The sequence below is a fragment of the Molothrus ater genome, chromosome 1, assembly GCF_012460135.2.
Source record: "Molothrus ater isolate BHLD 08-10-18 breed brown headed cowbird chromosome 1, BPBGC_Mater_1.1, whole genome shotgun sequence".
Lineage (NCBI taxonomy): Eukaryota > Metazoa > Chordata > Aves > Passeriformes > Icteridae > Molothrus > Molothrus ater.
Genome location: NC_050478.2, coordinates 21,576,745 through 21,716,387, shown reverse-complemented (window position 1 = coordinate 21,716,387; position 139,643 = coordinate 21,576,745). Strand labels below are relative to the sequence as shown.

Genomic DNA, 139,643 nt, shown 5'->3' with positions numbered 1-139,643 from the left:
TTTGTTTTTTCCTCCTTAACTTTAAGGCTTCAAAATTAACCACAGAAATTTCCTGCCCAAGAATAAATAAGCCCTTAGAAATTTCATGACACTAAACACCCTCAGCATCATTCATTCACTTTTCTTTAAAAGAGAAACAACCCTTATATGTCTCTTCTGTAGTTCTGTGAGGCCTGAGGCTCCCACCTCACAAAATATTTAAGCAATTTAAGCCTAACTTTAGGCACTTAAACTCATGAAGGACCCAGAATAGTAACACAAAAATGAGAGTGCACAGTGTAACTTAATACTTTGTGCAACAGATAAAAACAATGTATTGTTCGGGTAAAAATTCTGGCAAAGAATAAATTTTCCTTTTTAAAGGAAAGACCAATATTTTGAAATTAAATTAAATCCAAATCTGCACTTGGTTCTGTGTTCTGGTACATACACAAAACTCTTATGAAGTGAATAAATGTCATTAATGTGGGTGTAACACTGAAATTAAAGACTGTGTGGAGATATTTAACTGCCTCAGAAGAGAAATTGAGGAAATGCCTTCTGGTTTTGCTGCTCCATGTGAGCATTGACTAACTATAAAGTTATTCTCATCACTGGTAACACCTAAGCACAATAGTGTTGAAAATCATGTCTGAGTTATGGATAGAAAACTTGATCAGTGGTATTTTCATAGAAGCCATTCAAACTTTCATGAGGAGGAATGCTGGGTACCGAGTGTACTGAGGCCTGTATGGAGCCAGACTTTCTGGCTTCAGAAATTCAACTCTTCATAAAGAGTAAGCAACACTTTGCATTGGCAAGTACCTGAAGGAAACCTTGGGTAGCCTGGGGACACACAGACCAGCATGCACTGTCAGAGACATCAATGTAAAAGGTCTTGCTAGTCTGGGCACACAAATTAGGTTTCCTTCCATTTATACAATGCCTAAAAGATACACTATTGAAATTTAATACAGTAAATGATCAATAAGGAGAGTTCTGGGAACATTTGGTCCTCCATATTCTTGACTGCTTTCATAACAGTTCTGCTTTCTAAGTCTTAATCCATCTTCCTGTCTTATGAAGATCTATTTGATCTCTCTACCCCTAGAACAACTGTGGTGCCACATCTGAGGTGGCTGAAGGGAATTGTCACACAATCTGCCTGTACTTTAGCCATGCTTTAGTCCTGGGGGAATACAGTATGGGGTTGCACATCCTCCTGTCAGCTACACGCCTCCTTCTTCTGTCCCTGGCTCATGCTGCCAGAAAAAACACTCTCAGCTGTAGAGCTCCTGGTCTGGAGAGGTACCTGACCTTGAGTTGTTTAATTTTAAATAGTCTTTGCTGAAGAATAGTTAGGGAAGAGCTGATAGGTGATTCCAAGATACTGGCCTTTTATGGTTTGGCACAGGGATGTGGACTGGAGTCCCTGCACACAGAAATTTTAAAATCATGGGGCCAAATTTACTCTCAGTGTGGCTGTATTGGCACTAAGGAAGTTACATCTGGGATGAATTTGGCCCGTAGCTTGAGAAAATTGAAACCTTATGAAAATCTATTGCTGATTTAATGACAATGTTGAGCAGTAAGCAATTTTACAGTAGGTTCCAATACACAAGATAATGAATTGTTTTCCTTCTTTATTGGCAGCCAGCCTTGTTTAATCAAGTTTCTAGAAGGTGGGAAGTGTCCAGAAATCCTATTTGCTAATCCTATTTGCTGTTTGCTCCTTGACCACACTATCTTTTAGGGCTGACTGTATGTGCACCTGTGATGCACCAGCACAGCAGCTCCTCTTGACAGGTCTGCTTTGCCCCACAGCATCCAGACACATCCTCCACTGTTTCCAATGGGCTGGGGCTGGTGGAGAAAGCAAAACTGATGTCCTGCCAGAATGGTGGAGTGGGACAGCTCCCTAATGCACTAATTATTAACTTGAATGAGATACAGCTGGAGATCAACTCTCAGGAGAGATGGGGGAAAGTCTGTAAGAATAGAGTCCCACTGAAAATTGGCCTCTGCCTGAGATAGTAAAGCTTGGATGAAAACCTCACCTCAGCAAGCAGAATAGGTGAAGAAATACCTGTTCCCAGTGCAGCTGTTTTAGCCTGCACTCTTGAGAGCAATACCAAATGTACAACTGGCTCTCCAGAAGGCCTGCATGGGGCACAGGAATGTTCACTGTGAATTTATCTCCCTGTCCCAAATTCTCAGTTCTGGTTGGAAGGGGATGTGTTGCCAACTCAGCAGATTTTGCCACTGAAAGAAGTTTTCCTCTTCAGCAAGAGTCAGCAAGATACTAGGATTCATTTATTGTTGTAAAAAATACTGGAGAAGAATTAAATACTTATTTAAAAAATAATTTAATATAATGCCCCCAAATGTTCACAAAAATGGAATTTTGAAAAGAGAATTAAAAAAATCCATAGAAGAAAGGTTTTCTAACAGCCTTTGGTTTTCAACCTCTTTCCTACCACTGAAAACAGTGGCCTCTGTCTAGCATTTAAATTTTCCTGCAGCTTCACAGAAACATCATCTGGAACATCAAAACCCCATAGGATGTGCTGTTGCTTCACACTAACCATGATCTCATTATTATGATACAAATGAATGTATCTTTCACAGCAGTCATTATACCTATAAAGAACTCAATGGCTGTAGTAGCTCTAAAGACCTCAAACAACTAAATGAATTATAAACCATTCCTTAATCAGAGTGAACCTTTCCAGGTGTTTTTTAGCCAAATGACTTAGCAGGTCAGTGTCTTATATACAAACAATGTTCCATTTGCTAGTTTATAGCTTCCTGTCCTTTGCCCTCTTTAAAACGTGAGATTCAAATCTACTACTTCCTAATCTCCAGAAATCTCTTCTTGACTCTTGTGATCTTCTAGAAAATGTCAGTGAAAGGATTGCAGATGTGCCTTTCCTAAAGCTTACATTATCTGGACTTCAGGCTCTGTTTGATTTTAGTGCATCTAGAGTTTTTACAGCTGATACTGCTGTTAACTCTAACACATGGGAGAGTCTCACCCTCCCTTTCCTTTCTGCAGACAGCTACAAATGAGCTGCTCAACAAATGTTCTGTTTGCTATCATCCAATATCTATTCCTCACTATCATTTTTCATTGACCCTGTGATTATCCTTTGTCTGATGTGTGTGTATATATAAGATCATATAACATTCACTCTAACCACATACAAATTCCAGAACTGGACAGTTGTAAGACATTATTTTATGTGGAACCAAAGTTACTTATCTGAATGATTTGCAGATGTAATCTCAGAGCTGCCTCCAAGTGCAGGGGGAGGAATGTTTACTGTGACCAAGAGCCTCCCACTCATGCTGGAGTGGGACCACTGTTTGCAGTGTCCGAGTCAGCCTCAGCCCCAGCTCCTAAGCAGTGAGATAATCAAATTATGCAAAGTGGGCAAAAACCCCTTTTGATGGCATAAACAGGAACATATTTTCAATTCCTTCAGGAAAAGCAAACGAGCTAATGCTTGTGCTTGGATGACTATACTCAGAAGTACATGGGGGATTTGAAATGGTTGCACTGATGATGACTCTGTCCTGTCACTTTTCATTGGGGTTCTCCATATGATTTCTAGGGTGTGTTGGAAGACCTGACAGTGCCCAATTGTCAGTAGCAATAGAGTTATTCTTTATTTGCTTTTGAAATTGTTATTTTTTATTTTCCTCAGTAGTTTCCCAGAATTCTTCAGTCTGTGTTTCTACACGAAATGTAGTGTTTTGTATTTACTAGCATCTTTTCTTGTTTATTTTCTACCTTTTGCCTGTTCCATCACTGTAACAACCTGTGATGTACAATGAGGATTAAGAATGCAAAAAGTGATTAGTAAGCCTATTGCCACTTAAAGTATTATTTATGTTGCTTAACAATTCACTCCCTAAAATTGTGTCTATTTTTAAAGCTACCTTGAGGTATAGCAGATATATTTAGTATGCATTATAGGAACTAATTTAAAAACCATGACCAACAAGAAAAAAAATTCTACTCACTGTGACATCCTTTGTAGTAGCCAGCCTGAAGACATCCCCTGTAGAAGAAAAAAAAATCACTTTAGTTTCCAGGTAGGAATAAACACCACAAGCCAACTTAATTTATTTAAATAAATGCAATGAATGTATTTATTACTGTACCTTCAGCAATGGATGTTTATTTGTGCAGTAATAAAGTAGTGATTGGCAGTAAGAAATGGACCAATTGATGTGCATGTGCAGCACCCAGCAGACACTAAGTAAATCACAGGGGAAATGGGATTCTCCTGAAAAGACTGACATTTACTAGGAGGATTTAGCCTTTAAATGTTGAGTAGGTGTATGGTGGGATGTCATCACATCTTTTCATTTTCCCCATTTTGTTCTGCATAGTTCCCTTTGAGCTCCCCTATACTGAGTTTGGATAACAATTAGAGTTACCATCTGATAAGCAATGTGGTTTATAGATTAAGGGAAAGTTTATTTCATAGAGATTAAAACATAGTAAAGTCAAGAGATTTTAAAAGAAGTTATCCTGCAGTCTCATTATTTGATTTTCTGCAATACATCAAATTTTATATCTCCATAGAAAACTGTGGCTTTTTCATAGCAAAAGAGAGGCAAAACTGGTCATAGCCTATCAGATAAATGTATTTTCCACTAGCAACACACACCAGCAACTTTGCTTAAAGCTGTCTGTTTCTCCCTGACAAGAGTCACGTTAACTTCTCAACTTCTCAGTAACCCTCAGTTTATCTATAACCACAAATACAAACTGTGCCTTACAGCTAATATTCAAGTACGAATATTTGACGTGGACTCTCTAGTCCGCGCTAGTTGCGGTGCAGGGACCGCACAGTTTTATTTTCATTATTTAAAGCTCCCGGGGGCCCTCGCCGCCGCAGAGGGACCAGGGCCGACACCGGGCCCAGGGCGCGGCCGCTCCCCTCAGGCGGCGCGGGGCGGCCGCCGGGGGGCGCTGCGGCACAGGCCACGGCCCGGCCCCGAGCGCTGAGGGCGGGCAGCGGCCGCGAGCCCGGGCGGGGCTGGGGCTGAGCTGGGGCCGGGGCCGAGCCGGGGCTGGGGCCGGGCCTGGGGCCGGGCTGGGCCGGGGCAGGTGCCCGAGGGCAGCGCGGCGCTCTCCTGTCCCCTTGCGCTCGTTGGACGCAGCCGTGTGCCCGCGGGGCTCCCCGGTGCGGTGCAGGCTCTCGCCTCCCCGAGAGGGCACCTCTGCCCGGCCACTCCCGGGTGGGCACAGCCCGAGCCCGGTGACAAAATTCTGCAGGCAGAACCCCGCAGAGAGCCAAGGACAGCTCTTGGCCTCAGGCAGGCACCTGTTTTGTTGGTTCTGGTTTAAAGATAAAATCAAATTCTTTGGTGTCAATTTAAATATTATTTTTAAACTTATAGTTCATTTTTTAACAATGTTCATAGAATCATAAAATTGGTAAGGTTGGAAGAGACGTTTAAGATCATCAAGTCCACGTGTGAACTTGGCACTACCACTGGAAGCCCTAAGCAACTAAACAACAGCGCCCAATGCCAGCTCCAGCCACCCCTTAAACCCTTCCAGGCGTGGTGATTCCACTCCCTTACTAGAAGGGGGGGTCAACTCTTAAGGCATTCAAATGAGCCTTAAAGATCTCTAGTCCCAATCTTCCTGCTATGGGCAGGGACACCTCACACCAAACCAGGTTGCTCAAGATCTTATCCAGCCTGGTTTTTAGCACCTGCGAGGGATGAGACACTCACAACCTCCCCAGGAAACGTTCCAGTATCTCACCACCCTCACAGGAAAGAATACCTAAAAGCATATCCTAATATCTAACTTAAATTTTCCCTCTTTCAGTTTTTTACCCGTTGCTCCTTGTCCTGTCACTACAGTTCCTGATGGAAAGTCCCTCTCCAGCCTCCCTGTAGGGCCCCTTCATATACTGAAAAGTTGTTATGAGGTCTCTGCTCAACCTCTTCTCCAGACAGAACAGCTCCAACTTTCTCAGCCTGTCTTCTTTTCAACTTCATGGTCTTCATCTGGACTTGTTCCAGCTTGTTTCATGTCCTTCTTATGTTGAGGACACACTTCTCTGGCTTTTTTTTCTGTCTTCATTTTTATATCTCACTCCGACCTTTTTGCATTTTTTATTTCTATTCTCAAAACAAACAGAAAAAGTGCTTTCTTCTGGTTTGTTTGCAGCCTCAGGATACCATTCCAAATATTTTAATTTACTTTTTTTAATCCGCATATTTATCTGTGTCTTATTCAGAGTGAAAACAAATACTTGAATGTTATGTCAGTTCCTCTCAATTCTTCTGCTTGACTGTGATTACACAGCACTATCCGAAACACCCTTGAGACAGTGAAGTGGTTCAGAAGTGCTGTTTACAGCCCCTGACAGAGGCCCTGTTCCTCTTCCAGCTCTGTCTCCAGAGCTGATTAAAGCAAGCACAGTATAAAATGAAAGTTGGGGTCATTTGTGCTGCCATCCTGGTCAAACTCTACTTGGTCCAGAATTAGAGAATTCTGACTTTCTGGTGGTTATATTCACCTCTGAGAGTCAGTTGAGAGACCCAGCAGTCCTGGGCAGCTGGCTACAGCTGCCAGCCTGATTTGTGGCCAAAGATGATGTATTCTATTTTAAACATAGTATTTAAATTAAAGAATTAAATTTTTTCCCCTTGAGGCTTCATAAAATATCATAAACAGGTAAATTAGACCACATATTCCTTGATATTTCTAATCTTTAGGGAGTTCTACAGTCTTTACTTTTAGTTGTGCCAAGAAAGCACTGACTGGCACATTCTGCCTAAAGCTGTCCCACCCTTAGTGGAAGACAGAGTCACCTGAAGGGGTGAACCGCAAAATTTCTGTATCTGAGATTAATTTTGTGGGGAAAAAAGAAAATAAAAGTAGTTAATACTATCTAATTGCCATGAATTACATGGTCAGGTGATGACATACTAAATCAGAGAAAACATTTAGAAATATCAAGATCTATTGGTTCAATTCTGATTTTTTTCTCTCTTTCACAACAGTCATAGTATCAAATGGAATCATAAGTGCTCTTCCTTGAAAGAAATCTGAATTTCTGACAGCCATGGAAAATTTTCTTTCCTGCTTAAATCTTACATTGTAACACCAAGTTATATTTGCTTTCTTTTTTTGGGAACACTGTACAGGTGGCTGGAGAGCAAATAGGACTAAACCTTGAGAGGCAAGTTGAGAGCAGATGAGTCAAAAGAATTGCCTAGAAGAGACAAAATTTTTATTTTAAAATATTATGTCCTTTGTTTTTCTAGGCTAATATGGGGCATATGATTAACCCAGCAATGTGTGATGCTCATTTATTGGATGACTTTACAAAGAAGTTGTATCCATTTCCCATGTATGAATGGAACAGGGGATGTTACAGTGACCAGTGAGGGACTGTGACACAGAGCAATGCTGAGAGGCAGTGTGCATTCGGTTTGTCGCAGTGCCACACCACTGCGATGACACAGCTTCCACAGAGGAGCTGGCTCCTCTCCTGCCAGCTCAGAGCTCAGGCACAATGAACATGTGTCTGCCTGCACCCATCTGCTCAAAGTCTCTCAGATTTCCCTAGGTAAGAAAATGCATTATCATGCAGAACATACAGATTGCTCTATGAGTCCTGGTTCACATTTGTGCAAACATTACTGATTTCCATAAATTCCTGATTCATCTTTAAAACAACAAATCTTCAGAGTTAAGTAGCTGAAGCTCTGCTCCTAAAATACTGTTCTCCTGCTGATTTTCTGGAATTCATGTGCAGTTTCCTTCTCCTGTAGAGTGTGGAGAACTTATACTTCTTGATTTGAAGAGGCTATTTAGGAACTGAGTAACAATTCTATGATGATATGAAGCCATTTATGTCTTTCCTGCTGGGTGCTTGGCAGTGAGCATATGGGTTAGGCCATCTTGTGCAATGCACAACTGTGTATTAATATACACAGAAACAATCTGAGCTGGAATTCCAGTTCCCCACACTCCCCATCTAAGAAACATAAACGAATCCTAACAGAACACGATTTTGCCCTCCTGACTATACCAATAACCATCCCACATCCTCCACACTATTCTTTCAATAGTGTGTTTATGGGATAAATTTTCCCACTAAAAATCTGCAGGAACATTCTCTGTTCATCAAAATATGAAACCAAGTGGCTGCTGCTGCTGCTGCTTGTAAAGCATGAAGGCTTTGTTGTGAACATTGCTTTAGTATTTACAGGGGAAAGGAAAAAATAGCAGCCTTTTAGAGAGGTTTAACTCAAATTCCCCTCTGCAACAGTGTTGTCTCCAGCCTAAAACCAATGTAGTTTTTGATCCTAAGCCTTGCAATCTGAAGTTATCCTGTGGTTCTGCAGTTGTGTTTATTTTGGAAGATACACAACAAATAACAAGAGGAAGGATATATGAGATAACACGGAGAGCTATAGGGAAAGGGGTTGCAGCTCCAAGGAGGGGGGAACTATTTGCATGTGGCCTCTGAAAACCAAAAAAATGTCTGTAGATAATATTTGCTTTTTCTGTGCTCCCTTGGGCAAACAAAAATAAAGGGCAGAGGGAAATGATGTTTTTTCTAAATTATAGCCCTGGGTTACTAAGGATCAGATAATGTTTTAATCAGTTGATCTACTGAGGAGGGGAGCAGAAAGTTTTAGCCTCAAACTCTGGAGAAGGTTGTAGAGCAGACAGGAAATCCACACACTGTAAATGAGAATCTGCTGTGAGCTGGGTGAAATGCTCAGGTTCTCTTCTGGGGGGAAAAAAATACCCACCATCTGAATTTGCTTTCATCTCAGTTGGAATGAAAAGTTAGAATTCATACTCCCCCATATACTAAGTATTCCCCAAAGTTGAGTTTTGGGAATACAAAAGTGGCCTTATCAGAACATTTAATTTGGGTGAAGTCATAGCATTTTGTCTTGATAAAGTCAACAGTCTTTTTTTCAGCTTTTGATCTGGAAGCTCTTTGACAGAGAAAATGATGGAAGCCTGTTCTCTGAAGGATGTATTCCTCCCTCAAAAATCTCATGGATTGTTTTTTCAAGCAAGCTGGGGCAGAAGTTAATTGGAATATAGCTCTGCAATGATGGCCAGCCTCACAGTAATCCAAAAGCCAGTAAAACATTTTAGTAAAAGGCAGTGAGTGACAGAGTGACAGCAGCTTGGAAATCCTTAGTGCCGGCAAGGATGCAACATTTTATACACATATATATATTTGTGCTACAGTAGAATGAAATCGATTGGAAAACTGCCATATTTTTGAGTAACATTTTAAATGAGTGCAATTAAGCATATAAGGTAAAAGAAAAGGCTTGTTAGTACCTGAGCAGTTAATTGTGCCTGATGATTTGCTTTTAGTGGTAACTAGCATTTGTTCTCCGGAGGTCAGCTCCTCTAGAAGATGCCAGGATAGCCTTGCTTAGAAGCCAACACCCAGGAGTGAAAAAAAAAAGGATGGAAGCATTACAAGTAGATTAAATGTTCATCAGTGGGAACTGAGAAAGAAAGAGCAAGAGAAAATGTTATTGTCCTCAAGGGAGTTATAAAGGCAGCAAGCTAAGTAAGGAACCTGTAAGCAAGGAAGAGCAGGATTCTGACTAAGAACAAGTGAAAACACATTATCTCAGCCCAAAAGGTCCACCACTGCTGATTTTCTTGAAAATGAAATCAGATGCAGATCCAAATATTCGCTAATAATTAAAGAGATTATTAAAAAAAGTTGTGTGACTAAATGCAAGAAAAATTTCACAGGTGAGCGGGTAAAGAAGAGGGGACTATTGGCCACAGCTGATAGAAGCAAAGTGCGCAAAAAAAAGAAGAAAAAAGAGTGATGAAAACATTGATTAACTGTAATTGAGCTCTTAATGGAAACAGATTAATTTCAGGTTCTACAGGAGAAAGACATGAAATATCTACTCTATTATCTGGTCTGATACCGAGGAGGAAGGCAGTTATTTTAAAGGAGATTCATATGGCTGATAGAGAGGAAGGAAGTAAGGACAAGTTTAAATTAAGACATGGGAAACCAGGGAAGAATAAAACAACAAACACTGTCAAGGAGATGGACTAGGCGACCTTGCAGGTCTTCTCTATCGCATGCTTCCTCTTCATGAAGAGAGCAGGGTCTTGGTAACAGATATGTAAGATGGTATGTTAGTGACAAACTTCAGCAGACTTGTCCTGCTGCAAAGAAATAGTCTCCTTCTCTGCAATCTCTTTAGAATAATGAAAAATCTAAAATGCAGCTCAGAGTTCAAGCAAATCAACTCTTTAAACTACTGGCAATGAGCAGAGATGCAGCTTTTCTCCTCTTACTGTTTAAGTGTAGTGGTATCTGAGTTGAGAATTATTTTGGTGTTTTTTCCAGCTGCTTTGTACTCTGCTGAGAATAACCAGAATAATTGTTTGGGCTGATCTGCAGTCACTTTGCACACAAGCCACACTGTCCATCATGGGGCTTGCATCCAGTTTGTGTTTGTGGGTCACACTCCAGTAGTTTGCTACAGCCTTACATTGGGAGGTACCTCAGTCCACCACTTTATGGAATCCTAGAACAGTTTGGTTGGAAGGAACCTTAAAGATCACTTAGTTCTAACATCTCTGCCATGGACAGGGACACCTTCTGCTAGATCAGGTTGCTTAAAGCCCTATCCAACATAGCCTTGAACACCTCCAGGGATGGGGCATCCATCCACAACTTCTCTGGGCAACCAGTTCCAGTATCTCATCACCCCCACAGTAAAGAATTTCCTCCTAATATAAAAACAAAATCTACCCTCTTTCAGTTTAAAACCATTACTGCCTTGACCTATCACTGAACTCCTTGATTCAGAGTCAGTCCCATCTTTCCTCAGGGTCCCCTTTAAGTACTGGAAGGACACTATAAGGCCACTGGAGCTTGGCTAAAAACTCCAACTGTTTCAGTCTGTCTTCATAACAGAGGTGCTCCAGGACCGTGACCATCTTTGTGGCCCTTCTCTGGACCCATTCCAGCAAATCCATGTCTTTCCTATGCTGGGGGACCCAGAGCAGTGTAGAAGGGAAGAATCAGCTTTTTCAACCTGCTGGGCATGCTTCTATTGATGCTCAGTGTTTTTAAACTTCTCAGTCAGTTCCCCCAGGGTCTCTGAAAAGCGTGGAGCTGCCACAGCTCCCCAGTGGTGCAGCTGACACCCAGCTCCTCCAGTCTGTCCCTTGCTTGGACAAATCTCAGTAGCAAACTAATCTGAAACACCAGGATCCCCTACCAGAAAATTTGTGAGCAAGGTGGAGGCTCAGGCTGATCAGACTATCTGTTGCAGATAATTTGTCCAGCTTTAGCTTTATAAACAGTATGTAATCTGCCTTCCACCACTGTGTGAGGGTGTGGGACACAGTGAGTACAAACACAACTGGAAAAGCCTCGATACATACTGTCTTGTAATCGACTATGTCCTAGAGAGGGAAAGAATAAACATTAGCAAACAATTCTGACTTTCCCCTAACCTTTGCAATGAAATCATCCTATAATTTATGGTTTGATTTTTAAAAATGACTTTTTATTGGATGAAAAAGCTCATGTGTGCATAAAAGTTCATCAGTCAAGAACATGTATATACACACAACTCCTAAAGACTAGGCTCCTTTTAAATTTTTTTCCCCATAAAAAAATAGAGAATCGTGAAGAATGTCTTGTATATGAGTTGGAATCCAGACAAAAGTGGAAAAAAAATGTGCCCTTTTTGCATTTTATGGCATTCTACTATCTTTTTAAAGTTATGGTTTTTTGTGTCAGCACTCAGCAGATTTTAGGTGAGATAAAGTGTCCATTCTTTTCTTTTTGCCTCCTTTTTTCCACCATAGCATCTGGGATCTTAAAACCTAAAAAACCCCTTATGATTTATCAACCCTGATTGTCTTGCAGTGGGGTTTCAGAGAGATCATTAGCACACTCAGACATAAAGCAGATGTTCCAGTGATGACAGGTCAGCAGAAGGGAGTGTGTTTCTTTTTACCTCCTCCTTCTTTCTTATTCCTTATCGAATCTCATTCCCCTCAACACATTTGTCATTTACAAGGGTGAGATGTTTGTTAGTGGCAGTGGAGGGGCAGGAGCAGCTCTTGCAGCATGTGCACTGTGAAGCCACCTGTGTCCTCTGCTGTGTCTGGCTGTGGCACAGGAACTGTGGGTCAGGGTGGTTGGGAGCACACAAGGATTAACAACCCTGCCATGGATACGCAGGTGAGTGGCTGTGTTTATGTGTCACACCTGAGAAAACCATCCCACCACAGTACCTGAGAAAAACCTCTCAGCTGCTGTCCTGGCTTCATGTCCCAGCAATGAGGCCCTTTCCATGAGGCTGTTCATCCGCCAGCTGCCTGGGTGGAAAAGGCTAGTAACAATTCAGCTTCTGAAGCTTACTTTGCTTATTTAAGCAAAGTATTATTTATGAAGACTTTCCTATAAAAAATAGATGTCCTCTGGCCTGAGGTAAGCAATAAATGCTCTAAGTTATGTTCTCAATCAAGAATTAATCTGGATGACTGGACAAGGGAGTAAAGAAAGGAAGAAACAAAAGCTTCAATTTATAAAGAAACATTTTCTCCCCAGCTGCCTGGCAGTCTGTGTTGGGAAGCACAGAACATAGGGCACATCTGAGTCCAAAAAGGCAAAGAAAAGAATTGTGATTATATCTAGAATTTTAAAACATTTTCTCTATGAAAAAACTCCAAGGAAAAGAAAAGATGAGAAATATCCCAGATAGCCATCTTGATAAGAAACATTTCCCAAAGAAAAACCAATGGAAATCCTGCCAAATCAGGATCCTTGGTGCCTGGTTATATATCAAATCCTTCTCCTTTTCCCCTTAAAACTGTGCTGTGTGCAAGGTTTATTTTATTCTTGTCATGGTAAATAAATCCATGGCTGTTTTCTATATTAGGAGTGAACACCAAACCTTAAGTACAGTTGCACCCATTTTAAGTTTCAGTATATCTGCACATGTAATTTTAACAAGACATTTACAACAGAAATGTCACACAGAGGCATCATATCTCCCACTACATTTTGTTTCTAATGTGAGGAAGCCAGAAATGAGCTAAGGTAGAATGCTTATCAGCTTCCAGCTTCCAATTTCCCTTTTCAGCTAAGAAAGATGTGGAAGACTTTGAGAAGAGCTGAAGAGCCCACAGCTGCTGTTCTCCCATGCCAGAGCCAAGATATCCACAGACACAATCACCCTCCCATCACTCTTTGTATGGAAGGAAGGGAGGTTTTGGTAGCAGCTCTCACTTTGTGATGGTAATGGGATGGTCTTCTGTGCTCCCAAGTCTTTTATAGATGAGCATTGCCATTAAAATCAGAAACCGTTCAATCTGGAGTAAGTCCTGTAGTTTTGTGAGTAACCCTGTGTTCTTTATGGCTAATGATCTTGTCTACCTTTATCTTAAAAATGAAATTATAAATGTATTTGATGAAAGCTGCAGCACTGATAGAAGGCTAGGTTCTTGAAAACATTCAATTTTGTGAGGTTCTTTGACTACAAAGTAATTTCAGTGTGAATCAGAATTAATGTGGGTCACATTGAGTGAATTAACAACTAAACAGACAAGAAGTGATGACAAATTTTTACTTGGAAACGGGAGAACATTGGCAATGGAGTCTCATCACTGAGCAGGTGTTTCTCAAGGTATGCAGTTCTACTCCCTTATTATCTCATTTTTTTAATCAATAATTCCATAAACCCCACAAACATTCCTGTAATATTGAGATACAATAAATACTGATATAATAATGATAGAAAACTCCCTGTTCACAGACCAAGTGTAAGAAGATGAAGCAATAGCTGCAATTGAGACACAACTTTTGGAGAGTGATGATGGCTAAATAGCTAGCAAAGCAAAATATCTCTCATATGAATTTAACATAGTGTGTAATTAATTCCTGCATAATTGGGTGCTCAGGAGAGGCAAATAAGCACTGAAGCATGAAGAATGGCAAAATCCAAGGACAGTATAATCTTTGGGTTCATCATGATGGACTGTCAGCCCAGTGCTTCCATAACTGTCTTGTTGGGACCACTGGATTTGTTTCAAGAGTGAGCAAGGAGAGGTCTCTGTCCAAGTTTTTCCAAAGTGTTTTTCACCATTTTCCAACATAACTTCTCCTCCACATCCATTCTGGTGACACATGCAGCTACCAGGAATAGTTCCTGCAGATGGTGCAGGAACAAGTCAAGCACACATGGGAATGTTTGAAAAGCCAGTTGCTAGATGGACTGCCGATGTTGTTTGTTTGGAACACTGGTAGCTGTTCTCCTCACAATTATTTCAAAAAATACACTAAACACTGATGTGAACAGCATAATTTTTTAAATCAATACTTTTGCTTTGCCATAGTTTTGTTCTATATTAGACATTTTAGAAAGGAAAGAAAAAGTGACTGCAAAGAGAAGCTAGAGTATGTCAGGAAAAAAAGAGGAAGATCCACAATGGGGAAGGCTAGCTTTTGTTTTCCACATTTTTAAAAACAAGTAGAATTTATATTTCTCACAGAACCTTTCCTTTGTCTGGCATGCTTATGAGAAAAGCAAAACAAGAACAGTATGCACGAAATTGTACACTGCAAATACTCTATGCCTCACAAATGGAAAAAAACCAAACCTATCACTGTAGATGTTATTGTCTCATAGTTTGGTTTTTTTTCTCTTCCCTGAATGTCATTGTTCCTAAATTAGTTTTTTTATGAACAAACAAACTTATAAAACGTGTAAATTTAGGAGATAATAGGGTTTTTTAGGAGATAATAATTTTACAGATAACACATGAATTTAAAATAAACTTGTAAATTTTGCTTAAATAAATATTAAACATTTCAAACATTGAGCTTTCTTTTCAGAAATAGGGTTGGTTTTAAGCAGTAGTTGAGTATCTTTTCAAGAATCTGATGCAGATATAACTTGAATTTTAGAAATTAACTTCTTGTTTAAAAATTTTTAATGACAAACTATGCATTTGCTTGAACAGGGAGTGGTTTTGAACTGCATACCACTCACCTGCATGGGACAAATAAAAGTCAACCCCAACCTTTGAGAGCTGTAGTCTGAGGGAAATTCTACACATGCAAGAGAAGTTGATTGGATTCTCTCTATGTGTATTTCCCCATCACTAATTTACACCAAAGAAAAGTATTTTCCTTTCCTCTCTCGCCATTCCTTAAAACTCACAGTTGAGCCTGAAGGTGGAAGATGTCACCCTCCAACATAGTATCTGTCACAGGTGAGTGAAGCTGTGAGGCTGTTGCGCTGGTATCTCAGAGTCACCACCTACACAAAGAGTCTTTTCCTCTCCAAGCATCCCCAATGCCAGTGACTTCAGCAGTGACTACAAGCACTTGGCTTGCTGGAAGTCCATACCAAAAAGTATCAGAATTGGCCAGTTATAAAATTGGTTGCTACTATTATGGCTGTGGCTTTTGTAATTAGTTTCAGGACAGGCAGAGTTTCTGATGCTGAGTTGCTCCTGACAGTGTGCATGAGGCTGAGTGGGTAGCACCAATGTAAATCATCAACCCTGCTCTCAGCAGGGATGCTGTTGGTGTTCCTCACTGGAATGTGCACTGGGGCTGTGCTCTGTGAGCAGCAGCCTGTATCTGTTCTTCTCAAGTAGAGGAAAGAAATGGCTTTGTGGAAGAAACTTCCGCATTACAGACATTCCAGTTGCTCCTTTGAGCCACAGCCATAACTCTCTCCAGATGTAACCCTTCACTTCTCCCTCTTTACAAGTTTATTTTCCTTGTAAGGAAGAAAAACATGGAAAAGATTTTTGGTGGGTGTAAACCAAACTGAGAAGTACTGAATGTAAAGAATGAAGAGGGCTTTATACAACATTTGGCAACAGCCAGACAGTTGAGCTGAGTCACAGACACAAAGTCATGGAAGGGCTAAACCCCATGAGATGCATCTGTCTAGGTGAAACTCATCTTCTTGCCTAATATTGCATGGGAGAGGAATATGTGTGTGCTGGTGCAAACACAGGAAGGGAAATCTTTGCCTAAATTTATGGCTTGACCAAGGAACTCTGGCCTCTGTAGCTCCTGCAACGAATTTTGGGCCAGACTGAAATCTGGAGGTTTTGTACACATCCTGCCTGGGAGGGTTCAATCATAGCAAACATGTATGCACAAGGCTATGGCAGACCTATAGCTCTTATGCTTCTCTGTAGATGTTCTCTAGAGCAGGAAGGAGGTACGCAGTGAAAGCACTCAATTTTCATGTTTTTCAAGTGTTCTCCTGGTAAGGGTATGGTGATAATTCTGGATTTCAGTTTAAGTTTTGGGCATAGGCATGTACCTTTCCAGTTTTTGTATGAAGAATACTTCCTAGTTTTCAAGGCTGGAGAGTTCCTGCAGCTAAACCTATGTCCAGGCATGATTAGAAAGTAAAACACTTTTAGTTCCCCCACCTGGGAACTCTATCTCACACTATGATGTAAGAGCAGGGGTAAAGGGAACACAATCATGTGTGCTATTTTGACCTTTTGGTGAGTAACAGCATTGTGGTAAAAGCTGAAGTGCTGATTGAGCTGGGATACCTTTTACCAGAAACCCCCAAACTCTGCTCTGCTCCCAGAGGAGCTGTGGGTGCCCAAGCATGTTCACAGCTGTGCTGTTCTCCAGAGAACCAGCTGAGCAAAGAGTTGCAAGAACAAAGTGTAGACCCCAGGAGAAATTTGGGGTTGTTTTGGACTTCGGTCTACTGGATGGAGAAATCATAATAGCAGTCTCAAAATAGTAATTGTATTGACTCTGCTGCTGTACTGTTGTTCTGTCTGGCCACATTAATGAATGGAAAAATGTGGGTTTATTTTCCCTGAAAAAATATAAAGCACAGCTTGTCAAGGGACCTTGAAGCAGATATTTAGCTTTTCCTGAGGTTGCAGGTAGGATGGTCATATTTGTACCTTTAAAAACAAGCCCCATTGACAAATTGTAAATTCAAAACAGATCAAGTAATTTCTGATTCCAGCAACCTTGGGCATCTCCTAGATACTGCCAAATGTGGCCTCATACCGTTAACTTTTTCTTCCCCCACAAGTCCTCCTGAGGCTGTCAGTTTGCAGAGCGGGCCTGGTGCCCAGAGCTGCAGCCTTAGGGCAGAGGTCAGCTATGACAATAGCATAAGAGCAGAAAACACAGAAACCTTTACTCATCAGTGACACCAAAATTCATTTATGAGAAGGCCCAGGAAGTTACCAGGGAGCAAATGAAGACCTGCTGCTGAGGTGTGGTGGGCACCTGAATGCCACTTCAAAACATCTCAGTGTAGAGCCTGCTGTCTTGGTATGTGTGAGATACAGTAGCTCTCTTCCAAGGACAGGCTGAACTACTGATCCAATGATTCACATTTGAAAGAAAACTCTGCACACACAGATGCAGTAGGCCAGGATTATTCCATATTTTATGTCAACACATAGATATCCTACAGAGCCTTGTTTTTCTTTCCTTCCCCCCACTTCTATATTTTTTGGTCTGGTTTATGTTTAGATTCTTATTGAAAACATGTGAGAGTATCACAAACATTAATTTGGCTGCCAAGACTTAGGTCCCTAAAGCCATATGTAGGTATCTAGGGTGGCTGATTTTCAGAGATCAGAGTTGTAAGCATGGCAGAGCAAAGCATTGATTTAGGTGCCTACATAAAAATGCAGTTGCTTGTTATGAATGGTCAAGTTAGAAAATTTTTTCCCAGGATATTCAGGATATTGAACATGAAAATGGTGAACCTTTGAGCATTTGGCAAGTTAAATATTTAAATGATTAGCAGAACATGGCAAGGCTGTAAACTTTCCAAGACATTCATTGGGGATCTCAAACAACATAGCTGGAATTCCAGGCTTCTTCAAGTTAATTTATTGGCAAGGGATTACATTTGGACTGATTGTTAGGAAACCTAGGGCTGATTTAAGAGAAATTTAGGATCTTAGTTCAACAGAGTAATTTGGACCACATAGTATTTGGGGCAGCCAGCTCACAGAGGTATCCAGCCTTAACACTGCTGCTTCTACTGCTGCTGGCTGTAGATGCTCACGGGCTATTGCACAACCTCAGAAGTGTATCAGCAGGAGCACTTCATTGCCAGAGTTTTTACAACTGGTGCAGAATAACTCAAAGTCTGTGGGAGGCACAAGCCACTCAGCCTGTTTAGATGGTGCCACACACTGAAGCTCAAGAAAGAATCAGAGGAGAATGGGACACTACATGTGTAACAGCCTCTTGGCCATTGTACTGGCAAAAAAAGCAAAGCCACTGTACCGCCAAAAAAAGCAAAGCAAGTGAATGCTGGGATTAATTCAATCTGTCAGGATGTGAACAACAATTTACTTCTCAGGAGAGGACAATAACTGGTGATGGGCATGTCTGGGGAGAGACATATGCATCATCTTTCCCACAGCACTATTGCCACAGGTGTAGAAAAGGACACTGGACACCTGGGAACCACAGGACAGCAAGCACTGGCACTCAGAGAGAAGATATCTTCTTGGAGTTCTAAATACCCACGCTCTGAGCACCTTGTAATACAGAAGATGCAGCCCAGTCACTCCTATGAACTTTCTAGAACTTTACAGACCACAACTTTCCAGTCCCAGGAGATTGCTTTACTCAGTTGACTGCAGTCAGACCCTTCTATTCTCTCTCTGCATCGTAGCATGCTGTGACCACAACACAGCACAGCCAGAGCAGAGCATGTAACACGTCTGACATGAGCTCCTGGGCACAACCTCTGCCTGTTTGTCTCCCCTCCCTTGCACACCAGTGCTCTTCTGAAAAGTGGCCTTGGGACAGGATATCCCAGTGGCACCCAGTTCCTCAGCCCCCAGCAAGGCAGGGAAAATAGCCCAATTTGATGCCTACTGTTTCCTCCTTGGCACCAGGATTGAATGTTACCAGATGGGCTCAAGGGAGTTGCTGGAAAGTAAAGCCACAGTTGTCATTTCCACTGGCTGTAACTAGGAGAGATGCCCTGGGTTGCCTTGATGGGCCAGATGACTTCTATTTAGGTATTACGATGCCCAATTTAGGAATCCAGAAGAGGAAGTCTGCTTGTGGCCCTGGCATGCTATGTCCATTGCTTATTATGCTGCTCATAATCGTGTCATTGTTTCTATATGGTTCTCTTTTATTACATCCATCTGCTGCTCCATATTTTATATTAAAAGTGCAAGCCTTCTATGCCACAAATTTACTCTGTGTCTAGCACATAGTAAAGACATGCCAACACCCAAATACTGCACTTCCCCCACAGGTTGTGGTGGAAGCACTGAACACTTGAACAAAATAGTTAAGATCAAGTTGATCATGTGGAAAAAGGCTTCATTCCTCCTTAGAGCACCAGCATTTGAGGGGTTTGTCAGCTATGTAGAGTGGCAAAAATACAGGACTTGGAGAGAGATTGGAGTAAGAGATTGTCTCTATCCAGCTTTTAAGCTGTAGATATCATTGGAGTACATGGAGAAGAAGAGACAGTTTTTACAAAAGCTTTACATGCCATCTTTACATCTGTGACACAAGCTGGTCAAAACAAAGAATTGCATTGTTAACACACAGGCTCCACTGCCAGCCTCTTCCACTTTATGGCAGCTTTGGATGCTGATATGAAGTGATCTTGTTCTGTTTGACAAAATGCCATGCCTAGGCCAAGACTGTCAAGTGTTCTAATGTTTCTGACTGCTCACCTTCAGGCAGCTCCTGATTTTTTGGAGGGCACCCAGGGATTCGATGCCCCAGTCACTTCATCTGTAGCCACTCCTTATTTGAGTCAACACACCAGCTTGGCTGTTGCTCAGAGACACACATTTTCAATTCCTTTAAATCATCTTCAGTGATCTGATTCATGGTTACTTGTGCATCTGTACTGCCATTCAGGGCTGTGCATCTCTTCTGTTACAGAAAGAAAAAATGCAATAACCTGGTGTGCAGTAGAGCAAAGACAAGACACTACATTTCTATCTCATTGATGAAAATCTCCAGAGTAATTCTAGAGAAGCCCTAGATTTGACATGTAATTCCTATATAATTCTATGTTCAAAAGAAATACAAGGGTTTTTTTAGGGTTCATGGATCCAAAGCTGAAAAGATTTAATATTACTAGTTCTTCCCACCTAAATGGTTCTACACAGCAGCTTGGAAAACTATTATTTGTATTACAGTTCAATAGCTTCATATATAGTGGATTGATGAGAATGGAATAAGCAGGCTTTTTTCCCTGCAAGCCTACGATGAATAGATAGCTCAAATCACAGTATCCATTACTTTTTTCATCAGCTTGGTTTTACTTTATTTTATCACTTATAAATGATGGGCCAAATAATGCAAGCATAAGCAGCTAAAACATAATCCTATATGGTTTTATGGGTCTGTGGGGAAAGAAAGGGAGCAGTCAAATGCTTCTCCAATAGAGGCACTGGAACTTGCAGCAGCTGGTCCCTGGAGGCTGATGTTACTCAGCACTGATATGGCCTTTTAAGCTTGCTTCGGCCTTAGAGAAATAGGAGAGTCCTGGCTTCCACCTGAGGAGTTTATTTGCAACACACATCCAGCACTGTTATTTGGTGGCCCTGCTGCAGATGAGGAAGCAAGGGATGAAGTGCTTTCCCAAAATTACATGAAGTTTGTGGGCAATCCCACTGCCCAAACTCAGCCCAGCAGCCAAGCACAAGGCCATCCCTTCCCTCCCATGTCTCCAATGCATACTGGGAACAAACTGAAGGGCCTGGGGTGGTGATGAAGGAGATGTTATAAAGATCCAGGGTACATATTACATGGACAGCTCTGGGGATTGGGCCTGCCTTAGCAGCCAAGGGGAACAGGCAGAGCTCAACTAGTAAAACGTTGTTTTGAGAGGTGGTCTGCAAAGAATGGGCAAGGACACTGTTCTGGGACATGGGGGATCAGTCCAGAAACAAAACTGGGGAAGAGATGGAGCAATAAAAGCAGACCAGAGAGATGCTTTATCTTTGGGGAGGCATATGTGCCTCCCTTTGTGTGAATCAGCAGGGTATGAATGATTTGGGGGTGCCATCCCATTCAGCAGCTGTGTGAGAAGTGCATGGCTCCTGTATCCACTCTGGCTGCACTGAGCTCTGCCCAAGCCGCCCTCAGAAGGGGGTAGGGGGTAGCCATGGACCTGCCTTCAGGTCTAGGGCCTCATCACATCACATCACAGGGCTGGGAAGCAGCTGGTGACGTCCCAAGAGAGGAGATAGAGCTGGGAGCTGCTGCCACCATGTGTGGGGAGGCTGAGGGTAATTAAGGCTGGAAGCACAAGGAGGAGCTGTGAGGGGGCTGGGGGTAGGCAAGGGAGTGAGGGGAGGGAGCAAAGGGGCACAGACAAAGGAAGAGAGTTCTTCAGGAAAAAGGGACACCAAGCACAGAGCCTCTCAGTCCTATGGCAGCTGCAAAAGCACCTCTCCACACCAGGTCTGGACAATGCTGTATGCTGGAGACAATCCACATCTTTCCAGGCACTGCTCCTCCTTGGTGGTGCTCACTCCCCATGCTGCCACTTCCCCTTCTCCTGCAGACCTGCTCAGGAGGGGCTGGTAGTTAAAAGTTCACCAGTTCTGAGTGTACTTGCAAAAGACAATCTGCATTTTTTCTTGCAGTTTATTCCCACTCTCCAGAGAAAGCATTTTTAGATAATAAAATCCCCTAACCATGATCTACATAAGATCAGTATACACTTGACACAACATAACAACTGTAGTGATGACAGTGAGGAGTCCACAATATGTTTTATGAGATTTCCTCTTAAAGACATTGCAGTGAGTCAATGGTTTCACACAGATGTTTGCTTAAAATGGCTGGGGGGCCAAGTTCAGGGTTTCTTTGTTCTGCTAAATTACAGAACAAAGACTTGGCTGGTTGCTTAGTGAAATAATCTGTAATAGATACTGCAGGACTGACTTTTTGTGTATATATGGGCATTAGAAAAGTGGGGTGGAGACTAAATACCCCTTTCCCCCCAAATCAAGTAGAATATATTCTCATCAATCACATGGGAATTACTGAAAAGCTGCAGACGTGTTCATGAGACAGGAGATATCCTCAGCATTTTAAACAAGAAGCAGATGCAGAGGAGATGGCATTGATTCTCCACCATCCAAACCAGTTGATGGAGGGGCCAACGAAGCAAATAATATTAATGAAGCAGCACTCAATAGAGCAGAGCAACATGCTTCAGAAATCTTTGAGGCAAAGAAAATATGTCAAAAGGACTGAAAACTGTTATGGTATTAGCATTTTCTCCTCTTGGGAGAGTAACTGCTTTGTTTGTCTGATCTGTTAGTGAGTATCTTACACTAAACACAAATGTCACTCTTAATATTGTCTAAGTGCTTCATTAGAACAATAATATATTAAATGTAGACTTAAAGAACTAGTATACCTTGAAAATATCAAGTATTCATAACAGCCAAAATTAAATGGGTGTCATCTTCACTACATCGATTAATTTTTCAATTCTATTGCTGACTTAGTTGTGCCTCCTTCATCTGTTTGCAAAGAATTGCTTCAGTTTAACTACTTGAAACTGGATTTAAAGATCAAAGCTTTTTACATGTATAGAGAAGCTTCTTAGTGCATGTAGCAACACTTGATAAATAAAACCATCCCACTTAAACACCACTTCACTCCTTAGGTTTCCTGGGTAAGCCAGGCACAGACAGAAAATTTCAACAAAAGATTTAGTTTTTACTGGTTTGAAAGAAAAGCCTTTCTATTACCTTTGGATAGCACAGTCTGTACCACTACAGTGAAATGTGTCACAGTGCCTCAGCAAATACTGAAGTCACTCTGAAACTGCAGTGAAGCCAAAAGCTGGAAAAACTTCAAGTGTCATGTCTTTATCACCTCCTTCCTTCTCTCAAAGTCAATGAATACAGCCCTTCATTCAGGAATGGGAGAGATTCACAGTTACTGCAAGAAGCCTTTCACAGCTGCAGATATTTTTCCTTTCCTTATCTAATTACAAGGGAAATAGTCTTCCTCAAACTTTGCATGAGCAATGAATCAGTTTGCCATAGTGGAAAAAAAAAATCAAATCACTGTAGTAGATTATTATTCTCATTATATTCTGGGGTTGCAACTTCTCATCTCCTGTAGCTGAACCTTATTTCCAATCCATCCATTTTACTAATCATCCTTTGTGTTGCTTCTGATCTGTGATAACATCTATGTGTTTAAAGGTTTGATTTCTCCTCTAGAGCCTCCTCCTCCTCTCTAAGTTGTTTAATGTAGTATCCTGCAGCCTCCTTAACTGCTTGATAGCAAGTCCCTTGTGTGCAGCTACCTTGTGTTTATTCTTGTACCCATGGTGCTCGAAGGGCAGGGCTTCCATAGGGTCCTGTTCTTCTCAAGAAAAACAAATCTTTCCTAATTTTAGGCCATGAGAAAATTTAGTCTTGGTCCTTCTCCACAAGAAAGTTTCTTCTTGGTGTACTGAGTCAAATTGTGAATGTCTCCTACCCCTAATTTAACAGTGTCAGTTACCCATGTTGTGCCTGTTCTCATATACAGGGCATAGAGGAGAGCATGATAGACCTGGTTCTTTAAAACAAAATGTTTTGGTTTTCACATCAGTTGGCATGGGAGTATTTGTTACAACAAAGCCAGAATGCTCTCTACCCAAACTATCTCCTGATGCCTCTTCCAAGCCTAAAATGGAAAAAAATTAACCCAGATATAAGCCTGGGTCTCCTGTGAGACTTCACTGTTAGTTTAAATCTATTTTCTTTATCAGGTCATAATATGGTGACCTATCTTTTCTCAAATGCTATTAAAATATTAAAGACCCACAAAAAAAAAAATCATTAAGGCTATCTGAAGAGCCACGAACTATCATATAAATTCATAATGTAAAATTTCTACAAAGAATATGAAATCTATGGAAACTTTCTGAAACTTTTTGCAGCTTCAGAGATTATTTTCTGGTGCTGCAGGTCTGTGATAAATGGGCAGAGTGCTTTAGCAGGGAAAATGTTAACCTTCATGACCAGGAGAATATCACAAGAGAGATGGTGTTTGTGCTGTTGCCATACACTTGGTTTGGTTCTATACATTTTCTGGTGCAAGTTTAAAACATGCCCTTCTCACACCAGCTTTGCTGTGAGAATTGCTTGGTGTTTGGCTTTTGCAGCAATGACAAACAGGGCACACCCTGGCCCTCCTTGACAGGAGAAATGGAGAATCTAAGACTGATGTTTTGTTAATACAGTTCTAAACATTAACTTGGGTGAACTCCTGAAAAGCAAGCTAGCCCCTGTAATGCACTGACCATTTCACACAGCATCCTGAATTCTGCTCTGCTGCTGTTATCCTGAGTGGCTTCTGGAAAAGTAATACTGTCTGATACAGTCCAGTTTTGGAAAGAGTTCCTGAAGTCTCCTTTACAAACCCTCGCTGAAACAAAGAACAATATACAACCAAATGAAATGTAGTGCATTGGTGAAGTAGAATAACATGTTGAAAACAAATGAAACCATGTGAAAAGCAACTTGAACAATTACTTCCATTCTTTTCTAAAAGTCACTGTGTACAGTAGGATAGCATCTTGAATAGCTAAGTGCCTCTCCAATACAACACACAGGCAAAACAAGAACAGTCCTTCAATATTAAAAGCATTCCTGCTGTGTCACATCATGGTGCCTGCACGAGTTGAATTCAAGAGTTTTTATTGTTAAGAGGCACTGCCATTACGCTACATTTTAATATGGATCTTTGCCAACAATCATAAATAAAACACTCACTCATAAACAGTTCCTAAAGGCAGTGTGTCAGATGGTATTTCATTAAAAAAAGGCTTGCTGCAGTGGAGTACCATAGGCCATGGCTGGCTGGGGCTTTCTTTCCCCTGTACATTTCTAGGTGTTTTGTTGGTTCCCAAAAGGCTTTTTAGTTAATGAAAACTATGCCTACCAGAAGAACCTTCATGCTAATGGAGGGAAAGTTCACAGCTAAAACATAGAGCAAATCACTGTTGTTTTCAAGAGCTGTCTAATGTGGGAAACCTGTAAAAGCTGTGAGAAACAGAAAAACTCAAAATGAGTTACAGAATGGTGGCAAGAAACAAATTAACCTGTGGTAAAATTAAAATTGTATTTGCTAAATATCTTTAAAGATTAAATCTGTAAGGGAAAATATATTCAAATATACTGATCCCTGGTATGCAAATTCTGAAATTTTCATGAAACAGAAAATATGATACAGTCTGCTGTATGGATAAAATAACTGCACAGCCTTTCTGAAATTCAGCAAGAAGCATGTGAAATAAAAGATGAATGTCTCTCTGTTTACTAGACTGCTGTGGTGGTCATAGCAATAAAGAGTTTTAATAGAGTAATTTTTTTAAGTAATCTTCTGTTTTTCCTGCTCTCTGGACTCCTCCCATGTTCTCTGCAATTAGCAGCTCACCACAAACATTGGGAAGAATAAGGCTGAATTACATTTACAGAAAGCTGGATTTAGTAACTCATTACAAAGCTGACATCACTGCAACAAAAGGTCAGTTGTGTAGGGATGTGGCAGAGGTTATCATGTAGCACAGTACTAATATACTGGGGGGAAAGATTATGTCAACTGCCTGCTAAGTGTCCACATCCAGGATGCAATCTCCCCAGGGAATAAACACTCTTGGCAAGCATTGAAACCCAGAAATCTTCACAAAGCTGTTTGCAATTTGCAGCCAAAACTATCCACAAATGCTGGGAATAGACTACAGTCCTTGACAACACACAACTCCAGACATTTCCAGGGGGGAAGTTTAATCTACAAGGATGTAGAAATATAAAACAAAGTATTGCTCAAAGTAACTGTTTGTCAGATCATGTGCCTCTAATTTGGTTTCCAGTGACATTACACAGCTGCAGCCAATGGATTCCAGCCAGGCCCAACAGTTACTGAAGTTCTTTTTTTTGTTTAAATTTAGTATCTGAACATGTTTTGCCCATCATTAAAATGGAGAGTAATTTCTCAAAAGTGAATTGTAGAAGTTACAACTGCAAAGAACTTATTAGGTCACCTAGCCCCATCCTCAGAGCAATGTAGGATTGAAAACACATTGCAAGAAATACTGAACAGCACAGTGTTTGTTTTCCTTTTTTCCCCCCATTCCTTTTTCCTTTATTGTAATCTTTATCAGTATATTCAAAAGTTTAAAAAACAACCAAAAATGCCAGTGTAAACATGCTTCAGGTATATAAGTAATATAAAGTATTGCACATACAGAAGTCCTATGGTCAGTATCTCCTTATGGTGCTATTTTGTCAGAGTTGTGCAGATGACGTGATTACAATGAGCTGCTGATATTATTTCTGAAGCTGCTACACACAACAATTAAATATTTACAAAAGCTGGAAGCTCACTTTTTTTTCTTCATGGAAGGATGATTTTGCCTGGAATGCATGGGATACAGAGGTGTGCAAATACAGGACAGGCTTGCTTTGTGATGGAATTTATCAGGTGATGTCTCTAATCTACAAGGGATCAGTTCAAAACCATCTGGGGGAAGGAGTCTGTTCATGGTTTTCTGGGGGACTGGGAAGTTGTCAGGCCTCCCCATCCCTAGGAAACAGAGGTGCTTGATTGTGTGAAGCACAGAGGTGCTTCACCTCCATGTTCAGAGGCACGTGTCTCCTTTTCCCTGTAAGTCTTGTGGGCACACTGCATCTGATAAGCTAAAGACTCCATAAAGGTCTTGCAAATTTGCCTTTGATATGAAGATGTAACACAGCTCCTGCTTGGATTTCCCAGGTTAGTCTGCATACAAGAAATTATAAAACTGTAAAATCTCGTGTCAGACTGGCAGAAGTGACAATGTCTCATAACTACTTCTATCTTGAAGTATTAGGAAGCAGAAGGCCAGTTGTTTAAAAGGAGCCAAAATGTGGAGGAATGGATGAGCCATTTACCAGTTGAGAAGCTGAGATGGATTGGAAAGAAAAGGAGAAGGCAAGTGGTGTGTATGTTTCACAAAATGAAGTTTATACAATATTGCTAATTTCACACTCACAGGCAGCACTGAAAGACTCAAGCTTTCACATAAAAATTTGCACAGATCGGGGCTTAGAGCCCCTGCTGAGAGAAAGACATTAGCTGATAGAAGGGAAAGGATAGAAACATCCCTTCTTTGGAATCCTAAACCCAGAAAAAAAACCCAAACCAAATTAAGTGTGTATTTTTACTCTTTACCTCAAAATCTCCTTTCTTTTTGTTCATGCTTGGCTGGCTGGCATCCTATTTTTCTGCATAAATACAAATCCCGTCACCCTTTCCTGTGAGACTTTAAAAAAAATTTTATCAAGTCCTAAAATTTGCTAAAAGCGTTGCTTTAAGATGCTGCCAGCTTGTAGATTGAAAAATGAAAAAGGAAAAGATTTCTTTAAGTGAAAAATTATGGCAGTAACTGTTCTATTTTAAGAGGGGATTTCAACAAAGTAACAGGGCAAAGACCAAGAAATTTTGCCCCAGCCCCAAATCCCCCCAAGCCTTTTCAATATCACCAGTGTGGCTGTGATAATTTAAAGCAGTGTTTCAGAAATGTCTGTATCCTGTGTCAGTGTACAGCTGCCAGCCATCAGCAAAGCAAGGACAGGGTAACTCATCCCTGCTCTATACTGTGCATGGATTTCGTTATCTGGGTGTGATACTGCCAGCTCTGGGCTGAAAGAGATACAACATGTACTTGCTTATCCTATGTCTCATCTTGCAAAGTGTTCCATAAATCTTCTGCTTTGCAAAACACCTCGTAGCCAAGGAGGTTGTGTTCTGGGTGTACAATGCATTTACTCCTCTATTTACATGCAAAGTAAGTACATGATTTCTATTATTTTTTCCTTCTCTCAAAATCTATGTTGATGATTATATCTGATACTTATTACAAAAAGGTGGAAAAATAAATAATTGTGCCCCATCTATAAAGGTATTTATAGATTACCTTTGTGTTTCAGAAGTACTTTCACAGTACTGATATATTGCCTGTCTCCCTGAGCCATAATTTCATAGAAGTTCTTAGGGAGGTTTCAAAGATACTCTGCATGATACAGTAGCATTCAGAAGGTTTGTCCTGCTTCATCTTCTAGCAATGAAGGCATTCTCTCCTTGAGAGATCTGGGCTTGTTCTGGAAGCATCTCAGCATACCACACGTGCTCAGAAGCATCTGCTGAAACGTAGACTGACTGGAATATGGGATAAACATTCTGTTCAGTGGAAAATATGTTTATAAGGCAGTGATAAGTTACTTTCTTTGGCAAGGATGGCCATCATGTGGCATGTTCTCAGAACATTGCATAGATCAGATTGACACCATGTCACTTGCAGGTACAAAGGAAGACTGGTTGGAAGGAATCTTTCATTTAATCCTCGTCATGTTTCTAGTCTCTCAGGCAGGATTCTGACTTGAACTGTCACTCTCTTCCTTTATGCATCAGTAGTCTTGTTATTTGTCAGCTGTTGCCTGTCAGCCATATCATCTTGAGGAGGTCTAGCTCTGTCAAAGAAGCCACACTGCAGAATAAATCAACAGAAACAAAAATGTCATGGTAAGACAACCACAGGAAGACTCAGTTGCAGTTTGATTGTTCAACCTGAAATGCTGGGCACAATGTATGGCAGGCTGAGATACTGTGAAGACATTTTATTTCTATCCAAATCATTCCCTATGAAAGTTTTAGATGCAAGGCATTGAGTTCCAAAGCACAGCTTTAAAAATCCAAATTATATGAAAGATGTCTTTGCAGGAGATGTAAAGTTGGCCTGATGCTGCTATGGACTGATGCTAATGAGAAATCTGCTCCTCTCAGTTCAGCAATGCACTCATTCAGAAAAGAGGTTTAGACTGACAAGCAGTAATCAAAAGAGAAGTGCAATATATGTTGGGAAATGTCCACAGGACAGTGTTGTGACCTAGTCTAAAAATCACTAAAGATGAGATGCTTCCCACCTTACTTAAACTGCCTAACATTCACTCTTTTAGTTGAAAGGCTGAAAGTTCAAAAGTGGTTAAAGTGCCACCAAAAGGTAATTTCTTTCCTCCTTGCATGTCTAAACTTTTTGCTGCTGCTACCTGACTAGGTGGAGTTGGGAAGTTAGCATAGACTGTACATCTAACCATAACCTTTAGGCAGCTGAAGACAGATGAACCATATCCTAATGTAAGGAATTATTTCAATCTTATTTTTAATGTGAACTGAGAGGATGGACAAAAGCTACACTGGCTCCTTGTAATATAGCAGTTTCCAGTAATTTGTCTTAAAACTTGTGAAAGGAATGTAACAACCAATACAAAAAAACCCAAAATACATCATATATTAATATAAAAGGAAATCTTCTAAAAATTAATTCTCAGAAGTGCGAGTGTTGTTCCATGCTGACAAAAACTGGAAATTCCTGAATTATTCAGAGAAAACAAAGTTAGAGTAACATCTTTTTGAACCTAAACATCCTGAAATAGAGGATCAGAGGTCTTGGGAAATGGAGCCAAACTCTCTATGCCCATTTGTAACCAGGTTTCAATGATAAAGGAGGACTTTGAAAACAAGTTTCCTGCATCAAGGTCAATGACACTAGCATGTCAGAAATGCCAAAACAAAAAAGACATGTATACTGTTGCTTTTGCTCCAAACTGTTAAAGATCACAAAATTCTAGTCTCTCTTTTTATCTGTTAGAATTTTTCAGTATTTTTGGTGTTTTTTTAGAGGTAGCAGTAACAGGAATAATGGAACATACCTTCCATAAAGCTAGGGTCAGCAGAGCTAGTACTAGTAGTCCAAGAAGTATGGCTAGTATTATAACCCATAAAGGGATCTCAAAGGACACATTTGGGGTGGACCAAATGACAGATGTTCTGATCTGCAATGAAAGGAATACATTTAATGAACAAAAATGAAGCAAGTAAAGCAAGTTCAACAGTAGAATACAGAGGTTAGAAGCATTTATTTCAAGAGCATTTTGCAGATTAGAAATACACATTGACTGAAATTTTCCCATGTTGTCTTGATTTATTGTAATTTCCTTTCCACTTGTTCATGATAATTACTAGAAATGGAATTCACACATATATAAAAGTCTTGTCATATCAGACATAGAAAGAGTTTTCCCATAATACAGATTGGCAAAAAAATTCCCTTCTGTGCAGATGCTTCACAAATATTCAAGGAGCAAAGTTCTGTGCACATGCTGGTACAGTTTAGGCCAGTACACTGAAATGCACTGAATTACTCATAAACAATGGTTGACTTTAGCCCAGACTCTTAATTCAAACCACAGTAGATACCAGCAACGATTTTCTTATTTTAATTTTTGCTGACATGGCAGTATACATTTTTTCCTATGATTTGCACTTCAGCTAAGCAGTCCAAAAATGAAACTCAAGCAGAGTGTATTGTCCTTGTGATAAAGCCTAACACACACTCTGATGCTATCTTCTTCAAAAGAAGCCAAACATACAGACCATTACCTAAATGGGAAGCAAGCCTGAAACGCGCTCTCTCATTGTCTGAGGCCCTACAAAGCACCAGAGGTTAACTTATCAAAGGTTTTAACTGACTTGGCAAACTTCTCTCTTTAGACTTTCATGTGGACAAAGAGTAATAACCCTTTTGTATTTCTCCTTCTGAGGACATCCACACTCTCCTCCATACTCCCCTTTCCATACCTTGTACAAAATGCACTATGTGCTCTCGGGCTCTGCTTGGAAGGCTCCTCAGTCTCACTAAATATTTGCTCAGTCCCTGCTACTCCCAAGTGGGAAGGAAGGAGTTTGGGCTTTCCTAAGCTCTTTCAACATAATTATATCCCTTCAGTCTTAGTTTATTTTCTCAAACTTTTCTCTTTGTTGTCAGCCTAGGAAGTGATTTCTCTCTGGGGTTTTCTCTTAGACCTCTCTCATCTACTCCTAGTCTCCCTTAGGACAAGTATGTGACAGATGGAAGTTATTTGCTTTATGACATGATGAAATCAGTTTGCAAAGAAACTGAAGACACAAACCCTTAAATGAAATTCCTCTTCTGTACTCAAGATACATCTAGGAAATCTACTCTTTTTAATAAATTTCTTGGCTATGGTCCAGTCCCTAAGCTGCACTCATTGTAAATTTTCTTTCTATGTTTTTTCTTCCTCTATTACCTTAGTGATTGATGCACTAGTAATTTAACAAAATACTAATTTCTTACTTGTTCATTGAAGGAACAGCAGCCTAACTTTTAAGAATGGGCACAACTCTGTAGTTCAGCTCAAAACTGTTTCCATTCCGGTGCCTCTCATTTCTCTCCTTGAAGATGGCTAATTTAATAATTTAATCCTTTCTGCAACATCCAGTCCTTTCTTCTCTCACTTTTTCTTGTGATCAGCCTTCTTTTATAGACTTTTCCTTCTGAAAGCACCAGTAGATCTGTCTTCCTGCTACTGTTAGGCTTAACTAGAAGACACTTCTGAACAGTCATTTTCACTTCATCTGTGCAGCCAACTGCTCCCTACTCTGACACAGCACTTACAGAGATGGCAGTCTGGTGAGCTCTACTGATGCAAGTATTTTTTATAGTATGACTCACCAGGAAACAAAATGTAGGGATAAACTTTCTATGTAGTTTGCTTTCTACCAAAGCTTATACTGAGAGTTACACAGAAAATTCCAAGACACCGCCCAGTCCTGGCATTTGCACTTTAACATTGGCTCTGAAGATGAAGTACCTGCAGTGCTGGCCATACCATCATTATCTAACAAACACAGATAATATGCATCTTTAGAGCAGCTTTAAATAGTCATAAGTCTACAATATTTCAAAAAGATAGCATCTAAAAGGAATAAATATGAGAGCAAATTAAAGCAGGAAAGAATTACTTTAAGGAAAACAGTATTAATAAAACAACCGATGAAATGTCCCCCTTGTGTCCCAACAGATATCCTGATGGTCTCATCCAGTGATCAACCATGCCTTTGCAGGAATACCATTCCTTTGCCAGCCTCCTCTTTGGGTTGCTTTTTAACCACTGCAAAATTTCATAGGCTCTCTGCATCATAAGATTCAGCTAGAGCAGAGCTCATTTAGTAAGGATAAAATGTTCTTGAATGGCTCTGCTTGTGTCTCAGAGTGGCATTAAAATGCGAGGGCAGAGAAAATTAGAGAAGGGTCATTCTGAACTGTCTGCAGAGATTCTTCCCAAGAAAAGCCAAATAAGGAAAAAGATGAATTCAAGTAAAAGGTTAACTGACCAGGGAAAACAGAAAGGATGCAGTTACAAGGGGCTGCTTGAAGCCTGTAGAAAACAATGGGCTCAGCTGTCCAAGGAAGAAGCATCTCCATTCTTCAGCTAGAAAATCATGAATGCTGCCCTGAAGCAAGCCTGATCACATACAGCACAAGAGTTGGGAAGTGCTGATGAAAATTTATGGGCCCCAAGACAGCAAAAATGAACTGATTCAAATAACCCCAACTCATTCACAATGTGCACTTCCTCTGCTGGCAAACTCTGAGGTACTACACACATGACGTTTCATATTTTAATTATTGTTTGGAAAGGACCTGACTCTGTCAACATTGCACTGTCAACAGATTACATATCTTAATCACCTAAGATTTGAGCTTCACTACAGTTTCTATTTGTCACACTATCACTTGCCTGAGTATGTTGCTGTAGATCTGGAGCACTAACATCAAAGACTACTTACCAAAACCATCTTAAAAGATATTTGTAGAACAGCAGAAAAAGTAAAAGCCAAGCAGTGCTTTCTGTTGTGTCAAGTTTAATAAAATTACTGACTCCATTTTACTGCAAGACCAAACCACAGGGAAGACCCATTTACATGCTAAGACTTTATTTTGCCATTTCTGCTACATTTCTGCCATTTCTGATAGCTTCAGGCAAATTCTTAGGTGGCATAATGTGACTGAGATAAATACAAGAGGAAATGGGAGCCAACATTGCTGGTTTAGAGTGGATTGTAGAACATCAGTAAAACAGCACAAGAAGATTCTGAGAAGCTGCTGGCTAGGTATGGACAGCTTGATAGATGGACAGTCATCCTGGTTCTGGCCAGGAAAGGGTTAATTTTTGGAGTAGCTTGGAGGGGGCATGACCAGGACCTGGAGGTTACTCTGTAACAGCTCACATTATTACCTGAGGCAGGGGAAGGGAGTCTCTTGTGAAGTTCCTCCCAGTTGAGTAAGACTGGCAGAGGGAGCTGTTGTGAGGGAGCTCCCCTGTCAATCTTTCCTTTCTTGTACTCTTTGTCATTAGTACTGTCACTGTTACTGTTAATTTTCTTATCTCATTGCTGCTTCCTGTAAATTGCTCTTATCTCAACTCGGGATCTTTACATTTTGTACCTTCAATTCTTATTTCCATCCTGTTGCAGGTTGAGAGGGATGGGAAAGTAGGGAAGCAAGCAAGCAGTGCATGGTTTAGAGAGTCACAGTGGGAGAACTAAACTGGGCAGTACCACTCCTAAAGCATGACAACAGTCAACTGAAATTTTACAATCCTGAACATGGAAATTATCTGAGTGGGCAAATTCTTCTTGGAGTAGGAAGGAATTTTGGTTTACAGATTTCTTCAGATAGTATTTGACTGAACCACATCTGGTTCCTTGGGCACCAAGTCCAGTTTAACCCAATCTAAGGTAACTACTAAAGCACCACAGGTGCTGAGATGGGGGTGAAGTAAGCTGCTGTGTGGTGTTTAGGTCTGAATAGTTCATAGGGCAGCATATGATTGCACAGGAGCAGAGCAACAACTAGACTTTTAATGTGTGCCAATTCACTGTTCAAAATTAGGTAGGGTCAATCCTTACTTCAAAGCATGTTTGAGATCCTCCTGAAATCAGTGGAAACAGATTATTTTATTAAGGATGGTAGATTTCATTAGGTTTTGGATAAAGCTGACAGTAGTGTATGCAACTACAAGTACACATGTTGCCTTTCCATACCTTCTTTTATGTGCCACTTCTACATAGTTCCTGTGTTTGTGTGCTTTCTTTCCTCTTAGGCTATGAAAACAGTAACACAAGCTAGCTCTTATTCTGATATCTACAGAGCACCTATCAGCATGGATCCAGACAAGGACATGTGGATCTTCCTGAGGATGCTAAACAATTATGAGTGGTGTAGCAGCACTCAGCCTTGCTTGTGCTGCCTGTGTTCAGAATCATTTCTCCCTTCCTCCTGTCATTCTGCCTTTACAGACCATCAAGTGCAACTTGTGGTTTAAATTCAGTAGCTCAGCTGGAGCTTGACAAATGTTGAAACATAAACAAGGAACTGTAATCTTATAAAAGAGCAGGGCATCATGTTCATAATCCTTAGATTATCAGCAATGAGCAAAACAGACAGCAGAAATTAGGTCTAGCCTGTATCAAGCAGACACTGCTGCAAAGCCGGCACATTTCTCTTCTATTTTACCCTGAGTGCAGCCAATGCTAATGAAATATTTGCCTGCTAAAATCTTTAAACCATCCTGTCGAACCCACACCCATTTCCCATGATTTTTCTTTGTCTTAGCTTTTAAAAGCAAGGGGATGGTTGTGCTAAGTAATTGAGATTTATTTCCTGAGCAGAGAAATAAACCTCAATATGTAGGCATCAGTCTCACTCCTGCCTGTGTGCATTACCAGTAGGATAAAATGCCCTGGGCTGCCCCCTTTAAACTCTACAAAAAGCCTTGCAAGGGTACAAATGCAATTCTTGTGAACAGTTTGACACTGCACGTCCTGAACACCCACAGAGTTGAGGCAGAAACTGGAGGGGAAGACACAAACAAAACATTCCTTCAGTTTTGTCTGCCTTGTTTCACCATTTTTATAGAGGACTGTCGCTTCTTCACCCCATGCTGTCCACCAACAGTTTTACATGTGATTTTGATTTAAAACAAGTTTGTGTTTTCAGCTTGGATTTCTGTTCTTCTCCATGTGGTAGGTTTAGTACTGCAGGATCAGAGCCAGGGAATGTTTCCATCTAAGGTGGCCAATATGAAGTGGATTTTTTACAGAAGTGTTGAACGTTGACACTGCACTTTAGATGTGTGTTAGCTTTCCTCTCTGTTCAGGACAAGACTTTATGCTGAACACTGAAAACAATGCTTCTCTGTCAAGTGGGTGAAGAGCACATCTCACAGACTTGAGAGGAGCCATCTGACTTCTGACACTGCTGAACATCTCACACCTTTGTTATCCAAAGGGTGCCAGAGAATGCCATCTGCCTCAGGCACTGAGATGAGGGTGAAGTCAACCCAAGAGTTATGGACAGAGCCTTTGTTTGCTATTGGAAATAAAATCCATACTGGTCTTAGCACAGATGCTGTCAGACAGTCTTAAGCTCATAATCCCTTTTGCAGTTCCATGAAAGTCATTTGTTGCTTATGAAAGTGTTCTTCTGGGGAGGCTTTTAAAAATGTGCCCTTTAAAAAATATGTCATAGTTAAGCTTACTGTAAGTATATAAAATAATTATTAGGGCTTTTTCCACTGTATTTCATCCAGTTTGGATTTTGCTTCTGATTTTGGTGTTAGTGTGTCTTCAAAATAGTATTTGATTCCTCTGGAAGGGAGCACAAAGCAGAGAGAAGCACATGAAATAATCTGCTGCTTCACTGGCACTCCCTTATGTAAAGATGGGAGTTAGGTTTGACTGGTGCAAACTTCCAGCATCTGTGGTCAAAATTCAGTGCATGCCAGTGGGATTCTCACAAAGTTATTTTTTTTCCTCCCTGGTTCTTTAAAAGACACATTAAAAAAAAAACAAACAAAAAACCTTCTCCATAATTTATTCTGCTACTTTAAGAAACAGCAACTGAATTAATTATTGTTCTAGTACTACTGCTTTTGCTGCCCATGATGACCTTCCTTTAGTCTTCAGAAATTTTCTTTATAGAGGCTGAGAAACAGGAATTCTTTTGTATTCCTACATGTCCCCATCCAACCATTACAGCAGGATGTTCTTATATGTTCTCAAAAAATGCTCAAAATAGAATGTAAAAGCTCCCTCAAGCTCAAAGTCACATTTATAATTACACATTACAAATGTTTATGCAAATATATTTAATGAGGAATATAAGCTTGTTTAAAGTGTTATCAACATGTAATAACTAAAAAAAGTTATAGGCCTTAGTCTGAAACCAATGTTACTCACTGGAGGACAGTGGTCAGACAGTTTAGACTAAAGGCATCCACAGTGAAAATCCTATCAAACGTTTAAGAAAAGCAACCATATTTTATTAAACTCTCGAACTGGCTTAAGAATCATAAATTAAAATAAAGCAAATTTCGGCTTATTCTAACGTTGTACTTTTTGCAATAAAAAGTACTTTCATGTTGCACATGAAATTCACCAAGTAAGACAGTATTATTTACCATAATAATAATACTTGTAGCAAAAACATGAAAATTTTCTCTTGAATGAAATAACTGTTAGCAAGGAAATTCAACAAGTTGTATAATATATGGTTGCAATTCTAAGACTATCAAAATAAATGGAAATACTATTATAGATGTCAGTGGATTCTGGTTTAAACTCCATGCTAATTTTCTGTTTGATGCATTTTCATTCTAATGTTTTACTATAAAAGATCCAGATTTTCTTACATATACCTAATGTTTCACATACCTTTGTATCATGACCCTGTCTTAAAGATCTATGTGTCCAAGACCTATATTCCATGATGATAAAGTTCTTAGAGCTACAAATAGGACTATGTGGCTCTGAAGGTTATTGATGTGTATGGGATTACTCATGCCATTAAAACTTAAAGTAAATATCAGCCTGCCTAATTGGAATCCAGCCCTATATGAATTAAATGAAGGACATATGATCTATTCTTTAAAATATATTATCTTTATATAAACTTTGAAGTGCTAGCTGATTATTACATATATACTTTTGAAAATTGATTTTTAAAATATTATTTCTTCCACTTCCACCCTTTCATTGTCTGAAGGAAAATCATAAACCTTTAAATAAATCTTTGGAAGCTTTTAAAACACAACTAGTGATCATTTTCAGAAGGAGCAAAAATATTAAGCTTTGCCCAACTTCAAGGAAATATTTCTTCTTGCAAGTGGAACATCAAAGAACTGGTGCATATAACACATCAAGCTGTAGAGCTGGCAAGCATCCACTGCCATGTCCAGATATGAAAGGACATAAAAGTGTTATCATTTTTCAACATTTTACAGTTGCCATTACAGGCATTTTGCTGTAAATCATCTGCTGCAAATAACAAGCTTTATACTGGCTGGAGTAAGAGAATGAAATGCTTATCTGATCATTTGGTAGATCATCTGACACTTGTTGAGAACAGCAGGCTATCACCTGGGGTAAAGCACTCCAGCCCAGATGAAGGCCCCACTATCAACAGAACTCTGCACATGTGTTTCTGGTATGGAACACATGCTGCAAGAAAATAAAAAGAGCCCGAGTATATCTGTCAGCTTGGTGCCTTTGAACCTTTCTGGATGAATAGTGCATTAAGCACCAATCCTCTCTAGTGAAATCAGGGTTCTACTGATGATGGAGATGAGAGTCACTATGCACACAGAACCAAGATTTTACCTTGTGTCTTCCCAGAGCAAGTATCAATCAACCATTCAATCCGTGCATGTACAAAACAAAACTTTAAAGCCTGTATCCTCTAAAATATAATCAAAGTAAGCTCTAAAGTGTATTATTCTGTTTTCTAAGTAAGACAGTATTCTGTCCCTACTACTGCATCTCAACTGACTGATATGATGTATTTCCACCACAATTCAACTTGGCAAAGTTAGAACTGAGCTCACCTTTTAAAAGAAGGACTGTAACTGATGAATATTTATAAAGATGAGAACATTAAGCCTTAAAATTTCAGATTACTCTTATAATAGAATCAAATTTTGCCCTCATATTTTACTTATCTTTATCAGTGACAAAATAGACAAAATATCAATGACAAAATAGAGTGAACTTTAACCATGTTAATCCATGTGAATTTTAACCACAAGAAAAAAATTACTTTAAAGTGCTCTCCAAACCCAGTCCTTTGGCACTAGAAAACAATTAAATCAAATTTATGTCTCCAAAATTAATTTTTCATATAGTACTACAGAGCCATACAAATCTCGGTCTGCAAATAAGACAAATGCTTTAGCATCTATCATCCAGCTATCTATCTATCTATCTATCTATCTATCTATCTATCTATCTATCTATCTATCTATCTATCTATCTATCACCTCTGTGAGGATTACCAAGTAAATTTGTATGTTTGCAGTTGTTGTGCTGTGAGGTGGCAATCCTAGAAAGGCATACAGACCTTCCTGAAAATCAGAGTATCAAAGAAGCTTAAAACAGATAGAGAGAAGTTGCTGCAGACAATACACAAGCTTGTGTGAGAGAACTGCTGACTGGGAGAAGAGTGAGCTCTCTAAACCTGACAGGAACATGATTCTGGATTCTGCATAAAAATTTCCTCCAGATTTTTTTACCCCAAACAAAATAACTAGATACTTGATTTCACAGTTCTGTTTTCTTTTGGGTGAAAAATCCATCCGGATTGCAATAAAGCACTCTGCATATTAGTTCAGCAAGAAATTATTTTAAAATATAATAAGAATCATGTATCATCAACTTCCACAGAAAGCAATGAAGTTATTTCCTTTAGGTATTACTTCAGGAATTTACACTAGAAACACAGGAAAGGCCAATCTCAATATTTTCATCTATAAGAACTTTCACAGCTGTGATCAGAGTGACCAAATACATGTGCTTCACAGAAAGATGTAATTTTCAGTTACTTACTGCTATGCTTCCCTCAGGGAGCTTTGCTGGTTGCACTTTATATGGCATGCTCTTAACTTCAAAGGAAACATTGGAAGAAAGACTGTAGAGATAATTTTTTCTCTGAAATGATAGAAAAAAAAGAAATTATTAAACCCCATGTTTATATTTAAAAGCATTATGAAAGATAAGCAGACAAAAAAACTCCAGAGCACTGATTTCATAAGTCAAAGATGGTTTCTTTTGGTGAAGAATGCAGGAATTGAGACCTGTATGTGTCCATGAGATAAATACAGCATAAAGCTGCAATACAAAGGCCACATGTTCAAAATGGGGAAGAAGGGTTAGATATGCAGAAAGATACATACAGTTGTTTCTCATATTTCACTCTGAAATTGGTGAGTTAAAAGCATGGGTGAAGTTTATGGGGTGTCTATGTTTTAAACCCTCACTCTGCTGAATAAGCTCAACAACCAGCATTGGTGTATTGAGAACATTTACAGGCCTATGTTGAGACCAGGCTGGTAGAGCTTCCTGATAGCATCAAAGAAATGGCTGTGCCTTCCCACCAAACAATAGAAGGAACAACCATCTTTGAACTTCATTTACACAGAATCACAGAATAGTTTGGGTTGGAAGGGCCCTCTGGAGATCAGCTAGTCCAACCCCTCTGCCAAGGCAGTCACCGAGACCAAGCTACACTTAGAACTGGATTGACTTCCTATTGCTGTGGAGCTCAAGAATCCAACTCACTTTGCTTGTTTACTAAGTTGTATCAATGTGAGAGGAATGTACAGCAGCCATTGTTTAACTGGCCACCTAGTAAAATATTTATATAGCTGTTAGTAAGCATGTCAACAAACTCAAAGGTGTGCAGACAAAATATGCAATTGATTTGCTGGGTGACACTACATGGCAACTCATCTTGTATATCCCTTCCCATGTAAATCTGGGGTAGTGATACAGAACTTCTTGAAAGTGCTTCAATATTCTCTGAGAAGCATTAGATTGTTAAGTGCTAATATGGTCAATGGAATTCAGAGGGCTAGGAGTTATGACTGTTATATCCTTTTTCTATATCCTTTTTCTATATTATTATTATCATCATCATCATCATCATCATCATCATCATCATCATCATCATCATCATCCTATTTTTGCTACCTGTCTTAATCCTTTATGAAATATGATGACCAGATTTCATCACAATATTTGGCTGATGATTTACAGAAAGACAGAGCCTTGTAAGTAAAGCAGTCATTCCTTTTGTCACCATTTTTTTCAGTCCAGCATATTTGGAACATCGTTGTCACTTTCTGAATCTCCTTCTGCAAAACCTTCTCATTCCTTCTATTCCTCACACATTTAGGAGTTCTTCTCCATTGACAAGATTTGGTTCCTGTGTGATTGTTCAACATCTTTTCCTTAGTTTTTCCCTGTAGTTTCCTGTTGCATCAAAAACATAAACCCTCTCAAAGAACTGCTTTTCCTCTTTCAGCTGTTTTGTTGAGCCAAGACTGAGGAAAAAGACCCCTCGATAATTCTGGCTACGATTTCTTTCCTTTGCTGATGGAGAAAGGTTTATTTGTGAAAATGACCTGAAGTAAGTATAATATAAGACCGGGAGCCAGCGTGGATGCATTTGAATGACCATGGCCCAAATCAAAGTTTTCACAGAACTGCTGTGGTTGGAGAGCATATTTGGAATTTGTTTCCTCCAAGCACAGGCACAGTAGAATCAACTAGAGCAGCATGCTCATGACCATGTCAAGTTAGAATTTGAATATCTCCAAGAAAGGAAACTCCACAATCTCAAGAGGCAACCTATTCCAGTTTTTTACTACCTTGCAAGTAAAAAAGGGGCTTTTTAATGTTTAAATGGAATTTCCTGTATTTCAATTTGTGCTTCCTCCCTATTCCTTGATATTGAGAAGTGCGTTCTTTACTCCCACCAATCAGGTGTTTACAACTGCTGATGAGATCCCTCCTGAGCTTTCTCTTCTCCAGAAGAGAGAAGAGAACTGAACATTCTCATATCTCTCAGCCTCTCCTGGTATATCGAATGCTCCAAGCCCTTAATCATCATTGTGGCTTTTAGCTGGGCTTGTTTCAGTATATCCACAATCGTCTCAGGGAGCCCAGGACTGAACTCCAAGTCTGTTTTATCAGTGCTGAGTACAGAGGAAGAATCAATTCCCTTGGCCTGCTGGCAATGCTCTTCCTAATGCAGCCCAGGAGGTTGTTGACTTTCTTTCCTGCAAGGGCACACACAGTGGCTCATGTTCAACTTTGCATCCCACAGGACTCCAAGATCCTTTGCTAGAACACTGCCTTCCAGCTGATTGGTTGCACCACTACACAGGATTAGTCCTCTTATGGTACAGCACTTTGCATTTCCCTTTGTCACCCTTTATGAAATTCCTGCCAACTCGCTTCTCCAGGCTGCTGAGGTTCCTCTGAAGGGCAGGACAAACAACTGGTCTATCAACCACTCCTTCCACTTCACTACCATCTGCAAATTATCAGGCTACCAGGTTGGTAAGCATGATATCCCTTTTGTAAATCCATCCTGACAGCTTCCAATCATCTTCCTGTCCTTGAGATGTTTGCAAAGGGCTTCCACATTTTTTTCTCCATCACCTTCTCTTCTCAAGGATTGAAATAATGCTGACTGACCTGTAGTTCTCTGAATCCTCCTTGAAGACAGGTGTTACCATATGCTTTCTTGCAGTTTTCAGGAACTCTCCCCAGTCACCATGAACTTTCAAAGATAATTGAGAAAGGTCTCACATTCTCATTGCCCCTCCCTCAGGATTTCTATCTGTATTCCATCAGGTTCTTTAGACTTTTGTACGTCCAATTTGTTTAAATGTTCCCCTATCCTTATATCCTTCCACTGAAGATAAATGTTGATAGCTGCAAGTTTCCTCTCTGGTTGCAGAGACCCTGGTTTACTGTATGCAGATTTTCTCCATAAAGGCAAAAGTGATGGAGGGAGGCCTTGGGTAACTCAGTCTTTTCTATGTCCCATTCAGCAGAAGTCCCATATTTTCCTTAGTCTTCTTTTGGCTGCTGATATACTTATAGAAGCCTCTTTGATGCCCTTCAAATCACTTGCTAGGCTTAGGTGCTGGTGGGCTTCTGCTTTCCCATCTCTGTCCCTGCATTCTCAGACACTCTCTACATTCCTTATCCAACCCCTGCACAGGGTCAACTGACTCTGCTTTCACCTCTTTTGTGCTTCACAGAATCATAAAGATTGGGAAAGACCTCCAAGATGATTGAGTCCAACCTTTAATCTATCACCATCTTTGTACGTCTGAGCTGCATCAAGATGGCAAAACCACTTGTCAAGATGGACAGTTCTTGAGCTTAAAGGATGATGATCCTGGAGAATCAGTAGTTCTTCTGGACTGCTCTTTTTTTTCAGGACAATCTCCCATGGACTTCTTCCAAACAGATCCCTGTAAAGGGTGTTCTCCTGAGCTCCAGGGTTGTAGTTCTGGTATTTGCCTTGTCCATTCAGTCTCCTTTTAAAAAACTAATTTTCTCTCCAAATATAGGAGGGTGATAAAAAGCCAGCACATTTATTGCCTTCTGGAACTAATTTTGCTATGCCATAATTTTGTTCTTTTAAAATATTGAGAGCAGCTGAATGGTTAGTATCAGAAAATTCAACCTCTCCTTGGGGCCTATACTAGGAAAGAGCAATATTAAAAAATCTGTCTCAAACAACTACACAGGCATAGTCAAATCAGCTGCTTAACACAGCATCAAATGAAAGGGAACTATCAGTATCTATCTATTTCTATCAATTGTGTTTGAAATGAAAAATTAGACTTGCTAAATAAGTAGTTTTATACACATTCATGGTGCTGATCATCTATGAGGTGATATTCAGAAAAATAACTTCTCCTTATCACATTAATTATTTTCCATTTCCAGACTCAAGACATTCTTCAGCCCTAGATTCCTCCTCACACAAAATCTCAGCATGTTTCTGTGACTCTGCATTCAGAAAAAACGCCTGAAAAAAACCTTATATTTTCAATCCTAAGCAATTCATATCAAGCAGGATTCTGGATATGATTATATTATTTATAAACATAATCTGTAATGGATAGAGCAGAATATGTTATATTATTGAAGAAGTAGACATTAGACATTCAGCTGGATTGGCTAAGGTACAGTAAAGGCATTAACTCTGTTGAAACCTCCTATAAAGGAAACAGCAGTAATGGAAAAATAAAGCCTTTCATACATGGCTTATTTCATTTTCAGCTTATATCAGCAACAAGAACATCAGAGGAGGGTACTTCCTGTGGATTAATGCTTGGCTTGGGTTAATAAGCTTGGGTTGTGACCACAGCTATCAACTTGTGTCAACCCTTGATTAGCTCCTGGAAATGCTGGAAAACAGAAATGGAGACTATAAAAGACTAGGGAGTATTTTCCTGCACTTACAGAATTATGTGTTTGTGGCAAACGACTTAAAAACAATGACTGTGGTCAACATTGGCTGCAAACAGGATTCTTATTTGTACTAACACCTTTGAGATAGAAGCAGCTGTCTTTCCTACAGCCTTTTTAATAATTCTCAAGCCAATTGCAAGAAACAGCATTTCTTTACCATATCATTTTTTAAATAGCGTATGTTTAAATATTCAGTATTTACTGGAAGCTGCAGGACTTGTGGTTTGAAATTCAAGCTGAGGACTTAGTCATGGCTCAGAGGAGGGAGAAGAAATGATCTGGTACTTGTGTCAGTGCTTAATGATCAACAGTAGAGAGCCCAGCCTTAACTACACTGGTCTTTTGTGGTTCCCTTGTGTTAGAACAAGCAGAACCTGATCCTGTGCTCGTTGCCGAGACAGTAGTCTGCAATATCCTGGGAAGCAGGCAAAACAGGGCCATCCCCTGTGTTGCCTGGGTAGAAGATCCTGATGATTTACTTATTAAAGCTTCTCTCTCTACATGCTTTTGTTTCACAAATAGATTTTTTAATTGAAGCATCGTTTTCTTTAAAAGTTGCAAGACATAAAAGCAGCCAGCAATGAAGGAAAGTGTTCCCAATAAATATTGAGTGCAGTGTTTTCCTACATAAAATTGAGACCAAAATAATGTGAGAAGTGATGGAAAATCTTTGACAATTTGAAAGACTGTTCACCAGGCTCCAGTGGGATGCTGGTGCATTCTGCGGGAAGCTCAAGCACAGACCTACTGACCTCCACAAAGCATCTCTAAGGCATGTAGGCATCCTGGTCAGAGAGCACACTGAAATGCAGGGACAATTCTGGATCCCAGGGAGCTAGACTGAGGCTAGGAGGAACAAAATCTTTAGCAGCTTAAAGACTGGCAGATCATTGCTGTTCTGCAGGTTTGAATAGTTCAGCTACTGGAGAGAGTCCCCAGAATGACTCTGCTCCATTGCCTCTATGGAGAATTGTTCGGGCTCTTGGAAATCCTTTTTTTTTCTGCTTAGATGTAGCCCAGTGAAGTCTCCCTAGCTGAAATGCCCATACTTCCCCGATGGCAAGCTGCATGCTGTGGTGATATTTTCATCCCAAAAACGTACAACTTTTGCACATGGAGTTCAGTGCTGTTACAACAATTTTGGCACTGCTTGATTAACATTTGTTTCCCCTTGTATCTGCTGGAGTCTGGCACACTTTGAAGACAGGAGGGTAAGCAATACCTTTTAAATACATGCTTTGGGAATTCATTAGCTTGCTTTCTTTGACCAATACCTCCCAAAACCTGAAGTGATGCCAAGAGAGTGTAGAGCTCATACAACTATTTCTTCTTAATAGTTTGTTTAAAAATGTACATGTGACTCTGTACACACGGTAAATTGTATTTGTGCCATTTGTGGCAAGAGGATATCTCTACCCAAACATAGCTGTGACCAAAGAAGATACTCTGAAAAATCAACACATCCTTCTCTTTATCATTATATTCTTTCACTTCACATATTGTATTTTTTACATTCATGTTGACAGCCTATTTTACGTTATAATGGAGGCAGCTATTTTGTTGTGATTCCAAAAGATTTCAATATAAAGATTATAATGGTTATCAATCTAAGATGTTTATTTCTTCATATACCTAACATTACCTATACTGTAACACATCTAGGAAGAGTCTCATGTTCTGCTCTTGCTAACACTGAAAATATTTGAAATAAAAATGAATTAAAACAAAACTAGCCCATACCCAAAAGACCTCCAGATAGTTCAGCCCCATGCAGAGGTCTCTTTTTTTTCTAGCCTTCATTCCACATAAACAGTCAAATTGAGTATAATATAATATTTTTGGCCACAACAAAAGTTTTTGGTTTTACTTATTTTGTTTTTTCAAATAGCAATAGTGTTTTGATGCAACTGAAAATTTTGTTGATGACTTCCTCCTTTTGTTATTATATGTGCCTTGAAGGGCAGCACATAAAATTTTTGGCTTTTAATTCTCAGTCTGGATTAAAATAATCTACTTAAACTTCCATATATAGCCTATATATGGAAATGAATGAGGGCACAAGATGTCTCTCTCACTAATTTTTCTGTTTGACCACTTCCATCCACACATAGGGAATTTAGGTTGGCTGCAGAATTATTCTTTGAAAATACTAGGCAATCTTCCCTGGACTGAGATGTTTTCCACTGGACATAGAAAGAGGTTCTGGGCTGGAGGATGCTGAGGATAGAAATTATTGTTCCTTGGGGTCATATTCCACTTACAGATCGAATGATTGCTCCCATAGTAAAGATGAGAGGAAGAAAAGTGAACAAATAAAGGCCCTTGTACAAGAGGATCTCTCACCTGTCTCACATCACCTCCACCAGTTCACCTTTGTTTTGAGCTCCAAGCCTCTGCCAGCACACATGTGCTGCAGTCTGTGTGGCCCCACAGACCATCTGCATTTTTCCTCTAATGGACTTTGTGTAGCTGAACTGAATCCTTACCACAAAAGCATTACCTGGCCTAGAGAACTTCTACCACACTAAAGAGGCTCTGAGTTCACCAGTAATAAAATATGGAGATTCTTAACAAAATTTCTCATTAGAACGTGCACTCCAACAGTGGTGACAGCTCCAGGTTCCAGGCAATGACGGCAAAGGTGGATGCCAGGACTAGGAGAACTTGTAGTTGATGGTACAAACCAAGGTGTTACATCATGGTCTTCCTCATTTTCTATACCCTTCCAGACCTCTCAATTTGTTTTTATATCCTTGGTGCAGCTTCAGCAGAAGGAAACACCATCATATTATAAAGCAGGGATGTGGGGCCTCTCAGGCTGAGTTTGAATTGAATTTGTGTCTTCCAGTCCTGAATTCTCTAATCATTGGACTGCCAGCTCTTGCTTCTGGGAATTAATATGGAATAAACCAAGTCCTCTTCAAGTCTTTCATCTAATTCTATAGGTGCCTTCTAAATAATTTGTGGATTTTGTGTTAATAAAGGGTGAACATATTCTTAAATCCTGATTTGGGTGCCTATCCTCCTGATAAGGAGTAGCCCTCATGCACCAACCTGATGGTTAATGCAAGTCACTTTGTCTGAGGTATCTCATTTTCTCCATGTGTTGAACACAGACCTTAGGTATTTAGTTTCAGGTTTTGGATACCAAAACAGGTATCCAAAACCTGTCAGGCAGTTAAGAGTGTTGCAGCACACATCACCATTAATATGCCAAGCATATATTTCCATTTTTAGGCATCTAAAAAGAAACAGGATCAGTGCACATTCAGAAACATTGAAATAATGAATATTTAACAGAGAAGCCAAAATATGACTTTGGGTACCAAGAGAGCACCAAAATGCAGTGGTGCTTCTCTTGCTTTTCAACTTTTTCTGATTAAAACTAGATTTTCCTCCCTTCTAACTATTAAAGTTCATGTGATCAGAGTGCCAAATTCACATATCTGGAACTGCCAAAAAGTCAAGAGAGAAACAATACAATTATATTCAGTAATATTAAAAGAAAATACAATAAACTTCAAACTTCTTGGGAACCTGACACATCCTCTGTGGTTTTGTAGATTACTGCCTCCCCTACCTCTCCCAGAAGGAGATTTGTATCATTATGAGAAATTTTCAGTACAGGATGAAACAGTAGCTAAGAATGCACTGAGTTCCATATCCCACAATGCTATGACTTCCAAAGATCTTGGAGCCTGAAGGTTGTTACAAATCAGACAGATTATACAGCTTCATCACTTAGAAATGCATTTTCAAAACAGATGTTTCACTAGCCAGCTCTGAGTCTTAGACTAAAAAGTACTCATCCATGCAAAGAATACTGGACCAGATCCCCTTGGGTCTCCCTCAGATGACTCAGAAATATGATCAGACAAATGGGGGAATAATGGAGTCCCATCAGAACACAATATAACATAACCATGTAAGGTTGTTTCTGTTTTGAACAAATCAGGCTATTATGTGCCTGATCAGCAAGTCTGAATCCAAAAGTCAGCTTTACTAGAGAGTGCATATTTACAGACACACTTTGAAGTTACTCCAAAAACGTATGTGATTCTTCTTGGCCTTTGCACAATGTCTGTCTCTATCTTTGTTGGTTGGTTAGGAAATTTGGGCTGCTTTATTTATTCAAATGTGTCTAATCACTGCACGTCATTTAGCTGTTATTTGTTATGGGAGTTTGGGTTTTAAGGTTACAGGTTACAACTGTCAGGAGACAAGAGGGTCAGCTGTTGTCAGTTAAACTAAGTGGAAGAGGAAGGAGTCACTCAATACATGACATGTCTTCTGTGGCAACAAAATACACATGTTTGCCCATATAACTTTGATTAAAAACATTAGTTATTTCACCCTAGCATAAATTAATCACTTCCAATAAAATCCTTCTCAGGTTTGCATTAGCATATCTATAAGAAGAAAAAACATCCTGACACTGTGTTCTCGGCTTTAATGAGCACAAAAAATTTCTTCTGCAAATCATCATGTCTTCATTTAAATTATAACACAGTTGAGGAATGTTGCATATCACCATTATTCTGATTTCTTTGGCATATGAAAACTTTTACATTAACTTTTACATGAACTGCAATGCTTCTCTAGAGACTTTTACCTTAAGTTTCTTTACAAAAGCATGACAGTGGGGTTCAGTCTGGCCCTTGAACAGTCCTTCCTGAGTCACAATAATCTCATCCTGATTATTTTAACTGCACTTTAATCCTCAATTTGAATCTGCAGATTTCAGCCTAGTTAACAACAGTTGCAGACTTACTAAGAGCAGATTGTGCCCTTTTTAGGAAACTAATTATGTTCTATGGTCTTTTATGGTGATGGTTGTGTAACTGTTAATTTTAAAAGGGGCTGTGAAAAAGGGAACTGTTTTGAGATGAGTGGAAGGAAGACAACCAGACCCTAGGACACTATTTACTGTCTCCAAGTTTGCATGTGAAATAAAGATCACGTAATTCTGGCATATAATTAGACATAAATGGGGCAATGCAACAGCTCTCTGGGAACCACTTTCTCTACTTAGGAAAAACATTCTGTTGCTTTGAGTGGAATTTTTCTGATTCTTAACAAGAATTGCAAATTACTATTGAAAGGACACAGAAATGTTTACAGGGAAAAGGCAAAATCACAGCCCATAAAAAGTCTTGTTTGATAGCAAGGGTATGTAAGGCCAGTGGAGTAATCTGGTAGGAGTGTTTCCCACGAGGTCTTTCCTCCCTGTGAATCTACAGGATGGCTCACCCTTGTCCCTGCCCACAGGCTGGTGTAACATTCCATCTCTGTCTGGAGCTCACTGAGTGAAGGGAGGTGCAGGCAAGGCAAGCAGGATTTATTGAAGAGCAAGGAGGAGCTAAAGGGACTGCAGCACCGGCATTGCCTGGTGTGTTTGCACACAGCCATGTCCCAAGGCTCAGTTTTGACCCTTCTCCCCATCCAGATCAGACAGAGAGTTGTTTCAAATCAGCTGGATAATGCAACCTCTGAAGATACCTTTCTGTCTTGTCACTGTCTACAGAGTTAGCAACCAGCTTTGGCATCTAACTTTCAGATTACTAAAATTTCATAAAATGAGTTCCACTGCTCCTGCAATAAACATGCCACTGAATTTCATGCAGTTATACTTGTTCTGAACCGAAGTCAGTCCAACTAAGGTTAAACCCCAGAAAAAGATTATGTTTTTACTAAGAGTTATCCAAAAAAAGGAGATTTCGTGTCTTCTGTAGCTAGTTTATTTCAATTGTTACACATCTTCTGTCACAGCCAAAAACTCAGAGAAATTTTCTCATTAATTTTGTTTAACTCATTGTTTCTCATTAATTTTGTTTAACTTTAATCTCTTACAGATATTTATTGACATATACTAAACTAGGCTTAGGAAAATCCTAATGAGGCTAATTTCCACTGAAATAGCAGTAAATAGCCCAGAAACTTTATCTAAAGATCTGTGCACAGGATTTTTTCACGAGACCTACTTTTTGGCCCTTACAGAGTTAATTATATTTCACCAGCAGAATGATGAGGAGAAAGACTTGACTGGATCTGGAATACATCAGGCTCAGTTCCCAGTAAGGAAGGTAACTAAGGGAGCTTTATCTTTTGCTTGGTGAGGAAAATGATGAAGATTCTCTGTTATTGTTTGCCTACTGCAGTGCTCAAAAGTGCCACACATTGTTCCAGTCAAGGATAATATCTCTGCTTCTCTGTGTGTTAGGAACAGAGAACCAGTGCAGTGAAGTTCTTACCTGAACTTAACAGGGACTGGCCTATGTGAGCTTGTCCAGCAGTCTCTTAATGGAATTTGGAAAAAATGGAATCAAATGTCCATTCTATTTTCCAATAGATATGTTTCTTCTATAGCTGCAGGGATGGTTACATACTGGTATTTTCTGCCCTTTGCAAAAGCTTGCACCAAATGATGTCCATCCCAATTCCCAGATTTGAAAGGACAAAGAGACATCCAAGCTGTCATACTTTTGGGCTTAAATTTGAACCAGACCTTGTCTTTTTTTGCACTAGCAGATGACTCACTCAGCAAACCTAAATGAGGCACAACCAGTCTAGAGTATCTAGACATAGCTAACATTTTTAAAATACGATTCCTCTTAAAAACATTTTATTTGTGTTAATCAAACTGAAGAAAGGACATGAAATTTTCTTGGGATGACTTCTTCATAGAAAGAAAATGCATTGACAAATCAGGAATTATTTCACTTAGTCTCTGAAAGGATGTCCTCTGTTACTGAGTGAGACAGAAATCTTTTTTCTTCAAGCAAGGCCAGATAGTGAGGACAGAACTTAAGTGCTCTTCAGTCATAGTGGTCCTACAACAGCTTTTGGAGAAGAAACACAGAATGTGACCTGGCCTCCTGATAGGTAGAAAAACCTTTCAAGTCACCCTTTCAAGTAACCACTACCATAGTCCTGTACACCAAGAGAGACCAATGACCTCCCAAAAGTTTGCATCCATTATGGATTTGGTTAGCTACTGAGCTGGCATTCAACTTTCTGGAAATCTTATCCTATCTGCTCTCATTTCTCCAGGAAAGCAAGTGAGGATGAATTTCTTTGGTCTACTTTCATATTTGAGGGAAGGGAGAAGTTAACTTCAAAGGCATGAGGAGCTTAATTTAAAGCTGTAAACTGAAGATCCTCAATTCTTCTCTTGCTAGGGTAAGAGGTACCCTGCATATAAAGAATTCTTCTCCCACAGCTGTAGGGAACACAGGAAAGGTTCTTACATTCCAGATAGAAAGACTGGGAAATCCTGAATTCCTTGAAAAACAAGCCAATAATAAATCAGCTTGATCAAGACAGGAGATGCAGGTATTTCTTAATAACAGCAAATGGAATTATAAATTTCTCAGTGTATTTTCCATCGTTAAAGGTATGACAACTACACAGTAAATACAGACACAAGGCCAGCTATGAGGTAAAGCTAACAGTAAAATCCCTCTGCCTTACAAAATCGTAGAATAATTTGGGTTGGAAGGGAACTTTAATTGAAGATGTCCAGGCTGCCATAAGCGTGGACATCTTCAATTAGTACAAACTGCTCAGAGTCCAATCTGACCTTGAATGTTTCCAGGCATGGGACATCTGCCACCTCTCTGGGCAACCTGTTCCAGCATTTTACCACCCTCATTTTGAAACACTTCTTTCTTGCATCTAATCTAAATAGATTTTCAACTTGTAGTTGAAAACCATTACCCCTTGTTTTATTGCAACATGCCCTGCTAAAGATTTGTTCCCATCTTTCTCAGAAGACCCCTTTAGGTACTGGAAGGTGCTATAAGCTCTTCCTGCAGCCTTCCCTTCTCCAGGCTCAACAACCCCAGCTCTCTCAGCCTTTCCTCACAGGAGAAGTGTTTCATTCTTCCAGTCATCTTTGTGGCCCTCCTCTGCCCTCACTCCAACAGGTCCCTTTATGCAGTGTGAATATAATCCTGAGAGCAGAAGTTGGAAACGCAAGAATTTGCAAAGAGGAGCTGTATTTTTTTCCATCATCTACACTGCCCCTTTCAGCAGTAAGACAGATTGTCACTACATGAGTGTCGTATATCATATGAGTTTGATGCATACTACTCTTCCCTGGATTAATACAGAATGAATAACAATGAATGTTTAAGCTGGACATAGTGTACATGGTACACTCTTTGGCTCCAAGAAAAACCTTCCACTGGAAAAGAGGTTATAAATGCAGGACATCTGGGTCAGTCCAGGAAAGCAGAAACAAAACCAGGAGAGGTATTTAAAAATAATCTTGGCATCATCAAGTAGGATTCAGGACATAAATTTGAGAAGGAGTGATAGCAAGAAAAAAAAAAGTAAGCAGCATCCAAAAAACCTGGACAGGAACCAGTGAGATGTTATCTTCAAAGAAAATGGTAACAAGTATTTACATTTGCCCCACTTAATTTATTAATTTTTATTTTAAAATATCTGCTCAAATAAATTATTTTTATATGTGTATAGAAAGAGATGTTTGTTTGCATTACCTCCAGGAATGTTTGTGCCCAGAGCCGGGACCTGATTTTTAGTGCAGCACTCTTTCCTCTTTCCAGCTGTCCCACAGTGCACGAAATTAAGACACACTTCACATTTGTACAGTTCTGAGCAAAAAATAAAGGGAAGACATACTTATGTTTTGAAAATAAAATCATTTTCAAATGCTGTAAATAAGCAAAAACAAATAAACTTTTCCTTAAAGAGCTAAATAGTTTGAAATCAGTAATTTTATCTAATATATTATGAGATACCCCATGAGTCATTGTGATAACTCTAAACCAAGGAGCAGATTCTTTTTGAATCACCAGTGAATACAAACACCTACCTATAGTAAAGAAAATAAAGTAATAATTTTCAAAAGTGTTTGCTCTGAAAAACTCTTAAAATGTCCAGGCACTTACCAATCCTTTGAAGCATGTGCTTTTTCCTCAGCTATCAATCATTTTATGATTTCAACACTTTTTCTGTTCTCTATGCATTAAGTGTTTATTTATATTGCTAAATCTTTCCCCTTTTCTAACTCTCCTGGTTTTCCCACTGATATTTACATCATAGCAGCCAGAACATTTGCTGAGATTCATTAGTGCTTTCCTTGAAGCTTACTGTCCATGAAACATTCTTGATGAGCAGTGATTCTGGCCCATACACAAGGCTGAAAGCAAAAGCCAAGCATTGCAACTCAAAACTATATACTCCTGATGTCTGCCAAAAGAATGTCACACTAAAGGTTAAAAGCTGACTGGAAGCCACTGAAGGGAATGAGCAGAGTCTCATGGGGTAACCACAGGAATTATGTGGTTGTTTAGGGCATAACAAGGAAAAACGATCCCATAAAAAATGATTAAATGTTTGTGGAAAAAATAAAAAATTTGTATATACAAATGGGTTTTATCTGAAAAGTTTTGTTTGGCTCAGGGGAAGGCTGAAGTTTTAATTGATTCCTATTTTTATAACAAAGCAGAGAATCCCTCCCATGACAGAAGGCCTTGTGACCTCAAAAGCAAAGCTAAGTTTTCAAAAGTAAGTTTATTCCCTAGTGAGAATGCACTACCAATACCCAATCTGCAGGAAATGAGATGATGATGCATGGAACAGATCTGAAAACACTCTTAAGGAATCCTGTATCTTTATAGACAGCTTTCCTCACAAATCTCTGTCTTATTGGAGGATAAGCAGAAGCTGTATGGCTAATTGCTGCTTTCTCTATCTGACTGAAAATTAAACTGTAAACCCTGGAACTTGCAACTATAAACTTTTTTTTTTAAATGAATATTTTAGAGTATCTGTTTATTTGGCTTTAAACATCCTCCAAACAGATTTATTTATTTTGCAGGAAGGAGAAGACTTGTTTTCATTAATCATAGTGGTCAAAAACACACATTAGCAAAACAAATCATTAGTATGCAAAAAAGTCTACTTTTGGCTGACATTTTAGGACCTGAACACATATTTCTGTTTTTCTTAGTAATGCATTTAGCCTGTAGTGATTTTCAGAACAATATAACATTGGAACTAATGGAAAAGAGACCAAATATTTAATCAACAGCATAAGTAGAATAAGAGGTTCTCAGAACATTTTGTCTCTCTGTGAAAATGCTTTAATGAAATGAAATAACTTAAAATTTCTTTAAAAAAATTACAATTTTAAACATAGAATTATCTTTGGCCAATTAGTCTTTTCCAGAGCAACATTCATTTTACCATGTACACTTCCAATATGTCAAATAAAAAAAAATTATGCATCAGCAGTAACTAATGCTGAAAGCATTAGTACTTGGACACCTTCTAACTGAACCAATGACATTGCTTTTCTATGCTCACTCTGGAATATTCTTTCTATATATCCAGTGGTAAGCACTGCACCCAATCCTATCCTAATTTGTGCTGACCAAAAGCATATTTTACTAGAAGAATGCTCATCAAAGTGGCAATTTCTTATTACTGAGTACCCCACTAAATAAGTTTGCTCCATCTAGATCAAGCAGCAGAAAATTCCCTGCTTCATATTTTAAGTTACAAACAGAGTGCATGCTTCAGAACTTTGTTTACCACTTCCAGTTGCTGCAGTCATTTTTATGTTGGCAGCCCATGAGCCTAGTCACTCAGAAAGATGCCTGAAATTTAAGATATCACTGAAGAATGGATTAAGTGTTCTGTGATATTGACTGGCATGTCTTTGAAAGTCCTGGCATTTTTCCTTCAGATCCAGTGGAATCAGATTCTTCCTAGGGTACTGGATTGATGAAAGAATGGCACAGGAATCAACAGTGATTATTGCTTAAAATGGGTTAAACTGTGATTTTGTTCTTAATAACATTACAGTTTTCATTACTTTCAGATTCTATCTTCTTCCTGTTATAAAAATTGCCAAATTAACTTTCAGAAGCAATAATTATTCTCTTAGTCCAGAACACTTAAATTTGTGAGGTTCTTTGCTTCCAAATTTTAGTGAGGTCAAGGAATTCAAGCACGAGTTTGCAGTAAACAGCTTAATAAGAGACTGGACAGCATGAAAGAAACTCTGCCCAAGGTTCATAAAAATAGAGGGAAAGCACTGACTGTGAATCCCTTGCCTGATCTCAAGGTCACTGTGTTCACACATTACCTTTAGGCAAAGGCAGCTGACACCTACAGGGCTGAAGTATGCTAAGGATGGCACTTCGAATGCAGGAGTGGAAAAAAACTTCTGAAAATACAGCCAAGAACAAATACTCAGGTACCAGACTGTCTAATCAGAACTATTTCCCTAGGAGAGACAGCATTGCTATTGCTGCAGCATTGTCTGGACTGTTAAGAATACAGTGATGTGTCCCATTTGCCTGGCCTGTGGTACTGTAGAGTCTCACCTTTCCCTGCACACTCCCAGTACAAAACTTTTAGATAGCTCACCAATATTCTTGCAGAGTTTTTCCTGTGAGGTTCTGCCACTGCAACATCCCTTCTCCTGATGTAATGAGAAATTGTGGAATTATATAAAAAAGCAGCAAGTTCAGGAGTGTCTTCTGGAACAGCAAACTGCAAAGAGAGAAATGGGAATGGTAATGACATACACATACAACGACTCTAACAGATTTGTTCCTGTCTCAGAGGTCTTGAATTTTGGATTAACACTGTTTTTTCAATTGAACAGAACAACCATGAGAATACTTTGTCTTCAACTAGAAGCATGATGAGTAATAGCACAGCAAGATACTACCCAGTTATAGGAATTACAGCAGACAACATTTTTCTCCACTTTGTACCGGTGTCAATTTCGTTGCTTTACTAAATTTTGTTAGGTTCTCAGGGGCAAATTCTGATATATATAACAGGTCAAATTCAGAGTTGTTGCACAGTAGTTTATTCATTACTTCTCATCAGAATCTGCCTATTAAAATGTAAGGATTTTACCAGTTTTAGAAAAAAACGGAAGTCTGACTTCAAATAACACAAATTTTGATCATATAACAAATATGTTACAGATTTGTTTTGGTAACAGCTCAAATTTGTAAAATGCAACAGCTTCTTCATTTTTAATCTCGCATTAAGATGCATTCTCTTCAGCCTTATATTTACAGATTTTTGTTCTCCAATTAAAAACTACTTTTTGTTGGCAGTTTGTCTTTAATTTCTATACAGGGCATTTTATGGCTTCTTTCATGAAGCCTCATATAACTCCTGGAGCCAACTGCTACAGAAGTAAAGATAAATTTTAATTCATGACAATCCAATCATGCAAAATCACAATAAAATATACATAGAAGTTTACAGTAAGATCTCAACAGGAACTCAACTAAATATAGCCAAAGCTATTGCTTAAGGACATCAGATTATAAAGTGCTGCATCAGATCCTTCTTATCAGTTCCTTTAACCTCTGAACACAAAATATCTTAAACAAATTCCTAAAGAAAACGTTTGTAATTGTAATAAATGTTGTAGCATTAAAGGAAAGAATAGCTATAAACACACAAAACCTCTCACACACTAATGCTGTGTAGTACTAGATTTTGAAAATTGGTGTAATTTATCTGATTGAAATTATAATGCTATAAATAGAACATAAACATTTAACATTGTCTGAGATCTTCAGTCAAAAGCATCCTACAAAGTATATAATTCATTAACAGATGAAAACACATGAAAAAAAGAATCCCCCTTTTTTCTTTTTTTCTGTTGCTTCATGAGGTTAGCATTGTCTATTTGCAATAAGGGAACCCATAAGTAGCTAGTAAATCTCTCCCTCTCAATGTGGTAACATGCAAATTCTCCTTTCAGAATTCTTTCACCAGCATATAGACTTCTTTAATGATGACAAATTAAAAAAAAACCCCACAATATAGTAATGTGCCTGCAAAGAAACCCTCAATATATGATCACAATGGATATATATGTAGATCCATTTGAATACCAAATGATTTTCATATTTACATTTTTCTTTTTTCATAGATCCTAGAGTGTTAGCATCCTAGTGAATTGTTACAGCAAAGGTTCAAAAAGAGCCCTCTGTGGTTAAGAGAAATACATGTGTCTCCTGCAACCATTTAAAAGCAGAATTTGTCCAGTGGCCTAGATCTTCTTGATCTGGTCACATGGAATTGCTCAACTGTATAATCTATCTCTGGTGCCTATTTTATATGCCATGTATCTGGCACACTATCTTAGAGGATCACTCCCTCCCTTTAACTACAGTAGACTGCCTCAGTTTCCCCACCATGGAAAACTGTACTGCTTTCTTCTCCTGAGCATTATTACTTTGAGCAGGTTTCCAGACCTCTCCAGTTCCCCACTTCTCATTCCAATACCCTGTTCCACTTTTCTGGTTTTCTAGCCAGGCTACAGCCTTTGCTGCATTGTGTAACTCCATCAGAAATGTTCTGGAAGAGGACTTTTTTACACAAAGATTATACACATTATTTTATGTTAGATATATTATATTATACTACATTATACATTTAATATAATATATATATATATATACAATATATATTATATGTATATATAATATAAATATATTATATTACTAGATTATACACAAAATTACACAAGAGCAGTTGGTGACCATTCAAAAGCAATGCATGGATGGTATTGCTTTGTCCTAAGATCAAGTCCTAAAGACAGTACTAACAGTTTTACAGCAGGAGCAGACTGCCTCTGTACGGGGTTAGCTCCTGCCACTCATGTTGGTGGATGTGCCTCATACATGGGGTGGATTTTTGCTGTTATTTCACTGCTTCCCTGACAGATGCTTCACTGGTGGTACTACAGTGCTCAGCTACTGAGAATGCACCACGTGTCTGTGTATTCTACCACAGTGGTATTTATAGGTACAGGTTTCATAAAAATGCTTTTTGCCGTCAGTCTGGGAGAAAAAAACAACTCATCAGGAATACGGTCTCAAGCCAGGAGGGAATCTAACTGAGCCCTCTTCTCATCACAGCTGCCTTTAGGAAGAGTAAGAAGGAACTAAGAATGGGGGCATGCATACACAACACTCTCCTAATAACTTTCAGCTTCCAAATGCTTTCAGATCAGGGACTTCCTTATCTATATGAAGTTTGTGTTCATTTACTAATCTTCACTGGACTTCTCTTTTGGGAATTTGTTTACTTTCCTCTTAGAATCACATAAACTTTTAACCTTGACTACTTCCCTTTGGCCACAAATTCCAGACACCTGAGACCTGCCACCATGAACCATCACTTCCTTTTGCTTGTTTTGAATCTGGCTCCCCAGACTTCATTAGATGTTCCAGTTCCTGTGCAGGAAGAGGCAGAGAACAGTCAATCCACACCCACACTCTTCCTGCCACTACACATTTTGAGATCATATTTGTGCACAGTCACCTCTTTTCTAGACTGAAGTGTCCTAGTGTACTGAGTTCTGAGTTCTTCTGCATTGGAATTCATTCTGTATCTTTGATAAGTACTTTTGCTCCTTTTTTCACCTTTTTTAGATTCATAATTTTATTATCCTTTCACATCCCTCTCTGTCTTCATAGAAAGATAAGCTAAAGAAAAGTTCCCAAACAAAGGTCTTCCCGTGTGTGCATAGGTGTGACTGATTTTTGTGGACTAGACAGCAAAGCTCAACTAAAACATTTTTACAAGACAAGAAATTTAGCAGTGGGGAGGAATGTACTGCTTTGATTGAAACAGAAAAATCAGAGTCATTTCAAAGGGGAAACCCCTCAGTGCCCTAAGAGAGATAAGTTGAGATATCCAAGAGAAGTCAGGCATTTAATGTCCTTAGCCTTATTTGGAAATTTGAGCTAAGCATCCCATTGTTTATATGAAACTTGAAGAAGCTTGTCTCTGTGCCTTCTTGCCATCTGAAGCAATAGATAAGCATATTTGAAACCTGACTTGTGTATTCATACTGTTCAACGATTTGAAAAACTGAAATAAGGAAAGGCTATTTAATTTCTTGCCATAACAACTGTGCATCTAAAGCCATATTCTGCCACAACAGAGGGACCGTTATTACAGGAAAATTTCTCACAAGCTTCACAAGAATTCAGTATTTTTTATGTAACAGATGCAATCATTATCAAGTAGGAGAAGGAAGAGCAAATGTCTTAAAAAATAAAATAAATTAAATAAAAAATATACATTGCCTGAAAATGTCAGTAAGAACTGTGGCAGTATTCTACACAGCTTCTTAATTCAATTTAAACAGAACACATGGCTAGGGTGGGAGGATGCTGAACTGCTTTTGACATACTTGCAACCTGATCTGATCAGTGAGTTTGAGAAGCTAGGCTTGCAAGTACAAATGCAGCACTGTAGCTTCTTCCTCCTCACCACTCCTGAAAAAGAGGTGAAAAATTAGGTAGAAAAGATATGCAGAAAAAATTCCCTGTCTCCAGTCTTGATGTGTTTTGGGTATAAAACGGACAGAGATTTTCTATCACTCATTTGCTTTTTCTTTCTCTAAAGAAACTAAATAAAAGTGTGGAATTCCAACACCTCTTTGGTTTCCCGGGTGAAACACAAAACTCTAGCAATACTGTATTTTGTAGACATCAATTTTTCTTTACTCTTTTAAAGTATATTGTAGTTCTGTCTGTTCAGGCCAAAGACTTGACTTGTAACTCCTTAGGTTGTGACCACTCCTCATCACTAGAAAGTTGTCTCCCCTTTTATCCAATATACTGAACTCACACCCATTCTGGTATGCAAAAGATGTAGAGCATTTTCAGCACTTGGAATGCAGCTCTCCCTGAAAGATGTTTAACAGGCTACTGCTTAAACTTGAAAAGTGTTGTTGTTTACTCCAGAAATGTCTGGAATCAGTCATGCTAATAAATTGGATACCTTGTTTTTGATGGGATAATATGTAGAGCTGTGTTTTGCCTAATCTTCTGACTTTGAGCCAAACCAAGCTCTTTTGAGGGGATCTGCCATCACAAACATAGATCTTAAACCAGGAAATTGTCCAAGCAGCCAGGGATCGTGTTAGGAAAGCTAAAGCCCTAAGAGAATTAAATGCAGCCAGGGATGTTAAAAACAATACAAAAAGCTTCTATGAATACTCAAAGGTAGGTGAGGGAAAATAAAAGTTCTCTCCAGAAGGAAATAGGAGACCTAGTTACCCAGGGTGTTGAGAAGGCTGAGGTACTCAATGACTTTCTTGCCTCAGTCTTCACTGGCAAACGCCCCAGGCACATTGCCCAAATCACAGAACGGAGAATGAAGAACTGCCTGCTCTGAATCTGAAGGTGCACTTGTCCATGAGACTTGATGAGATGCATCCATGGGACCTGAGGGAACTGGCAGATGAACTGGCAAAGCCACTATGTGTATCTGAAAAGCTGTGTCAGTCTGGTGAAGTTCTCACTGACTGGAAAAGGGGAAACAGAACCCCCATTTCTAAAAAGGGTGAAAAAGGAAAACCTGCAGAACTACAGACCAGTCAGTCTCACTTCTGTGCCCAGCCCAATCATGGGGCAGAACTTCCTGGAAACCATGCTAAGGCACATGGAAGATGAGGAGGTGACTGGTGACAGCCAATATGGCTTCACTAAAGGCAAATTGTGCCTGACAGATTTGGTGGCCTTCTATGGTGGGGTCACAGTGTTGGTGGACAAGGGAAGAACAACTGACATCATCTACCTGCACCTAGACAAAACATCTGCCACTGTCCCAGATGACATCCTGGTCTCTGTGCTGGAAAGACATGGATCTGACAGAGCACTCAGGGAATAATGAATGGGCTGTGTGGTCACTCAAGGAATTGTGGTCAATATTTAATGTCCAGTTGGAGACCAGTGACGTGTGGTGCTCCTCAGTGGTGGTACTGGACAGGGCCCTCTGTAACATCTCTGTTGGTAGCACTGACAGCGGGACTGAGCACACCCTTCTCCTCATATTGAGTACAGAAACCAAATATGTACCAAGCACTTACTTTAGAAATGTTATAGGCTATCTATATCTTGCTTCTTACCCAGGAAAATGATTTTGGACTGTTAAAAATTCCCAAGAAAGTTCAATTCATGAGAAACCTCCATTCCATGTGAAGTGTAGGCAAAAAAACCCAATCAAAATGCAAAGTGTTGGAAATAAAGTTCTTACCTTTATTTGCATTGTATTAATAGGAGAGCTTGTTTGACAGTGCAATGGTCCATGTGTCTGAATGTGAAGAATATAAAGAAGAAATTCTTCTCTACTGGACACAGGCCAACCAACATGGAGAACTGTATGGTTGATGGCACTTGGTCCTATATTGTGCAGCTGTTGAAGAAATATGATCAGCACTTTCCAAGGCGGTAAAAACAACAAAAAACATTTCAACCACCACTTGGATATTTTCAAATTCTTAGTGGACACAGCCTTAGAGTATTTAGGGAAGATTATTACAGATTATTAATATCACTTTATTGATGGAGAATCTGTGGCAGGTATGAGAGAACCTCTTCATGTTAGTCACAAAACCAATGGCAAATCTGAGAGAACAGTCTTTTCTGTGTGTATTTAAGAAATCCATCACCTTTCCCATTTTTTCCTACATATGAAGAGTGGAATTCGAAAAAAGTATCAAAAAAATTCCAACCCAAAGCACACTAGCAAATGAACCCCATAGAATATGAACAATGAGCTATAACAGATCATGCTTGAAAATAGTAGTAAAAAGTTCAGAATACAAAAGAATCACATTTCAGGGCACAAGAATAGAAGATAGAGCAGAACTTAAACTAGCTTCTTTGGTTAAGAACTACATTTTCAACATTCTCAATCTAGATTTTCTCAAAAGAAGTAAAGGAACTAGTTTTCCTAAATTAATATCCCAGGACATTATTTTTTCTAGGGAAAATGAGCAGAGATAGAAATAATAAAAGTTTACAAATCTAGGCTATTAAAATAGTTTCCTTATATCAGTTTACAGTTTGAAAATAACTGATGACATCAGGAGTCCGGACATGTGTTGTCACTGGGCTTGAAGAGTTAAAGAAGCTGAACACCATGGACCTTTATGCAAAGTTCCTAGAGATGTGAGAACCTCCTTTTTTTAAATTTGCAGAATTTTTGTGACTGATGACCTTTAGTTACAACTAAATAAAAAACCCTTTCAATCTTACATCTTCTGGGAGATTGCTCAGTCTTTTGGATGCTTTGCTGATATAAACCATGTAAGTGGTTTCCTTAGTAACTGTAATCACTGTATAATTTTAATATATTTGCAGTCACAAATACAGTTTCACAAACAACCCAAACGCTTGAGACAGGATGATTTGAAGTATTTTTCAGTTTAGAGAAATGTGTTAAGAGGGGGGATTCACAAATGATAATTTGTATTTTACAGTTGTATTCACTATACTTTAGTATGTCCTGAAAATTGTTATCTTACACTGCTGATTAAGCTCAGTTGCTTATATTTCCTTGAGTGCTAGTTTGTGAATTATAACCATATGTGAAGCCCCCTGTTTTACCCTCTAGAGTAAAGGCCATCCATCAGATTCTAGGGATGGCTTCTATTCCATGCAGTTCACTCAATGCCCTTTTTCTAAGCTCAACTCTTTTAATTGACGAATCATCCATAGGAAAAAACCAATGAACTACAAGGTAAAAATATGTGTACTTCCAACATTAAGAGTTGTTTTCAACAGAGTATTTTACATGTATGTCTACATTATATTTTTCAGTTAGCTAAATGTCAAAGAAAACATTTTTTCAAGTGCACAGCATGTACAGCTTCTAATGAGACATTGACTTGACATTGATTATAAGGAACTTTTAAGCACTGTTTTTAATTCTTGTCAAACACCCAAAATGTTTATAAATCCCTTAAATATCTAAGACAGACTCCTAGCATAAACTAATATCCCCTCCACTCATATGAACAGATAACGGGGTTGTGAATTCCCAGATTAAATTTGGGTCATGTGCTAAGTCAGAGTATTTACATCTGCAGCTTTATGTAGCTACAGATAAAGACAATAAACCAAATTCATCAGGAATTCAGTGGGGGCAGCGTGAGGTCCTGTGGAAACATACATAATTTTTACCTCATAGATGTGCTCTACTAAAGGACCAACTTCTTCTTCTTTTGTAGGTTCATCTTTGGGTTCCCAGTTGTGAAGTGGCAAAATAATTGTTGGGGGGTGAGACACTCTGTAATATACAAAACAGTGTAAAACAGTAACTGTATAAATCAGGTTAAAATAGTAACTGTTACCAGTGACTGATTGCATTAGTTTTAGAACAAAATGATGACCACTAAAAAAACCTGAGCCCTCAGGGGCTTGTTATTTGGGCACATTAATTAGAATTAGCTGAGGTGAATGCTACAATGCCTCCATAACATACTACATGGGAAACAGAGATATTGTGACTTCCATAAAGTCATAATGGAAATTGGTGTACTGAAAAACAGAATTCAGGACTGGACTCTGAAACAGTGCTCCAGGCTTTCCAACTGCTTTGCAAACAAAGTGGCAGTTAAAGCATTCCCTGGAATATTGTTGCAAGTTGCAACACATAAATAAAACATAAACAAAGAAAACAGTGACTTATTATTTGACAGCTTTCCAGCTCCTTTTTAATTTTTCCTTTTCTTCTCTATCTGACCTTAAGAAAGTAGTCTTCTCTTAACATTTTTATTTGAATCACAGACATTTTATTTCTCATAAAAATTGGAATTTCATTTTACCAGTTCCATTCAGATGCCAACTAAACCTCACTCAGGTCTTCAGAAATTGGGAAATCAGATCCCAAGAATTTCTTTTAGCATGATAGGTCAGTTCTGGCACAGACATCTGTCACCTACAAGTACTGCATGTAGCCCTTGGTGGTACAAGGAAATGGTGTTACCCTTTCTTTGCCAGGGTCAACTCTCACTCAGTTTTGCTGATTTATGGAGTCTTTAGCTGAAAGAAAATCCATAAAATTTCAGTGTTGGTTCTGCCAAAGCTGGAGTTTTGCTAAGAGAAAACTGTTAGAAAACAATAATTAATTTTTTTAGAGTGTAAAATTTGAATACCATAATAGACTTCTAGGCACTGATGTTAATCACTTTGCAGTGGCCCTGCTGCAGATTGCCCCTTGAAGAAAAGATTAGATAGTTTTGTTGCAAATGCTGAAAAAATACTATTGGAAGGAACAAACTGTTTTTGATTACAGCTCTTATGTCATATACAATGAATGATAATTTTCTACAGTATACAGCTTCTCAAAGCAGTAGGAAATCCCAGAGAAGAACAGCTTAATGCCATCCAGCTGAAGTATAACTCTTGGTGAAATTTGGTGTATTCCAGAGTATCTTAACTCTTAATACTTCCTCGGACTTCAAATTCCCAGCAGTTTGGACTAACAAGTATGCCAGAATATAAATTCACAAGCCAAACCTAATAATAAAAGAAACTCAACATATTAATTAAAAAGTAATTTCTGATTAGGTACTTAGCCTCGGTTTCACAAATCATCTTGTTTCCAATATGAATTTTAATTATTGATTGCTGTTGGAGAATAGGAACTTCAGAGTGTTGTTACAAAAGCCAAGACACATACACAGACCCTTTATCTACCACAAAAAACTGCAAATCAGAAACTGTGCAGAGACAAAAAGAAGAAGCCATGAGGCTTGAAAACTCAGTGTTTTCTCTTGCACTGCTAGGGAAGTATTCTTATCCATGGAATTACAAAATGTAAAGTATAAATTTAGACATTAAATTAAAATTATTGTAGTGTATCTAAGAACATTTATATTAACAGGATTTACTGTTATTTTGAGGACTTCCACTATTGACACAAAAGTAGCAAAATTGGGTCAAAGAAAAACAAATTCACACTTTTTGCTATTTTATTTTGCATTTAATTGAGAATGTTTTTAACATTTGAATGATTTATTAGACAAGGATTTTTCCTAGACTTTTAGGTGACAATTATCATGAAACAAAAGTACTGAAAAATATGATAAACAAAGTATGGTGCACAGAAAAGGCTTATATGGGGATATACAATAAAAATTCTGCCAGATAAAAATCCTCTTAATCCAAATTATTTCCTTCTTGAATCTCTCATTCCTCTAGTGCTTTTTCAGCAGTGGGAGATAACAATACCAATACTAAAACTCCTACATTTTTATAGACAAAGAAAGGTAAGCAGAATAATCAAATCTTAGTTGTCAAAGCAACTGCTTACTGAGCTATCTAAGGAGTTATGTTAATTTTCTCTTAAAGAGGCTATTGAAGAAGATTTCTTCCTTTCTCACAGAAGAAGTATTAGCATGGTTCCACTGTGCAAGTATATCTGCATGTATGCATATGCACAGTTTCATAAATACTTGTTTTTCCTCAGTAAAATGCATTCAGTTCCACTCTGTCCAATTCTCGGAAGAAAAGTAAAGAAACTAATGCAAGATATTTTCCAGTCCAAATGTGGACATAGTCTCTCTTTTACTTTTATCTAGGAAATAGTGAGCAATTCCCTTGGAACTGCATGCTTTAGCATCTCTGAGTAATTAGCAAAATCTCTCAACACAGCATTTGGGAATGCTATAGCTAATAAGGAAACTAAAATACTTAAGAGGAAAGAAACTGGAAGTCATTCAATTAAGGAATTCCTCTGTATTTAATAACCTGTTTCCTAGAACTGCAGGCAGCAATTCAAGCAACTTTTTCCACTTATCACCAAGCTCATAAGAACTGAGCATTTTGTGGTCATTTTTTGGTCTATCAATTTACGTTTTGGTTTATCAATTTACAGTTATAGAAGGTTTCATTAAAAGGAACACTCTATGGCACTGAAAAAGCATGATGGAAGCAAAGTTTCCAAAGAGTCTGCAAAGAATAAAAAGTTTGTAAGACTTTAAAGTGAGGAGAGACTTCACAAAAAAAAAAAAAAAAAAAAAAAAAAAAAGAATCCACAGCACTGGAAGCAACCCAGCAACCCTTACTGGGAAGTCCTGTGTATGTAATCACAACTGTTCCAGTCTGAAACTCCAGCCTGTCCTCAGCCTGGGTGCTCACCCATGGCAACATCCTGCAGCTGCTGGCTCCCAACACTTTCTCACATCTGTAGCCCATTAACTTACACCTTTGATTCTTTTCTCCTCAGCCTCTACTTCTGTATTACAGCTTTTGTATTCTTCACCTCTCTTTCCATCCAGCTCATCTCAGCTTCTTACCACTAGCTACAGAGAATGAAATAATATTCTCACTTCTGTTCTTATTATACATGTTGTATTTCAAGTGCTCCTTTTCAGAAATAAAATTATTGATATATATCCACACAGTCCTTGACTGCCAGCTTTTTTTTTCCACCTGACTAGTTTTAGGGTCTTCTTAATCTGGAATACACTTACAAAATATAATGAAAAAATCCTTTTAAAATCTCTTAGATTTAGACTGAATATTAGACCAGATTAGAGCCGATAGATTGAATATTAAAACAGAAAACATGTTCTCTGTGATTTGCAAAATTATTTTACTTATTGCTAGCACTAGGTAGTCATGTTGTCTCAGAAGTGACAAGAATAAATACATTTTTATAAATTAAAAAATCCACAAATAAATACATTTATATTTGTCTACATCTAAGGCAGTCCCTTGAGGTGCATCACATAAGAGACATCTACCCTTCTTGCATCAGCCAGGCCTCACGGCCTGACTGTGGAAGTGAATCTGGGCCTTGTAGCTCCTGTTCAACCCTTGTAGATCTGATAATGGTTAAAGGTTTTTTTTTGAGCTGTAGTTTCATAAGAGGAGATGTAGGAAATCTAATATCCCAGACATCCTCCTGACTTCCTCCAGGATGCCAGAATAGGAGACAAGTTCCAAGATTTTAAAGGGCACTCTAATATTCTTATAAAAATCTTAGAAGCATTTAGGTTGGAAAAAACCTTAAGGATTGTGGAGTGCAACCATAAAACTAGTGCTGTCAAGTTCACCATTAAATCATGTCCCTCAGTGCCAGACCTACACGTCTTTCAGTATCTCCCAGGATAGTGATTGTACCACTTCCCTGAGGAACCTCTTCCAGTGCTTGACAACTCCTTCTGTGAAGAAGATTTTCCTAATATCTAAACTGAACCTCCCCTGCTGCCACTAGAGGCCATTTCATCTTGTCCTGTCACTTGTTATCTTGGAGAGGAGACTGACACTACAACCTCCTTTCAGTTATTTGTAGAGAGCAGTAAGGTCTCCCTGAGCCTCCTTTTCTCCAGGCTGAACACCTCCAGCTCCCTCAGCCGCTCCAGGCTCTTCACCAGCTTTGTTCCTCTTTGCTCCAGTACCTCAATGCCCTTTTGGTAGAGAGGGGTGCAAAAATGATGCCAGTATCTGAGGTTTGGCCTCACCAGTGCCAAGTACAGAGGGTTGATCAATGCCTGCTGGCCACACCATGTCTGCTACAAGCCAGGATGCCATTGGCCTCCTTGGCTACAAAGGCACAGTGCTGGCTCGTGTTCAGATGGCAATTATCACCTAATTGCATTTTATAATTTCCAAAACTAAGCTGTATATGAAAACAGAGATAGAAATTATCATCTTTGATCATATCCTGTGCTTGTTTAATTTTGGTATATTTTGTGTTAGTGAACAGTTTATCATTACTCATTTCTTACTCATCCTTTCTCCAAATGCCTCACTCTGCTCTCTATTGCTATGTGCCTTGCCATAATGTGTTTCACATTTCCAGCCATAAAAGCAGTAGATTCTGTTTGGTATTCAGCATTAGACATCCAAGTGGTTGCCCAAGAAGACCTACATGTATGAGCAGACATTTTATATTAGTAACATCCATGAACAATTTGAATGCACAAATAAAATATTGGCTCTGACTGGTGTTACTACAATGTGAGATTCTTTAGGTTGCTGTCTTTGAACAGACAATAAGTTTGTAGTAGCTCCATCCTGCAAGGCTTGCAGGGGTGAGACCCAGGTGTCCTAGATGGATAAGGCATTTGGGTTTATAGTATGCCAAAAGATTCACTGCATGGGATTATCATATGCAGAAAGGTTCTGTAAAAAAGTATTTCTCATAATGAGTTGAAATAGTTGCATACTTACCCTCTGATCTGTACTTGAGCCACAGCACTGATGTTGATATGTAGGTTCACTAAGTTGCTGGTGGGATTTATCTTGTTAGAACTGGAAAAAATATGTACAAATATTAACAAAGGTTTTATATCAGAACTCTAGATTATCACTCAACACAGAAGGTCCACTGGGCATATTACAAAATGGGATTCCTACTGGCACTCTTCAGTCTTGTAGGACACTGGTATTTAAGTTGGATATTATTTGAGCTCATCACATATTTAATAATATCTTCAACTCAAGCCTCCTTTAAAGAATCCTGTGATGATGAATAACATGTTACAAATTTATCTGGCTCCGAATATCTTGTACAACTTGGCTATCTGTATAGATAAAAGTATCTTAATAGAATAGAACTTTGTTTCATACACTGTAGGAAGGCAGTGTTAATGAACAAGACAAGCTTTGTTAGAATAAAATTTATTTTTATGATTCTCCAAACCTGTGACTTTAGCATGACTGAGTCCTTGGGGAAAAAGAAGCAAGATCGACTGTTTCTTTCATTTTCTTGTTTTCTTCACTCCCCTATCCAGAGTGTTTACATTTTAAAAACCACTTAGTAGTGAAAACAGATCTCCGTGTTTAAAATCTATAGCTCTCACTCGTCTTATTGTCTTTTCTGATTGTAAATCCTTAGTAATAAACATGGCTTCTCTTACTTCAAAAGGCTACTCCTGTGATTATAGCCCATTCCTATAAAGAAAGGTTTGCAGGTTCAAATTCATGAAGATAGTGAAGCAATTACAGACTTAGAATTTATTTAATTATGAGATTAACAACACTAAATTTGGATTTTTTTTTTCAATCAAGTGTGGTCTTCCTTGCTCTATGAACACCAAGTTTCTATTGCTGTCCCAGTTTGCTGGTATCACATCTGGGTACCATCAGTCAATTGGAAACATTCAGAGGAGGTCAGCATTTCCAGTGACTGACTCCTGAGGAATAAAGAGCTTTGATCCAGGCTTTCTGGTTACAGATTGCTGAAATTAAGAGCAGCTCTAATTTGTTTGTAAACTAATGCAGATTTCCATCAAACATTATTTGAAGTTTTAAGTAATCCTCTATAGCCATTGTTTTGAATATAAATGTACAAAAATTGTTTAAAGTGTAAAAATTATTATACCACTATTTTGTTAGAATAAGCTGCTCTCCAATTTGCTTATTTGTCCTACTTTCCATAGAGTTAGAATACAGATTTTGATCATACATAACAAGGTATTCAAACCTTGTTCATGCTTTATGGCATTTTTTAGAGAAGAAAGTAGTTTAAACAGTAGTGCCAAGACATCTCTCTCTCTAAGAGGTACATAATTGCATAGCAACATCCACATCAGAAAAGGAGTCAGATTTCAAGACACTACTCAGCCTCTGGCTCGTTTCTTATAAGTAATGAACTTCAGTTTTGCAAACCAAAATACTTTTCTTTCACTTGATGTTTTGAAGCAAATGGAAGTCCTCTCCTTTCAATAAATGAAAGTAGGACTCAAATTCAGATGTGTTCTTGCCTCCATCTAGGCAATTTCCTCTGTTTGCTTCATGGAGTTCTGCTCCCTTTTTCTTTTAGGATTGTTTTATCTGTTCACCAAGAACATAGAAATACACAAACTGTCCTGCTGCTTGTGAATGAACGTACAAAGCAGTGAGTTTTAACTGTAGGGTACATTCCCTAAGCAAGAAATTTTACTCTTTCCTTTTTTGTTGTTTTTTTAAATAGCTCTTCAACATTTTCATACAAGTTTGTAGCCCAACACATTTCCTTCCTTTACATTTTAGTGAGCTACACTCATGGGGGAAGCATGAGATGTTGTAGTCTCCAGAAGTTCAGACTTATTACTAACAAAATTCTTGTCACTTTTTAAAAACTGTTACCTACATTCAACTCTTATTACCTAGACAGATTTAACTACCCAAAAGGCTTTGGACCTCCCCAGATTCACAGCATGAAAACAGTGGTGACATGAGCCTTTATAATCATTTAAAACTATTGCTTGCATTTGGAAATAAATAGTGGCATGGACAGGGGGCCTACAAGGTAAATGCTGTGTCTCTCTCCAGAGGAGCTCATGTCCAGGTTTGCATGGTCCCCACCCAGATTCCAGGGGAGGCTGATGCCTGACCAAGTGCCTAATGGACTTCTGTGCCATTGCTGTGCCCTTCCTGAGTTTCTGCACGTCCTTTCCCTTCAAGGGTTACATTATGGAAACATGACTTAAACATTTCAAATGTCTCAGTTATTTACCATAATGAACATGATCAAGGCCCTCATTAAAGGCCAGACATTAGCAATTAAGTCTCTGTGTGTGGGGCAGAGAGGGCCCCATACAGAACTCCAGTGAGTATTTGATGAGGACAGATGGAGCAGAAACCCTTCCACCTACTGAAAAAGTCCCAGGTTTGTTTTTGCTGTTATCCTAACCCAGCCCACTCTGTGCTTTTTTGTCTTTGTGGAAGAAGTACTGCTCAGCATAAAACACAAGATTCTACAGTATATAGAGTATATGTGAGGCCCACAAATGAGGAGGAATCAAATGGAAAAATTACAAAGGTTCACCTGCATCAAACTGAAACAGTGCTCTCCATGCCAGTAAATCTGCTGAGCAGATTTTAACTGCTTTCCTTTTATTTTCTAAATTTTTGTGAAGAAGAAGCATGTCTGGTTTAATTCAGAGCTTGATATGTTTGTGCATATTCACCTTTGTTACAAAGTGATTTCCCTTTATTAATTCTGAAGTATAAAATAAAGTTCAAATTGGGCAAATCTGCAGAAGATGCTTTAAAAAATCAGTTAACCTGAATTTTAAAGAAATACCTGAATAACTTGAATTTTAAAGAAATAGGACTGATTCTCCATAGTTAATGAGGTTCCAACCTCAAAAATCCTCCTGACATAAACTACCATTGGAAAGCCCCTGTAATAATTACTGATACTCAAAAGGGACCTTATTATATGATAAACTTCATATGCCAAAAGGAATAATAATTTAAATAACCATGCTTTTCATAAAATATCTAACCTTTTTATTTGGAGCTCAAAATTGATGCTGAAATCTGCATTTTCAAAATGCTGAACAGAAAATCGAATGCCTGCGGAGAACTGAGAAAGAAACAAAACAACAGGTTACTAGAAACAGTTGATCTCCAGATCAATAAAGCAGTACTGTTCAACATTGCATTTCACAGACTTATACTGGATACTGCTGCTTTTCAAAATTAGTATGGAATAACATCATCTAGTTGTTCTCAGGAAAAAATACCCTCCTGCCTCTGTATGTCACCAGATGGAAAACTTGGCTGGAGAGAGGAAAGATCAGAGGAATAGAGAAGCACTCTCCCAAGAACACAGCGGTAGGCCCCTCTTCATCCAGACAGTCTTTGCTTTGCCAAGCCAAGCCAAAAGCAAATAGCAGCTGTCTGGCAGCTCTGATCCCTGCCTCCATCCATGCATGCCCCTGTCCAGGTCTGCAGGGCTCCTGCACTGTCTCTGCACCTGGCAGCTCTGCACTGCCTGCTTCAGGTGTTGTGGGGCTGACTCAGCACCCGAGGCTAAATTAGCAGCAGTTTAATTTACTTCTAGTTGATTTTTTTTTTCCATTGTGGTTCTGTTAAGAGGAATACAGCTTCAAGGTTATATTTTCAGTTCAAATTGCTACAACTTGGTCCAGAGGAGGGTGTAAAACACACAGGTCCCAAAGCCGAAGGAGGTAAGTGCTTCCACTGGTGCTGCTTTGTGTTTAAGCAGACCTGGCTTCTTCCTTTTGACAATTTCCATTTGCTTTGCAAGAAGAGCATGGATAAGCAGACCAAGTTTATTCAGAAGAGAGAAGGGCTCACTAGAGAAGGAATATACAATAGCCTGTGGTGGGGTGCCTGTAAGCCTCTCGTTGGACACATTTACAGCCCAAGTGTGTAAGTGGCAGGTGAGTAGCAGGAGATGCCAAATGTCCTCAGTGTTCAATTAACTAAATTCTACTGAAATGTTTAAATTATTGTTTTTAATTATTTCAGCTGCATGTTTTAAATCTGGTAATTTTCAAAATGTGAATTTTTCAATTCCTACAACTCCTCACTCCCCCTCTACCTTCCATCTGATCTGGCCTAATGGCAAAATTTTTTGCAGGATAACATGCACATTGTAGTTGCATTTCTTAAAAAAGGATGGTAACACATATTCTCCATGTGGACAAACAATCTTTGTGAGAAATTCATCAAAAGGCATCAGGAAATTAGGACATGATTCCCTCATTTCTGCCAATGTCTGACTAGACTGGGGGGTGGGAAGGAAGAAAAAAAGGTTGTCTGCTTGGCATAATTTCCTCAGAATATTTCAGGAAACCTTGTTAACAACAGGACAGGACACCCCAATGTAGGGACTTAAATTCAACATCATTAGAAGATGAGGAATTTTCCTCTGTGAATGTCATTTCATATGTTTAAGCAATCCTTTTTTCCCACCATTTTTTTTCATTCAATTCTCCTATTTCTTCATTTGCAGTGGTGCAACACAATCCATCACCAGAACAAAACTTACCTAACATGTTTCAACTACTTTCAGCTGACTCAAGCTGAACAATACTGTCATCATAAATTGAATGGTGATTTCAAATCTTTGAATTCTGATGATCTTAATTTCATAGTTACAGTAGATCTCTCTTTTTTGAAGCAAAATCTTTCAGATGAAAAGATAGTGCTCATTAAATTGCTCAAAACTTGAATAGCTGACTTGGAATAAAGATGTAAGCTCTTTTTAATTTTAAGCTCACTTTTTGGAGATGATATTAGCAACTCTATTGATATTCCATTCACCTTTAAAATATAATGACTTTTGTCTTTTAGACAAAAATTTCTAGATATTAAACTCACCATTTCTCTTCCTGTTTTTACTAACCAGTCTAAATAAATTTGTTTCCACTTATAGCAGAAAAAACATTTGCTGAACCAAAGATAAAATTTTCATCAGACAGAGCAGCCATGAACTGCAGTTCTGATGATGTATTACACCCCTGAGGCTTCATCCCCCATTTAATAGTGAAACACACTCCTACTGTACAACTCTAATAAGTTGCAGATGTTGTCTTTGTATAATCATATGACTTTGTTTATGTCATGTAAGCCTTGACATTGCTACTAATAATGGGGCAAGGATGCTCACATGCCCTTGCTGAAAACCCACTGAGGCCAAAGGAGTTTAACTTGCTTGAACATATAACTTAGCAATTATTCAACATCCTTATTTAGTAGCACAGAAATTTTATCAGAATAGTTTATTTTTACTTAAAAATTTCAAAGTGAAATAAGTTTAATTGAGATTGCATTATTTCCATGTTTGTAACATCATGTATCTTTGAAATACATGACATTTCTGCTATTACTAATAAGTTTTAAGCTATTATGTTTGACAGGATTAGGAGTATTCTGGGAGACAGAGGTGTAGCTTTTTATGAAGTGTCCTACTGTTCTAAAGAAAGATAAACCTGGTGCTCTTGAAGAATCAATTTGGTAGAAACCAAGAAATAGCCAAGATCTTCCAAGCTTCCAGTCTTCTAACCTTATTTCTACTAATTTCTATAAACTTCCAGATTTTTCTACTAGAATTTTCTCACTTGCTAATGCCACTGAACAGGTATTAGGAAACTTGTCAGTCTGATCCATTTCAGTGTCATAAATAAGTATATTGAGCAATCTTTGCCAGTGAGATTTGTCAGACATTTAGCTTGCATTCTGGCATTGAGATTTTCCTTAACAATGTTTTTATCTTCTTTTTTACTCTTTGACCTTTTTTTTTTAACTTCAAAGATATTACTGAAAAGATGAAATATTTTTTGTGGCCAGCAAACAATTTTAAGGACACAGATGACATAATTCATTTTGAAGATGTGAGGTGTCAGACAACCCTGTAGTCTGCTGCAGTAATATCCCATAGATTATATCACAAAATCCCAACATAACCCTCATACTCAGAAGCTGATCTTCAAGAGCTCAAGAATTGAAGGATTTCAGGGTGCTGGCAAGTCATTAAGGTGACTCAATAGTTAAGGAGTTTTAGGAATGTTCAATTTTGACCTAACCCTTCCTTCCCACTCACAACTTCCACAAAGGGTCCCTTTCTGACTGAGTATTTTGAGAATAACTGATCTCCTGCCAGAGCAGAATTGTTTTGCAAAACTGGAAATGGATCAGAGCAACCTTTTGAGATTTATGCAATTTGTACAAAGGGCTGGTATTTTGCTTTTGGCAGTACATTTGCCATCACAAATATGTTTGGACTGAAAAAACACAAGTCCTTTCACCTTTACTGAGCTTCCAGGAGAGCTGGCGTCAAAGATAAATTTAGGATTTAAGATTTCACTTACTCTAATCAAACAATGTTGCCATCTGGCTTTGTAATGCTCCACCTTTGTATGCCTCAATTTTAAAGGGATGGATTATTTTGTTCTAAAGTAGAAAACCCTTGAATATGTTATGAACCCTGCTATTTTATTCTGCTACTTCTCCCTTTATGAAGTAGTTTGCTTAGTAATATCTGGTAATGGAACTTAGAGCAGTCCTAGAGTTGATTCTGAAGAGAAGAAGAATTAGTTAGGCTGTGAAAATTCATAAAGAGACAAGTGAGATTAGTAATGTTTTAGTGGCCACCAAATGGCATTCCTGCAGGCTTCACGCTGCTAGTGCTAGCATTTTGGGTGAAGGATGATGTGGAAATAGGGCTTTGGATTCAAAGTGGGGAGTATTAGGGTCTGTAGTCTAACACCTCTACACTCAGACCTTTCCATTGCTTATGCTTATGACAATATGCAAACTGCAAAGATTTCCTTTCCTTCTTGGCATAAAAGTTGGTGTCTCTTGTGTTTGGTCTTCCTTTTCTCTTCCAGCCCAAGGGGTTTTATGCTATCCTGCCCCATTCCACTGCATCCCAATCACCCACAATATTCTTGTCCACCTCTGTCTGTATCTTGAGAATTTGCTTCTGCCTTGACACTAACTAGGAAATTACTAAGCATAAAATAAATAAAATTGCTGTCTTCTCAGTACAAGAAATTATTTGCCTTGAATTGGAAATTGTCTCATGCTTTGGCCCATCATTGCATCCCATCATCTCAGTATGAAAATTCCACTCCTCAGAAATGTTTTCAATTACTTTTACTTTTAGGATTTTCATTAAGTAGAACAAAACAAAACCTACAAAATCTTTTGGCCTTCTCCTCTATGTACTTCCCAGAAAATGTTTATAGTAATCTCTTCAGACTTTTAGTTCAAAGTAGTTCAATGTAGAAGGATCCTCACCAGGAAGATTCCTCTTCCCAGGAGGTCAATCACCTGGAGCTTAATTAATTTTCAATGGTTTCCACCTCCCTGTAGTCCCAAAGAATCTCTGTGACTGCCCTGTGGCCGTGCAAGCAGGTGACTCTATGAGACTCCTGCCCTCACTCTTTCTAAAGTTGTATGGCTGATCTCAGGCTACCCCAAAGATCCAAAGAAATTTATTCTAATCCCAATCTCCAATGATATTACCCATTTGGTTCCTCTATCAAGAGTCAGACATGAACTGCTTCAAGACTGAAAGAGGCCAGGAAAGCCCTCCTCTACAGAGAGGCTGAAGCTTGAAATACTGATCTTCCATAAGATAAACCTTAATTTAGTAGGTATTTTGAAATACTACAGAAATTTGCTTTTGTTTCTTTGCAAAGCCATAGGTCCAATATGAAATTCAAACAGTAGTAATTTTAAATTAAAAGCTGTTATTTATTCCTGATAAATGTTTATGCTGTCTATTGCTTTGTTTTTATTAGGACGGTTTTTATCTAAGTATCAATATTTGGATTATTTTCTTTTAGTTAGATATTTGTAGAACTTTTGAATTTATGAGAAACACTAAATTCCTCTGCAAGAGCATCCATAGCTGAAAATTCCTGTATTTAACACTTCTGGGATTTCCTGGGTTGTTTTGTCATGACATAGGGACAAAGAGTGACAATTGTGGAATTTTTTATCTCCAAACCTATTTTTTATCCTTATCTAGTGTTTGTCATCACTTATTATACAGTTTTGCTTTTGTCCAAAAACAAGGCTACCATCATTCCATCTAATATGTAGTATGATTTATGAGAGGCTGTCACTGCATCACATCATCCCAGTTTGAAAATTCCATTCCTCAGAAATGTTTTCAATTACTTTTACTTTTAGGATGATACTTTTACTTTTTCAGGAAATCTTTAGAATTAAAATAATAACTTTAAAGCAAAAGTTTATTCCAAAGACACTTACCTTGATATAAATTGTGATATAAACTGGCAATACAACCTGTATGTACTCAAGATGAGAATCAGGCTGACAAGGTTGTCATTTACTATACATATATCGCTATGTTTTAAGTAGAGATGATACTAAAAGGGAGAAATAAACTGATCACATTATAGATTGGAATTCTTACTATACTAGTGCAACTTCTAATGAAATGATAGTGATAAATTGAGTTGCTCTCACTTTCTTTGAGTTCTAGCATAATTAATCTTTTAGAAAAACAAATTGTTACTTTTTCAAAACCACAGTTCTGCCTCTTATTGCACCAACAATTTCTTGTCCAGGTAAATAATTTGGTTTATGTGGTGCTTATTGGGACACATTCTGGTAATTGTATAAATTTCCGTTTGTTCCCCTTTAAAATTCAATCAGATAAAGATCAGTAAATGCATCTGGTTTTCCCTTACGTTTGCGCCAGCCACCATGGGGTTCCCAAGATCACAAACCACCATTCTAGTTTCATTTTCCATCTTGTAATCACAGCTCAACACACGCAGGGCCTGCAACAAAAGGACACCAATATAGAGGTCAGAGATCACAGTGAAATGGATCCAGTTGGGAAAGTGATGCCTTTTTGACTGTGACCTTTCTTTTGATTTCAGACACCTGCTCAGAGCACTATCAAAACATTTAGTTGGTTATTGTCAGACAACGGGGGAAAACTGATGCCAGGGAAAAACAAACAGGATAGTTTCCCAGTACCTTAAGAACCAGGATGAGATCACTCTATGTCTAGTTTTACCATACTGCTTTGTTGCTGTGAATCATTCCTATAGCCATAATGACTCAACAGAGAAACAAAGAGTAGACAAAACTAAGTGAGAGGAATAGGTCTCACAGTAATTACAGTGTTATCCATCACAAGAAATCTCTATAATGAATTTCTGACATTGGCAAAACTGGAGTATGGATCAATTCTAGATCTTTGTTTTCCAATCTGTGGTAAAATACTAAGAATGTTAAATACTTCAGCAAAAACATAACCTGTTATGTGTGTTTCTAAATTAGCAACAAAGGAGATAGACTTTCACATTATCAGATATAAAAGTCTTTGTTGTTTATAGCAATCCTTATCACTAGTAATATCATCTGTAAACAAAACAAACTCTACAAAAGAGATACAGCTATAAAACAGTGCAAGCTAGGAGATACAGAAAAAAGCAAAGCAATAAAATGGGGGGGGGTTGCAATAAAATGTGTTGGGGTTTTTTTTCTGTTTTCCTCTCTGACATCTTCAGTAAATGAAGGCATTTCCATGTATGTGCAGAAGTAAACCAGTTTTGTGAAAGCAGGATGCAGCAAGCTGCATTACCTTTCTGCTCATTTGTGATTCTCACAGATGAAGCAGTGTGAATGAGCTCATGCTCTCTATATAAAAAGACCTGGGAAATCTCTGTACCAATTTGCCCTATCTGTAAAAGCCAGCACGGACGTGCTGTCCTTGTAACTTCCTGAGATTAAAAGAAAAGACAGGGCATGTCCTTAACAGAGCCCATGTGAAGCATGCCCTCAGCACACACCTCATTGTACGCTGACATTTTTACAGTTTGCTAGGAGGAAACAAAAGTTTGTTACACAGCATGTCCAGTGCACTAACAGCCTTCCCAAGCCTCTCTAGGGTTGGGAGGGAAGCATTTTTACATTCTCTCCAGCTGGTTAATTAGAGGTGGGAAGCAAGGCATGGGAGAAAAGAGGGTGTTAACACAGTCAGAATCAAACATGTCTGGAAAATTGTCCATTTGATCTTGATGTGTGGGTTTATAGTTTTGTTTTTGTTGGGGAGAGGAGTTGAAATTGAAGTCTAAAAGTTAGATATATATATACTCATTTGTATTAGATACTTGGCAGTTTCTTTAAAGATGCTGTATTATAGACTGACACAAAGTAAATCCACCCTCATCACATATTTTTTTTGTCCCTCAAAGGCTGAGAAAACATAGGAGTTTTTCAGGGAGTTCTTCACTCTGGAGGCTATGTTTCTTGACTAAAAATGATTAATGCTGCAGAATTTATCTGACCAGCATCACAAAAGCTAATTTGTGCAGTCTAAAGATGTGACAAAGGGTCAACCGTGGTAGAATTCCTTCCATAATGAGATTTAGTGTCTTTGTTTTTGCACTGATCATATTTTTGAGGTGGTTAAGTACTAAATAGGAAAATTAAAACCAGGCAGGAAGCTAGCAAGAGCTGAGGCTTGTACACCCACTGTTGTCAGTGTAATTACATTCACGTGTAACTCAGCCAGATGAAGAGTTTGCCACAAAGCCCTTCTACCTGACATTTTAGCAACACACAGGGTTTTTGGCAGTCTTGAGGAGAAGGAAAACCCCAACAATTATCACATGTGCTCCCAGGGTGCATTTTAACTAGAAAGTGATTGGATGCTTTAAGTAATCCAGGCAGCCTACAACCTTGAAACTCTTTTGCGGTTGTAATGATCAATTACTAATTGATGCCACAACAGTTAAAACACAACAAGCTGGCAAGTAAAAAACTTCCTCTTTCCTTTACTATCACCTTCCAATTTTATTTTCTGAGGAAAAGGGGATGGATTAGTTGATTTAATTAGTTGATTAGGGGATCTTCTAGTTGGTGTATATTTATGTATCTAGTTGATGCATGAAGAGTAGTCTTTGCCTTCACCAGGCTCAAATCATATCTCATCTAGCCAGCCACAATGTACCTAGTCTAAGAATTTTCATATAAGACAAGAATGTTCCAGGTCTTTTTCTCATTTTAAGACTGCCATGCTTTAGTTCAGAAGGGCATGGCGGAAATGGCTCAGAGCTTACCCACTGCAATACCTGTCTGGATGTGATCTTCAGCACTCTGCAGTTTCCAGCCTAAGCAGAGGCAGTTCTGACAAAATACGTAACGTTCTTGGTGTGTACAAATATCTGTTAATACTTTGTATTTGCCTGATTTACTAATTATTCCATAAGAATTTGGGTCCCAGCTTTTGCTATGAAGGCAGGATTGAGCTGTTCAATGTGGGCAGCTCTATCACAGAGCAAAGGATTAGTGCACAGTATTCAGGCAATGGCTGGGGGCTCAAACACACAGTCATGTTAGGGACTGTTGTGGTGTAAGAATGTACCATACAGCAGTATATATTGTCTCTGGATCTACTGCTGGAAATATATGTATCTAATACTACAAAGTAGTTATACTTTCTTCATTGCAGCTAATTTCAGTAAATTCACACCTACTGCATACGAAGAGTTACTGCAAGCCAATGGGTTTCCAGGAACTACTGAAGCTCTGGTAATTTTCTCATTTACCTGGTTTCTGGACCTTCTAAGTTCTTCCACAATACAACTGGTGAAAAACACACTTGATTTCATTTAAAGTCATTCGATTTCAATCCTCAGCTTTTGACTGATGGAAGTGTCAGCATCTGCAGAAATCAATGAAGCTCCAAAATCATGTCCTTGATCTCAGACTTTAAAATCACTTGTATTCACTTGCCTGTCCACTTGCATATGATCAAATTTCTGCAAAATGCTGTTCATCTTTTATTCAGTTGTGGTCTGCAATATTCAGTTGCAGTCTGCAATATTCTACAGGATCAGGTCTGAGATAAGAAGATAATGCCAACTGAGGCAGGTCAAACACTATACTGCATAAAGCTGAAGGGACGAGGTAGAAGACAAGTGAATTTTAAGTGAAGTTTTTGACTTCATCAGCTTCTAAGTGTAATTCAAATGATATAGAATAACACATACATTGTTAACATGAAATAAAGAAAAAAAAGCAGGACTGGACAGGAGACACTTAAGGTGTTTCTCTATTAAGCACTTAATGTGTATTTCTTTATTAGCTAGACTGAATCCAGAATAGCCCCACAATAGACAAACATCCTCTAAGAATTCTGTCAGATATTTCAGTTCCATCAGAAATGTATCAAATTCCATTTTATTTACCCTTGTCTTACTCTGCCTGATTTGTTGGCTCTAAGGAGAATCTTATCTCTGCCTTAATACCAGGAATTCTGCAATTTGGAGAAACACAGCTACACAGAGGACTGTAAACATGGATGCAACCAAGAGGAAATGCAACCTAGAGGCAGAGCTTTAAGAATATGATTGCAATAGGCTCTACCATAAATCTACCTGTCTGCTGAAATAGGTTTGCATTAAATTAGGTATATTTCAGGAGCAGTCACAGATGCTCCATTGTCAGGATACAACACAAACATAAAAATAAGAACTGGAATCCTGACTCCACTGCAACTGACATGAAAACTGTCATATTCACCTCTACTCCATGCCTCAAAAAGTGCCTGCAGACCCTTTTTCCATATGCTTCAATGTTTACTGCATCCAGTGTGATAATTTCTTCTGTTATCTTGTCCATTCAAATTGCCCAAAGCCCTGTAAGTTGAATGAATTGAATCCCTCTCATTTGTACTCACTTATACTCATTGACTATATGACCCCTAAGAGTTTGGTCATCCTGGTAACAGAAGAAATTACATTTAGAAAATTTTAGAAGAAATATACGATGTAAATTTTTTTCCAAATGAACATAGAATTTAACATTTTAGTTTACTTAATGGAACCATAATATTGCAAAAAACATAGTTTAAAGAAATACACATTTACCATTTAAAAACAATAGGAAGAATAAACTTACTTTCAGTGCCATTTGTAATCCTTGTGAAAATAGTCCTTGAAATGCATAAAGAAAGACACTAAAAATGATGTAGCAAGTAGGTCTAATGCTTTGATCCTTCTCCAAAAGAACATGATGATATCTTTTTGAATGAAGTATAAAAAGCAAAAAATATGAAAAAATTATGTGTGTGAGTGAGCTTATGTGTGTAAGTAAATGTAGCGAAAAGGAAGGCAGTTTTCTATCTACTAGGATTCAGAATTGAATTTGTCAGAAAGGCATTTTTATCTTCCCCAAAATCTGAAAACAATGAAGTAGTTGTATTGTGTTTCCTGGGTTTTTAAAATTTTGTCTTCAAAAGAAAAAGTATTCTAACTTTAAAACTCCTTCTCAACCCATTCTAGCTTCTCTTTATTCTTCCAAAGCACCAGGATCTTTCCTTTCTTCCTCCATGAGTCTATTGTGTTGGCACTAAAAAATGAAATTTTTCCTAAAATGGTAAAAAGCTCTGAATGATTTCTCTCTGGTCCAGACCAGAGAATGGTTTGGATTGGAAGGGACCTTAACGATCATCTAGTTCCACCACCTGTTGTGAACAGGTCACCTTCCACTAGACCAGGCTGCTCCATCCAACCAGGCCTTAAACATTTCAAGGGATAGGGGCATCTGTAGCTTGCCTGGACAACCTGTTCCAGTGCCTCACCACCCTCACAGCCAAGAAATTTTCTTAGTATCTGGTTTTAATTTTCCTATTTTGTACTTAACCACCTCAAAAATATGATCAGTGCAAAAACAAAGACACTAAATCTCATTATGGAAGGAATTCTACCACGGTTGACCCTTTGTCACATCTTTAGACTGCACAAATTAGCTTTTGTGATGCTGGTCAGATAAATTCTGCAGCATTAATCATTTTTAGTCAAGAAACATAGCCTCCAGAGTGCAGAAGAACTCTGCAGTGTAAGAAGTCTCTCTGTGTCTTTCTTTTAGTCTCCCTTCAGATACTGGAAGGCTGATGCAGCCCAGGACACATTTGACTTTCTGGGCTGGGAGTGCACATTGACAACTCATGTCCAGCCTCTTGTCTACTCCCACCCCCAGATCCTTCACATAATAGATATATGCTAATACATGCTTGGGGTTTGGAATTAGTGCCTCCTCTGACACCTTGGTAACATCCAAAAGAACAGCAAAAGATTTTTAAAGAGGAATGAAGAAAAAAGGTAACCATTTGTAGCATGTTAAAGAGAACTTTAGTTTTGTAGATTACAGTCCAAAAAAAAGCAGTGTCTTTGCTAGGAGAACAAAAGGAACAGGCAGTAGGAAAAGGCTGGTGTCTTTAACATATATTTCTGAGATGTGAGGTTGCAGAGAATTTCTATCATCTTTGATGATAGCATTACTTCTTGGAATTTTTTTCAAACTAGGTTAGAAGCCCACTAATAAAGTCACTGACAGAAGGAGAATAAGGAAATACCTTGTAAGTTAATTCAACTTCCTTAAAAACATTTGCCTTCAGAAAGGAAATTAACTTGCTTTCTCCCACTCTCACCCTTGAGGCCCTTTTGCACATTCCAGGCACTAACAGAAAAAAGCAGGCTCATGTTGCAACAGCCTGGGAGATACATGTGCAGATGAGGCAATTCAGACTTGCTGTCCAACAGAGAATACATGAACACTCTGCTTGTTTGCAGGATAGGGTTTCATCTTTGCTCTTAAAAAAACAAACAGACCCAAAAAGGAAAAACACTGAATGTTCAGTACAGCTCAGCAGGACTTCAGTCAACATTAATCCTTCTGTGAACACTGGCACATTTTACATTTTAATTGCATTTTTAGTCCATTCATAACATGAAAGAATTGACAACAAGGGAAAGTAACTTTGTCAAGTTTATACTGCAGTAATGTCCAACTATTCAGGATACTGGAGACTGGGACACCCTTAATAGTGGTAAAACACTGGTGTGGTGTGAGAAGAGACAGCAGTGTCCAAGTGTCTGGGGGTCAGCAGGGCTCATTAACTCTGCTTGGAGTTGGTACCATGGGATCCCAGCTTCGAAGCACTAAGGGAATTTGGCACTACTACTTTCTGCTACTGTATTTTTTACTGGTTCAAAATCTGAATTATGTGAATACCTCTATACCTAGAAGAAATGTGACAGCATTTGTGTAGTATTATAAAGAAGTTAGTGGGAAGGAGCTGGGTTAATGGGAATGAACCTGAGCTGGCTCTGAACAGAATGGTCCTGTCCTTCCCATCTTTTGGAGGCCTGGCTTATCTTTACCTGGGGCTGTGCAAGCAAGGACAACTGAGAGTTGATGGAATCTCCCTTCCTGAAAAGAACCTCTTTATGTGCTGGTTTCAGCTGGTACAGCCTATGTAGGTTATCCTTGCTCTCAGTTGTCTCCTTTGGTATCACTAACATCTTGATTTTACTTTACCTTGTTGTTGCGTTCGACCCCAGTGTAATCTGCTTCAGGTGGAATCTTTATATGTAGCTCAGCTTCATAGGCTCCTTCCCCATCATTCCTTGGATTTATTATCAGCATGACACAGTTTTCTTCTCCAATTATTAGCTGATCTGTATCCCTGTATAGAACATACTACTTGTCAGCAGTTAAAACATGCACAATTAGGATTTATATATGAATAAAGCAGAAGGACATTTTGCTCTCAGAGCATCTGTTCTGGAAAACACTCTGTGAACACAAAATAAAACATTTTCTATAAAAATGACTGCATGGAAAAGTATACCAGGACCTGGGTAGAAAAGAGGTTAAGAGAAAACAAGACTGTGGCCAAGATGGACTATCACAAAACTTGAAAGCAACTGCTAAAAAATGTCAGAGCCTGACTACTTTCTAAACAGCAAGAAGTATTTAGTGGAGGAACCACTTGCCACAGGGGTCTCATGAGCATTGTATTCTGGAGGACACAAAGGTGGTAGTTTCTCCTCATGTCCATTGTAATACAAACAATGACAGAAATTCTCCTGAGACCTGCCATGGCACTGTGCCCTTGTTTCACAGCTACAGACTGATTCTGATGAGAGTCAGGTAACTCTCAGACATTCCCCACTCGTCCTGCTTGGCATATTTCTCCCTCACAGGAGAAACTGTTGCCAGGTTTTGAAAATTTTATTTTGAGATTAATTTACTTCACTGTATACTGAGTTCAGGAGAATTGTGTCCAAGTTCAAAGTCACTGACATACTGAAATAAAAAACTTGAACCCTCCTATGAACAACAATTTGTATCATCTCTTGGTTTTCACAGACCTAGAGCCACTCTAACAAACACTTGCAAACAATATTTTCTAAGATAACCATTAAACATCATGAATGTGGTTTGCAAGTATATTTCTCCATTTCTTGGTTTTATAGCTAAAATGGATGCACAAATTAAAATCTGGAAATCAAGTAAGAGTGATTAGCTACAGTAAACAACAGAACTGTGTTCTACATCATTCTGTTGCAACAGTTAGCAGTGTCTGGACTTTGTATATCCAGCATAATGTATCTTATTTAACTTACGGCACTGCAGAAAGTTGCAAGTCAGGAATACATAAATTGTCCTCCCCACAGTCAACCAGAATGTAAGCCTGTATCATTGCAAAATAAAAAAATAGAATGCAGTTAGTACATGCCTTAAAGTCCAAATCACTTCATTAAATATTGCTAACCTGTCTTAAATACCACTAGCACTGCTTTACTGAATTAAATCTTTTTATTCTCTCTGTAAGTTTCTTTTCATGTGGTAGTCAGAGGTCGGAGACTATTTAGATGGTCAAATATGTCCTTAGCAGAACAATATAATCTTCAGTCCCTTTCCCACACTAACTTGGCTTACATATTCTAGAAGGCAATCAAAACAAGAAAGTTTTGGAGATACTTGAAAGGCCTGTTGGTTCTAGTTTTATATTTAATCTACATTTTGTATTCATTAAATCCTTCTCATGCAATTTCTGGCTTTCCCTTTTAAGGAAGATGACACACATAATATTTGTAAATGCTTTCATGTTTATATACAGAAAATGTGACATGCAAAACTCATACCTGCTCTGCTAGTGAGTTTTTCTGGTAATAGTTCAGTATTGGCTTCACAGTCAAACTATCTTCGAAACTGGACTCATCCAAACTATAATTGAAGTTTATATTGATGGGAGATAATTTATCTCTAAATTCTGTTTCATCCTGTGAGTAATAATCACATAATAAAAACCAATAGTTTACAATGATTATTTCAGTTGGTACAGTAAGACAACAGATTCAGACTTCTGAAGGTAAAGATGTAGTCTTTATTGAAGGTAAGACGTGGTTCTTTGACAGATGCTGGCCAAATTCTGGCTGCATGTGGTGTCTTTAGGAAAGCAAAGTGACTCACCAGTAATTGGAATGCCCAGAACACATTGCCTCCACAGCCCCACATCTGGAAGAAGCTGGCTGAGCTGAGTAGACTCAGAAATTTTCAAAGCATTAGCCTAAAATGAAGCTGTTTAAGAGAGACACACAGAACCAACTCCTGTCAGCTACTGCCCCCCTTCCTTTTGAAATGGAGGTAGGGCATGTGTGGATTTGTGGAGGTAATATTGCTGGTTTGTACCATAACCAAGAATTTATAATACTTAGCAATGGTAAAATTCCACCACCTTTATTGTCTACAGATGTCCCTACATAGTGCTTGAAACTTCCCCATTTCACCTCCCACTGCATTTCTTGGATCAGAGTTGGAATAATCTACTTCAATTGCATGAGGGAACCTGCAAGTGAGGAACTGTTGATCCTTTCTCCTTTACAACTTCAATTCCATAGTTTTAGTTTTTCTAAAAACATTTCAAAATATCTTTAAAATACTTTTAAAACTGTATGAATTTTAGGCCAATATTTCTGGTAAGACTCCTTTAAAATCTTTTGAACCTAAATTGATATTTAACATGATTTGTTCATTTTGTTCATTACTGCACTGTGAATACTAAAAAAAAAAAAACAAAACCAAAAATGGAAAGCAATCTTGCATTTCTGTATCAGAAGATGCAGTATTTGATCAGAATTTCCAGAACATTGTGAAATTAATGTATTTTTACACAGAGAAATTCTACAGTCTTCAAAATCAATCTTTCTTTTCCACTTATATTGACAAAAGATGAGCCAAAGATTTACATAGGGAATTTTTTCAAGGTAGCAGAATGCTCTGCACATACTGAACATACAGATGAAGTCTATCTTGTAACCCATTTCTGTAATTTTGGAAATTACTCTTCCTTTTCCAGTGGCTCCTTTTTATTATTATCTTTAAATCTCTGGTACCACTCAAACAACGATGAAAGTCCAAAATATTTTAAACAACTTACTCTGAGATAAACAAGGAAGTCCTGGCAATGGAGCTGTTTCTGTCTTTCTATCACAATAGAGAAGTAGTGATGTGACTGATGGTAATCAAAGAAAAGGGTCCTCTTAACAGCTCCTTTCTGTTTCAATGAATCTAACTGCAATTCACCTTTCAGCACTAAAGGATACAAATAAATAAATTAGTTATTGATTTAACAGGAAAAAAAGTCCAGTAAGGAATTTATTCTGTATTATAATTAATTAACCTAAGCAAGTCTTCCAAGAAAAAGTAATCCATGCTTTAAGTGCCTGTCTGTTTAAAAGCCCACTAGGTTTTGATCCAAATTATGCAGGATGTATAATTTAAGCTTTCTAATTTCATTGACAGATCATATGTGTACAGGACTTCTGTCCCTTTAATTTATTATTTTACCAAAACAGAACATTCTCCAACAAGGTACATTCTTGGTTTTTTTTAGAAAATGACTTAAACTGAAACAAAAATCCTTTAAGTGAGTAATAAAAGGTTTGCATTTACACACACACACACACATACAGACACACATCCATCTATCTATCTATCTATCTATCTATCTATCTATCTATCTATCTATCTATCTATCTATCTATCTAAATACTTTTTTAAACTACATTTTCTTGCCTTAGGAGGATCTCACTCCTATTGTCTTTCCAAGTGTAGGAAAAAAATACATTTGAAATGGAGCACGGTTAGAGTAAATTACAGGAATAGAAAGTATTTCTTACCTATCTGATCTGAAATACTTTGACCTTCAAAATCTGCGCAGACTCTTACAGTAAAGCTACATATAAAAAAAGGAGAAGTAATTCATTATTAGCAGAAAATGGAGTGACCTGGGAATCAGCAGTTCCCAAATCATATCTTTAAAGTATTTTCATTTGCTTAAAAAGATGTTAACTGAAATTGTATCTAGCTACCTATGATATTCCCTAATTATGCCGGGAAGTCTCCTAGGTTTCACTGATAATCACAGAAGACAGTCTCTGAATACTTCCTGGCAAAGGTATAGAGAAGATTCTCTCATCCCAGTAGTTCTTGAGAGTCCATGGAGATGGACCCTTCTGACACTGTTGCCAAAGCTGGATTTTTTATGCTGAAGTTCAGAAAACCACCTTTGTCAGAGGCTGTCTGCAGAAATACTTTCTGGTTCATTGTGGTCAAATCAGAAAAATCTTAGAGCATATTGGCAATGCTCAAGCTGTTTTCCGGCAAATGAAAGCACTTGGGATACCAATGTATTCCACTGGCATTACTGTAAGATTTTCATTATTTCAACAGGCTACAATTCATTCCAAACATTAAACCTAAATTGTGGGATCTTTCTGACATCAGACTAACCAAACTGTATTGCATTTAATTTGTTAAGTTTTGCAGAAAGGGGCACTTATATGACGTAAATCAAAGCATAGAGAAATTGGTGATTCATGTTCTTTATCTAATATGCTAAAGCAATGCATTCTACAAACAGCAACACAACATTAGTTGTTTTTAATTTGCCTGTTCTGAATGTATAGCAAGCTCTTTTGAGCCTAGAAATACCCATATCACAACTGTAACCATTATACAAATGTCACCTCAACCATAGCAGAGTCCTTTCCCATAAGAATTATTTCTGTGTAAGACTGGCAACAGATTTGCAGTTATACTCAACAACTGATAGGAGAAGCCTTTTATAGTTGTATTGGCTGATACCTTCTAATCTGAACCTTTAATTATATAAAAATTAATTTAAAAAACCCTAAAAAAGTAATGATTATAGACAAGTTTCACTTTGTAAGGAATCTATGCAAGTTTTATAAATATTTAACGTAATTGCATTTTGAAAAAGTTTTCACAAATTACTCTGGATGGTATGAGAAACAGTATTAATTATGCCTGTTGATGCAATTAGCAGAGTGTACTTCCCTGACAAGTGGCAAAACAAGAAATCTGTCACTGGAAAGATGTTTTGATTTTTAATTTCTGCTGTCATCTGCCACATAGACTTAGTTCTGCATACCATAATTCCTAATGAAATCCTGTATAACGTAACAAAATTGCTCAGGTGATAGATTCTTGCAAGTGCTTCTGGTTACCAATCATTCTTAATGAAAATTTTCATGGCTTCATAAAATGTTTTGGTTTGTATATGGAAAATAAACTGTAGGTCAGCATTAAAATCAGCTTGAGTTAAATAAAAAAAAATTGCATTATTCATGATCTTGATCTCCTCACTACTGTTATACTGTATAATAATGTTTCAGTGCAGTGGATTAAAAACCACTAACATAACCTTTAAACCAACCCATAATCCCATTCTAATTGCGTGTTTGTTTCCTCTGGCAGATGTAATGAAACTGCCACATCTGGCATATGTGTCACTCTCATGACTTTAATGGAAAATTCTTTCTTTATTTCTTGAGAAACAAGAATGGCATAATGCTATTAATCTCTGCTAAACTGTAGCCTTCAAATAGTCATTCCAGTCCATGCAGAAAATGCAAATTTTTCATATTCCTACTTCTTTACAATTATGAGTCAATACAGGAAGAACCAATTATTTCCAAATACACAAGGACAAAATAACAAAAATGAGGAAATCTTGTGTAATTGCATGAATGCAATTTAGACATCAGACTTCACAGACCTCACATGTCAGAGTGTAAGAGGGTATTTCCTCAGATGTAAACTCAAGAGCTGCCATTGTATTAAACTCAGTTGTCTTGCTTTGGAGGAGTCACAGAAATTTTGCCCTATCATGTTTGGAAAAAGGTTGCGTTCAAAAATGCAGCTTGGAACGCTTTACTTGTCAAACAGAACAATTTCAGTGTATGCTTTATTTACTGCAATGAACAGAATAATTCATAATACATATTTGATAACTGAAGTAATGTTCTCAAATACTATGTAAGAGGCAAGATTTACTCCTTCCACTCCAGGCAGAGCTTATCAAAAAGGGAATAGCAGAGCAAAAAAGCAAAATCCTGGAGTGGATAACCTCTCACACTCTGGCCACACAAGAGAAAGACTATGGTTTTAGCAGAATTCTGCCACCCATTTTTGATTTTGTTATTTAGTTCAGAAATAGTGCTAAAGACATCAAAGATTTCAATTGCCAATCTAGATGAATTTAGATTCACTCATCACTTCAACAAGAAAATCCTGGGGAGATGTTGAGGGATGTTTTAGCATCAAGATAAAGAAAAGCAGAGGGAACGACACACTACAAAAGAGGACAGGACTCTAAAGAATTTATAGAGATTTGAGATCTGACTCCTAGGCACAGTAAGAAACAGAATAGCTGAGCTTTGGAGCTTGCTTGTAGGGGCAATCAACCAAACAACACAATTAACAATCAAAGGAAGAAAACTTCAGCAAGTAAGGAAAAAATGGGAAGTAGTCCATCATCCTAAAGCATACAAACTTTTTATGTGCTATGAATCTCTCTGAAGAGATCCCCACATCACATTTATTCTGCTGGGTCTGTCATCACTATGAGATTATGCTTTGAATAGTATTTGAATGTAGTTACAATATAGAGGGAAAGCCTTAAAACACACAGGCTTTTCCTGACAATCTCGGGGCAACAAAGCGGTTTGTTTAAAATAATTTTAAGTTTTTCAGGTAGACAGAAATTATTTTTACAAGAACAAGAAACTTGAAAATATTCCTTTCTTCAAAACTACTCTTGGCACAGATGGGAGCAGTCTCTTCAAAAGTTAACCCAAATAAAATTACCTAATATCACCAGAAGTGGTGAAAAGTTAGTTACCCATGTATAATATTTTCTAGACTGCACTTAGTACCAGAAAGAAATTATTTTGGTATGGCTACTCTAGCAGCTGAAAAAAGTAGAAAACTTACTTCAGGAAGTGAAAAGCAAGGCATTAGCAGATCCTACCAGGTGTCATTTGTCATTGCTAACGATTTCTTTAGCACCCAGGTTTGCAGATGGAGAGAAAGAATGGAAAATGCCTTAGCAGAAAGGCAGTGTAAGCTTTAATGTTCTGGGCTTCCATTCTGTGTGAGGCTGATACCCAACCTGCAAGGTCACAAACCTCCACAGAAGAGAAGAAGCTGTTATTGTTTACTGCTGAATGACATTTAAACAGTTTCCTTTTTGAAGTACGATTTTTAAAAGCAAGTCAATACACTTCCATTACTCTAACATGCCCTGCTTTGAGATTTTGTTAATGCCAAATGTAATCCAGTGACCAACACAGAGATTTAGCGCTGAAGGCATCTCATGGCTAAGCTACATTGTATGGCCAGGCTGCAGGAGCACTAGGGCTGCTAGATAAAACAGGTGACTGCCCTTTGGGTGTCTCCAGGGCTACTGAAGCTAAAACCTGGCACAGAGGTCTCCTGTACAGCACCTCAGCTGTGTTGGTGGCAAGTGACACCACCTGTCTACCCCCTCTGAGGAGTGAGCTATCCATCTTCTGACTCTTGGCCATATGGCTTTGCTGTCCCACCCATGGAGTCAGGCTGGCCAACAGGCTTTGGAAAATCTCACACAAATTCATCTCAACAATGGCCCCTAGGTCCATATCCATGGGGCATCAATCACATCCTCTTTCAAATTAGGTCAATGAGAAAAGAAAATACCAGCAGCAGAAAGGAGCAAATCTAACCTATGCAGCTGTGAACTGCTGAAATATTATTTGGGAGTTTATATCTTTGATAGAAATTTTGTATTCAGCTTTTTTTAAAGTGTACATAGAAATGTCTCATTTACTGAATCTAGCTGATACAAGATTATAAATATTTCATTACTACTGTAATAGTAAGAAATTTGGAGACAAAGGAACTACATATTTTTCCAAGTATTTTTTGATAGTAGGAACTTGAAGATCAGAAATTTTAACCTCTCTGCTTCTGGTTTTACTGGGTTTACAGAAGGCGAATAGCCTACAAGGCACATATCACATTATACATCCAAACATGAAAAGCACTTACAAATAAAAAATATAGTCTACAAATGTAAAAAAAGAGATTTAAACATATATATATATATACACACAAAAATATATTCTACAATATATGCTACAAATCGACTTTTTCTCATGATTGGACACTTTTATGCAACTTTTGGTAGACAAGGTAACTTCTCACTTATTGCTCCTCTACAAAATGGAATTAACAATATTCACCTTACATCAGTGAGAGGTGAGTAAAAAACTTTTGTAGATGCAATTTAAGAACAAATGAGGTAGCTAATGGATAATAGGACCTCAAATGGTAATAAAAATACCAATGCATAGATAAATTAGACCTCCTGACAGCTAGAGCCCAGTCTTGAACATAATAAATCACATGATGTGGAAAGAGGTTTTGAAAAATGAAAACTTTTAATTTATTTATCTCTTTTTACAGATATTAACTTGCATCTTTCACACTTAGGGGAAAAAATAAACTCTTTTTCCATATTCTTTAATACCTTCAAAGTTGCAGAATTTGTTACAGATTTGCTAGTATAGAGAACTCAGAAACAGCCACATTTTACACAAAGCAGAGAATGAATTATATGCTTCTAGAAGTTCAGGATGATTCTCCTTGAGCTGTGCATAAAAATGACTTTTTGTGCATGTTTCCTCTGCTGCTTCAGCTTTGCAATTTATATCATGGCAGAAATAATATTTTCCTAATACTTGGAAACGTACAATAATCCACATTATTCATGCACACACACTTCCTGAAGCTTTTCTGGTAGGAGGTTTCCTTTCATTCTAATTTTTCAGTGTCAGTCAGTAGAGTTTTATACAAGTTGCACAGCTGGCTAAGAGATACAGAAATCTGTCCCATGGGACTGAGGAATTCTTTGCCTGTTGGAGTTCCCTGCTAATTGTTTTCATATGTACAATACAAGCTTATATCAACTAAGGAAAAAAAATTACAGTGTGGAAGATAGCAGCTGCTCTTCAGTCATTTCATAACATGAACTCAATCTTTAGGGAACAATATTTTAGAATAAAGCAGACAGAAATTAAATTATGATCCTATTAAAGCTCTTGTAGATATGAACCAAACCTCTGGCTTATTGTAGCAGAGAAATAAAAAAACCCAAAACAAATGTGTTAAAGGAGTATGCATTTCTTCCTTCCTTTTCTAAACAATATCTCAGAGCAAGAGTGTTTTTTAAGAGAGCTTTTCTTCCTCTTGTGCAAAAAACCCACCTTTTTTCTTTCAATACCTGTTGTTAACTGTTACGGTTCCAAAGTATTTTCTATTACGACATTGAGCATTTTTTAAAAGTTTTAACATTTGACGTTGTGAAACAACAAAATTTGGATCAATGAACATGCTTCAGCCAAACACCTGTATTTCATTTTTTTTATATCAACTATTAAAACAAAAGATAATTGAATTAAAAAAAAATCCAGAAAGGCCAAAGCTTTGTAAAGTTCTGGGTTTGCATAGTTCCACCAAGTGCCTTCTACATTGCTCTGTAGATGGGCAATTTTCTACACTGGATGTAGAAATGAGGAACATGGTAAAAAATATGAGAAGTCCGTAAAGTGTAAAAGAACAGCTCAAGAGTGAAAATCTCTTGACAACCCCATCCCATATGCTTTCGAAGCCCACATATTTATTGGTTTAAGTGTATCAGAGCTTAGTTCCTTTAAGAGCCTCCATGGCTCTTAAATGAAATGCTTCTCATGATTATGTTTCACAGTTCATATTTATCAATTAATCTTTAAGATTCTTTAAGATTCTCTTGCTGAATTTTACATTTGAGATGATTTTTAGGACTCACCTCCTGTAAAGAATGTCTCCAATGTGAGGAAATCCTCTGATCATCTTTGGTTTAAAAGCAGTGCAAAATTTCTGCATTCATGTTATCTTCTGGAGTCCTCCTTTACACCTTAATATTGTTTTTGTTCAGCCCACTTCCTGGCAGGCTTCCTGCTTCTAATGTTTTTACATCTTAGAAATCTGTTCCTCACAGACTCTCTGGCAAGATTTACTACTATTTTATATTCAACTTGCACGTGTTTATGCTCTGTTTTGATTTTAGTTTCCTCATTTGTTATGATTTCCACATTTAAACAGTATCTTATGTATTTGTAATAGCCTCTTTTGTCAACTGTTCCTGGGGTCCTTTCAAAGTGACTTTTTTCTACTGCAGTAAAGTGCCTTCATGTGGTGTTATGTGCTATTAGTTGGCCTCCAAATGTCCTGCAAGCATTCTGTACTTATAACTGATCTTAAATTGTTTTAATTAGCTTTCATGTTGGGTTGTTTTAGTTTTTTTTTTCCTTTTCAAAGTTAAATGCTTCTGTGGTTAAGAGTTTCTCTTTTAAGGATGGTTGAAACATTGTCCTGTGTGATGTGCTAAAAAAAACTTTCCTCTGACCAAAGACAGCCAGAAACAACATCCTGTGAACTTCTCTCAGGATGGCCAGTCAAATACCTTCTCTCTTCCACAAAGGACTAAGATCTGTCTTTCTCCAAGAGAAAATGGAAGGCCCACCAGCTCTGCATGACTTTCACTGTTACATTTTGTCAACAAACAGATGACTGTTTCTGTGTTTTGTCCATTTTAGCTGTTTCATGTTTCATTCATCTAAACATTGCATATGACTTTGCAGCTTGCCCAGGAGCTGAGCATCCTCCTATGCAGAAGGAGACCCAGTGTATCAAAGGACTCAACGTCTACCTACCACAATTAGTTAGACACTCTGCTAAGTACTGAAAAATACCAAAAAGACTTCTGTGTTTGGGGGGTTGTTGTGTTCAGAGCATGTTTCAACATTTTGAACTTTGAAGATGTTCAGAGTTGCAATAAAATTAAGGAACAGGAAGTTATCTGAGAAAGAGGATAAGGATATCTTTTGAGTAATCATGGACTTACCAGGCCACCAAAAGCTGAGAGTCGGGCAGCTGACAGGTTCTATTGTCTGGATTCACAATCATGGGGTTCAGAATAAGATGAGCATTCACTGTCACAACAGGTCTGGCTCTGGGAGACAGAAATAAGGTTCACCACATTCAGAAGGAGCACATTAGTAGCTGAGCTACAGCAGAGAAAACAGTGAACTGAGTTGGCTGCAAAGAAGCCAGAGATGTAGGGTTACTTGGGAGAACACAGTTTTATAATGCTGCTCATAGCCAAAAGAACCTTTTTTTTCCCCCATCAGAATCCTACTGAGATTCACAAAAAAAATTTCATGTTAACACATCATGGAAACAGTACCCTATGGTTAAGCAATAGATGTGTCCCTGGACTGAGGCACATCAGACACATTTCATCACACTGAGTTTTCTCAAAGGGACAGAGGCTGCCTTTTTGGGTTTTACAGCAGTCCTTTGGCCATCTTGCAGATTTATTCTGTACTGTCTCCATTAATAATGATATATTCCAACTTACAACGTCTGTTTCAAGACTCTTAAAAAAAATAAACATGATTTGGTTAAAGTAGAAGTTGGTGTAGACTATCTTGGGCCAATAATGAAGTAGACTCTATCTGACATTTCTTGGAGACAACTGACTTTGTAAATCAGAATAATCACCAGTAAATTGTGCTGAGTACATGAATATACAGTTCTGGTGACAGAAACCATCCCTCTGAAGCTGTTATTAAGTGATAAGATAATCTATAACTGCAAGCAGTTTAGAAGACAAATAATAACAAGTATGTGTCCAGATTCTGATTTTTTAAGACAGCAATACTATTTACAGTAACTTAAACAATCACCGTTTTCTAACTTTCCTGATATTTTAATCCACATCTGAGCTTTTATGATTACTTCTTTATATTACTTCAGCAAGACATTAAAAAATAAAATTACTTTCTTCACTTTTGTGCAACAGGGAAAACCTTTTTTTGCCTAGAAAATTTCAGTAATAAAATTCTATTTCAACAGTATGACAAGTTGCATATTTGATACATTCTGGCCAGGAAATGGCCTCCTGCTATTCACTTTATTAAATTACATAGAACACATTTTATTGTTATTGAAAATACACAGTGGATCTAATTCTTCAATGTTTTATCCTGTGCAGTCACTCATGGCATTGCAAAGTATTTGCATGATTCTTTCATAGCACAGAAGGAAAATCAGGACTTCTCACTGCACTCACAGCATTAACTGAGATAAGCCAACATTCCTGTTTTACAAAATTTGTATGCTGTCACAAACATTCAGGGGGGAAGCAGAACATGCCTTTTCCCAGTCAGGTGCTGTTGGGAATACAGACAAAAAGAAGCCAGACAGGAATCAGAAATATGACAACATGTTGTAGCAATGGATGGTGAATGCTTAAATGAAATGAGCTGTCAGCATGGCTGGACTAAGAGAGCATTAGTAGATTTTATGTAAATGCTTATGTATTTGGTAGCCTCAAATTTTACATCTAATCAAAAAGTGCATTTAGTGAAACTCCATAGTCAGCAACAACTTTTTGTTTTGCAATGTGGGATCTTGTGGGATCTTGTGCATTGTTTTAAACTGAGGCTAAAAGTAGCAGTCTTTATTTTCAATAAATGGTTCATGTCTTAACATACACAATCTCTGAATATTGGTCACTTTAAAATTTCTTAGTAGCACCAGTTCCCCAGGAAAGAAATAAATTTTCAACCCCATGCCTTTAAAATTTCTTATTTAAGATTAACTAAAGACTCAAACATTCTAGAAGCTGCTTGAGCTAAGCCTAAGCATGGAAATTTTCATTGAAAATTACAGGGTTTGAGCATGGGAAAAAACATTTGTTTCTCAAAAGATGTTTAATTTATCATCTCTAATGACCACCTTTTACACACTGCAACAGGGAAATAGGAATATGGCATTTTTAAATTTTAATATCTCCCACCAAAACTGTGAAATACCAAATGCATTGTATTTACCACATACCTGTAAACAACTGCTTTTCCAGCTCCAAATGCACCCACAATTAAATCTGGAAAAACCAAAATACCAAAATGGTTTCAGAATAACTATACAGTAATCTCTCACACTTTTTTTCCATTATAAATTAGATTATTTACATTAACATTGCAGTAATATCAAACAAATATAATAATTCCTTTTTAAGCAGTTTTCCTCATGAGTGTGAAGAACACAAGTGTGTTTTACCTGAAGTAAAACATTTCACATGTCTGAGATGCTGTCATAAATATCTCAGTTGTAACCAGTAACTACCAAAGTATTTAACACAATGTCACCCACGTCACAATCTCATTTCTCTCCAACTTTTATTATAGGGGAAAAAATTCCATTAAACTCTATGTATTTTATTCAGACTCCTTAACTGTCCATTAAATGAAGAGCTGCAAAACAATTTCTTGCCACTTTCATATAAGTCATGTTGAAACTTTACAGTTTTCTTTCTTGACAATCCTTCCATTCTGCTTTGTGTTTTAAGTGATTTGTTCATTAATTTAGGCATTACATCTCTGTGCAAATAAACACAATGTAAGGTCAGAGGATGGCTGATTTCAGAGCCTCTAATGTTTCCAGCACTGTAGCAATATGAGAAAAGGCTCACAACAGTTATCCATCTAAAGCTGTCATTTTCCCTGACAGATGGAGTCAGCAACACAGGTGCTACACTGGGATTTGGGCATGTCTTTGTCAGTGGCCATTGGCCTGGGTTTGGGAATCTACAGGCCAGAATGTTTCCTCTTTCTGCCTGGAGTCCCCATGTAGTGATCTCTGGAAAGATCCAGACTGGCTTGCTGATCCATTCAGGCCTCCTGGAGAAAAACTGGAGCCAAGCCATGAGGAAAAAGGATCAACTTTCCTGCTGCCTCTGCCTTTGGAAAGAGCTTTGGTTCATTTTCAAAGCCCCCAGAGTCCATCTGGGCACAGCTTTCATTCCACTGCTGCTATCATTCAACATGACTGACATGTATCCAATTCAGAAGACTGAGCCTTACAACAGCAGTGGTACAGACTGGCAGCCTAAACTGAACTAAGTAAGTTAATTAAATGAATACTTGGGCTTGTAAACAAACCCTTACTTGCTGCTTCTATAGTTGGGGCACTGGTTTGCTTAAGAAGCCCTGAAGTCATCAAGCATGATGGAAATACCAAGCTTTGATGTTAATTATCTGGATGGATTTGGTCCAGGGCTGGCAGTGTATTTTCTAGGGCTCCTCCATCTTTCAGATGGTCAGGATTTCAAAAAAAGTAATAAACAAATACTTCACATGGGCAACAGCCAGTCCTTCACTGAATTCCATTAATTAATGTCCTAATAGGACCAGACATGGACAGTTTATGAGTCTGATCCTCTTTTTGTACAACATTTACATTTTTCTAATTTCATTGGCCTTAGAGAAATATGTTTCAGGGTCAGGAACACTTTAAATAGCAGAAGAAAATAAGTGATTTTATCTCCTTTTTGGGACATTTGTATGTCATATTCTTTGGTAGCTTTTACAGACAACTTGCCCACAGTACCAAAAGCAAAAGATGTTTTCCTCTTAAATAAACAACTAATTGAGACAAAGCCATCACCATGAAGGCTGCACCACACACAAACAGAACTTTTCCTGGCAGCTCACTTCTAGTGGCACCCGTAGCAACCCTCCAAAAAATTTAATATTTTGTTGATTTTTATTTTGCTTGCGTCCAAAGGAATTTTTATGAGTTTTGTGCTTGGTGGGGTTTTCTTCTGCTTGTTATTTCTTAAGGAAAAAGAAACATTATGTTATGAACAGAAAGTGAAAGACAAGATGGAAAGGGTTTCTGTTCTGCTCTTCCCAGCTGGGCATTTTTTGTGAATTCTATAACAGACTTGACTTAGGATGTGTACTGGTTCATACTAGACCTGATAACTCAAAAGGTTTCAGGGTTATGTTGTAAGAGACAAAACAGGTACATATCCAAGACTTATTCAGATCTTGGCCTAGTGATGACTTCATAATACACTCTTTCATTAAAAAATAAAGGTTAAACACACAACTTGGGTAAGCTTAATAAAATGCAACCAAGTAGAACCTGAAGGTGAGAAGAATGAGTCTGTCAGACACAGCTGGCCTCACTGGTGTGAGTGCAATTTCAGTATGTGCTGCTGTGCAAAGGTACCCTCTATCTTGGCATCCCCACTTTAATATTCAAGAGGATTTTGTACATCTGCTTAATGGTTAAATCCTGGTTTGTCTGGGACAGAGCCCAGCTTATCTGAAGACAGAGGGTGATGGGTCTAGAGGAGCAAATATAGGCCTCAGCCACCAAAAGACTGGTTTTCCATGAGCAATCTTTCTTCTGTGCCACTTCATCCAGGTTTGGAGACACAGCAAATAGGATGAGGATTCTCAATCATGGCACCACCACAAAAGCCCAATTTGAGACCACTTTAAGGGCAGCCAGGACTGTGCTCATCCTGCTCTTGTTTGGAGGCTCTTATTTTCACCCTGACATGTCATTTGTTTTCTGGTCTAAGTCGTGCTTATTCTTGATCTAAAGAGCTTGAATGAGTGAAACCACAGAGGAGGTGAAAGTGGAATTAAGAATGAATATACAAAAAAATTCCCCATAATTATAGCCAGTGGTAACTTCTACAATCTAGTGTAAGGACAAAATGATTATATATTCAAACAGAGCATCCACTGGAAGATTAATTAGGGATTTTTCTTTGCTTTGTCTTGTTCTGTTACAGAGCAGTAATTTCACTCTTCCTTCTTTCATTGCTTTGTGGGGTGCAACTCCTATACCCATAATTGGAAAAAATCGCTTTTGATGTTGATACAAATGCATGAGATTTGAATACACAACCAATCAGAGCACTTTTACAAGCAGAAGTTTTGAATTTGTTGAATGTTCTGTAGAAGAAAAGTTACTAATCATTTCTGTGAAAAAAATGCATGAGATGTCTAAATTATCTGAATTTTGGCAACTTTCCCCTTCTAAAAATAGAAGTTTTCTTTATTAATTCTTGTTAATGCTGCACATGCAATGTCACTGATGCAAAGATCACTAGCTGAAAAACAAAGTTTTAACAAGCAATTACAGAGCAAAAGAAGCCAGCTTAAAAAAAAAAACCAGCTTAACGCCTTACAACCCTTCCAAAGAGAGCCTGGAGAAAAGCCTACTCCTTTGCATCAGTGAGGGTTTGTTTTCAAGCTCAGACTAAAATGTGCGATTAAAACATAAAAACAAGGACAAAAAAAGTGTAAGAATCACAAAATCTCCTTCATTTCTTATTTTCTCATATTTCATGTTTCTGGGATGATGAGGGACTTCATTGGTTTAGTTAAATTATCACTTTGCCTACATTGTTTGAGAAGATTTTCCATCAGCTGCTCACCTGCAGAGAGCCAAGATCTGTAAGGAAGGGTTGGCATCAGCACCTATGTGATTCTGCCTCATTGCTATTGAGGAATAAATGAGCTGTGGGGTCACAACCCCACTGCAAAAATTAAGAAAACAAGCATGGAGCAACTCCACAGGAATTTTTAACTTCCATTTTTAACACAGCTTGTGGCTTGTATGCAATAAAGTCCCAGCTGGTGGGGTTTGCAGAGCTTAATGCTGAAACAAGTGTCTTTGGGACATATTTAACTGAAGTCAAGGGGCACTGCACAAAATTAAACAATCCTAATGCTTTTTTCAAATACTTCAAATTTACTTTGCTCTGAAGAGAAAGGTTGCAAATGCTGTCTGATGCAAGAAGTCTATTTTCTGAGATAAAATTATAAAAATTTAAGGTGATGGCACTGAAAGGGACACTGGATTTTGTAAGCTTGTGAGTTCACTTGCACCTTCTGCCATGTGACTGTGCCAAACCTGAAACACTGTGTGATAAAGGGGCAGAAACTTGCCATGATGCTCACTAAACCTTCAACCAAATGAAGGAAGTAGGAAGATCAACAAGGTCCTACTTCCAGTCTCAACAAGACATATTCCTTTATTAACTCAAGAAAATTTTTTTGATTCCCTCATATTTTTAAAGGTCAACCCCACTCTCTCTGAGAGATGCAGCCTCAGGAAGTCTGAGCAGGGAGAACATGCATCATGTTCAGCACCCTACACTTGATTGGAGCCTGTCCAGCAATCCCAAGAGAAATTGCCAAGACATGGTGTCTCAGATCGGTACACGGGGGACAGTGGCCAAGAAAAACAACCAGGGAACAAGTACATAACTGGCAAACACCTCAGTTGTCAGAAACCTAAAAACGAAACAACAGCTGAGTCACCTCCCTGCTGCAGCTCTACCAGGACACAGGCAGGAAAGTGATACACTTGGGGACTCAGAATTATTTCCTGACAGATTTAAACATAACTTCATGCAGTCTGTCAGCTTCATTGTGCAGTATAAAAAGGGACTGGAAAACAGTTACATTCTACCTGAGTATAGGTGCTAATGGAAATTTTGTACAAGGGAGAAAACTGCCTAACTATAAACTCAATTAAAAATTCTGTGTAAGCCTTTTTGCTTTTTTAATTTTTTTCATCAGATCAGGAGCCAAAAAGGCCCATGATCATATCTCTATTTGTTTTCTAGGACTTCAGTGTGCATTACAAACCCAAATCTCAGTAGGAAAGCTCTAGAATAAAAATGCCTTTAAATGGCCATCACTTCAGGCTTGACCACAGTAGAAGACACAGGCCTGTCCAGCACAGCCACCTTTACTCAAGAATTTTAGTTAAACAAAACAGCCATCATTTAAAGCAGAGTCACTTTCTTGCAATCCTATCATTGTCAGCTACCTTAATCCTCTGTTTTCAAACCATTCTGGTAGCAGGTCTTTAACAGGTAGCTTTAACAACACAACAATATTATTCATTATATTACAAAAAAAAATCCCAAAGAGGACAATTAATGATTTGTCACTTAAGTAAAACACTACTCACTGGGATCAATTCCTTTACTCTTATATTCTATTGGGCACAATACTGAGATTTCATAACATATTGTAAGGAATTTTAGAAAAGCATATCTAAAATTACAGAGATAATAATTTTCCCATAAAATCAACATATTTGTACACAATTCTTGGCTTGTCACTACATTTTTGACTGATTATTCATGTGAAAAATAATTAGCTGGTAGAAGCACATCAGCTTTTCTGCATTTGCTGGCAGAACCCAAGCCATTGTTCTGGCACCCATACATAGCAGTCCTCTCTTACCAGAGCAGATGCAGCTTCTCATTGATTTAATTTGTTTGTCTTCCACAAATCTCCTGGACCAACTTCATAATTTAATCATCACTAGATTCCGATTTGTAATATTGTTGGCACAATGCCTACTGTTCTCAAAAAAATTTATTAATCTGAAGAACTCTTGCCTCTCAGAAAGAAATTTGAGGATTTTCTTCCTGCTGTTTGAGTTAATGTACTCAGCAGATGGAGCTGTTAAATATTCCTGTTTTATTAAGATTAGACTGGATTACTGTAGTTCTGTGGAAATTTTGTCTTCTTATTACACTTCTTTCCTTCTTAAAATGTTTATAGAGTAGTTTGATATTACGTACTACGATATTCTAACTAGTATGATATTCTTAAGATAATAACTGAGTCCAAGATAGCAAGGCATGAAGGTGCCTTTATGCATTTTCCTGTGCTGATAAAGGCTTGACTATAAAGAACAACCAAAAGAACAGGCAAACAGCTGTGTTTGTGATGAAGTAGGATACCTTAGATGAAGCTTCAGTGGCACTGATTCCAGAATGACTCTCTTAAGTTATTGAGGAAGACTTACACAAGCATCTAAACAGGCAAGGAGCAGAGACAATAGTGTATAATTTATTTGAGCAATTAACTAATCAACAGTCTTCGAATAGTGAAGTCATCCAAAGCACTGTTCTGAATCTACCCACACTGTCAATAGGAACTGGTTAAATCATCCTGATTCAGAGACACATTCAAAGAAACCCCAGTCTTTGGGAGGATATGCCACAAGAAGAAAGCAAGTTTAATGAGTTGAGTAAGTTATTCATTATAAACTATTTGCTCAGCTATAATCAGCCAGAAAGTGACTGAACATATGCTGAAATGTGAGGGTGGAAACCTTACAGCCTAGAAATGTCTGAGCCCTGTACAGATAGATGAACCAGCTGGAAGTGCAGCATCATCACCTAGATAATCACAGACTACAGGCTCTCAGTGGGGCCAGCTTTGAACAGATGCCCAGAAGCCAAAAGAAACAATTTTTTTTCCCATTAAACAGATTAATGGATTTCTTTTGTTCCTATAAAAATTGAACTATGCTAATAGAAAAAGACAAATAAATGTATAAATAAAATAAACTATAATTCAAAATGCATGCCTTTGCCTCATTCCCTGCTCCAGGCCTTGATAACACATAAAGCTCAGCATGGAGCAAAGGGGCCCTAAAAGCCCCAGATTTACAGGACAGTGGAAGCTGCCTTGAAAGATGTTATTATGCATCCCAGATGTCCCAGCACAGAAGACAGGCAGGAAGATTGTGCTGAGGCAGGTATTTCAGAATATCTTTATGCAAAATTTGTCGAGCTGCTGTTACAGAGAATCCCATGGTTATATAAATTGTGTTACAGTCTTCACTAGGATCACCTCAGACACAGCACAATGCTGCTTTGCCATGTCCTCAGCTTGGCACAGAATTCCAGCTACCACTGTATTTGCACTCAAACTGATTGGAAAAGCCCATATTTTATGGTTTTTCAATCTCATCAGCTCCCTTATTTCTTTAATCCCATTTAGTTTTTTTCATGACTGTCAATCCAGAATAATGGCATTAAACCAGTTTTTACTATTGCAGCAGAAGTGAGATCGGCTCTTGTCTTTTGAATATGACCTTAGAACATGAGTTGTCAGAAAACAGTGAAATGGATCATCTGCTGAAAGATGTTACAGTTATGTCAGTGCTAGTAAAACAGTGCTAGAGAATGTGCCTGTATGCTGTATCTTTACTATATGCAGTGGTATCATTAAAACAGCCCTAACACAGTTCACCCATGCCAATTATTAGACTACAAAAGTGAGCATGCAGTAACCCTGTTTTGGCAAAAAAGTGAGTTTGATAGTGTGCACAAGGAGTGTTCAGAACCAAAGACAGCATATTTCATTTACTAATGTAGATGTACCTCAAGAGGATTAACTGGTCTTTTACTTCAAATACTGGGTCCATGTTGTGTATTGGAGAGATACTGAGTATTTCAGGTAAATATGGTATTAAGCTTATCAGTGCCATGCTTAGGAGACTGGGAAAGCTGCACATCATGGCTTGGCACAGTCTATCTGACAGAGATGCCTAATCTGCTTCCTTTCACTAGTCTTACCTGACTACAAAGTTTAATTAGATTCTGCCTCTTACATGACTACAGAGAAAGGAGCATCCATCCATTAGTTACCATCATCACCACTGCTTGGCATTGCACTCCAGCTAGGTGAGGAGGAGTGCAATTCTGTTTGGGGCAGAAGGTGATGAACACAAGCACAGACAGGGCAGCAGCATGAGCAACACAGCTGTTAGGATGATCAGCACAGTTTTCTGCCTCTGCTGCTTCCCAGGGTTGAAAGTTTCCTCCTACTGCCCCCAAGCCTGCAAAGCAGAGACTTCCATATTATTATCACCCCTGTCTGTGCTGATAAAGGAACAGTTCTGGGTACATAACATCTGGAATATCTGTAAGGATGACACAATTTATGGAACTCCCTCCTGGAAAGCTGCAGAGATGTAAACCAAAGGTTGTACTTAGTAACAAGATTCAGTCTTCCCTGTTGAAAAAATCTCTGTATTTTCACAATGCTGAGAGGTCTGTTACTGTTACAGTGACAGCACCTGGGCCAGGACAGCTGAAGTCAGATGGTGACACTGAGAGAACTGCTAACAAGGAGGAAAAGCAGCTCTGTCTGCATGCTGTCTCTACCAGAGAAAGTTCCATTTTTAGGTAAGATGTTGACTAGTTAGTTATTCAGCTGTCTGTACCCTGTATTTGTGCAATAAAAGCAGGGCATGTGCTTGAGCACTGTGTACTGTCCATATTTTTGTGTTGTTAGCACAGATTAGCTGTGATTTTAGTGTGTGCAAGTTAGTACTCTCCCAGACAGCAGCTGGGAAAGGTCTGGGCCAAAGACCTTCCACAAAAGGGAATATGGGTACTGCCATCCTGTTCCAGTGGCTTCATCTGATAAGAGTGAGCTGTGCTGTGCCATGTAGCCTCAAGCCCAGACCACAGTTCCTGGCCCAATTTATTTTCTTGTACAAACATGATTACTGATAGCATTGAAAAATATTTGGGATTATTATTTTTTCAAGTACTAATTCTGATTTCCTTCTCAGTAGAGAAGATACAGCTCTTTTTTTATGTTTGTTAAATATGAAACCCAGGTCAATGGTAAAATCTTTATCAGAAACTTTACCCATACACAAGTCATAAACTACTAACTGCTCTTTGCATGAAAATCTATGAAGAAGAGAAGAGGCAGCAGTGGTGGCAAGACTGAACAATCATTTGGTACAGCAGAACTGGTGTGCCATTCTCCACTGCACAAGAAACAATTAAATATATTAGAATTCCTTCCACAGAATTGCTAAAACACGTGGCTGATAGAGGAAATATGTTGGAAGTCTGTAAAATAACTGGACTGCAGAACTGCTCACTGTCTATTCAGTGTAAGAACTAGAAAATGTCCAGTGGAACATTCAAGATTTGAATGGGACACAGTGAGAATTACTTCTTCACAGGCAATTCAGCTGGGCTGTGGGGTCCCTTGACAAATGCTGCATGTGCCAAAAGTCTGCATGAGTTTTACAGTTGATTGGTCAAATTCATGGAAGAAAAGTCTGTCAAACTATACTAATTTTGGAGGTGCCATCTCTTACTCTGGGCCACCTTGATATTCTGGTTGGTTAATGCTGGGTGAATATTCTGGGAAGTATCACAACAACTGTACAATTCCCAGGATATCTGTTGTTGGCCACTGTTGGAAACATGCTACGGTGCTAGACAGAGCTTTCATCTCTATCAGTATGGCTGGATTATGTTCTTCCTTGTCTGCTCTGCTACTCCACCATTAAACCTGCCTGTGATTAGTTTTCTCCCAAATTTATTATACAGCTGGATCATGGGGGACAAGAGACTCTCTCTGCCTTTCCTAAGACCAGAAAGTGGGGGGGTGGGGGAGACTCTCTCCCTTTGGTTGCAGGAAGAGGAGAAAAGAGAAACCACTCCATCCACAGGAAAGCTGAGGGATTTGAGGAGCTCTGTGTACTAGGGAGTCTTCCTCTGCTCCCTGTTTCCTTCTCTGTTCCTGAGCTTATACTGGCATTTGGATGAAGACAGGAAGATATTACTCCCTATACCAAATGGTCTCTCTTCTCCAAAAGGCTAATACATAGATCTCAGTTTGAGTTGAACTCCCAGCCAAGAGAGGATTTAACCTTTTTCCAATGGGAGAAAAATTTGACTGTGATTCACCCTCACTTTTTAGTAACTGTATTACCCAACTTGTAACCAAAAAGCACTGGGGTTGCTGGGGTCAGAACAGCAATCCCAGGATAAGGCTCAGTGGTCTGTGATAAGAAGCCATATGGACAGGTGGTATCTTCTGCCCTCTAGGTCAGTGACCTGCTCCCAAAAACATTACCTTATGGTCTGATTTAAAGAAGGCCTGAACCTCCAAAAACTCTGAAAATGCTATACAGTACATTAGAAATGAAATGGCAGAGTAACTCCCAAGTCTCAGACTCCCATTTCCTAGCATGAATATGCTGCCTCATGAACAATGTCAGGCACAAGTGCTTGAGTAAATTATACAAGCTCAGCTGTAGTTATAGAGGTCAGTCTTGAACAATTGAACTCTAGCCATGGAAGAGCTACATGCTTGGAGAATCTCACCTTACACAGTGGCAATACACGCTTATACCTGCAGACATTACAGCTGTCTCTCATCTCCCAGTCCAGAAATTCTGAGAACAGAACTTCTGAGAGTGTTAAGTCAGAATAATCTGATTTTACTACATTTTTTCTTTTTAGAAAAGGGCCACTTTTAGAATATGCACACTAGAAAGCTTAAATGAAAATTTTTGTGGTTTTTTTTCCCCCCTAATCTTTCACAATCTTCTTTGAATCACAGGCACAAACAGTAGTTTGGGAAGCATGGAATTAAAGGCTAATTTTCTAGACTTTCTATAGTCAGCCAGGCCCCATTTCTCTAAAATAAAACTTCCTTCCTAATCCTTCCAACTTCAGTACCTTGTTTCCTCCTTTTACAAGGGTTGCCCTTAGGCGTTTCCGTCAGGAGGTGAAGAAGGAAAGCTCTTTGACACGAGAAGGATTACTTGATTCATTGCCTAGAGTGTTTATCCTAGGCTTGCATTTCCCTGTATTATTTCCTTTTTTTTTTTTTTCCCTTTTCCCATAGGAAGGCACTCTATTTTTGTGCTAGCATTGTGCCATGTTTGCACTATTTTTACAGCTCTGTTTTGGTGCTCCAAATCTTCATGAATTAGGGAAGAGGTGGTTGACTCATAGTAAGGGATTTTTCATCTCATTTTCTGAGAGATTTTCAGCAGTGCTGTGGACTGCTCATCCAGGGGAAAAGCTAGTTACAGTAAATGCAGGGTGGTGTTTCTTTTGTTTGTTTTCATTTTTTTAATTAGGTAATTCCTGTAGTAAAACCAAATGCTCTAACCCATAGCGAGCTGATAACACAATGTGAAATTCTGCAAGTAGGATGCATGTTGGAGGCCACAATGACAGAGAGAGAACACACAATTATACTACAATTCCTCAGTGCACATTTAGAAAGATCAAGACTGATCACCCAAACTTTCCACAAATTAGCTTAAAAGATGCTCCACATAAAGTATTCTAATACAGCAGCAAGACTTATACTCTTCTCTATGTGAGTCAAAGAATCTCTCCCTTCCCTCTATCTTTTCAATCTTAGAAATGCCAGGAATGCAATATCCTGTTTCCTTTGGTTTTGCTGGGGGCCTTGTGGGTGCTTTAGGAAATGTTTAAATGCTGAAACTTTAATAAAGAGCTCTGTTGTCCAAGAGAACCTCATTAGTCATGGACAATGAAAGACTATTAATAGCAACATCAACAATATGCAAACAAAAAGTCAGAACAGTGTTTAAAAGCACTTTCTTTTCTCTAATGCTAAAGATCTTCTTACTTTAGTCTCATGATAGCCTCACTTTATTACCCTGCAGTCAGCTTTTCTGTTTGCAAAACTGTAATTTCTACTGTAAACACTCCTTCCCAGAAATTGCCTTCTGCTTTTGGAAAGATACCTCTTTCAAGGCTTTTACAATCCATCTCAGAAAGGTAAAAGATCCTGTTTTTGTCCCTTTGAAAAATTACAATTTTCACTTTTGAAATAGCACAACTTTTAAGAACTCTAGCCTTGAAATAACCCAGGGTAACAAGAGTGATTTCACAGTAAGTCAGGGAAACGTGGACTGTTAGGATTTTACTGTGGATGAACCTTTCACAGTAAGAAAATACCAAGGCTTTTGAATTGCCATGAAAAGAAACAGAACAGATTTGTTTCCAGATGAGAGAGAGAGTAAATACAAGCACACTTACATTCAGACTACTTAGATGGTAGGAAAAATTTTCTTTTAAAAACAAATGCTTCCCTGAAAAACTTAATGTTACAAACTTGATAAATGTGAATGCATGTAAGGTAAACTCGTTAGGAAGAATCAAAGCTAACCTAAAAAGGAAGAGTCCATATCTCAAAATGAAAACATAAAAGGGATGGAAAGGCCCAAATAAAATTGCTGCTTTAAGCAATTTGCATTCTCTCTGCTTTTTTGTAATGCAAAGCCATTAACTATATATAGCTCAGTGTCTCTTTGGTCAGCAAAAAACAACTCAGAAACACAACCAAACCAATCCCTTCTTCTACAATGCAACATGTTTTTAATTAAGAAAGAATGCCAGGATGAAGGAGACCTTACAAGTTCAATAAACTGAGACCATTCAGTTTTTGGAAGTGGGGGAATAGGGTTAAGGTTTTCATTGTAAACTTCACATGTTTTATGTTAATACAACTATTTCAGCCCTTTCTTGACTTTCTGATCATGTCTTTTGACAGGAAAGGGAGTATTTGTTTTGTCTGTTTTTAACTCTCAGGAAAGCAAACTAGAACTGTCCAGAAATGTCTATCCTTTATTCTGACCTCTGCCTTCCAAAAGGAGCAGTTTAGGCATGATGAATTTACCAGAGAATGGAAGTATGAAATTCCCTTTCTAATGCAAAAATCTTACCTGGGTAATCATTCTTGTCTACATCTGAGTCGCCTCTCAGAGTGAAGCCAAATCCCGAAGGCATGGACTGAGAGGCCCAGGCTCCATTGAGAACCTGGGAAGGGTTAGGATTTAACCCATTACTGTGTCCATTGTAAATGAGCACTTTCCCTCTTCTGTCTTCTCCTGCAAATGGTGCACCAATAGCAATGTCTTCAGAGAAAAAAAAAAAAAGGATAAAAAGAATGGACACAATTAAAAATTAACTCCCTGCAGGAAAATAGACTTTATTGCTTCTGCTAAAAACATGCAAGAACTTCAACATTCTGTATTTCTGAATGTATTCTAGTTTAAAGGCAAATATACAAAATGCTAGCAGCGTTTTTTCTGTGTCAAACTTTCATGACAAAAGCTTATAAAATAATCCTATCAAGAGGTTATTTAATTATACTAAATAGCCAGTCCACATTGGATTCCTCTACATTTTTCCAGGGCAGTTAATTAGCTTTAATAAACCAAGATCTAATGAATGCCTGCTTCTACTTTCGTATTTTTAAACAGGTACAAATTTTCTTTGATTTCTTCGATCACCTGTTAATAAGGAGCAGCTGTTAGATAAAACTAATTTTCTTTTTCCAGATAACATATCCTACATAGACAAAAAAATTCACCCCCTCAAACACCCAATGCTTTAGAATGCAAAGAGAACAGTGGAATATAATGTTTTCATCTATATCAATTCATCATTTTATTGATGGAATAGTACTGAGTCAGGAATTTCACAAGAGCTCTTAGGCACTATGGAATGAAACAGTTCAATCTTAAAAATGAGGTGCCATATCCAAGAAGCAGAATTTACAGTGCTCTTTTTAGTTTCTGTGCATGGGATGTGGAGACAATATTGTCCAGACTGAGAACCAACAGCTGCTGTAGCGGAGCTAAATAATAGGAAACAATAGGGGATATGTATCTGTAGCTCTCATTTTTGGGTTCTGATCTAGTAAATGATGCTGGATTTCTTTATTAAACTTGAATTGAGCACCTGGACTCTGTAGCTTCACTCTAATGGCAGAAGCACACCAAAGCTCTATGACTGGCATATCCAGTTATGAAGAAGACTCTGGCTCTAGAATCTTCTTAGTCTTTCTACAGTGAGAGAGAAAAGCAGAAATGTCTTCTGCCTACCTCATCTGAATTCTGGACAGACAGGAGACCAACACTGCCTGCCCAGACTAGCTGAGGGTATCTGCTATTGCTCACAGGTAGAAAGCAGGAATTCTCCACCATGAGGTTCAGCTGTGCTGAACTCCATGGTGGGATTCCAGGATAAGTCAGTGAGGGTGCTCTCAGCAGTCACAATCCAATGGCTCCTACCCACAGGATGGTATTCATACTTTGTGCACTCTGAACCCCAGTGCACTTCTATGACTCCTGACATGAATGATCCCTCCCACAGCAGCCACACAATGAGGACATTGCCCCAGATCTAGTGGCTAGAGCATTGTGAAAAACACCCCAGGAGGTACTTAATTACTCCTTAGTTCATTAATTTTTCCTTAGTGGGACAACTGTTCTAAAGGCTATTGTGCAAAACAGCTCTTCCAGGAAAAAAACTTCTTGGTGTTTTAGATGCAAAGATACCTGCTTTGAAGATCCCTAATATCCTGGAAATAAGAAGTAAGGTAATGCATGCAGGGAAAACCAAGATGCCATTGATCATGTCTAGGAGGCTAACCATAGGTGCTCAAGGTATCCCAGCTTTCTCAGGTAATCAAGCAGTAAGTTTAGTTTTTCTAGTTGCTTGAATGTAGGCTGCCAGTTAACTTACATGAACATTTTGTTGTGTGCATGTGCTATAAGAATTTAAAAGAACCCATTATGCATTGGTTTTTCAGTACTTAAGTACCAGTGGAAGGCTGACTCCAAAATAGTACTTTTGTACTTGCCCAATTCTTTCATTGTTGACAAAATGCTCCATGTACTGAGTCTCATTGAATTATCAAACTCTTCCAAGCATTTGAGGAGATAAGAACTCTGCTTTCAATAATATGAAATATCTTAATCAAGTAATTAAATGCTATTATAGTTATAAAACAAAAGGTATTTTTATTTAAAAAAACCCTAACATTTAGTAAAAAATCACAATGTAGTCAATATGACTGCCCTCTTATTGGTCGCTTTTCATATTTGGGTCTCAATATCAGTTTCATTAGCATTAGTATAAATTCTCATGAATTTCAAATATGTTACAAAGCCTTTTCCAGCATAGCACAGACACAATATTTGCTGCTTGGACATTTGTAATTTCAGTGTTAGAAATACACTACATTACATTCACGTTACCATTATATCCATCCTGATTGAGATCTCCAAGGTGTGTGATTGCACTGCCAAATCTACCAAACACTTCAGTGCCTGTAAGAATTTGTGCATCGTGGAAGAGGAATGCACTTTCTTGCAGGTACAGATAAACTTGCCCAACTTCTTTAGGCTTGCTCTCAAATTCTCGTTCCATAAAAAGAGGGGCACCGACTAGGATATCATCTAAACTGGAAAAAACAAAAAAACTGCGTCACTGAGAGACTGAGTGTAAACAACACAGTTTATACATTTGCTAAACAAGAAGCTGATAATTATCATACATTCAGACTAACTGAGGTAAGAAGGCACTTCTGGAGTCCCAGTTCAAACACTTGGTCAAAGCACGGTCAATTAGGGAAGGCTGTCCACAGCTATACTCAGTTCAGTTTTGAATATCTCCATGGATGGAGACTCCACAACCTCTCTGGGCAACTACTTCCAGTGTCTGATCATCATCACAGCCAAAATGGTTTTTTCTAGGTTTAAATGGAATTGCTTGTACTTCAGTTCATGCCCACAAGAGACACTGAAAACTTAGACTTTGCAATTGATGATGCAGAAGTCAGGAATCTAAGAGTGAATCTGTGTCACTGGAACAAATTCTGTAGATCTGTTTTACTAACAGTGCCAGCAAGAGACAAATTTTAGTATTAAATCTAGTTTTTGCAAATTATACATGAGTAAGTGACCAAAAGAAAAAAACCCTGCCACTTTACAACAGATTTGTGAGTAACATACATGAAACACAAGTAGAGCATCAATTAACAGAGAATGCCTCATCACTTCATATAGAAACTGGGAGACAAAGCCAAAGCCCTATTTCTGAAAACACTTCTGTTCAATATTAGGTACACAAGTAGTTGCAGTGCCCATATAATTTTCTGTACAGAGTATTAAAGAGAAAGGACATAATCAAATCATAAAAATAAGATGCTTAGAGGAAAAAGTCTGTCCATTATGCTACTCCAAGAAGAATCAGTAAAAGAACACAGACCAATCAAAACATATCTTGCATGTTGTTGTTCTAAATAGTCATTTTTCAAAACATATTACCAACATTTATCTAGAGGGAATAAAAAGATCCTTTCATGAACTGTGAAGAATAAAAACAAGTGGGATTGACAGACTTATAAAAAGCAGAAGTATTCTTAATGGATTATTCTGAGATATGAAATGATAGTATCAGATTAATTGCTCAAGCCCCAATAATAAAATAATTTGCATTACATTCAGTGGTCATTGATCATCTGTATTGAGGAAGTCTGTTACTTCAAATAACTAGAAATACTTGATCACAGAATAGTTAATTTGGAAAACATATTTTCTTGCTCTAATGTGAAAATTTTTCAAACTTTGTAAAACTCAGAGAAAACTTTCTATTCACAATTCATCATATTTCCAATATGAGGTTTTATCCATTAGCAAACCAAACAGTAAAATTGCATTAATTGTTTTTCCTAATCCTGATAGAAAAAAAAATCTGTATGATTCAGCAATATCTCAGCCACTATTTTCCCACAGATGTACACTGTGATTCTAAGATAGACACTGTAGAATTTAGCACAGAATATTTCATCTAGAAAAAAAAAATCATTGTAGAACTTACACATTATATAAGTTGTGACAAAATACTTCTAGGAATGTTATTTTTCTACTAAGTTTTATAGCATGTTTCCATAAAGGAAAGTGCAGTTCCTAATGTCAGGTCATTTGGTACAGCTGTCTATTTTTTATGTTAGATTTTGCCCTATGGCATAAATAACTAAAAAAGAAGGAAGCAGATGCTGATTTGACATCAAAGGTGGGATTTTCCTTTCACACTAAACATTAAAAGTCTTCCTCTACTAATGGAAGATGTTTGTGGTTGGGACAGAATATCAGCTGAAATGGTTGCCATGAAACAATAGCAACAACAGAAAGAAATAATGAATGCTCTTTTAAAAATAAGTAATTTTACATATGCCATGTACTCAAAGCATTACACAGTAGGACTATCATCAATTACTATTTCAGTACCTCACAGTCCAGATATTCCCAGTACTTTGGGACCCCACAGAGTTCAGTGCTGTAGAAACCATGAAATAAAAGATGTGCTTGGCTCCCTTGAATATTTTACAAATGAGCAATTTTAAGACTAAAGGAAGATTTTTTTAGAGATGAGAAGGAATCAAATGACTGAGAGTCAGAAAGCTCCCAGCACACTGATGTAAAATAAATATATACCCAGATACCTTTAAAACCCTAGTCCTAGAGCAATATCTAGAGCGCCTAAAATGGTGAAAAGAGAAACTACTTATTGTGTACTAAAACTCTCTAAGCAGAAGCCTAACCCAGAACACAAGATTCACCAGGTGACACAGAAAGCAAGCAGACAGGAGCTGGAGCCTGTTGAACAGGGAGCACAGCATCCCAGCTAGAAGTGCACAGTACTGGGTTACTTTTCTGGCAAAACTTCAACTTTGCAAAAATAAATGACTGTATAAAATGCATGAACAGTCCATGGAGAAGGGACCAGAATCTGGTAGCTAAGATGGCTCATCTTCTGATGTACTGAGGGACAGGTGGAAGGAGGGCAGTCATTTAATACACTGACCTATTTTTCAGCTGGTTATGGGCAGCAGAGCCACCTGAAGCACCCACAAAACTTGGTTTGTCCTCCCTCCAGATACTCAGATGTATTGCCCCCACCAAGGCCTTCCTTTTCTCACCCTCTTAAATTTTCCCCCTTCTCCTTCAGAGCTGAGCCCTGTAGGTCAAAGCATGCTGCTTCAGCAAGTCCTCTGCAAGAGGGAACTCCCCCTTAGGCAATTCTAGAGGTTTGGGATTAGAGTTTGGGTTTTTTTGTGCTGTCACAGCAGTGTACTGTAGCTAGAAAGGAAGGGTTTGTCAGCTACCCAACTCTCTCTGATCCTCATTTACTTCCTTCTGGTTCCTCTTCAAGTAGGTAAAATAAGCAAACAATTGCTGCTTACCCTACTTTATACTCAGTTCTACCTCCCAGCTTCTACAACTTAATTATTTAGATAGGAAGCAGTCAAGGAGGTATGGGGGGGTGTGTGTACTTGTTGGCTTCTAAGTGCCTATGTGGTGAGTATGATGCATTTTGTTGGTGAAAGAGGATATTTCGATTGGCTTTTTAAATTGTAGGGGTTTGTATTTACAAAATTGAGAGTTCTGAGTCAAATTCAGTTTGATGTGATTACTTTTAAAAGCCATATGAGTAAATAAAAGCAAAAGCCCCTGGACTGTAATACTAAACCATGAAATGCAGTTCAGCATGCAGTGGTATTTTGAACTGGTTCATTAGATTTCATTATTGCCCTGAGATGCTAGAGTTAACATAAATTATATATTAATTTTTGCTCCAACACAGAAAAGTAACCCGCCAGTATTACTTCCCTTATGATTAAAAAAAAAACACACTTTAAAAAGCACAAAGCTGACCACCTGCTGAGACTGTGTGCCATTCCTTTGTATCCTGCAGAGTAATAAAAAGCAGGAATATGGGAAATGTCAAGAGGTCAAAGTATAACTGTGGAAAGCTTTGATATAGGCCAAATAAAAAAAAACAGTAAACAGTTTATTTCACTATTTTTATTGGATTGATTCAGCCTAAATTGAAAGTGCTCTCTTTTTCTCTCTTTACTAGGAATGTAGCTTGTAAGTTGATGGCAAACTTGATTTATTAAGTTTCATTGTGGATTTCTCAGTACTAGCAACAGGCAGCTAAAGGGTAGTTCAAACAGTATCCTCCATTTCCCTGTTCTGCCTACAGTCCTGATATGGTGCAGATAAAACTGCATGATTCACTTTGCTGTACCCACAGAACTACTGGCTGGGCCAGATCTACAGAACTTTTTTTTTCCTAAGATGAGCCTAATCTTTGAGCCATATTATGAATCTTATTACAACAAAGCACTATTCCTAATAATCTTGTGTGCTTTTTTTCAGCAAATAACTTAATTGGGTTTCTCATACTGATGAGGCCACCACTACCTCCTCATCTTTAGCTGAACAAAATGCCTAAGTGAATTTGAAGTGCTAATTTCCTTTTGCTTTTTTCTCCTCCTTTACTCTTCCTTTCAGATAAATATTTCTATTGATTACATGTGCACACCAGCAAAGGCAGGCTACATATCTAATCAGACATGTTTATCCAGTAGAGCTTTTTGTGTTTTGTTTTCTGTGGGATGTTTGGATCTCAGGAAGAGACTTTAGATTTCATTTAAGATATAGACTGGGAGACCACACAGGCCTCAACAGCAGTTTGATTATATTATTGACATAAACTGTGGTTTTAGAGGTACACAGAAAGTATGAGACCTGCCAAGTAACCCTAGGGTTAACAGGAAATAACCTGCACAGGAAACAGTTTGGTTCAATGAGAAGTTAAATAAGTACCCTGAAAGTCTAATGAGTGTCTATTGCACCTCAGATGAATGTTCCTTCACCCTTTCACATTTGTAATACTAAATAATTACAAATTATTTAGTCCTACTAATTATTTAGTAGGATTAAATAATTTCTGATTCTGTATATCAGAAAAACCAAAATTTTCAAAAGCTGTGATACTATGAGAAAATTTAATCTCAGAAACTTGATAATATTTGAGTTCTGTGAAGCCACCATGGAAACTGCTGAAGCTTCTGTTCTGTTGTTGCTGGTTTTTTTTGTAACTGCAATAACATTTACCACCTTGTTATTTTTCTCTTCTCTTGCAAAACTCAATCTTTAAAGGGTCACTAGTCACTGATGAGAAGCAATGACTTAACCCAGAAAAATTATTTCATGCACTATGTTTAAGCACTTAATAAGAAATGATCACAAGAAAAACATATGATGTAGACACATCTGAGGCATTTTGCAATGAGCAATAGTACACTACATCTCTAAATATTATCCGGGCTCATCTTTGTGCAGACTTCCAAGCCTCTGAGTTTCAGGGATCTTTATCTCCTTGCTAGATAGCTACTATAAATATTCTCTTACTAAAGTCCTCTTCTTCTAAAATATTTAATCAGACTTTACATGACTTGAAAGTTAACAAGGGTTTTGTTCAACAGAGCCTGAAACCCCTAAGTATCTTAGGGATAATGATCCCCAGGTATCATGATCCTGAGATTGGAGCATCATAACCCCTCTGACACACACAATGCCTGCTGTAACAACTATGGGGCACAGACAATTGCTGGTCCTCAGGATGATAAACATGGATGGCCAACCAGCAGATGAGGAAATGAGGAAAGAATAGCTGATGACATTAGAAGGCTTTTAAAATTGAGAAGTAAAGCTATGGATGAGAAAATTTTCCTGTATGTGAGAAGTGAGAGTCAGAATCTCACCTTCTCCCAATCTCTTCCCTGTGGTGCAATTTATTCACTGTTCTTTTACCTGGATCTGTTTCCCAGGACTCTGGTCACTCCCCTGACACACTGCTTTGAATAAACATTCAGGAAGATAAACTCACCCAGACTAGGCCTGCAAATACTCATGTCACTGTGGCTGCACAAAGATAAGTCTATGTGGAAATTAAAATTTGAGAAGCAGAGAAGCCAAGAGAAGCACTTTGAGGCATAAAGCACCTGAGAACATACATTTATTAATAAATATCAGTCATTGCTTCTATTAATGTTCATGGAGCTGAATATATTTTGTAACCTACCCATCATTGTTAACATCAGATACTGCAACTGTGTACCCAAAATAGGACGCCATCTGAAAATAAAAAACAACAGATAGACTTTCATATTTCATATAAAATGTAAAGTTTTTTTACTGATAATCCTCTTTGATGCACTAGAGATACAATATTTCATCACACAGTTGCTTGACATTACCTGCTCACCAGTGAAGTTCTGGATAAAGGTCAAGTCAGAGGAATTAATTATTGAGACCTGAAAACAAAAGAATAAGGAAAGTTTCAGGCACACATGGAGATGCTACAGCATGATATCACTGCAAAAGAATTTAACACACTAAAAGATAGTCCAAGAAAAAACAGTGCTTTTTCTGTCTCACCACAGCTATCCTGTATGATCTTGAACAAATTGCTAAGATTTCATGACCCTCAGGTTCCCCACGAAAAAAATAGGGAAAAGTATTTCTCTTCCTTGCTGGACACTGAACAACAGCAAATCACAGACTATCAACTAATCAGTGACTAGGCATGAAAACATGAACTTAAAACATAAAGAAGTATACACAGATACATAAATATATATACATACATCTATACACCCTTTTCCTAAAAATTCTACAAAATGTCCCAGAGATACCAGGAATTTGGGGTCTACAAAACTAGAGAACGTGTCTGTGGCTGTGATCTACTTTTCCAGTCAGGTTACTTGTGGAACTTTTTGCCTACAAGTTGACAGCTGTATTCACAAATGTATATTGCTTCACTTCTAACTGCATATGATGACTCTTTGCATCTGGACTTCAGTGTATACACTTACAGCACTGACAGTAAACAATGGGTATGAATAATCTGAACTTGGACTCCTCTGCACTGTGGACCCAGCACTGCACAAAAATACGCTAACCTGTGTGTGAGCTTAGGTCTGATAACACTCAGTGGGTAGGGATACTAGTCAGACTCAGAGCATGTCATTGTAATTGTGGCTGCCTAGTGAAAACAGATTTCAGAAAGGACTAAGTGCTTACCATCCAAAACCCAAACCAGTAAAGGCATTCCAACCCAGCCAGATAAACCTGAGGGTGAAAGTCAGTGGCAGTTTTTCCTGATTTGAAAGTTTTTTATGAAGGAGACAGAAAATATAATGTAGCACTTAACCTTACAAATAGCTTAATTGCCTTCTTACTATGAAAAACATAAAATGAAGGTACAGTACATACATAGCCAAAGTTCTGTGCTCCCCTTGGGACTCCAGCAACCAGCTCTGAAAGGATAAATGATCAACAGTGAACTGGTTTTGCAATCTGAGTTGTACATGCAAGATGCATCCCACACCACTTAAAATTTCCTTGATACATATTTCAAATCCCTTAGGATTTTGATTTGTGGTCTGTATCTGAAAGACCTGTAAATCACTTCAAGCCATTATTTCATAGGACTATAGCATTCATTCGGTTCATTTACTTGCACAAAACATTACACTCTGACTTTTGACCCATCCATGGTTCTCTTTCTGTTTAGCATTGCTTAGCATAGCACAGTATAATAAAGTTCTTGGTAGAATTCAGCTTGCTAACTGACACTTGTGTACTGATGGAATAAGAATTAGTTATGGCATCACATACTAGAGCACAGAAGCTAAACAGAACTGTCCTTACAAACATTTCTTTTCTTTTTGCCTACCAACAGTTTGTCTCATCCATTATTTCACTTGATGCCATGTAAGTGCTTGACAAATTCTGCACAGTCTATCTAAAAGCATTATGAGGACAGTTTTGTGAGTGGCATTGGAAGGATCCATTGAATAAGAACATTAAACATTAGACCTAGCTGCCTTCTAGGAGTAATTTTGCCTCAATGGCAAAATCTTAAACTACTAGTAGAAAAAGTGAGTAAAAAAAAAGAAGGAAGAAGGCAAGTCTGAGCCTGCAGTCATGCTGTGTAAACCTTGCCTCATTAGGATATCTGTCTCAGAAGACAGCAGCAGGAAGTTCAGATAACAGAGCACCTCAGCCACCTGCTTGTACTGACCAAGCCTTCCTCTGTTCCTCACTGGCATCGTACACTCCCCTCTGACTGAATGTGTTTGCTCAAGGGGAAGGGGAAGTACTAATGAATGCCTGAACATGACACAGGATGAATCTCGAGTCAGCCAACTATGCAGTATTTCTGTGCCAGTCATTCACATGAAATACTGATTCAAAAAACCATCCATTATAGAACTCTGAGTATGCATTAAAAAGCAGCCAAAGATGTTGCCTTCCATTACTGGGGGTACCTCTTTTTACACATCATAATGCTTGGCTCAAAACTGTGTGGTTTTGTATTTAATTATTGAATCCTTCATAATGCAGGACAGGCGACTTTTACTTCAGATGGGTTAAGCAGCAGCAGTTCTGGAGCACTGGGTTTACTTGTGGAAATATACTATGTCCCTACTGGCCTTGTGAGTCTGGACTACAGAGCTGTTCAGCCACTCAAGAGAGCCACCCCTTATGAATTCAAATTTTCGTGTTACTTGAATTCTGTTATGTTTTACTGTCTCAGGAAAAATTGTCTCTGAGAATACTGAGTTCAGACAGCTTAAGTCTCACCAGTATTTCAAATGTATAATAGATATGTTCCTGTGCAGAGACCCAAAACAAGGAATTTAATCTAAAGTGCATGGCCATATGGTTTTCATTCAAGTGCACAGGTGCTTACCTTGTTCAGAATCCCCAGTAAATTCCCCAGCAGCCACTGAGTATCCTGTTTAAAGATAAATTAAAAAAAAAATCCAACTTGATAAACAATTTCTTCAAAAAATATGCAAGGACCATCAGATTTGTCTGTTCAATGGATCTGCTGAATGCAAGTTTTCTAACATTAGTATACTAAAACTGTGCAGAGAAAAGGAAAATTGTTTATCACACTACTATGACTAAATTAATGTTAGGTTTGAATGTACAAGAAATTGATCCCTCTTCTCCAAAATGAGCTCCTAAATCAATAATACTTAGTAATGCATCTGAAAAAACCACCATGTACTATGGTGTTTTGCCCTAATAGCTATTGACACAATTCAGGTCTTCATTATTGTACTGTAATGTGTGAGTATACTGGCTGAGCTTTATACAGAAAACAGATTTCCAAAGATGCAGTAAAGCACCTCTTGGAGCTTTAGTAAACCTATGAGACAGTAACTACTGTCACAGTAAAGAATTCTTCTGGATTGTATCAGGGACTTTAACTTCAAATCCATGGGAAGCAGTGCAAGGACACACCTGCAAATTCCACTGAATCTCTTCTATAACTGTGTGAAGAAAAACCTGCCTTACATGCAGAAACATGTCAGTATCAAGAAATTCTTAGAGATCAGTACTAATAAGTAGATAAGGAGCCTTTTTTCTATTAATTACATAAAATCTTCAAATTAACTTTTGTTATTGCTTACTTTAACTGTATCTTTTAAATATTACTGAGAATAAATTGGGTATTTGTGTAGTGCTGTACAAAATACCACAGAACTTAATTTGAATTTACCTAATAAAAACTGAAATTGCCTTTAATTACATTAAGTTCAATCCATCATCTTGCAATGAAAAAATACATACATGGGAAGATTTTGTATTTCTGCCTAATTATTTAAGATCAAATAATAAGAACCCTACCTAACAAGCTACCTAACAAGCCATTCAAGAACTCAACCTTCAAACCCTGTTACTGTGCATCATTTTAAGAATGTTAGTAATCTTGCTCAAGTAACCAGCAAATTACTGATTTGCTGTTGGGCTTAAGGCAAAACATGTTCAAACCCTCTCACAGCTGGGACAATAGTAATGTAGGGCTTGTTTTCATACTTATGTAAGACTCACCCTTTTAGAACATATTGCTAACTCATACAGAACTCAGCTTACCCATGTAATTGTCATCATATGAGGGTGGTGCCACTCCTGTTTGCTTCTCTCGTGCCAGTTTCCTCAGAATATCCTTGAAGGAATAATTTGCAATGATGTCCGCAACACTTGCGGTGATTACCTGACCTGGATTTAAACAGCTTCATAAATGAAAGGGACCTAAAAGAGGGTCAGATTCTATAAAACAGGGCTAGCAGAACACCAGAACAGAGCAGACAGGACGCTAGTACTGCACAAAGAGCAGATAACTCCTCTCAAGCTTTCTCCATTATTACACTGGAAGTCTCAAGAGTACACATAGATCATTAAAACAAGGCACTGAATATCTCTTGAACCATTACAAAAACAACTTCAGACCCATTTCAATTTACTAATTCAAACTAAAGTCACTGCACTGTACAAATGTAGTAGACCAACGAAAGCAATTTCTCAATGGAGAATTCAAAGCTATGAATTCCCTACAATCACAATCAATTAGATCTTCTTTTAAAAAAATGCAAAAACACACATCAAAGAGGCTGACAGTGGGCAAGCTGGTAGGCAGAGGCTGGGAATCAGCTACATCATACATATAAGAACAGCTTAAAACAAAAATAACCTCTTAATCCTTTACTGAAACAACCTCAGGGTTTTACTACACAAGCAATTGCATCTTGGAAGCTACAGTGATGCCAAAAATGAACTTAAAATCCATATCGATAGCTATAAAAGGTTGTGTTCAAAAATGAAGTAACAAACATTTTTAAAATAGTATATTTGTTCTACAAATATTAGCAATTTTTAAACCTGCAGTATTTCTAGGGAAAAATTCAACTTATTAATTAAATTACAAATATACCAAATTACCAACATAAAAATAGTTATTTGCATTTGTTTAACTTCCTATACAAACCACATCCTGGATTTTCATGGCTTATTTTTATGCTCCGTTTCTTGTTAAGCACTTCTTTTGATTTATATTTGTTGAAAATAAGATCAGAGACTGGTTATCTTAAACAAAAAAAAAAACCAAAAACAACCAGTGATAATACCAATAATACTTTCTCCTTCACTTCTTAGATCCAGTTAACCAGCCAGATGAACATACCTTGCCAATAAAAACTACCGGGCCCGCCTACTATCAGGTCTCCATTCTACAAAAAGCAGAATTAAAAAAAAATTACACAACAAAAGAACAAAATTACACAACAAAAGAACAGAATTACACAAGAAAATTAAGCATGCATGGGAAAAAAAGCAATTTAAATGATCAAAACAATATCAGAATCATGATAAAGGAGAATAGCCATGCTCAAGGAAAGGATGTAGGTGCACAGATGTGCAGGAAAATCCACAGTTAAAAAAAGGTCAAAATCACCTTGTGCATCTGCACTTGAATTAAAGCCATTAATTTGTCACTAATATAACATCTCAAAAATTGCTGCTTAATTGTAACAAAACAAAGTTAACAGAAAAGAGGTTGCTCCAATTCAATGAAACTACAGTAATGTTTTAGAGAGAATTATACAATGCAGCTGCAGAACACTCAAAAGAGTGACAATGGTCAGGTCAAAGTTACCTGAAGCCCTGGTGCTGCAAATAATGGCCCAGATAACAACAATCACACAAAGCTTATCCTTTCTCCCACAACATTGTTACTGAACCCCCTTGGCATTTAAGAAAATCTAGTCCTTTCCCTTAGGTACTTTCATCCCCACATGAGAATGGTCATTTACTCAATGACTAGTCTGCCACCAAAAGCATCCTTTGGTTATTTTTGTGGATGTTACAGCCAGAAAACTAGATAAGTTTACCCCAAATCAGCCTGGGAGACTTTAGGGAGCTGGAGATAAACAATGATAGCTTATTATTAAAAACAACCTGCAGGTATTGTTTTCCTACTGTCTGTTTCCTTGTTATTCTCAAAGATTGTTTATGAGAGGGCATCTTGTTAATTAGCCAATCAGGTGAAATGTATTAACTAAATGACCAATCAAGTCCACCTGTATTGGAACAGTGTCTAAAAAGGCGCGGTCTGAAATAAATGGGTGCTATATGTCACTCAGCCTTCTGATGGCTTTGTGTCATTTCTTACTAAACAGTGACATATTTTAACTTTTTAAAATTAGTTGGTGCCTGCCCCACTCCTTCCTGAAAGTCAAGGAAAGCATTTTGAGTGAGATAGACTGAGATAGAAGCATATAGAAGTTTTTGCCTAATTATCTGTTAAGATAGACTGAGACAAAGTGGAATGCTGCAGGGAAAAGCATGTGCTGATTGAGTATTTCTTTTTATCAATGAAACAAGAAAGTTTGAAGCTTGAAAAAGAGGAAAGAACTTGCAACAGCTTCACAAAAGTTTCCATATCCAACAGCATGGAGATAACCTCATAATCACTGAGATGGCACTTGAACCCTGCAGATATATCATAATGACATTTGGTCAAAATAATTCAGAAGTAGAATCTCACCTTGTAAAAATCTAAGCTGAAACCTGCTTGACAAAAGCCTTGTCCTTCAGGATCTGCATTGCCTGCAATTATGAAGGTAGAAGCATTTTATTGATTTTAGTGCATGTGGAAGATAACGCCGATACTCCTGGAGCTGTAACACTATGAAATGTAACACTACCAAAATATGTGAAAATACGTATTATTTTTTAGAAGAGGCAGAGCAAATCAAGACCTTCTGCAAGACCCTGATCATGCAGTCCCTTGTGAACATTTTGAAAAATAGGACCTGCTACTTGGGACTTTCTCCTCCCACTGCCAAGAAAGGACCCTTGAAACAACCATAAAGGATTCAGTTTTAATTTAGCTGGAGATAAAAAAGTAAAAAACTCAACAAGATTGTAGAATGCTCATCACAGTCTGATCTGTCATAAATGCAAAATAAGTGTTTACTACGGTGTTCTCAAAAAACCTTGACACAGTGTAAGGGTCAGGATGTGTACAGGGAAAAACAACTTTCCTGCTTCTGACTACTTCTATTTCTATTCTCCAAATCCTTATATAATTGTGCAAAATGTGTTGCCCTGCATCTTATGGCAATTCTATGTGTGCCAGAAGACTGCAGGATTGCAAAACTGAGAGCAGGAAGGGCCACTTGAACTCTCTCTTCAAACGACATAAGCCTTCCCCAAAGGCCCAGTGAGACATCAGTAAGACATAAACCGGACCTTAAGGACACCATTTCTTACAGATTCAGCTTCTTTCTGTGCCTGTCCATGCAGAGACAAGGATTAGGCTTTAAAAGGAAGATACAACAAAACTCTGCTCAAAGCCCTACTACAATAGGCATAGAATGCTGAACAAGATGAATGACTGATAATAACCCAACATATGGTATTTTCTGCAGACTTCTAGGTGGCTGAATCTGGTTCAAAATATGCATGTGGTTTATCCCTATTCCCCAAGAAGCAAGGCCCAGAGACAGCTACCACATGCTCAGAACAGCACAGAAAAGAGTGTAGAACAGCAGTGTTAATGTGCACGGCTTTCTTCCATGCTGAAAGCTCTTCACAAATGAGCTCTTGTGGATGATACTGGCATGAGCATGATACAGGCTTGTGTGTTTCTATGCAGTCTGATCTTCAAATCATGATCTTGTGATGAGACATTTATACTCAGCATAAGTATGAATAATTGATTTAATATGCTGTCTGGTTCTTATCTAGATCTGTTTGCTATGTTTTAAAGCCACAGAAATTGAACCAATTATAGCTCATTACTATAACTGCACACACTTAATTTACTTAGTTTCTCCTTTTCAATTAATTATACAATAAAGCATCCAATTATAGGCATATAGTTTAATGTTAACTTTTCCTTACACCCTGATTCAATGCAATGACATCACACAGTAACTTTCATTCAATCAAGACTCAATGGTGTGAAGACTGAAAGAATCAACACACTCTGTGCAAAATCAATTCCTTCAACACAGGACTGCTCATATTAATACTTACTGTTGCGACAAGGTGAATATTCAGCATAGGCACTGAAGTTCTGAATTGCTACATAGCAGGTGCCAACAGGGTCCTTCTCTGGGCTGTCTTTAAGGGTTCTCCAATGATACAAAGGAGCACAAGCCTATAAAAACAGAAACACAAAACAGAAGATACACGTACTTTTGCACACTTATGCATCTGGCAAATGTAGTTTTTAATAGGCTGTGTACACGGATTCTCTCTTGTGTTGTATCGCTCACATAACAATGATGACAGAAGAAAATGCAGGATCACTGCTTCATATAATTTCATTATAAATTGAAAAGCACACTGATGTTTCACTTATAGCCCTTGGCAGGTGAAATCTGTCAGGGACTACAAGTCGCATTTAAGCCATGTTACAAATACTCTCTAGGTCTACTTCACAAGTCATATCTTTGCTCTATTACTGCTCATTGCACAGGAGCTGATCCCGTAATTTAAGATGCATATCATATATATGTGGCTAAAGGCAATCCCAGTTCTGTCCTGGTATGTTCTAAGATAACTGGTGTAGCAGCAGAACTGATTCCACTTAGCAGGAGATTTGTCAGGTTGTTGTCATATGGTCGATCACAATCATCTGAGTGTCTGCCTGGTAATAATCCCTTATAACCCCTGGTTCAAATCTTCACAGACAGGATACAGTTACAAGGCATTCAATAGGCTGAGTGAATAGATTTTTGTTAAGGAAGCTTTGGCTAGATATTTAATCTTCAATGTTACAGCAGTGGTGTTACAAAAATGACAAAGATAAAAGATATACAACTTGTGTAAAGAGAAGCATTATCTTTTCTGAAGGTAATCCAGATAATTACAAAAATATGAAAAATAAACTCTCAGGTCTGCAAGTCATTCCTGACAGTTTCCTGTGCCCTGAAACTTTTCATTGCCTGAGAGCGTGAAGATACTACCTCTCCCTGCAACCTTGTCTCTCTAGGATGCAAATAAATCCTTCATTCATGTCCTTTCTTGTCCTGATCTTTCAATTACAAAGCTGTCTACCTCTGGCAAGATATTGCTACTATTAGCCTTCATTCAGCAATCAGTACTAGCTGTATGAACCACAGTGCTACTCAGAGCTTACCACCAGCCAGAGCTTGTGGAGCAATGGCTTAAGGAGCAGGGACACCTCACACACCCCTGCCTAGGAAATCTTGCATATTGAAACAGAGAGCAAAACCAGAGGGCAGCAAAGAGGAGTCTGTGTCCTGTGGGGGTGATTTTAGGTACAGCTGACATCAAGCCAAATGCATTGAAACAATAACAATATAATCATAAACGCTGACTTAATGCGTCTACTATTAAATCTGTAGCTTAAAAAACAAATTCCTGACAGTTTGATGACACATTTTCTCTTCGCCTACAAAGCTTAACAGACAAAGCTTTCCAGCTTTGCTGTCCAATTTTTTTGCCTGAAAAGTGTTGACTATTCATCAGTTTCAGATTCTGAGAAGAGCTACACCAAATAAATGAAGTTTGGCCAGTACAGACACAGAACATCTGTTAGAGATGAGTTCTTCTAATCACTTGATTAAGATTTCACAAATGGTGGCAAAGAAGTATTTTATTTCAATTTGTGAATTATTTAGTAGAATACAGAAAATGAAAAATGTTCATTTATTTTTAGAATTTTTTAGAATTTTTATGTTTACTTAGCTCTGTAACAGAATAGGGTGATGTTTTACTCGCTACCGGTTTCATTTCAAAATCCTTTTGTAGATTAACTACATGGCATTCAATATAAGGGAAAGCATTTCCTTTCAATACTTCTTCCCTTATGACTACTTTTTAAGTAGTAATTGGAAGTTTTAATCAAATCCCAAGGTAAATTTTTGTTTGGTAATTGCAAAAACTAGTAAAACTAATGACCAAACCAATTATTCTTATCACAATTACTTCAGTGCTGTTTTTTAATGTAAACCTTAATGCAATTAGAAATATAAAATGTCTATGTATAAGCAGCATCACCAGCACTTTACTAGGCAATAAAAATACTTGCCCACTGCTGGGCCCCTATCAATACAGGTAAAACATTCAGTGAAACTGGAGAGCAGATACTGCATTTTGATAGCCATTGTGATTTGAAGCTTTTTTATCAGCTTTTTTTGCAGCTGTGTCACCAGCACTATGAGATAGCTCTTCAAAACTTTGTAAATGTGACAAAAGAAATAGTGTTTTCCTAACTGAACATTAACAGAGGTTCTTGGCTTTCAAAACATTTCATGACATTCAAATACGCGCAATTTTACTACATTCTGTATTTAACATTCCAGATATATCTTCATAATACCAAACATTTTATAGCAGACAGCTATCAGTTCCTGTGCATCTCTGAAATATGTCCCTTATCGGTTAAAAAAATATCATTCACTTCCACAACAATATGACATTCTGCTGTTTTCACATGGCAGCAGGATCACCTTCACTTGATCAGTTCAACCTGATTTTATAGATTGCTTTTGTTTTTAGAATTATATACATCCTCTCTTTTATAATTCATGCATAATCAGAAAGTTATTTCCTTAATGTACACATAGAAAGCTATTAAACATATACATTTGAGAAAAAGAAGCATTTTTTCTAAATTAATATCAAATGCATAAGACTTACCACAACTTTCTCTTTATGAGCTTTGACTGTTGCCCCAAACCACTGATTTGTCTTAAATTCAATAGGTTCCCTGGTGCCATTGACTTTAATTTTCCTGTTGTCTAACAAAGAAAGAAGCACTATGTTGACACCTTATTTTTAACACAAGTGAACAGATTAACAGATATATTACATTGCATCCACTTGTCATCATCCAACCCATTCAATAGGAAATTGACTTTTTATTATCACTTAACCTTTTCACTGGACAGCCAAAACCAGCTTAAATTCACACATGAAAATTCAAAATAATAACACTTAAACTTTAGAAAAGAATACACAGGACTGGAGTAAGAAATGCTGTGTTTCCCCCTGAAAAAAAAAAAAGAAAAAAAAAGTTTACTTGGAATTTTTGATGAAGAATGAACAAGAATCTACAAAAATAGGTGAAAAGCCCTAATAAGTTTTCTCAGATGTAGTAGAAACTTTCCATGTAAAAAGCATGTTCCATAATTAGATTTTGTCAAACAAATGACATTTCTCAGCATGCTTATTCAAAGACCAACACTACAGATAGCAAAGGACTTAGTTTTTAACAGAATTACATGTGTACACACTGTCACAAGAGACAGCTTCCTAATGTTGCTTTATATACACTCTTGCAGATGTCAGCATAAGAGAAGCCATCTGGGCAAAGATTCAGGCCAATTATAATGCATTTCAGGTTTTAATAAAAAGCAGACATCCCTTCCCTTCACCCTCAGTTCTCTGAAGTAAACTGATTTCCCATATGTTCATGAGCTAGGCTCTTCCCTCACCAGTCATTCCTAATGAACTTTTCAATTTATACATAAGAAGGGCATTACTCCTACCCCCTTGTATCTGCATTCCCTTATGTTTGTTTCTGGTTCATGTCAGGAGGGATTTCAGAAGAATCAATCCTTTTTAGTCATTCGAAGTCTAACTGAAAATAAAACCACATACTGTATACCTTGGAATGTTAAAAAAAGTAGTGTCAGATCATATTCTAAGGATTTACATACTTTTAAAATAACTGAGAAAAAATACAGCCAACATTTTAAAAAGTCAACACTCCTTGGGATTTGCCCAGCAGGAATACAGGAGATACCTGAATGTTTTCTAGGATGTTAGCTCAACACTGACTTCAGCTTATGGTAACCTCATAAATTTTATACACTGAATTAGAAAGAAAAATGCATCATAATTGGAGAACAAGGGTATTCTATCTCTGTATTTTTTCCTAATAAACATGAAGGAAAGTTGAATGAGAATGAATCTTCTAAAGTTTGAAAGTCTCTAAGGAAACATCTTCCTTCATGCAAGTATTTGCTTCCATGTTGCGCCAATTACAGCAGCTACTGTTGAAGTTCATGCTTAGAGGAGCTAAATTTCAGGAATATTTAGCTCTTAAAAATTCAAGAAGTATAATTTAAAATTACTCTAAAAATATTTATTTAAAAAATACATTTTGTTGAAGTTAGGCCTAAACTTGTGTGGATGTGAGAGACAGCGTATTTGACACACCGCATGGCAGGCGCTGCCAGCTCCTACCTAGTTGTTGGCAACACTACTTTCAATTATTTTTTCCAGTGAAGTCAGACCTTTTCAGACTTTAAAGGTTTCTTTTTTCTTTTTCTAATGCTCCAGCAGATCTGAATATGATCAATGTCCACAGATGGGGTCTTGATACAAACAAAACTTTTGAAGCTTGAAAATCAGCCATGACCAGCTTACAGCTGCCAATGCAAGCCTGGCTCTGAGGATACTCATGGCCTGTATTCCAACTTAAAAGGAGCTTACATTTTCAATCAAAACAATATATTTGTCTATTGGCAAAGCATACCAACATTTGAAAAGAAATTAAATTTTAAAACTTGGACAACCATTTGCAGGATTTATCAAACCACAGCTGAATTTACCAATAAATCTGCAAGAACTGTACATACACACACATGTACAATCCCAACTCATTTAGTGGCATATGGTGTAGTAGGAATCCTTCATCATGTGGTATGGGATTTTCATTATAAAATAATTTGAAAAATATCACAGAAACACGAATTAACAAATAGGGTTTTCCCCCTAGATAAATCTCTTGATAGAAATTTTCTAATCAGTTTTGTTCAGCATCCTTGCTAGAGCTATGGAGTCATATTCCCAGTTTCTGAGGTTGTGCCTTAAAATACAGTTTAGTCTTTTGTATGTAACAACTAATCAGTATTTCAGAATGCTATAAAACATCTACTGCTTTCCATGTAACTTTAGCAAAATGAAGCAACATACACAACTAACTTGTCTGAGTACACACAAGCTGTCATTACTGTGCCTCGCTGCAATTGTCCACTCCTGAGCCAGTCACCCACTTATATGTGAGGACATGATCTAAGCCACTTCTTTTCCTCCTAAACCAAAACTCAGAGAAGGTCAGAAGAATCATGGCCTAAGAGTACCTAAAGTGCCTTTTTTTTAAAACCAACTGTAAATAGCCATGGATGATCATCTTAGACTCAGATAAACGCTATTCATTTACCCACATAAATCCCAATCCAGCTTAAAAAAACTTGTATATTGCTCAAAGCAGCATTATCTAAGCATTTCAAAAAGTAGCATGTCTGTATCCTGACAAACCATTATATGACAGGGAAATATCTCTCCTTGTGCTATTTATGGGCATCTGAGGCCCACAGGCCAAGCCCATACTGTACCTTACCCACAGCTGTATTTCTGTGAGGAGCAAAAACTTGGTGGGAATTCAGGTTGCATTCACATATCATCTTCTCTTCTGGAGGAGAGTGCCTGGCCCCTTTTAGGAAGGAGTCCAGGCTATCTTGTATCATGATATCTGACACTAGTGCAACAGTACAAGGCAGCAGCTGGGCTGGGCACACAACGCCTGGGCCTGTCCACAGAGAGGTCCAAGGAGTGCCTGAGTACAGCTGGATTGCCTCAGAGCCAGCCCAGGAGCTGCTCCAGACGGGCTCAGTCTGCAGGACTCGCAAATTTGGCTTGAGATGCAGCTCTGGAGTCACTCATAGTGATACTGCCTAAGACTGCCCTGCAGACTAAGGCCCAGACAACCAAGAGTATGCAAAGAGCAGAGAGATTTATAAATATAAATTTAGGTATGAGAACATCCTTAAATTGCATTTCAGCAAAGCCAAAGCACGTCATTTTCTACTGCAGGACCCATGACTCCTGTACATGGTACTGCCCTACAATCCAGCTTCAGAAGCAGCTCTGGAGATACAGAAACGTGATGATTATGAAAACCAGCATTCCTCCGCCCAGTTTTTTAGCTGAGGTACCTAGGGGCTACCAAATGGAAAAATAAAAAAGTCCCTCACGTTGCCAAAACAGTAATTGGACAAATAGAAAAAAATTGAGTTTGGACAGCAAAAAGCAAACCCATGTTAAGAGCAATAGCACAGATTCACTTGTAGGAATTAAAGCCTGAACCTAGAGCAGGTGTTGGTGAAAATTCATAATTTATACACATTAAATTTCATGCTTTCTGTGGGAATTGGTCTCCTCCCAGTCACTAAGCACATCATAAACAGCTTAATAGGCATGAATCAAACATTTCCCTTACCTATGTATTTTTTTATACTAATTAATACCTGCAATAAGAGATGTATGGGCAAACACTGGTAATTACTTAGTGTGATTCATTCAGCTCTTAAAACCTTTAAATAAAAAATGCAGCATCTTTCATAATTTAAAAGTATTCAAATTAACAAAAGCAAATCAAGGTGGTGATCATTCAAAGGTTGGACTCCATGATCTCAGAGGTTTTTCCTGACCTAAATGATTCTGTGATTCTGTGAAAATATTTTAATCAAACTTAACACAGGAAAACAATGCTTCTAGTCAAAGCAAAATACCTGTCTATGTAATACACCTGCAGCTCTTTCACATAAGTTTTCACCATTCTGGAATTTTGAAAAGTTTTATATCTAAATGCTCTAGGTCTATTTGCCTGTATGTCCTGGATAAACACAGATGTTCATTAACCAGGCATCTGCAATAGGTTCAGCTACACTCTGCCCTCAGATCTGTGCATACATCCATGATGGAAAATCCCTTTCAAATACCTGTTTTGATATATCTGTGTATGTATCTATGCACATCCATAATATAAAAATATAGTTAAAATACAATACATGGATTTCATATATTTGTACATAATTATATATACACAGAGTAGAGGTGAACAATTACCTAAATCTATCCATATTTGTATAAAATGTGAATACAAATGTATAAAACAAACAAATATCTCTAGAAATTCATACAGGTAAAGGAAAGTGAATATCCCTGACATGGAGATAACACTTGGAATGTTATGTACAGTTTTCAGACATCACTACTTGCAGGTGTTTGGCCAAAAGAAGAGAAAGCAAAGGATGATCTACTTGTGCTCCATCCAGTGTTCAATAGGTAGAGGGAAGAGAGTGCCAAACTCCCATGGGAGGTATGCAGCAAAAGGAAAAGGGGCAACAAGACACAAGTTGCAGCAGGGGAATTTCTGAATAAATCTTAAGCACTAGAAGAGATTCCCCAGAGAGGCTGTGGCTCTCCCCCTCTGGGGTGGTTTCAGAAGCTGGCTACAAAAGGCTCTGAGCAACCTCAGTTAACTCTGAAAGCATCTTTAGTGTTCTCCCCTCTTACAGAAGGGAAGAGGGAGAAGGAAGGGTCCTGGCACGCTTGCTCCCATCTTCTAGAAGTGAGGGAAACAAGAGAATCTTGACAATCCCACCATAAAAGTCTGATGGTACCACCTGTTACAAAGCAAAGGTAACACAGTAACTTTCACAGCATCATTGATATTACACCTCCCCAGAGAGACTGAATACAAATCACAGCTAAACACTTGGTATGACCTAGGCCACTAAGCCAAACAATTGCTTTGAATTAATGCTGGGGGAAAAAAGGGACTCCAAAGTGTTGAGGAAGAGTGAGGATATACAAAACAGTGTCATGATGAGAAGAGTTGCTTCTATATTTAGATTTATCTAGTTCTGCAACTATCTATTTTATATCTGGTTTTTACTGCAGCTTAGCTGCTATTCTTATGAGTCATTTTAATTTAATAGATCATATCTAGAGAGCTTTACTTGGACATTCCATGAATCAAAAAAAACCAAAAAGAAATCATCAAACCCAGTAGGATTTTTTCCCTAAATACAATCTGATCAAAAACAAATTAAGACCTCAGGGCTTGAACTAACATAGCTAGAGTATTTTTTTCTTTCTTTAGATAGGGTTGAGACTTACAAAAGAAACTCATGAGAGTCTATTATAAATCAGAATGCTACAATTGAATCATGACGTTCCAGATAAGGTCTTACTGGCATAGTGGACTAAAATGTGTCAACATTTAAAAGTACAACAAAGTTCTCTCTCAGCAATTTCTCTTGAGATGCAAATTCTGTTTTATAACAGGATTCTAAGTTTTCCCCAGAATCTTACTATCTCCACAGCTAATGATTTTTTCATGCAACTAAAGCTCTCCAGTCCCACAATATATCTTCTCCTTATATAGTACCTGGGTTCTGTTACAATCAGCTCAACTGCTGGCCAGATTAGCTCATGTTTTTTATCAACTGCTTCCTAGGTCAGAACTGATTTACATCCCCCTTCCCTGCTCCTCTTCAGAGGCTGTTCAGATTTTTTTCTGGCTAGTTTAGAAAAATACAACCTATTATAGTAAAACTGGTAGAGTTAACTGATAGCAAAGAAAACACCCCAGTGTGTTCCAGAAACTTAAGGGAAGGGGTATCTGAAATTCTGCCTTCAGGACCTAATTTAAAATATAAGAACTTGATGCAGCCTGTTAAGAATTATAACTAAAAGTGACCTTAATAATGAGTTTCCAAAATCTGAACTATTAGCTTTTTACCAGATTTCAAATGCAATAGTGCACTTTAGGGGGTATTTCAGTCTGCTTCTGGCTGCAAGATGCTTTGAATGATTCAGAAGTTGCCTAGTTAATCAAGAGAGGAGAAAGTTTTCTTGTTATTGCTCTCCTGCTACCTCTCCTGGCAGCTGAATGGAAGAGCACACAGTTGAAACAAGGACTTGGTAATTCTACCTCAGTGTTAAGGCAAAAATAGTCATTGTAAGCCCATTTCATACAGAAGAAACTGAAAAGAAGTTAGCTTTGTGTAGGCAGGAGAGGAAAGACAGAACACAAGCCTTTAATATGATGCCAACGCTTGTTTCCCTGTCCTCTCATTGAGTTTCAGAGTATCACAGCCTTACACTGCAATGCAACCAGACAGCTCCACAAAGTAGGGAAACAAGGGAGAAGAGTCACTGCCCTTCAATCTATATTTCCTGGGGTAAGGGGATACTAAAAGCCCTTCCATTATACTTTATCTCAGCTCCCTGCTGCAATGGAGCAGGTTAAAGCACCCATTGTGCTTTCAGGGGTGCTTTGAGCTTCTTCCCAGAGCCTTGACCCTGGCACACAGATCTAGGGAGCTTTAAAGAAGTGCAAACACGGGACTGCAGAGTCAGTTCTGTATCAACAGCAGGAAACACAGAGAGTTCCTGCTAAAGCCCCTTCTTGGCTGCAGGCCATATCACTGGCCAACCCATATGGGAATGTCTGGTTACATGATTTGCTTATGGATGGGTCAGCTCAAATCCTACATGACAGAATTTCATCCTCCTTCCCTCTTTTCCCCTCTCTTGCTTGTCAGGAATGCTATTTCATCAATTGGATTAATTATTGCAAGCAAATAACCTCATTGCTTTGGAAATCTCTGGGTTAGCTACCATGAGAAGCAGAGACAAGTGGCCTGAGAAATTAGTAACCATCTGGGACAAGTTCCTCTAGAGCAATTTCAGTTGGCTGATGTGGCTTTTTGGAATGGGCTGCAGATAATCCTGCACCTCAATAGACTCCAACTGAGCCATCTTCTCAGCAGGGTAGTTTAGCCTACATACATTTCCACATTTACACAGGTTATGCAGCTGCCCATAGCACTCAGACCATCCTGGCCAGTCTAACACATGCACAGTGCCACAGAGATAATTTCAGAAGTAGTCTTGGTTTTGAGCATCATTGCTAGTAGTAAGGAGCCCAGTCTGTGTTTGACAGGTTAAACATGGCACTCAACAGTAGTCATGCATTTTTAAAGTTTTTTTGTATCTTTCACTAGGAATACAGTGCCTACTCTCTCATCTGATCTTAGCCTCTGAGGAATAATAAAAAAGAGTAAGGGGGCTTCATAAACCATAAAGACTTTTCTTTTGTCATTTAAAGCTTGCATGATCCAAAAAATAAAGCTTAATACTGAGTGCCACAGTCTGTGTGGTAAGAGGGAGGTTACCTGCACCTTGCCAATGACTGGGTGCATCCTTTGCAGTGTCATATCCCTGATCCACTGGGAAATACTGCAGTTGCCTCCCACCAGTGTCAGGATGTCAGATTTAGGCCTGACACTCATGTTCTCCCTTTGGGGCTCTATGGCACAGGATATAGAATGACATTTTTTAAAATAACACTTCAGTTATTTTAAAAATAAAAATATTTTACTCACATAAGTAAATAAACAAACAAACAAATCCCTTCAACCAAACAGCCTTTACAGAACCAAAAATCATCCTATCTCAACACTGAACATCAAAAAATTAACCTAAGCAAGACTAAGTTTTTAACTAAGGTGTCTGTCAGTTACTTGGCTCCCTCATATCACCTCTTGAACAAATGCCCCCTCTGTCTAAAGCAATAAATAGTTTAGAAGTTCAACAGATTACTTTTTTCTTCTTTCCTTTTCCTGACTTGTTAGCCTCTCATTGCCTCTTAACAAGCCTTAAATATTGGTGGAGAGAGATTTTGTTCCTTTTTAGTTACAAGCCAATTATCAAACACCTCAGTAACTGTAAAATACATGATAACTATAAATTAGTACAAAATAACTCCACACCATGATATCTGAAAATGTCCAGAATCTTGACTTAAAGCCATCACAGAATACTACTCAGTGTCCTCACTGTTTTCATTTAGCAGGATCGAGATAGTAACAACGTAAATACAAATAACATGAAAGCATTTGCAAACAAAGGAATCTCACTTGAAATTAGCTGTACTATTTTTGTGGAAACAGAAATAATCTGTGCAGTTACATGAGTCTTACCAATTACACGTCCACTTAAGATACTTGTTTGTGGCAGTAAAAGCCCAAACATCATCCAAGTGCACACACTGCATGTTCCCTCCTCAAGGGCAAAACATAACTTGCACTGAATGCAACACAGCTGAGCTCCAGTCCTCAGAAGTAGGAGACATGAGTCCTCATGCTCATATGGAATTTAAGCCACTGTCTTTCAACCTCTTGGATTTGTTAATCTCTTTAATTTTTACTTAACAGTGAAAATTATAGTTTCTGTGACCTGAAGCAATTTCACATATTGAACTTAGGATATAGTATATGTGAGTCTGCCTGACTTTGACAATTTTTTTAGAATTTAGAAGTCCTCCCCATTGAATTTTTGAAGCTGAAAAATGGGGATTTATCAAATTCTTTATGCACATGTTGGTTCAACACTGCGTTTCTTTCCAGTTCCTTCCAGTTCCACTCAGTTTATACTTCTGAACCTTATTAAGAATGCTCCAAATTATTCAGTAGTTTTGGCTTTTTTATTGTTCTTTGCTTAGCTAATCTAACTGAAAGAGATATTATTAGTTAGAGCCAAGAAGAAAGTATTGAAAAATTGAAGCATTGCATAAAAATGCATCAAAATGAAATTTTTCAGCTCTGAAGCAGCCCCTGTAGTTCTTCTGTTTTGTTTCAGAAAACATTCTCAAAGCTTTACAAGACTTTTAAAGATCTCCTACAAGGCATGAAACATTAATCTTCAATATTAAAGCTGCTACAACTGAACTTCTAGTCTTCTGACAACTTTTGAGTGTTTCTGTTTTGGAAGAAAGAATAATCTTGTGGTAAAGGCACTGGAAGAAGAAGAAAAAGCTCCCAAGTCAGTTACCAGTATCATCATCAACTTTTTGTATGATCTTTGACAACCCAGACTGACTTCTCTTGGTTTATTAGGATAAATATTAAAAATGGGAATAGCAACATTTCTGAGTGATGTTGTAGAAGGCATAATGAGTACAAGATGTCTGTACAGGAGCCATGAACTGAAAACACCCCACATATTTACCAAGGACTATCTAAGTTCCAGTGGGTATAACATAGTTAAAGGCTTCAAAAGAAACTTTGTGTGACAGACTATTTGAAATAGTTTCACCTAGGACAGAGCTCCTGTGGACTACTCTGCTGGGGGCAATAAACTTGATTCTGTAAAGAATGGGTTTGGGAGAGAAAAAAGTGATGTGTAATATACATCCAGAAATCAGCAGAAGGAGTCATGTAAGGCATATTGGAGATGGACTTTCAGTTGCTGGCAGTGAAGAATAGGGTGTGGTACAAGCCATGCCAACCTTCTTCCCGGGGTCCTTGTGTAGAGGACATTGCTGAATTGTGCAAAATGACACCTTTACTGCCCTTGGGAGTGGAATTCAAGAGCCAGGGACAGCACTGCTAAACCTGCCTGTGCTGCCATCCCTGCCACAAGGACAGTGCATCTCTGCCCACACCACAGCTGCTCTCTGGCTTAACTTCAGCTGTCTGCAAGTCAAGATTCTATCTAGAGGACAAAATCAGCTCAGGAAGACGGAATGAAGCACCCTGTGGAGATTTCAAATGGAATAGTTGTGTGATACAGTCCAAAGCCTTACTGATATACTTACTCCCAGTTTGTGCCTTTATTCAAAACACAGTATCTGCAAAAGGACATCCCTGAGAAGAGGATGGAGCTGTCCCAAGTTTCCCACAGGAAAGTCAGATGTCCTTCTAGGTTTCACTAGATTTTCAGAAGTTTTTCAAAACTCCCCTTTAGAAATGTGATGGAATTTTCATTTGGTCTGTAACTTTTCTATTCAAACTTGAAATTATTTTGTATAGAAAATACATTTCACTTTTGTTACATGAACTGTCTAACTGTAAGATGGGAAATACATTAATATTTCCTCTGTTTCCTGGTTTTATTTTAAATATGTATACTCAGAACATATCACAATAAAAATAATGTATGCACACTATCTAAATATATTTCCATTTACATATATAACCAGATGCTGTACATAGTTTTACCTGCCCCAGTAGCCATATAGGCACACACGAACTACCACTTACTCTGTTTTGAAGAATGCTCAGCGTGATGGGAAAGCCATCCTGATCAGTATTCCTAGACACTAACACAGTAATAAGATGTGGGTAGCTGGAGATGGGAGGAGTAAAGAACTGCACTGCTTATTTGCTACAGTTAAGTGAGCTATTCTAATTTAACTTCTATCCGAAAACAAACAAACAAAGAAAAAGAATTGTATTGCTTTCACATTTCAATAAACCACAAATATTGAGATTAAATATAACCTAAAGAATAATTAACTTTCGCTTAATGGTCAAACTGTCAAAGTCTGCCTAAATAAAGGAAGCAGTTTTAAAGTCTCTGCAAACACTAGGTTTAAATTATTTTCAAAACCTATAAAGAGACAACAGAAAACATAAACAGCTTGAATTGTTTAAAACTTGTGTTCCCTCTAATTAAATAAGAAACATCTGTCTTGGGATTTTGGAAGTGGATATAATCTATCCACATTGTGCCTAAATCAGTTTGCATCTAGCTTCAGTATTCTGAAACAAAATTCTTGCTTTCTGAATAGAATTAAATAAGCATGCCACATGAGGCACTTCATCCATTTGAACAGCCAGAAATCCCCTCGTTGAAAATAACAGCAAACACTAGAAATCCTGTTATATCTGTGGTTCAGAGAAGTGTGAGACAAGGCTTTTGGGGCTTTGCCTTCTGAGCATGCAAAAGTATTTTCAAAAGCAGGAATCTGCCACAAATATCTTTCAGCAGAGAAGGAGAAGAAGGAAAAAAAAAAGCAGTTATTAAGATGAACTACTGATCCTGGAGTTCACAATCCTGTTATTTCTCTGGGGACCATTAAACCCTTCCCTGCAAGAGCACATAGACTCCCAGGAGCGGGATTTCTATCCGAGGGCAGATACTCGGATCAAAGCCCAAGTACAGGGATGGCGGACGAGCCGAGGGGGTCCGGGCAGAGCGCGGCGGGACAGCCGCGCACTCACTGGTGTTGTCGAAGGGGATCTGCCGGCACCGGGCGGCGGGCCAGGCGCAGTAATACACCGCTCCTCCTTCCACGATGTCCGGCTGCGTGGTGTTGGCTTTGGGAGCTCCCACCAGGACACTGACCCTGCGAAACACACCGGGAGGTCACCGGGGCCATCGGGACAGGCGGGCGATGGGCGCTGTCACCCCCGGGCGCGACGCCGCCGTTCGCCCGCCGCCTTCCCACAGCGTTCCCCGGGCGGGGGGCGGCCCGGCCCCGCCGCCCCGGCGCGGCACTCACGTGCTGGGGTCGGGGATGTAGAAGTCCACCGAGTACCCGAAGTAGCTGCCCGGGGGCCCGCTGTACACCGTCAGCTTCTCCTCGTCCAGGTTGAAAGCCATCAGCGCCGGAGCCCAGAGCAGCGCTGACAGGAGGAGCAGCGGGTGCTGCCAGCGGCGGGGCCGCCCGCGGCTGAGGGGCAGCATCCTCGCCGCCTCCGCGGCCGGCTCCCGCTGGCACAGCGGAGCGCAGTTGTGCGGCGGCCGTGCGGAGCGGAGCGGGGCGGAGAGGTGCGTCGGCCGCGCGGTGCTGTGCGGTGCTGTGGGGTGCGGAGAGGTGCGGAGCGGAGGAGCGGAGAGGTGCGGTCCGGCTGCCGCCGTGCGCGGGCGGGGGGCGGCGCGGGAGGCTCGGCCCCGCTCGCCCCCTGGGGGACGCGCGCTCGGGCGCCCCCTGGCGGCGCGCGGCCGGCGGCGGGGCAGCGCTGCCCGCAGCGCGGTGCCCGCGGGGCTGCGGAAAGCGAGCGCCGGGAATTCCGCCGGGAATCTGCGACAAACGCCGGCTTAGCTGGACACCCCGCGACTGCCCAGCGGCTACCGATGGCTGCCCTGGGGCGGTCGTGTTCACAGGGGGAGATGCCGGAGTGTGGGCTGGTGATTTCGAGTTGAATTTTTCTCGATTTCCATAATTTTCAAGGGTTTGAACTGAAGATACTCGAAAATCTCTTTTAGGAAACTGAAGTGCATTGAAAAAATGTAAACCTCCCTCAGATTGTTGTTTGGTTGCTCGGCATGGCCGTTATTAAATAGAAACCAAAGCACCCCAGCAACGAAAAAAACTCCTTCTAACCACGGGAAAGATGTAGAGCCGGGCACAGAGTTCAGAAGGCGTTCGAAGATGCGATTCTGCTGTTGCTCTCCAGGTTTCCCCGTCAGTGCCTGGCTACGCGGAGCTCTCATGAGCTGAAGGGGGCACCTCGCACTGGCTCCGAGCAGAGCCTTTAGCACAGCTCCATGCAGGCGCAGGTGTCGCGCCGCGTTGCCCACAGGAGTAACCCATTGAACGTGGCACAGAATGGAACGGTGCTTTTAGAAAGCTCCCCTTGTAATTTCTCCGCAAAAGTAATTAAAAAGGATGGGGCTGTATAACTCCTGTCTTGAACTATTCTGCCCCTGCAAGCTCCACAGCAGAGTTTTATCTGCTTTTATTAAGAATGTATAGAAGGACCTGGCTGCCTGAAATGCTCCCTTCCCCTATGAAGCTGTGTGGCATCACATTCACATCTTGAGGGAACAGCATTATTTTTATTTTTTTTTCTGGCCAACGCAAGGTAGGAAGAAAAGGAGAAACATTTTATTTTCCATGTAATCAGCTCAGTAACAAGAAGGAAAGATAATTGTTTTTCAGCATTTATAACGCAGATGCATCCAAACAAAATCAGAGAAAGATCAAAATAATAGAGAACCCATTTATAAACACGATCTACCTATGGAAGCAGTCGAGAGCAGTTTGTTTTGTTGTGAGGTTCTGGTTACGTTCCTTTTGTGTTTGTTTTATTTTAAGTGCTTTATGGCAAGATTATTCAGATAAGACTGAATTCCTTTTCACAGAAATAGAACTGTGTGTTTATTTCCAGCATTAACTGTGTGACCCTTAGCTGTCCCCACAGGCTTGTAATATCCCTTAATTGTGCCTGACTTGTATTTATGCCAAATTTATTTGCTAAATAGTGAAACATCACCATTGACACTATTGTATTATTTTACATTGTACAAGTATCTCTTACAGATCTGGGCACCAGTAATAAATTCAGAAGCGAGGTACTTCTAAATGACTTTAGGATTAACACCTACTCTTAAAAGTCATGCAGTTTTAAGGCAATTGAATGTGTTGAGAACTTGCCTTATGCTAAACAATGATGATAATGATGATGATGATGATGACGATAATGCTCCTTTTTAGCATAGCAATCAGTTCCAAGGTTGAGTGTCACAAATGTAGTTTCTGGGGCTGAGCTGAACTGCTCAGCCTGCAGTCCAGAGCACTGGCACTCAGAAGTGAGAAGGCAGCACA

General features: G+C 38.5%; 1 protein-coding gene across 1 annotated transcript; it reads right to left on the bottom strand.

The window, feature by feature from the left end:
- Positions 1 to 27,002: 27,002 nt before the first annotated feature.
- Positions 27,003 to 137,817, bottom strand: ITGA8 (integrin subunit alpha 8). The gene is made up of 30 exons (XM_036403746.1): positions 137,595 to 137,817; positions 137,314 to 137,438; positions 126,146 to 126,246; positions 123,512 to 123,635; positions 122,016 to 122,077; positions 120,654 to 120,699; positions 119,567 to 119,692; positions 118,374 to 118,418; positions 116,891 to 116,934; positions 115,873 to 115,929; positions 115,698 to 115,750; positions 110,018 to 110,223; positions 107,696 to 107,887; positions 95,393 to 95,438; positions 93,393 to 93,500; positions 86,284 to 86,339; positions 85,542 to 85,696; positions 84,247 to 84,384; positions 83,725 to 83,792; positions 82,634 to 82,781; positions 75,985 to 76,077; positions 70,294 to 70,373; positions 67,250 to 67,330; positions 62,249 to 62,354; positions 60,318 to 60,476; positions 54,657 to 54,782; positions 51,758 to 51,871; positions 38,802 to 38,903; positions 29,768 to 29,890; positions 27,003 to 28,545 (listed from the first exon to the last, which is right to left on the bottom strand). The coding sequence occupies exons 1-30, from the start codon at positions 137,777 to 137,779 to the stop codon at positions 28,459 to 28,461; spliced, it is 3,156 nt and encodes a 1,051-aa protein (XP_036259639.1). The 5' UTR covers positions 137,780 to 137,817; the 3' UTR covers positions 27,003 to 28,458.
- Positions 137,818 to 139,643: the final 1,826 nt, after the last annotated feature.

What these genes read in the sequence shown, in the direction of transcription:
- ITGA8 (XM_036403746.1), bottom strand. Translation starts at nt 137,779, where the DNA reads ATGCTGCCCCTCAGCCGCGGGCGGCCCCGCCGCTGGCAGCACCCGCTG. An exon ending in GGAAAAGCAGTTGTTTACAG is followed by an intron (nt 93,501 to 95,392) that starts GTATGTGGTAAA and finishes TCTGTCTCCCAG; the next exon opens with AGCCAGACCTGTTGTGACAG. An exon ending in TCTCAGCTTTTGGTGGCCTG is followed by an intron (nt 86,340 to 93,392) that starts GTAAGTCCATGA and finishes TTTTATATGTAG; the next exon opens with CTTTACTGTAAGAGTCTGCG.